Source organism: Carica papaya, chromosome 7, assembly GCF_054855325.1.
Source record: "Carica papaya isolate Zhongbai chromosome 7, ASM5485532v1, whole genome shotgun sequence".
Taxonomy (NCBI): Eukaryota; Viridiplantae; Streptophyta; class Magnoliopsida; order Brassicales; family Caricaceae; genus Carica; species Carica papaya.
Genome location: NC_142315.1, coordinates 24,351,576 through 24,495,754, shown reverse-complemented (window position 1 = coordinate 24,495,754; position 144,179 = coordinate 24,351,576). Strand labels below are relative to the sequence as shown.

Here is a 144,179-nt window from a genome sequence, read left to right as displayed (position 1 = left end):
GTCGTTTTTTGTTTTCTACCAACCTTTACTTCTGTAACAGTGAGATAGTGTGACATCTTTACTTGGCTAGTGTAGTTCATTCCTTATTTAACCATTTCAGATCAGAAGGACTTGGTTCCCGAGCCCGTTCCGCAGAAAGATCCCTAAAAATTTTATATTTTTCCTTATAGTATTCATTTTTAGTATTTACTTTAGTTAGCTTATTCTTTCATACGTTTTGGTTATTGTGTAAGGGATGTTAATCATAATATTTTATTTCACTTCCGCACTTAGAATTTTTTATATATGTTTCCTTTTAATTTTCGGGGCCAATACATTTGGTATCAGAGCCGCGTTCCTCGGACTAGTCCCTTATACAATAATATTTAGACAAATACCAACCGATTAATCGTTACTCAGCCCTTCCTTGTGAAATGCAGGTGCAGAGAGATGAGGAGAGGAAGACCCCCACTAAACCGAGCAGCTCGGGATGATTCGCTTCGGGAAGATGTGGACAGAATATTTGAGATGCTAGAAAGGATCATTGCTGCCCAGCAAGGCCGAAAGGAGAGAAGGGAGTTACCCGACCCTCCCCCACTACCACAGGTTGAGCCACTGCTATAGTGAGCAGATCCCGAGCCACCTCGGCACCACCGCCGCAGTATAATCCGGTGCCCCAGCTATAATACTGCCCGGCACCGCCACAGTACAATCCAGTGCCCCCATTATATCAGTAGGTGACACAACAGGGCCCCCCAGTCTATCCTCAGCCCGACCCAGTCCCTCTTCCACGGGACCCAGCTCCTTCCTTAATTAACCCGGGCTACGTAGAGAGGTACAGAAGATTGAACCCTTCCACTTTTGCAGGGGAGTCCTCTTTCGAAAATGCCCAGTACTGGTTGGCGGAGACAGAGAAGCCTATCAAGACCTTAGGAGTGGTTTCCGAGCAGAGGGTTACCCTTGCTTCCTACATGTTGGTGGGGGAAGCATGTCGTTAGTGGGAGCTCAAGCAGACCACCCTGCCTACACAAGTCACTTGGGAGCAGTTCTTAGCAGCCTTTCATGCGGAGTACCTCCCCGAGCACATCCGACATCTAAAAGAGATGGAGTTTGTCCAGCTGGTCTAGGAAAACATGATGGTATCAGAATATGCTCATAAGTTCCTAGAGCTGGGCCGATACTCCCCTAAGACATTGATAGATGAGGGCAGGAAGGCTAGAAGGGCCTTTGCCCAGAGATTAAGCAGCACTTATTGGTACTAGAGCTCAAGACATATTCAGCCGTTCTCGCAAAGGCGCAGATCGTGGAGAGGAGTTTCAACACACTTCCTCAGTCAGCAGGGAGTCACAGACCCTTAGCTCCACCCCGCAGACTAGCACCTACTGTGTTTGTCCAACAAAATAAGAGGCCCAGACCGGCGATCCAGGCTCTCCCGCAGGCTCCAAGGGCAGCACGTGGCAAGATCTGTCATCACTACGGCAAGGATCAGGGGGACTGACCATGTTATCGCCTCAACAACACCTGTCGCATATGTGGTAGTGCCCAGCACTATGCGAGAAAGTGCCCAAGGAACCAGAACCAAGGAAGACCTCCTATTCAAAGTAGGGTTTACAACCTCACACAGCAGGATACTGATGCTGACTCGGACGTGGTACAGGGTATGTACACTATCTGTAACCATATTGCTCATGTTTTATTTGAAACTAGTGCATCGCATTCATTTGTTTCACATGTTTTTGCATCCAAACTTAATGTATCACCTGATAAACATGATTCAATGTTATTTATGTCTACTGCTGGGGGTAAAACACTATTAGGAGAAGTTGTCTACAGGGCTTGTGCCGTGAAGATAGCAAATAGAAAACTGAGTGTAGACCTAATAGGGTTAGACACGGGGGATTTTGATGTAATTTTAGGGATGAATTGGCTAGCGGTGTATCATGCCACCATAGATTACTTTAACAAGAAGGTTATATTTAATCCTCCTAATGAGGAGCCATTTACAAATTAATAAAATCATTTGATACTTATTCCTTGATGGCAAGTTTCCTTAATTTTCAAATACTTTAACCTTGCTATTTTCTCTAACTAGCAAGTCCAAGAAAGAAAGTTGTATCCAAGAGATTCCGGTAGTCTGAGACTTTTCATATGTGTTTCCGGACGAACTGCCCGGACTGCTAGTGGACAGGGAAGTTGAGTTCATTATAGACCTACAACCAGGCACCCAGCCCATTTCGGTTGCTCCTTACATCATGAGCCGCGCTGAGATGGAAGAGCTGAGAAAACATATCACTAAATTACAAGACAGTGATTTTATTAGACAAAGTGTGTCTCCTTGGGGTGCCGGAGTCACGTTTGCCAGAAAGGGATACGGAACATTGAGACTGTGTATTGATTACAGAGGATTGAACAAGGTCACAATCAAGAAAAAATATCCCCTTCTCATAATTGACGACCTCTTCGATCAGCTGCAGGGTGCGCAGGTCTACTCCAAAATAGACCTGTGATCAAGTTACCATCAGGTAAAAATAAGAACTGAAGACATCCCCAAAACGGCCTTTCGAACCAGGTACTGACACTATGAGTTCCTGATCATGCCATTTGGGCTAACCAATGCCCCGACCATCTTTATGGTTATGATGAACAGGGTCTTCAGAGAATTCTTAGATCAATTTGTTATCGTGTTCATCGATGACATCATGGTCTACTCAAAAAGCAGAGAAGAGCATGCTCACCATCTAGTCCAAGTTTTGCAGGTTCTCAGAAAAAAGAAGCTATATGCAAAGTTGAGTAAGTGTGGATTCTGACTTGAGCAGATCGCCTTCCTAGGACACATCATATCGAAGGAAAGAGTATCAGTGAATCCTAAAAAGGTTAAAGCGGTACTTGGCTGGGAGAAGTTGACATCAGTTAAGGAAATCTGTAGCTTCTTGGGAATGGCAGGTTATTACCGCAAGTTCGTCGAATGATTCTCTAGTCTAACGGCTCCCCTAACCCGACTCACAAAGAAGAATGCCAAGTTTGAGTGGAATGAGGAATGTGAGAAAAGTTTTTCAGAATTAAAGGAACGGCTGACCACTACACCCGTATTGGCTTTATCGAGTGGATCGAGGGGATATACAGTTTATAGTGATGCCTCATATCTAGGCCTGGATTGTGTTCTAATGCAGCATGGGAATGTCATAGCCTATGGGTCCAGAAAGTTAAAGAATTATGAGAAGAATTATCCCACCCATGAATTGGAACTTGCTGCAATCATACACGCCTTGAAAACTTGGCGCCATTATTTATACGGAGAGACCTTTCATATCTATACCGATCATAAGAGTTTGAAACACATATTCACTAAAAAAGATCTCAACATGTGTCAGAGAAGGTGGATGGAACTCCTTAAAGACTATGATTGTGATATCTTATATCATCCAAGTAAAGGCAACGTGGTGGCAGATGCTCTCAGCAGGAAAAATGCAGGTATCTTAGCCCATTTGATGGTTTCAGAATGCAGGAAAATTGGGGCCACACAACAGGTTCGGCTTTAGGATCTGAAGAGAGTCACATGTTTGGGCCGTCTGACCGTCCAGCCCAAGTTAATACAGAGGATAAGGGAAGCCCAGTCAGTCGACCTCGCCCTAGTAGCCCACAAGAATGATGCAGAACAGGGAGTGAGTTCAGAATTCTGAGTCTCTGCTGATGGGTTACTCCAGTTCCAGGACAGGGTGTGTGTCCCAGATGACAGTGAGTTAAAGAGAGACATCATGACAGAGTCCCATAGCTCAAAGTTTTTTATGCATCCCGAAGCACCAAAATTTACCAAAGCATGCGACCCCGGTTTTGGTGGAATGGGATGAAGAGGGACATAGCTGACTTTGTATCTAAATGCTTGGTATGCCAACAGGTCAAGGCAGAGCATCAATGCCCAGGCGGGTTACTTTAGCCTTTACCGATTCCGGAGTGGAAGTGGAAACATATCACCATAGACTTTGTAACAGGATTAGCCAAGGCACGTTCAGGACATGACACCATCTGGGTAATTGTTGACCAGCTTACCAAGTCTTTCCACTTCTTAGCCATCAAGATGACCGATCCCTTGGACAAGTTGGCAAGAATGTATATCCGGGAAATAGTTAGGTTGCATGGAGTTTCAGCGACAGTGGTATCCGATAGGAACCCCAGGTTCACTTCTCGATTTTAGAGTATCTTCCAACAAGCCATGGGAACAAAGCTGTCTCTCAGTACTGCCTTCCATCCTCAGACTGATGGACAATCAGAAAGAACAATCCGTACACTTGAGGATATACTCCGAGCTTGTGTCCTTGACTCTAGGGGCCATTGGGACAACCATCTATCCCCAATAGAATTTGCATACAATAACTGCTACTAAGCGAGCATTGACATGGCTCCGTATGAGGCATTATATGGGCGCCCATGTAGATCGCCTATTTGTTGGAAAGAAGTGGGCGATAGAAAATTATTCGGCCCGGAGTTGGTGGAGGAGACCACGTCTAAAATAGTTAAAATCAGAAAGAACATTCAAACGGCTCAGAGCAGACGGAAGAGTTATGCGGACACCCGGAGGAGAGATTTAGCATTTGAGGAAGGCGACCAGGTGTTCTTTAAAGTCACTCCTTTCAAGGGAATTAGTAGGTTCGAAAGGAGGGAAAAACTGAAACTCCGATTTATTGGACCATTTGAAGTCTTAGACAGGATTGGTACTGTAACGGCCCCGGAAATTTAGAATGAAATATGTGTATTAAAAATGTCAAATGGGGAAGCGTAATAAAAATTTGATTAACATTCCTTACACAAAAACCAAAAACGTGCTCAAAATATAAAAGAACAAACTAACTAAAAGAGATACTCGAAAGTAAAAACTATAAATATAACTACGGAGTCTTTAGGCGTCCCCTTCGCCGTCTTCCTGCAGAACGGGCTCGGGAACAATGTCTTCCTGATATGAAATGGTTAAATAAGGAATGAGCTACACCAGCCCAGTAAAGACATCACACTATCTCACCGCCATGGAGGTAAAGGTGGGTAGAAAACACAAAAAGACCAATGGAGCATAATTTATAATAAACTCGTTTATTAACATAAAAACCTTTACTGTCCACTTACCTCGGTGAGATTCATGAAGACAACTTATGAAAATAATAACATTATCATCATCATGAAATCATATGAACTGTATAACAGAATACTTACTATGCCTTTGCATCTCAATCAGTAAACAATACATTTTCCTCATTTACCAGCCTACTAGTATCCATGAGGATCCATATGGGTCCCGCTACCCGTGAACCCTTAACATTTATAACCTGATTCTAGAGCCATCCCCATACCCCGTCCGGTATGGGCACCAAAACCATGAACCTCAATACCCCGTCCGGTATGAGGGTGAAACGGGTTGTCCCCATACCCCGTCCGGTATGGGTGCTAAAACACAGAACGTCTCCATACCCTGTCCGGTATGAGAGGCCACGTTCCCGGTAGGGTTCCCTATGGACCCGGTCCGTCCACCATCTCCCAGGATATCTAGTCAGGCTATCCACATTATCCATTTATCAATTCACATAACCTTTTTGTCCTTTTTCTTGGCTTCAATCATCCAAACACACACAACATGTAAACCAGTAATGGACACCAAACAAGACAACACAGTATCGGGTTAAGCATAATACCAATCATGATAAAGAAACCATGATTCATGCGTACGAGACCATAACATAATTACATCAAACATCATGCTACATTTAATATTGGAAATTAAATCAAACAATAACAGACCAACACTGTATCAGACTCGGGCTCCATTGGCAACCTTAATCAATTATACATCTATAAAGTCACACAGTACAGTTTAATTATGTATTTAGCTTTAATACCGTCATAGGAAATAGGGTGAGGGGTCCTTACTTGTTTCGATGTCTGAATACGGCTCTACAGTGCGCCTACAGGTTGTCCCTAATTTTCCCTGAATTTTTTTTCGGGGAACTGAAACGTACTACTGGTACCTGCACGTGTCCCAAAATTCGGCCGAATTCAGCCACGCTTGCATCGGTCCCTGCGATAGAACAACCCTAGGGCCCTTGGTGGACTGAAAAATTATGAAAAATTGAAACTTACCGGCGGCGGTGCTCTCGGGTGCGGCGGCTCCTCCGGCGTGAGTCGCGTTTTGATGTTTGGCTCTGATCAACCTGTAGAGAAAAGAACGGTGATTACAATAATATAAAATTTGCATCAAACGGAGGCCGGGAAGGGCCTCATCAGAGGCAAAAATCGAGGAGGGGTGCGGCGGCGCCGCTGGGTTTTGGTAGGGTTTTTCGGCCGTTTGGCCGGTGGTTTAGCTCCGGTTTGGCCATAGGCGGACTCAGCGTCGAAAAACAAGAAAGGGAGAGAAAAATTACCTTGATCGGCGGTCGGAAACTTCCCCGATGCGGCAACGGGTGGTGGCGGCTGGCTCCTCCGGCGTCTGGTTCTTCTTCTCCGGCGAGCACTGGCGGCTAGGGTTTCTTTGGTCAGGTGTGGGTGGGGGTATTTATACCCTTTGCCTTTTAATCTTGACTGTCCATCAAGATTGAATCTAGGCCGTCCGATCGCGATTTAATTGGGATTAAATCAGGACCGTTCATCGCGATGCAATCTAGGCCGTCCGTGCCTGATTGAATCTGGGTCGTCCGTGCGCGTGGATCTGGACCGTCCGTGTGCGCGGGAACGGATCTGGGCTGTCTGATCGCGCGCATGCGAATCGCCCACGTGGCCCTTTCCCTGGTCAGCGTTGCCTTGCCACGCGGCTCATTCTGGTTGGCCGGGGTTGCTGACCGGGCCGCTGACGTGGCTATTGACGTGGTGCTGACGTGGCACAACTTTTCTAAATTGCATTTTGACCCCCGATTTCTAATTTTCTTTTCAAAAACACCCCCAGAATCCAAATTTTCACATCTTTTTTCCCAAAATCAATTTCAATTAAGTCCAAATAATATTTTTACCCAATTTTATCATTTTTATTATTTATATTTTCATTGAATTAAATTAAATTAAGTTAAATAAAAAAATCAAATAAATAAATAAATAATAAAAATAAATAAATAAAATTTTTATTATTATTATTTTTTTTTATTCGGGTGTTACAGGTAGTGCCGCCTACAGACTAGCACTACCTCCAGAGCTCTCCAAGGTCCACAATGTGTTCCATGTGTCCATGTTACGTAAGTACAACCCGGACCCCTCTCATGTCTTGGCTCATGAACCGCTTCCACTCCAAGAGGACTTGTCTTATGAGGAAGTACCAGTCAGTATCACGGATCGAAAGAGCAGAATACTTCGCAACTGAAAAATATCATTTGTAAAGGTCATGTGGCAGAACCACACGCCAAGGGAGGCTACCTGGGAGCTAGAATCAGACTTTAGAGCCCAGTATCCTCATTTATTCGATCAAGAGTAAGAGGCAAATTTGGGGGACCAAATTTCCTTAAGAGGGGGAGAGTTATAACACCCCAAAATTTTATTATTATTTTTATGAATATTGTTTTTAATTTCATTTTAATTTTTTGTAAATTTTAAATAAAATAAAAGATTATTTAAGTAATAATATATGGTTTTAATTTAGTTTAATTTAATTAAATAGAAATAAAAATAATAATAATGATAAAAATGGGTAAAATTATTTTTGGGGTTTAATTGAAAATAATTTTGGGAAAAACATGTGAAAAGTCGGATTCTGGGGGTCTTTTTAAAAAGAAAATTAAAAACCAGGGGTCAAAACACAATTTAAAAAAATTGTGCCACGTCAGCAGCCACGTCAGCAGCCCGGTCAGCAGCCCCGGCCAACCAGGACACACCGCGTGACAGAGACACTGATGCGGGAGGCCATGCGGAATGGAGCCATGTAGGCGATTCGCATGTGCGCAATCGGACGGCTGAGATCCGTTCCCGCGCACACGGACGGCCCAGATCAAACGCGCATGCAGACGGCCCACACTGCACGCGTGCGCACGGTCCAGATTGAATCACGCACGGACGGCCCAGATCGCATCGCAATGGACGGGCTAGATTCATTTTTAATTTAATCGCGATCAGACAGCCCAGATTAAATCATGATGAACGGCTCAGATTGAACGAGGAAGGTTATAAATAACCTCATCCACACCCAACCCCAAACCCTAGCCGTCAGAGCCCTCACCGGAGAAGATAGCCCAGCCACCGGAGAAGATAGCCCGCGACGGCGATCCACCTCAGGTTGGCCGTTTTTGACTGTTTTCGGCCAAATTTGGCCAAAATTGAATTGGTTCCTGTGATAAAACACCCCTAAGACCCTCGGTGGGCCAAAAAATTAGGAAAAACTAAGACTTACAGGCGGTGGAGCTCTCAAGTGCAACGGCTCCTCTGGCGCGAGTCGCGATTTGGTGTATTGCTCTGGTCAACCAGTAGAGGAAAGGATGGTGATCGCAGTGGTATAAAAATTACATCGAATGGGAACCGGGAAGGGCCTCATCGGACTCAAAAACTGAGAAAATCTGCGGCGGCACTGCTGGACTTCGACGGTATTTTTCGACCAATTGGCCAGTGGTTTAGCTTTGATTTGGCCATAGGGAGGTTCAGCATCGAAAAGCGAGCTAAGGGGAGAAATTTTACCTCGTTTGGCGACCAGAAGATCCTCCGGTGCAAAGGCGGGTGGCGGCGAACAGTTCCTCTGGTGGCTGGGTCGTCTTCTCCAGCGAGGGTTCTAGTGGCTAGGGTTTGGGGTTGGGTGTGGATGCGATTATTTATAATCTTTTCCTTTTAATCTGAGCCATCCATCACGATTTAATCTGGACCGTTCGATCGCGATTAAATTAGAAATAAATCTGGACCATCCATCGCGATGCGATCTGGGCCGTCCGTGCGTGATCAAATCTAGGTCGTCCGCACGCGTAAGATCTGGACCGTCCATGCGCGCTTTTGATCTGGGTCATCTATGTGCGCGAGAACGGATCTTGGCCGTCCGATCGCATGCACGTGGATCGCCCACGTGTCTCTGTCCCGCGTGGCTTCCCAAGTCAGCGTCCCTTCCACGCGGCATGTCCTAGTTAGCCGGGTCTGCCGACCGGACTGCTGACGTAGCTGCTAACGTGGTGTAATTTTTTTAAATTGCGTTTTGACCCCTGGTTTTCGATTTTCTTTTCAAAAACACCCCCAGAATCTAAATTTTTATCCATTTTTCCCAAAATCAATTTCAATTAAATCCCAAAAATAATTTTACCCCATTTTATTATTATTATTATTATTATTATTATTTCTATTAAATTAAATTAAAATAAAACATATTATCACAAAATAAATTAATTATTAAAATGAAATAAACCAAAATAATTCTAATAAATAAAAATAATAATAATAAAAGGTTTGGGTGTTACAACTCTCCCCCCCCCCCCCTTAAGAAATTTGGTCCCCCAAATTTATCTCTTACTCTTGGTCGAACAAATGGGGATACTGGGCTCTAAAGTCTGATTCTAGCTCCCAGGTAGCCTCCCTCGGTGAGTGGTTCTGCCACACTACCTTTACAAATGATATTTCTCGGTTGCGGAGTATCCTGCTTTTTCGGTCCGTGATACTGACTGGTACTTCCTCATAAGATAAGTCCTCTTGGAGTGGAAGTGGTTCATGAGCCAAGACATGAGAGGGGTCCGGGTTGTACTTACGTAGCATGGATACATAGAACACATTGTGGACCTTGGAGAGCTCTGAAGGCAGTGCTAGTCTGTAGGCAGCAGTACCAATCCTGTCTAAGACTTCAAATGGTCCAATAAATTGGGGGTTCAGTTTTCCCTTCCTACCGAACCTACTAATTCCCTTGAAAGGAGTGACCTTAAGGAACACCCGGTCGCCTTACTCAAACGCTAAATCTCTCCTCCGAGTGTCCGCATAACTCTTTTGCCTACTCTGAACCGTCTGAATGTTCTTTCTAATTTTGACTATTTTAGACGTGGTCTCCTCCACCAACTCCGGGCCGAACAATTTTCTGTCGCCCACTTCTTCCCAACAAATCTGCGATCTGCATGGGCGCCCATATAACGCCTCATACGGAGCCATGCCAATGTTCGCTTGGTAGCTGTTGTTGTAGGCAAATTCTATCAGGGGTAGATGGTCGTCCCAATGGCCCCCAAAGTCAAGGACACAAGCTCGGAGCATATCCTCATGTGTACGGATTGTCCTTTCTGATTATCCATCAGTCTGAGGATGGAAGGCAGTACTGAGAGACAACTTTGTTCCCATGGCCTGCTGAAAGCTACTTCAAAACCGAAAAGTGAACTTGGGGCCCCTGTCGAATACCACTGTCATTAGAACTCCATGCAATCTGACTATTTTCTGGATATACATTCTTACTAACTTGTTCAAGGGATCGGTTATCCTGATGGCTAGGAAGTGGGAAGACTTGGTAAGCCGGTCAATAATTACCCAAATGGTGTCATGTCCTGAATGTGCCTTTGGTAATCCCGTTACGAAGTCCATGGCGATATGTTCCCACTTCCACTTCGAGATCGGTAAGGGCTGAAGTAACCCGCCTGGGCGTTGATGCTCTGCCTTGACCTGCCGACATACCAAGCATTTAGATACAAAGTCAGCTGTCCCTCTTCATCCCATTCCACCAAAATCAGGGTCGCATGCTTTGGTACATTTTGGTGCTTCCGGGATGCATGGCAAACTTCGAGCTGTGGGACTCTGTCATGATGTCTCTCTTTAACTCACTGTCGTTTGGGATGCACACCCTGTCCTAAAACCGAAGTAACCCATTGGCAGAGACCCGAAATTCTGAGCTTGCTCCCTGTTCTGCATCATTCTTGCGGGCTACTAGGGCGGGGTCGACTGATTGGGCTTCCCTTATTCTCTATATTAACTCGGGCTTGACGGTCAGATGGCCCAAACATAGAACTCTCTTCAGGTCCTGAAGCCGAACCTGTTGTGTGGCCCCAATTTGCCTGCGTTCTGAAACTATTAAATGGGCTAAGATACCTGTATTTTTCCTGCTGAGGGCATCTGCCACCACATTGCCCTTACCTGAATGATATAAGATATCACAATCATAGTCTTTAAAGAGTTCCATCCACCTTCTCTTACGCATGTTGAGATCCTTTTGAGTGAATATGTATTTCAGACTCTTATGATCGGTATAGATCTAGAAGGTCTCTCCCTATAAATAATGGCGCAAGGTTTTCAAGGCGTGTATGAATGCGACCAGTTCCAAGTCATGGGTGGGGTAATTCTTCTCATGATTCTTTAACTGTCTGGACCCATAGGCTATGACCTTCCCATGCTGCATCAGGACACAACCCAGGCCTAGATAGGAGGCATCACTATAAACTGTATATCCCTCTGATCCACTAGGTAAAGCCAGTATGGGTGCAGTGGTCAGCCGCTCCTTTAATTCTGAAAAACTCCTCTCATAGTCCTCATTCCACTCAAACTTGGCATTCTTCTTTATGAGTCGGGTTAGGGGAGCCGCTAGACTAGAGAATTCTTCGACGAACCTGCGGTAATAACCAGCCATTCCCAGGAAGCTACGGATCTCCTTAACTGATGTCAACTTCTCCCAGCCAAGTACCGCTTCAACCTTTTCGGGATTCACTGATACTCCTTCCTTCGATATGATGTGTCTTAGGAAGGCGGTCTGCTCAAGCCAGAATCCACACTTACTCAACTTTGCATATAGCTTTTTTTTTTCTGAGGACCTACAAAACTTGGGCTAGATGGTGAGCATGCTCTTCTCTGCTTTTTAAGTAGACCAAGATGTCATCGATGAACATAATAACAAATTGATCTAAGAATTCTCTGAAGACCCTGTTCATCATATCCATAAAGATGGTCGGGGCATTGGTTAGCCCAAATGGCATGATCAGGAACTCATAGTGTCCGTACCTGGTTCGAAAGGCCGTTTTGGGGATGTCTTCTATTCTTATTTTCACCTGATGGTAACCTGATCGCAGGCCTATTTTGGAGAAGACCTGCGCACCCTGCAGCTGATCGAAGAGGTCGTCAATTCTTGAAAGGGGATATTTGTTCTTGATTGTGACCTTGTTCAATCCTTTGTAATTAATACGCAGTCTCAACGTTCCATCTCCCTTTCTAGCAAACGTGACTCTGGCACCCCAAGGAGACACACTGTGTCTAATAAAACCACTGTCTTGGAATTCAGTGATATGTTTCCTCAGCTCTTCCATCTCAACGCGGCTCATGCGGTAAGGAGCAACCGAAATGGGCTGGGTGCCTGGTTATAGGTCTATAGTGAACTCAACTTCCCTGTCCACTAGCAGTCCGGGTAGTTCGTCTGGAAACACATCTAAAAAGTCTCGGACTACCAGAATCTCTTGGATACAAATTTCCTTCTTGGGCTTGCCTAGTTAGAGAAAATAGCAGGGTTAAAGTTCTTGAAAATTAAGGAAACTCGCCATCAAGGAATAAGTATCAAATGATTTTATTAATTTGTAAATGGCTGCTCATTAGGAGGATTAAATACAACCTTCTTATTAAAGCAATCTATGGTGGCGTGATACGCCGCTAGCCAATCCATCCCTAAAATTACATCAAAATCCCCCGTGTCTAACCCTATTATATCTACACTCAGTTTCTTATTTGCTATCTCCACGGCACAAGCCCTGTAGACAACTTCTCCTAATAGTGTTTCACCCCCAGCAATAGACACAAACAACATTGAATCAAGTTTATCAGGTGATACATTAAGTTTGGATGCAAAAACATGTGAAACAAATGAATGTGATGCACCAATATCAAATAAAACATGAGCAATATGGTCACAGATAGTGTACATACCATGTACCATATCCGGATCGGCATCGGCATCCTACTGTGTGAGGTTGTAAACCCTACCCTTAAAAGGAGGTCTTCCTTGGTTCTGGTTCCTCGGGCACTCTCTCGCATAGTGCTGGGCACTACCACATATGCAACAGGTGTTGTTGAGGCGATAGCATGGCCGGTCCTCGTGATCCCTGCTGTAGTGCTGATAGATCTTGCAACGTGCTGCCCCTGGAGCCTGAGGGGGAACTTGGATCACCGGTCTGGGCCTCTTATTTTGTTGGACAGGCGCAATAGGTGATGGTCTGCGGGGTGGAGCTGAGGGTCTGTGACTCCGTGCTGACTGAGAAAGGATGTTGAAACTCCTCTCCACGATCTGCGCCTTCACTAGAACGGCTGAATATGTCTTGAGCTCTAGTACCAATAAGTGCTACTTGATCTATGGGCGGAGATCCTACTAGAACCTCCTAGCCTTTCTGCCCTCATCCATCAATGTCTCAGAGGAGTATCAGCCTAGCTCTAGGAACTTACAAGCATATTCCGACACTGTCATGTTTCCCTGGACTAGCCGAACGAACTTCGTCTCCTTTAAATGTCGGATGTGCTCGGGGAGGTACTCCGCATGAAAGGCTGCTAAGAACTGCTCCCAAGTGACTGGCATAGGCAGGGTGGTCTGCTTGAGCTCCCACCAACGATCTGCTTCCCCCACTAGCATGTAGGAAGCAAGAGTAACCCTCTGCTCAGGAACCACTCTTAAGATCTTGAAAGCCTTCTCTGTCTCCGGCAACCAGTACTGGGCATCTTCAAAAGGGGACTCCCCTATAAAAGTGAAAGGGTTTAGTCTCTTATACCTCTCTACGTAGCCCGGGTCAATCAGGGAAGGAGCTGGGTCCCGTGGAAGAGGGACTGGGCCGGGCTGAGGATAGACTGGGGGGCCCTGTGGTGGCACTTGCTGATATAGTGGGGGCACAAGATTATACTGTGGTGGTGCCGGGTAATACTGTGGCTGAGGCACCGGATTATACTGCGGCGGTGGTGCCGAGTGGTACTGTGGAGGAGCAGGCTCTCGCCGGGGTAGCTCGTGACCCGCTCGCTGCAGCAGTGGCTCAACCTGTGGTAGTGGGGGAGGGTCGGGTAATTCCCTTCTCTCCTCTCAACCTTGCTGAGCATCAATGATCCTTTCTAGCATCTCAAATATTCTGTCCACATCTTTCCTAAGCGAATCCTCCCAAGCTGCTCGGTTTAGTGGGGGTCTTCCTCTCCTCATCTCTCTGCACCTGCATTTCACAAGGAAGGGATGAGTAACGATTAATCGATTGGTATTTCTCTAAATATTATTGTGTAAGAGACGAGTTCGAGGAACGCGGCTCTGATACCAAATGTAACAGCCCCGGAATTTTAAAGGGAAATGTATATATAAGAAAAATTCTAAGTGCGGAAGCGGAATAAAATTTTTTATTAATATCCCTTACACAATAATTCAAACATACTAAATGTATGAAAGAATAAACTAAATAAAGTAAATACTAGAGATGAATGTTATAAATAAAACTATGATGTCTTTAGACATCTACTCGTCGTCTTCCTACGGGACGGGCTCGGGAACCAAGTCTTCCTGATCTGAAATGGTTAAGTAAGGAATGAGCAACACTAGCCCAATAAAACATCACACTATCTCACTGTCACATAAGTAAATGTTGGTAGAAAACAAAAACGACCAATGGAGCATAATTTATAACAAACCCATTTATCAATAATAAAAACATTTACTGTCCACTTACCTCAGTGAGATTCATGAAAACAACTTATGAGAAACAATAACATCATAAACATCATAAGATCATGCACACTTTGTAAGATAACACATATCATGCTTTTGTATTTCAATCATCAGGCAACAAATTTCCTCTTTTATCAACCTGCTAGTATCCATGGGGATCCATAGAGGGACCCTGCTACACGTGAACCATTAACATTTACAACCTGATTCCAGGGCCGTCCCCATACCCCGTCTGGTATGGGCGCCAAAACCATGAACCTCAATACCCCGTCCGGTATGAGGGTGAAACGGGCCATCCCCATACCCCATCCGGTATGGGCGCCAAAACACATAAGGTCTCCATACCCCGTCCGGTATGAGAGACCACGTTCCCGGTAGGGTTCCCTACGGACCCGGTCCGTCCACCATCTCCCAGGATATCTAGTCAGGCTGTCCACATTATCCACTCATCAATTCATACAACTTTTTTTCCATTTTCCTTGGTCTCACTCATCCAATCATACACAACCATGTAAACCAGTCATCGACACCAAACAAGACAATACAGTATTGGGTTCACCATAATACAAACTATAATAAAAGAAACCATAGTTCATGCATACGAGACCATAACATAATTATATCAAACATCATGCTGCATTTAATACTGGAAATTAGATCAAACAATAACATACCAACATTGTATAAGACTCGGGCCCCATTGGCAACCTAAATCAATTATACATCTATAAAGTCACACAGTACAGTTTAATTATTTATTTAGCTTTAATACCGTGATAGGAAATAGGGTGAGGGGTCCTTACTTGTTTCAGGGTCTGAATTCGACTCTACAGTGTGCCTACAGGTTATCCCTAATTTTTCTGAATTTTTTTCGAAAAACTGAAACACACTACCGGTACCTGCACGTGTCCCAAAAAATTCCAAATCAGACCTACGGCCCCTTTCGACCAATATCGAAATTCAGATATTGATTAACTATTCTAAATTTTTTATAATAATATTGATATTTTTGCTGGTAAACGAAACATGCCCTAGACCCAGGGTAAAAGTCTCTTCAATTTCTTTAAAAGAAATAATCTTACGTTTCTCTTTTATGGACTTGTATAATCTAAATTGCGAAATATTGGAGGCTCCATACCTCCATGAATGCAATAATCTTGAGCTACATGTACTTACTCATCTAAACAGTCAAAGGAATCATATAATAATATATCAGTGCAATAATGTATTAATCTCATATCTTTATATTAATGCACCAGAGACTAGTCCTAATACCGACGGAATTGATATCTCTTTCTCAAGCCAAATTAAAATATCTCATTTTTTTTATCAGAACTGGTAATTTGAATCTTATATTTTTAACCCTTTTAGAGTTGCTATATGATTATAATGTTGTTGCATTTGAAAAATATTTTGCTACACTTTAATCCTCGAGGCAACTATGAGTATTCAAGCATTAAATTGTTGGCTCGTTAGAAAAAGCAATCATTTCTTACTAAAAATTCATTTCAATCTATATTTATATTTTGACATATTGGGCATGTCCTATATAAGAACAACCTTATATGCTGGAAATGACTTTAGTAGTTAATGTCATGAAGAGGATGACTGCATTGCTATTAAAGGTGGTAGCTCGCACATTTATATCACTGACGTCACATGTGGACTAGGTCATGGAATCAGGTAGAAACCTACTTTAGAAAGTAATGTAATTAGATCAAACACTTTATGTTAACATTTATATTTTTTGTGCTTGTTTACACATGTAGTGTTGGAAGTCTAGGGGACGACCAAGATGATAGAGTCAAGGAGGTGCATGTGCAACATTGTACCTTAAATTCAACCTAGAATGGAGTGAGAATTAAGACAATACAGGTAAGTTACAACATAACAAAATTATGCTTACCTGAGAATTTTTTTTGTGAATACATAAATATTTATTTTTAATACACATTAGACAATTTCTTTAAAATTCTGATTTAATTCCGAGAAAAATTCTAAAATACTGTTTCTTATAAATATTTTTTTTGGCCAATCTCACATGGATAATAATCCCAAAACATTTATATATAAACAATTTGGGAAATAAAGTCTTTGCTCATTGAGAATTTTGTGTCTTTTTCAGCAGTTTTTTCTATGCCAAAATAGATTAAATGTTGTGTAAAAGACTATTTTGCTTTGTGGAGAACTTTGTGTCCTCTCCCTTTTTTAGTTAAATTGAATTACTTCTCTGGATGACCTAAGTTTTCTATCTTCACACTATATCTTTACCTAAATTCAAAAGAAAATCCATCTCTTCAATTAGTCCACCCTAAACATCAACTTGTCTTTTTTAGGGAGGATTATGATACACTCATGTTATCTCCTTTGAGGACATCACATTCATTAATATAAAAAATCTTATTTTAATTGATCATCACTAACATATAAGCCAGGTAAAACCACAAAAAAATTTTTTTTATTCAATTTCAAGTTTTTAAAAAAAATAAAAAAAAAATTAATACAAGACTAGTTGAATATAAATTTTAACTTATTTTTTCAAATAATGAGCAAGATATCGAAGGTAAACGTGAGCAGCGTGATGTTCAATAATTTACAAGGAATTTCGATAGATTATATAGCAACAATTTTGAATTCTTCAAGTATTAGTTGCAAAGGAATTGTAATAGAGAAAGTTAACATAACCTCCTTTGTTCTCGAAAAAGAAACTTATTCTTACTGTAAATATACTAAGGATAAATCGACCTCTGTAGTGTCTAATGTTCCTTGCCTATTAGGTTAAGAACTTAGAAAATGTGTACTCAGAATCTTAGCATCTATGAATTAATAGAACAGTGAAAATTATAAATTTATTTGGACAGATAGACATGTAAATCAGTAATGACGAAGTTCAATTCTACAATCATTACTATAAATCCAATAAATTGAATGAGATTACAGATGTAATTGATATAATTTTTAAAAAATTACCGTCGCATACAGACCCATTATTATAAATATATTTTATCATACTTCAAGTAATCATTGGTAGTTTATTTTCCACTAAGTCATCCAATTTGAGGCAGATCCTAAACCACTACCACATGCTTTTGAACAAGCACAATGGTTAGTGGCAATTTTGATTTGTCATGGTTCAAGTAATTTTTACCAACAAATTAATCATTACTAAAGACACGTATTTTTGCAACTTGGTTTGAAAAAGCATAACCAAGATTGGTCCATAATGAACTGTGTAAGGACCCGAAACTTAAAAGAACATAAATTTATAAATTTAATGCGAAAGCGATTAAATAGAGTTATGGTTTACATTCCTTACATAATAATCATTACTAAAGACATGTAATTTTGCAACTTGGTTTGAAAAAGCAAAACCAAGATTGGTCCATAATGAACTGTGTAAGGACCCGAAACTTAAAAAAACATAAATGTATAAATTTAAAAGACACGTATTTTTGCACCTTGGTTTGAAAAAGCAGAACCAAGATTGGTCCATAATGAACTGTGTAAGGACCCGAAACTTAAAAGAACATAAATTTATAAATTTAATGCGAAAGTGATTAAATAGAGTTCTGGTTTACATTCCTTACATAATAATTTAAAATGCCCAAGAGAACTACGAGAATGTCCATTCTAAAAGATGAATAGAAATTAAAGAAATGAAACGAAAAGTGAGTAACTAAACATCCTATGACAACCTTCATTAGGACTTGAAGAGAGTCTGGATAGTGAACTACTCATAACTCTCTTGTTGATTTGGATATGGATCTTGGTCCTCTTGATCTGAAATAATTAATGAAAGGGTGAAGTACACTAATTCAGTAAGAATATCACGCTAATCACAGATACAGAAAACTGAAGATTGATAAAAATCATAAAACAACTAATGGAGCACTTAATTTAAGTAAATTCATTTAATATAAAGAATACCGTTTATTCTGAACTTATCGTAACTAGTTTTCCAAAACAACCTATGAAGACCCCATATCCATATCACTATTCACTTTCACACATAAGAGAACAAGAAATAATAACTTTCCTTCCTTATCTGCTTACTAATACCCCAAAGGGTCCATAAGGGTGTCTCTCCTACTCGTGAACCCAATAACCAATTTTAACAATTAACCAGCCGTTCCTATACCCCGTCCGGTAATGAGCTCCAAATATTCCATCGCCTCAATACTCTGTCTGATATGAGGGTGAATCATATTTTCTAAACCTTTTTGGCAAAGGATTTTCCAGTCCCATCCTACGGATGTAACATTCGCGGTAGAGTTCTCTATGTAATAGACCCGTCCACCTTTTTCCTAGATACCCAGTAAATCTTTCACATACAAATTTTCATCAATAAAAACCGACAATACGTTCTAATATCTCATATCACATTTACAGATTAATTGAACTATATTCATGCTAACAGTATATAACCAAAATAACCAGATAAGTCGATAAAACGATTGAAACTATAAATTAAGAACATGTACTGTACGAAAATCAAGTAAACAGGACAGTACAGGAAACTAAACTGGAACTCAAGACAATTGTTTTACTAACCAATTTCAGCTCTACTAGTGACCTGTAATTATTTTTAGAGTTTTTTAAATTTTCACAAAACATGAAATTATATATTGTTAAACCTCAATTTATCGTAACGAAGAATAGGATGAGGGATTCTTACCCGAATTGGCGTTTCGAAATGCCGATTTATCTACTACGTCTCCTAACTAGTATTGAATTCTCTTAATTTTTTCTGTAAAATTTAAAATACTTGTCATACACCTAAAAGTACCCCAAAAAAGTATTTTACATTTTTTTCAACTAAAATAATCTTTTGGAATGGTGATGATGTATTATTAATGGACGTGCTCTCATAGAGATGTTCATGGTCAAATCGAGATCGAATTAACTTCAATTTGAAGTCATTTATAGGACTGTCATTGCAGCAGGTAGGCATATATATACCCATAATTATAATCAACATTCATAGATATATAAATATACATATATGTATATATTAATCGTTGTTATTCTACAACTTGAAAAGAAGGTTCTGGGGAATATTGTAGCACCCAACTCTATTAAAGAATGGAGTCAATGCGGAGTAGAATATTGGCTGTGCTTCTATCGTGTGGATGGTCTCACCATAAGCGGATGGCCATGGCTCAGCTTGGTGGTCTTATGTAATAAAATTTATTATAAGGCTTCACTTAAATACTTTTTATTTTGGTTCCTACAATTTGATTTTGTTAATTGCAATTTGAATTTAATAATTTTTTTGGGTGATAATTCAGTTTCTAAAGTTCACTTTTTTAGAAAAAACTATTTTATATGAAATCATTAGTTTTTATTGCTGTATTTACCCTTCAATTTATGCTATGCCAAAATTATTTTACTCCTTTTGTTACTTTGTTTAATTTTTTTTAAATAAATGTATTTATTAGTTATTTTCAAATATTGATTAACTATTCTAAATTTTTTATAATAATATTGATATTTTTGCTGGTAAACGAAACATGCCTGAGACCCAGGATAAAAGTCTCTTCAATTTCTTTAAAGGAAATAATCTTATGTTTCTCTTTTATGGACTTGTGTAATTGAAATTGCGAAATATTGGAGGCTCCATACCTCCATGAATGCAATAATCTTGAGCTTCATGGACTTACTCATCTAAACAGTCAAAGGAATCATATAATAATATATTGGAGGCTCTCATACCATACGGGGTATTGAGGTTTATGGTTTTGGCACTCATACCGGACGGGATATGGGGACAGCCCTGGAATTAAGGTGAATGGTTCACGTGTAGCGAGGACCCCTATAGATCCCCATGGATACTAGTAGACTGATAAAAGAGGAAATTTGTTGCCTGATGATTGAAATACAAAAGTATAATATGTGCTATGTTACAGAGTGTGCATACTCTTATGATGTTTATAATGTTATTATTTTCATATGTTGTTTTCATGAATCTAACCTAAGTAAGTACACAGTAAAGGGTTTTAATATTGATAAATGAATTTGTTATGAATTATGCTCCATTGGTCGTTTTTGTTTTCTACCAACCTTTACTACTGTGACAGTGAGATAGTGTGACATCTTTACTGGGCTAGTGTAGCTCATTCTTTACTTAATCATTTCATATCAGGAAGACTTGGTTCCCGAGCCCGTTCCGCAGGAAGACGGCGAGTAGAAGCCTAAAGATTTATTAGTTTTCCTTATAGTATTCATTCATAGTATTCCTTCAGTTAATTTATTCTTTCATATCTTTAATACGTTTTAATTATTGTGTAAGGGATGTTAATCATAATCTATTTTATTTCGCTTCCGCACTGAGAATAAATATATACATTTCCTTTTAATTTTAGGGCCGTTACACCGGTAAATTAATTATGTCAAAAATATGCTCACCTACTTTAGTTACTAAGTTTCATTATGACTTAGAAAAGGCTACTATAATTCAAGACAAGGTTAGGATAAAAAAATTGGTAAAATTAAAGTTTGTTTAAATAGTTCGTGATGCGAAATAAAGAATTGAAGCTGTTAATTATTAATGAAGAACCTCTTTTTATTATTAATTTGTCAAAGAAATTAAATTATATTATATTTTGTAGGAATTATTAATTCAATTTACTACCCACTAAATTAATTATCTCAAGAAGATGTATTTAGTAGATTTTTTATTTTTTTTCCAAAAAGCACATTAGATTTCCTGAATTAATAGAAAAAACACCACTAGAATTAATGACACTATTAGTGAATAAAATTATACAATTATGGAAAAATTATACAATTTGCAAACTAAAGTGGGTGAATAAGATAATCACTTATGGAAAAATTCAAATAAAAGGAAAGTGTAAAATGAAAAAAAAAATTGAAAAAATGAAAAATCTTTTCTGGTTAAGTTATAATTAGGAGATTAGGGTAACACACAGCTAGCTTGGATATCATCATAAAGGGAATTAAATCCAAACACAAATGGAAATAATCATAATGTTTTTCTAAATGAAGATTATAACTTTACTTGTCATATTTTGTATTCATTTTATTTTTATATATTTTCTAATAAAAAAATATTATTATATTTGTAAGCACTTACCCTACATTGGGTTCTCACATTATAAAGAGACATAATCACCAACCCTCTCTTCACCACTGCAACTCTCTCTCTTTCAGATAGCCCAAAAATCTCTTCCTCTATGGCCTCACTCACTCCTCAAGAGCTATTTTCGTTTCACACCATTGATCGTGAGCTATTCTCTCGGCTGGTTATCACTTTCATGCGAGATCCAGCTGAGTCTATGTTGGTTTTGGCCTTCTGGCTCTGGCTTGAAGAGAAACGTATGCCCGGTCTCGTCTACAAGATGCGGTCGATACCGGACCATGTTGTGGATCTTCTAGCTGATGAAGCTGCTGCTTGCATCAAGTTCCTCGAATCCAACAATCCTCCTTCCCCAGTTTCTGATGGTGGCATGCCCCTCACTGATAAATTCTTTGGCACCGACATATCTTTCGTGTCGATTTACCAACAGAAGTATGAAACTGTTACTGGAATCAAAAACTTCCTTGGCTCCGTTTGCTCTCGAATCTTCCCTGATATTCTCCACCTCGTGTTGGGAAATCGTTATTTTGTAAGTCTTAACCAACCTCTTGTTATTCCCGGTTTTCCTCATCCAACTTTTGGTTCAGTTCATGTGATGCCAAGAGCTTGCGATTATGGTTTACCCAATGGAGGGATTTGGGGATGGCACCCTGGCAATAACGTTACAGAAAATGACAGAACCATGTTCTTGACTTTCTCCCGAGGATCTCCAGTGACGGCAACTGAAGTGGCAGATGTTTTTACCAGAACTTTCGGTGATAATTTTGTTAAAACTGTGATTATGCAGGACAACATTCAACCCCATGAGCAGCCATTGTTTGCAAAGCTCATCCTTCGCTCTGTTGAGCAAGTTGATATCGTTCTAAGTGGTTGTCGGATTGCCAAGTTCAAGAACAATGGAAAGCATATTTGGGCTCGCAAGTACGAGAGCCGGGAGTAATTAAAAGGTCGTCTATGTGTCCATTGATAGATATATGTACTTAGTATTTTAAGATATACCATTATTGGTACTGTTATATTGATCGGTGGATACATGTCATGCTTGAATTTTACCGTTATCGTGCAATAAAATGGATATCATCTGAAATAAAAGTTAATGTTTTGTTTAAACTAATTCTCTATCTTATTTTTCAATGTATGTTTGCTAAGAAAAATCTTTATTTATCTTAATTTTTAAGTGTTTCAGTCATTTTCATCTATGGTGGTTTGCAGATCTAGATTCAGATGTTTCAAATGGTGGGAAGTAGTTTGGCTTTGCGCTGTACTTACCAAAAGTTCGTAGCGACTACCTTAATAAGTTTCATATTCATCCGCGTTAAATTATTTATTTTTGGAAGTTTTAACACACATTCCACAATGCGGTATAATATTTTGGAAATTCAAATGATGTGTCGCTCATATTATGCTAAAAAGTGTATTTTTTATAGATAGTACAAGCGCCATTAAAGTTTTTTGAATTTGTATGATGATTATCTTTTTTGCGTTGCTCGAAATCATTAAAATTCTATATTCATGTAAAGAAGCGACAAAAAATGAAAAATCAATTAACTTAAAAATTCTCACCCTAAAGAAAATCTAGTGATTTTTTTATATATCTTTGTTTTCTTTTAATTTCAAACTTAGGGTTTTATTATATAAGTATATAAATATGGTAGAAATTTTAGCACACATAATCAATAATGGGATATTATATTTTTTTTGAAATTCTAATGATGGATTAACATTATTATGCTAAAAATGTATTTTTATAAATAGTACAGGTGTCATTTCAAAATCTTGAATTTGTACAAAGAATATCTTTTTGTCGTTGCTCGAAATTATTAACATTCTATATTCGCATAAAAAAGCGACAAAAAATAAAGAGCCAATATTAATATATATAACGGATATCTTGGTGATTGAATAACTCAAAAATTCTCATCCTAACTAAAATCTAGGAGACTTTTTATATTTTTATTTTTTTTTAATTTCAATATACCCATAAATTTTTTCTTAATAGAAACAATATGTATATAGCATCTAGAAGAAAAATAATATAATTACTGTAACAAACATTATTAGTATACTATGTAAACTAAAAATAACCGGCCATGGAAAGGGCTTTATATGTTATTTAGGATTTTCTTAGTGTTTAAAGACTCTACATTCCGTCTATTCTCCTTTTTTTTTTCATGACAATACTCTCACCAGATTGTTTACTTACATTTGTTTTTGTAAGAATTATATATTTATTTTCCTTTTTGGCTCCACATATTAATGCCATAAAATTATTTTAAACTTTGAGAGATATATTTGTTACTTGTTCCATAATTTTGTGGCTTAAAATAGAAAACTTTGTTAAAGGTTAAATTTTTAATACAAATAGCTAAAAGAAAATTTGAACAATTAGAATTTTGTTTGGTAATAGTATACTATTATTCTCAGAAAATTTATTTAAATTAATAATGTTACTTTTATAGTTTAGACAAAAAAATTCACTATAACAGCTACCTCCGAATTGAAGATCAGATCAAAGCTTTTGATTTTTTTATTTATTGATCGAGAGCCGAACCTATCAATTTTTGATATGATCTATTTTAAACCGAATATTTTGATCTAAGTCGAATAATTCGACCCAGTTCTTCTATCTAAATTGGAATATAAACATTCCCAACCTTATGTCAGTTTTGTATAGTTTTAAATATTAACAGTAATACTATGAATTCCTTCTCGTCCATTTTTTTTTCATGAGTATACTCTCACCTAATTATTTAATTCTAAATTTTTGTGAGAATTATATATATTTTCCCCTTTTTTGGCTCTAGAAATTGATATTGTAATTTATTGTAAATTTTGAGAAATATATTTGTTACTTATTACACAATTTTGTGGCTTAAAATAGAAAAACTTTTTAAAAGTTTAAATTCTCAATACAAATAGTTAAAAAAATTGAACAATTGAAATTATGTTTTGTATTAGTGTATCATTATTCCTATAAAATTTATTTTTAATTGATAAAGTTATATTTATAGATTATGCAAAAAAATTTCATTGTACTGACTACTCTAGACATTTTTAGTGATAATTTTTAAAATCTACTAACATATAGGACCATTCATCAATCTAGAACTAGATTAGATCAAATCGATGACCAAATAAAGACTAAACCATCTTATTTTTTATTTCGGACTGTCCATACTAGTATTTTTAAGTTTGACCGAGTCTGGACTGAAAAAGATCAAATTTTCTTTTATAAAAAAATCTGAGTTTTCTTTTTTAATGTTTTGGTATTCTTTCAAACTTCTTTTAGAAAATTTGATTTCTTTTAGTAATTTTGCCCATTTTGTGTAACGCCCCAAACCTAATAATGAGGCACAAATCTATTTGTACCATTCTTCATTCAATGGACCCACAAAATATGCATATGTATGGCTCAAAGGTTTAATATTAAACCTAACATCTCATATGATATATAAGTAGTTATATATACAGACATGAGGTCAAAATATAAAGTTTGACAAAACAAAATAGAAATTTCTAAAATTTGAACAAAATATACATGAATTGGAATATTTTCACAAGTTTTACTCATCCGGCAATGGTTCTGCCTCTTCTTCCTCATCTGAAAAATATCAAGGTGCAATTTAATGAGTTTCACCAACTCAATAAGCATTCTCATTCTTTCAAAATTCAGATAAGACATCACGCAAAAATGCACAATATGTGACAAATGTAGTAGCAATATTTTCAATACAAAATTTATTTATAATTTTCACAATTTTCTAAACCAGAATTTACTTATTAAACAGAATTATTTTGAACACTCTAATTTTACATATTTCTAATTGGATTTCTCAATTATACTCGAATATTATTTATAGCCTCGAAGTATCACCACGTACACTCGAAAGAATATATATACACTCAAGAGGTCATCTATAAGATTTCATTGTGTGATTATGTTTATGTCGTCATCGAGGAGAGGTGAAAAGGATCCCTCCATTGCATGGATAAGACACATAATCTCATATTGGTCATAACAGTTACGTTTGCTAGGTGACCCACGCTCACAAATACCTATCCATATCTAGACTAGGTTTCAAACTCTATCTATGTGCATGTTCACTATACCCGCTGAACTTCAGCCACAGACGCACCCTCCCTTCCTCGATTCAGACTAAATGAGTAGGTATCCAGGGTCTATATATTACTCACTCATGTTCACTCTTTCTTTTTTGATTTCTTCCTTTATTTAATTTATTACTTTTTACTCTAATTAATTTTAGTTATTTTTAAATTACACTCTTATTTTATCTTATTATAAATCTTGAAATTTTCCCTTTTTATGCCAGTTCACATAACAGTCATGCAGGTTCATAATTGTCAAAAACAACAAAATACGTACGCAACCATCATAGATCAAATGTCCCGAACTCCTAGTAGACTCACGCTACCTGGATGATATTCGGGTTTCTGTTCTTCTCAGTATATTAGTGAAGTATCTGTACTGGACTCAAACACACACAAAAATTAAGAATACACATGCATACTTTTAAAATCCTAATCCAGGTTTGGAATGAAGAAATACTTACCAGATGACAGTGAGTTAAAAAGGGACATCATGACGGAGTCCTATAGCTCGAAGTTTGCCATGCATCCAGGAAGCACCAAAATGTACCAAAGCATGCGGACCCGGTTTTGGTGGCATGGGATGAAGAGAGACATCGCCGACTTTGTATCTAAATGTTTGGTATGTCAGCAGGTCAAGGCAGAGCATCAGCGCCCAGGTGGGTTTCTTCAGCCTTTACCGATCTCGGAGTAGAAGTGGGAACATATCACCATGGACTTCGTATCGGGGCTACCCAAGGCACGTTCAGGACACGATGCCATATGGGTAATCGTTGACCGACTTACCAAGTCTTCCCACTTCCTAGCCATCAGGATGACCGATTCATTAGACAAGTTGGCAAGGATGTATATCCGGGAGATAGTCAGATTGCATGGAGTTCCAGTGACAGTAGTGTCCGACAGGGATCCCAGGTTCACTTCTTAGTTTTGGAGTAGCTTCCAGCAAGCTATGGGAACAAAGCTATCTCTTAGTACTGCTTTCCATCCCCAGACTGATGGACAATCAAAGAGGACAATTCGTACGCTTGAGGATATGCTCCGAGCTTGTGTCCTTGACTCTGGGGGCCATTGGGACGACCATCTACCCCTGATAGAGTTTGCCTACAACAACAGCTACCAAGCAAGCATCGGCATGGCTCCATATGAGGCGTTATATGGGTACCCGTGCAGATCACCGATTTGCTGGGAGAAAGTCGGCGATAGAAGATTGTTCGGCCCGGAGTTGGTAGAGGAGACCACGTCTAAGATAGTTAAAATCAAGAAGAACATTCAGACAGCTCAGAGTAGGCAGAAGAGTTATGCAGATACCCGGAGGAGAGACCTAGTGTTTGAGAAAGGTGACCGGGTGTTTCTTAAGGTCACTCCTTTCAAGGGAATTAGTAGGTTCGGCAGGAGGCGAAAATTTAACCCCCAGTATATTGAACCCTTTGAAATCTTAGACAGGATTGGTACTGCTGCCTATAGACTAGTACTGCCTCCAGAGCTCTCCAGAGTCCACTATGTGTTCCACGTATCCATGCTACGTAAGTACAACCCGGACCCTTCTAATGTCTTGGCTCATGAACTGCTCCCACTCCAAGAGGACTTGTCTTATGAAGAAGTACCAGTTGGTATCACGGACCGAAAGAGTAGAATACTCCACAACTGGGAAATACCATTTGTAAAGGTCGTGTGGCAGAACCACACGCCCAGGGAGGCTACTTGAGAGCTGGAATAAGAATTTAGAGCCCAGTATCCCCATTTGTTCGACCAAGAGTAAGAGTCAAATTTGGGGGACCAAATTTCTTTAAGGGGGGGAGAGTTGTAACACATCAAGTGTATTATTATTATTATTATTATTATTTTCAATTTATTTTATTTATTTTATTTTGTAATTATTGGAATTTTATTTGATTTTTTATTTAATTTAATTTAATTTGATTTAATTTAATAAAAATAAAAATAATAATAATGATAAAATTGGGTAAAAATATTATTTGGATTTAATTGAAATTAATTTTGGGAAAAGGGGTGAAAATTTAGATTCTATGGGTGTTTTTGAAAAGAAAATCGGAAACCGGAGGTCAAAACACAATTTAGAAAAGTTGTGCCACGTCAGCGGCCCGGTCAGCAGCCCCGACCAACCAGGACGCGCCGCGTGGCAAAGAAACGCTGACCAGGGGACGGGCCACGTGGGCGATCCGCGTGCGCGCGATCGGAAGGCCCAGATCCATTCCCGCACGCATGGACGGCCCAGATCAAACGTACGCACGGGTGGCCCAGATTCACGCACAAGGACGAACCAGATTCAATCAGGCACGGACGGCCCAGATTGCATCGCGATGGATGGTCCAGATTTAATCCCAGTTGAATCGCGATCGAACGGTCCAGATTTAATCTTGATGGACGGTTGAGATTAAAAGGCAAAGGGTATAAATAACCCCATCCACACCTGACCAAAGAAACCCTAGCCGCCAGTGCTCGCCGGAGAAGAAGAACCAGATGCCGGAGGAGCCGGCCGCTGCCACCCGCCGCCGCACCGGGGAAGTTTCCGACCGTCGATCAAGGTAAATTTTCTCCTCCCTACTCGTTTTTTGATGCTGAGTCTGCCTATGGCCAAACCAGAGCCAAACCACCGGCCAAACGGTTGAAAAACCCAGCCGAAACCCAGCAGTGCCGCCGCGCCCCTCCTCGATTTTTGCCTCCGATGAGGCCCTTCCCAGCCTCCGTTTGATGCAAATTTTATACCACTGTGATCACCGTTCTTTTCTCTATAGGTTGATCGGAGCCAAACATCAAAACGCGACTCACGCTGGAGGAGCCGCTGTACTCGAGAGCATCGCCGCCGGTAAGTTTCGATTTTTCGTGATCTTTCAGCCCACCGAGGGCCCTAGGGTTGTTCTATCATAGGGACTGATGCAACGTTGCCGAATTCGACCGAAAACGGCCGAAAACGGCCAACCCAAGGTGAATCGCCGCAGCTTGCGCTGGAGTACGGCGGAGCCGCGGTGCCGGAATTGCGATATTGGCCGAAAGGGGCCCTAGGTCTAATTTGGGATTTTTTGGGACACGTGCAGGTACCAGTAGTGCATTTCAGTTTCCCGAAAAAAATTCAGGGAAAATTAGGGACAGCTTGTAGGCGCACTGTAGAGCCGTATTCAGATCCCGAAACAAGTAAGGACCCCTCACCCTATTTCCTATCACGGTATTAAAGTTCAATAAATGATAAAACGGTATTTCATGAATCAATAGATGTGTGAAATTGTTTAAAGTCGCTAATGGAGCCTGAGTCTGGTGTATTTGTCGGTCAGTTGTTGTTTGTTCTATTTTACAGTTTTAAATGCAGTATGATGTCTGATGTTTTCATTTTATAGTTTCATGTGCATATATCACTGTTTTATTGATTATGGGTTGAATGACTGAGAACCCGATGTTGTGTGTTGTCTTGTTTGGCATAAACTACTGGTTTGCATGTTTGTGTGTGATTTGATGATGGTGACTGAGGAAAAAAAGGAATAAAAGGTTACGTGAATTGATAAATGGATAATGTTGACAGCCTGACTAGATATCCTGGGAGATGGTGGACGGACTGGGTCCGTAGGGAACCCTACTGGGAACGTGGTCTCTCATATCGGACGGGGTATGGAGACCTTCTGTGTTTTGGCGCCCATACCGGACGAGGTATGGGGATGGCCCGTTTCACCCTCATACCGGACGGGGTATTGAGGTTCATGGTTTTGGGGCCCATACCGGACGGGGTATGGGGACGGCTCTGGAATCAGGTTATAAATGTTAAGGGTTCACGGGTAGCGGGACCCCTATGGATCCCCATGGATACTAGTAGGTTAGTAAATGAGGAAAATGTGTTGTTTAATGATTGAAATGCAAAGGCGTGGTAAGTATTATGTTATACAGTTCATATGATTTCATGATGATAATAATGTTATTGCTTTCATATGTTGTTTTATGGATCTCACCGAGGTAAGTGGACACTAAAGATTTTTATGTTAATAAACGAGTTTATTATAAATTATGCTCCATTGGTCTTTTTTGTGTTTTCTACCCACCTTTACCTCCGTGGCGGTGAGATAGTGTGATGTCTTTACTGGGCTGGTGTAGCTCATTCCTTATTTAACCATTTCAGATCAGGAAGACATTGTTCCCGAGCCTGTTCCGTAGGAAGACAGCGAAGGGGATGCCTAAAGACTTCGTAGTTATATTTATAGTTCTTATTTTCGAGTATCTCTTTTAATTAGTTTGTTCTTTTATATTTTGAGCACGTTTTTGGTTTTTGTGTAAGGGATATTAATTAAAATTTTTATTACGCTTCCTCATTTGACATATTTCATTCTAAATTTTCGGGGCCGTTACAATCTTTAACTTGATCTACTGCCTATAATCACCATACATAAATATAATCAAATTTAATTGATGAAAATGAATTAAACCTAAAAGAAAACTACTAACAGTGACAGTTTTGGGTAATTACCAATAGTAAGTTCATTTTTCAATATTTAGTGAACCACCACTTCAGCTCTCTGCATAGATGTGGGTGATTTATTTTTCAAAATCTGTACGTATACACATAGATACATATTAACATCTATATTCACCAAAATCCACATTGAAAGAGGAAAAATAAACTCACTTAGTTTGGTTTTGGTGCCCAGAAAATCCAAAATAGCCTCGAATTTGATTCCTAGCCTCCAAAGAATGGTTTTCTTGGTTTTCTGAGAGAAACTCCTCACTTGCCGTGATGGGTTGAGTGATTTAGTTTCACACTTGCATGCCTGTTAGAGTGAAATGCAAAAAGGGAAACTCGGTGATGTGGAAAGGGATGAAAACTCTCATGTTTTCTGAACGTCAGTGTCATGTGCAACACAAATTTGGAATCTGCAAGCAACATAGCGTTTCCCAGTTGCGACTCCTTTTTTCCTTTCCTTCCTTCGGCTTTTCCCCTCCACGGAACCTCCTTATTCATTTTCAGCTGCGTTTCCTTCTCTCCTTCTAGTTTTCATTGTTCATCTCTCTTTCTTGCAGCGTTCTCTTCTCCCTCTCGACCTGACCCTCACTTAGCTCGGCCTCCTCTCTCACCCTTTCAAACTTAGCTCTCTTCCTCTCTCATTTTCGGCTCTCACTTTGCTGAATTAGGAACCCTAATTTGCTCCTTTAAATACTAGTTTTCCTAGCCATCTGATCTTGTAAGATAAGATCTTGGTTGTTCAATCGGATACGCTTTAAAGTCGTTGGATCGCTCAGACGGTGCGATCTTGACCATCCATTTTTTAATTTATTATTTTCCCCCTTCCACTCTTATTTAATTATGCATTGACCCCCTTTTTTTCTAAAATTCTTTAATTGAGATCCTAAGTTTTAATTTAATTTATTTTATCACAAAATTAAAATTCTTTTATTTATTTACTTATTCACGCAAACTTTTCATTGAGGACCGGATATTACAATTCTTCTCTCCTTACAAAAATTTGGTCCTCCAAATTTGATATATCTTTAAAGCAAGTAATATGCCTACTTGTTATGAGCTCGATATCCTAATGTCTTCAGTAAGTAGCTTTTTATGCCTAAGTATGTCTTCTAATGTCTGGATGATTTTCTCCGTTTGACCATTTGTTTGTGGGTGAAATATCGTACTGAAAGATAATATGGTGACTAGAGCATGCTGAAGACTCGTCCAAAATCTAGAGGTGAAACGAGCATCTCGATCTGAAACTATTGACACCAAAATACCGTAAAGCCTAATCACTTCTTTAATATATAGCTTGACAAGTTTGTCTAAAGGGTATGTAGCTTTCATTGGCAAAAAATGGGTTGACTTCATTGATCTGTCCACTATCACCCAAATAACATCATGGTTCAACTTGGTCATAGGTAAATCCATCACAAAGTCCATAGTGATATGTTCCCACTTCCATTATGGAATTGATAAATGGCGGAGTAATCTTCCTAGCTTTTGATATTCGACCTTGATCTTCTGACATGTGAGACATTTATTAACAAATTTAGAGATATCTTTCTTCATTCCATTCCACTAATACCAGGGTTGCAAGTTTTGATACATCTTGGTGATACTTAAGTGTATGGTAAATATAGAATTATGTACTTCTTCTAAAATGAGTTTATTCAAGTTTGGGTCATCAGGAATGCATAATCTTCCTTTAAATCGAAGTAACCCATCATTATGAACTCTGAAACCAGGTCTTGACCCTGTTCTGTCTCTTTTCTCAAGCTCCCTGTAGTAGAGTTAGCTTCTTGAGCATATCTAACTTTCTGAATCAATACTGCCTCAATTTTTAAGCTGGCCATATACATTCCCCGTTTCTGAATGCCTATTGTAACTCTTGTAATGTTTCTAGAGTTTTTCGTTTAGAAGTTATTAGTTTTGCTATCATACAAGAAGTCCTGTGACTCAATGCATCAGCTACCACATTTTCTTTTCCTGGATGGTAGGATATCTTGTAATCATAATCCTTAAGAAGATCCATCCATCTATGTTGGCTCATGTTCAGTTCTCTTTGCGTGAAGAGATATTTAAGACTCTTGTGGTCAGTATAAATCCCAAACATCTCCATACATATAATGGCGCCAGATCTTAATGGCGTATACAATTACGGCTAATTCCAAGTCATGAGTTGGTTAATTTCGCTCATGGTTATTCAGTTGTCTTGACTCATATGTGATGACTTTACTATGTTGCATTAAGACAGATCCTAAACCCTGACCTGATGCATCAATGTACACTACATAACCTCTTGATCCACTAGATGGAGCTAACACTGGAGCTGTCACAGTCAATTTTTGAGTTCTCTAAATCTATTTTCATAGTCTGTAGTCCATTCAAACTTAGTATCTTTCTTAGTAAGTCAGGTAAGGGGGGTTACAATCTTAAAAAATTTCTATATTAATCGGCGGTAGTACCCAACCATACCCAAAAATTTACGAACACCTTTCATAGTGGTGGGATGTTCCAATCTTAGAATATGCTCAATCTTCGCAAGATCCACGGATACTCTATCCTTGGAAACCATATGATATAAAAAGGTAATATGTTCGAGGCAGAATGCACATTTACTCCATTTTGCATATAACTTCTCTTTTCAAAGGGCTTCCAAAATATGTCTTAAGTGTTCTGCATGTTCATCTCGACTCTTTGAATAAATCAATATGTCATCAATAAATACAATAACAAATTAATCTAGCCAAGGCTCAAATATTTGATTCATCATATCCATAAATACCGTTAGGGCATTTTAAGACTAAAAACTTATAATGGCCATATCTGGTTCTAAAAATAATCTTTGGAATATCTTCAGTTTTAATTTTTAGTTAATGGTAATTGGATCGTATTCAATTTTTGAAAAGACTTGGGCACTTTACAATTGATCAAAAAAATCATCAATCCTTGGCAAAAGATAATTGTTCTTGATGGTAACTCAGTTGAATTCTCTATAATCAATACACATTTGTTTAATTCTATATTTCTTCTTTGTGAATGTCACAGGAGCGCCCCGAGGAGAGACATTAGGGCGGATAAATCCTTTTTAATTCTGTGAATTTTTTCTTTAACTCTTCCATTTAAGCTCTTACCAGTCTATAAGGAGCAACAAAAATGAGTTGAATACCTGGTCGTAGGTCAATAGAGAATTATATTTTGTGATCTGGGAGTAACCATGGAAGTTCAATAAGAAATACATCTGGATATTCTCGAACTACCAATACAGCATGAAAACCAATTTCTTTGTTTTTATTACCTTGGATGATGTATGGATTCGCTTCAGCATCCAATGCAGTAAGGGTATACAGTCGTCCTCGCTTTGGAACTTTAGTTTGTTCATTCATGAGTGGACAATTACGAATCATATGTTGTTGGCTACCATATTTGAAACAAGACTGAGTGACATGATGGCACGACTGGTTGCCATGATTATTCCTGCAATTACGGCAGGTTGGTGCTTTACCTGGTGCTAATAGTGGTCCAGGAGGTATTTCTGTTATCATTCTAGGCCTTTTATCTTGTAAACTAAATACTGGAGTTGACCTTCTCGGAGCTACAAAAGGTCTAGAACCGCCTGCTCCTAATCAATTTCAATTTCTCTGTAGTTTCTTCCACTAATTCAGGTCCAACCAGTTTTCGTTCTCCAACTTCTTTCCAACAAATAGGTGATTTGCAAGGTCTTCCATACAAAGCCTTATAGGGTGCTATTTGAATGCTAGACTGATAACTATTTTTATACGCGAACTCAATCATAGGTAAATGATCGTTCCAATTACCTCGCAACTTAATGACATAGGCTCGTAGCATATCTTCTAGAGTTTGGATTTTTCGTTCTAATTGACCATCTGTTTGAGGATGGAAAGCCATACTAAAAGATAGCTTGGTCCCCAAAGCATTCTATAGACTGGTCTAAAATCTTGAAATAAAGCGGGGATCTCGATTGGAGATGATTGTGACTGAAATTCCATGCAATCTCACAATCTCCTTGATATAGATCTTGCCCAACTTGTCCAGTGGGTCATTTGCTTTGATAGCCAGAAAATGACCAGACTTGGTTAATCTATCAATGATAACCCAAATGGCATCATGTTGGAATCTTGTTTTAGGTAGACCCACCATGAAATCCATAGTAATATGTTCCCATTTCCACTGTGCTACTGACAAGGGTTGAAGTAGTCCTACTGGTCTATGACATTCAACCTTCACTTGTTAGCATATCAAACATTTATAAATGCACTCTGCTATATCCTTCTTCATCCCACTTCATTGATATTTGGTCCTCAAGTTCTAATACATCTTAGTGTTGCCAGGGTGCATAACAAATCTAGAACAATGCACTTCTTTTAATATCTCATTTTTTAGACTATTATTATTCGACACACATGCTTTGTTTCTGAACCTCAATACACTATCTTTCAATAGTCTAAATTTTGGCCTAAGGTCCTTACTGACATCTTCCATAATCGACTTTAAGGTAAGATCAGACTGCTAAACTTCTCTATTTTTTTGCATCAAAATTGATTGTACTTTTATATTGGGTAGGTATCCTCCTGATCTCTTATGTCGGACATTCAGATTCAATTTCTGAAACTCTTTTACGAGTCTCCACTTTGAGGCCATTATGTGGGCAACAGTGCAAGTAATCTTCCTACTAAGTGCATCTGCAACCATATTGCCTTTTCTAAGATAGTATAGGATCTTGTAATAATAATCCTTAAGTAAATTCATTCATCTCCTTGGCGCATATTAAGTTCTCTTTGCGATAACAAATACTTCAAACTCTAATGGTTTGTGTGAATCTTGAAACTTTCACCATATAGATAATGATGCCAGATCTTTAAGGTAAAAACTATGAAGGCTAGTTCTAAGTCATGAGTAGGATAGTTCTGCTCATGATTTTTAATTTTAAGGAACCATAAGCTTGTACTTTTTCGTGTTGCATTAATGCATCCCAATCCTTGCTTTAAAACATCACTGTAGATAGAGAATCCACCATTACTATTAGGAATAATCAATACTAGAGCTGTTTTCAACTGTTTCTTTAGTTCTTGAAAACTTTGTTCACACTTATCATTCCACTCAAACTTTGTGTCCTTTTTAGTAAGCTGAGTTAGTGTATTTGCTGTAGATTGACTTATCAACTTTTATTCTCCATTACGTAAGCCAAATACCCTGCACATCCCTTCTCAAGTAATCGTTGAGCTTGAATGCAAGATACGAAATATGGATGTTGGGGATCCCTAATCCATTTGTGTAACGGCCCCGGAAATTTAAAATGAAATGTATATTAAAAATATCAAATGCGGAAGCGAAGTCAAAAATTCGATTAATATCCCTTACACTAAAACCAAAAACGTGCTCACAAAATATAAAAGATCAAACTACCTAAAGGAGAAACTTGAAAGTAAAAGCTACGAATATGACTATGGAGTCTTTAGGCGTCCCCTTCGTCGTCCTCCTGCGGAACCGGCTCGGGAACGATGTCTTCCTGATATGAAATGATTAAATAAGGAATGAGCTACACTAGCCCAGTAAAGACATCACGATATCTCACCGTCACGGAGGTAAAGGTGGGTAGAAAACACAAAAAGACCAATGGAGCATAATTTACAACAAATTCTTTTATCAATAATAAATCCTTCACCATCCACTTACCTCGGTGAAATCCATAAAACAGTATACGAAAGCAATAACATTATCATCATCATGAAATCATATATGAATTGTATAACATAATACTTATCAAGCCTTTTGTAATTCAATCGTTACACAACATATTTTCCTCATTTACCAGCCCACTAGTATCCATGGGGATCCATAGGGGTCCCGCTACCCGTTAACCCTTAACACTTGAAATCAGATTCCAGGGCCGTCCCCATACCCCGTCCGGTATGGGCGCCAAAACTATAAACCTCATTACCCCGTCCGGTATAAGGTTGAAATGGGTCGTCCCCATACCTCGTCCGGTATGGGTGCCAAAACACATAAGATCTCCATACCCCGTCCGGTATGGGAGACCACAATCCCGGTAGGGTTCCCTACGGACCCGGTCCGTCCACCATCTCTCAGGATATCTAGTCAGGCTGACCACATTATACAATTACCCATTTACATAATCTTTCATTCTCTTTTCCCTCAGTCAGCATCATCAATCCACATACAAACAAGCAAAACGGTAATTTATGCCAAACAGACAACATACAGCATCAATATCCCAGTCATTCAATCCATAATCAGTAAAACAGTAAAATAAGCACACGAAACTATAAAATGAAAACATCAAACCTCATGCTGCATTTAAAACTGTAAAACTGGCCAAATAACAGTTAACCGACAAACACACTCAACTCGGGCTCCATTAGCGACCTTAAGCAATTTCACACATTCGTTGATTCATGAAATACCGTTTTATCGTTTATTAAACTTTAATACCGTGATAGGAAATAGGGTGAGGGGTCCTTACTCGTTTCGGGGTCCAAACACAGCTTCACAGTGCGCCTACAGGCTGTCCTTAATTTTTCCTGAATTTTTCCCGGGGAACTGAAACGCACTACTGGTACCTGCACGTGTTCCAAAAAATCCCAAATTAGGCCCAGGGCCCCTTTTTGGCCAATATCGCAATTTCGGCACGGCGGCTCCGTCGTGCTTCGGCGACGGCGCCGCCGCTTGCGACGGTGATTCGCCTCGGTTTGGCCATTTTCGGCCGTTTCTAGTCGAATTCGGCCACACTTGCATCGATCCTTGCGATAAAACAACCTTACGAAAAACCGAAGCTTACCGGCTGCGGTGCTCTCGGGTGCGGTGGCTCTCCGGTGAAGTTCGTGTTTTAGTGATTCGGCTCCGATCAACCTGTAGAGAAAAGAATGGTGATCACGGTGATATAAAAATTGCATCAAACGGAGGCTGGGAAGGGCCTCATCGGAGGCAAAAACCGAGAAGGGTCGCGGCGGCACCGCTGGGTTTCGGCCGTGTTTTCCAGCCGTTTGGCCAGGATTTTGGCTCCGATTTGGCCACAGGGGAAATCAGCGTGGAAAAACGAGTCGGTGGTATGAAATTTACCTCGATCGGCAGTCGAAAATCTCCCCAGTGCGGCGGCGGCCGGCGTCTCCGGCGTCTGGTTCGTCTTCTCCGGCGAGGGCAGGCGGCTAGGGTTTTTGTGGTCTGGTGTGGGGGTTCTATTTATACCCTTTTGCCTTTTGATCTCAGCCGTCCATTTTGTTTTAATCTGGGCCGTCCGTACGCACGCTTGATCTGGGCCGTCCGATCGCGCGTACGCGGATCGCCAACGTGGCCCGTCCCCGGTCGACGTGGTTTTGCCACGTGGCAGGTCCTGGTTGGCCGGGACTGCTGACTGGGTCTGCTGACGTGGCTGCTGACGTGGCTTTTTTTTTTTCCTTCTTCAATTTCCCAGGTGTTACAATTTGAATTTGAAAGCCTTATCATTGGAAATATTAAAAGTCACCGTCTTTCTATGACAATCTAGATTTGCATTGTACGTTGTTAAACAATCCATTCCTAATAGTGGTCAAAATCATATATGTCTAGGAGTATGAGATCTATTGATAACTCTCTGTTGGTAATCTCTACAATATATGCTCGGAAAACTGTACTAGTGGTCAAGTCCTTATTAGTTGGGGTAGAAACTATTAATACATATTCTAAAGGTGACTGTTCATTATTCAGATACTGAGCAAACTCACGTGATGCAAAAGAGTATGTAGATTCTGGGTCTATTAAAACTTTAGCCAAGGTACTAGAGATAGTGAACATACCTTGGATTACATCTAGAGAGGATTGAGCATCTCGCTCTATAATGACATATACTCTTTCTTGAGTTGTTGGTTTGGTATTTCTTTATTGATATGACACTCTTTGATCCGATGTTGAATACTACCAGATCTAAAGAATTCATTTGTCAACTTGTAGCAGGGTCTATTACCGTGATTTTTTCCACCATGGGGGCAGATTTACTCTGGCTTTTGTGCTAGGGCTCTCGGAGGACTTATGAAACTTGTCTCTTGTCTCTTATCAAGTTGTTGTGGCTCTTGGACCTTCTAATTATTTGGTATAGATGGTCGAGCCTGTTGGATTTGTTGTGGGATTGAGCTTGTAGTCTCTTCTGCAAGTTGGGCACATTCAAATACTTCTTGGTAGTTATTAATCTTCAAAACTGATATTTTATCCTAGATCTCCTTACGCAGGCCTCTCTGAAACTTCCTGGCTCTTAGGTTTCCATCTACTACTAAGTTGGGCGCGAACCGAGCCAGCTCTATAAACTTTTTCTCATATTTTGCCACCCTCATACTCCCTTACTTAATTCCAAAAACTCCATTTGATTTTGTTCTCAAACAAAGTCAGGAAAATACTTTTTGTACAATGCTGCTCTAAATGTTTCCCAAAGGATCGGTGTCCTTAAGGATCTCTTCTTTAGGCGCTACCATTGTTCTACAGCTCCCTTGAACATGAATGTGGGTAATTGTATCTTTTGCTCTGAAGTAGGGTTGAGAACATCGAATATCTTCTCCAACTCTATGATCCACTATTCAACTAATATCAGGTTGGTTACTCCAGCAAATGATGGTGGGTTCATTCTCTTAAACCTTTCAATGAGTTTTTCATTATTTCTCTCCATCGGCTAGGTGTTACTGATACTAGCATTATTACCATTAGTAATACTTTGGCTATGAATTATGTGTTGACTTACCACTGTAGCCAAGCCTTCGACTATACGCATGAGTCTTTCCAGACTCTGCTCAATCCGGTCTTCCAGAACTTGATGTGTCTGCTCTCTCAGTATCCTTGTCATTTTCTACGTTCATGAAATTCAAATTTAGAGACATTTCCCTATGTTTCACAACTCTATCTAAGTTTTATGTAACCTTAAGCCTTGTATTCAAGGGATGTCCTAGAACCATGCTCTGATACCACTTGTCACGGACCACACACCATCTTATAGGGTAGTGACTGGAGCATACTTTTTTAAATCATATAGACTCGAGTTAAGTAAAATAACTTAACTTTATTAATAATAAAAGATTCGAAGAAGTATTATATCCCTTAAATATAAAACACAAACATATGTACGAGTCTCTAGATTTCTTTACTTACATTAGTAAACAAAAGTACGAAGTAATAACCTTAATATCAGAGTCTAGGCTTCAGAAAGTTCCTCCATATCACCGCTTACTCTACAGTGGTATCTTCAGCATTTGGAGGATGATAGAGGGGTGAGATAAAATATCTTAATAAGTAATATTATGAAATCACAATATAGTACATGCAATATATAGTTTCTTTATACACAATAAAATATATATCATATAATCTTTCCAAAACAGATACGAATCAGAAGACAAAAGGACAAATAAGAAAACATATTCATGTTGTATACTTCATCACTATTATGGAGGATCAATTAGTTACCATACATTATGCATAGGCACAGACACTTATCACTGGTTCTCCATGTACCAGAACACGGAACAACATATATGAGTACTTTGAAACACTGCTATCCTTCGAACACGGAACGATTAGGGCACGTAAATCAAACTATTTTCTCATACACCCGAATACGGAACGGTTATGTATGGGTACACACTTATCTCTTTGCCAATACACCTGAACATAGAACGATTATGTGCGGTCAGATTGAAGTCTAGCATACTGCAGGTGCTTTCGGAATAACTTCTTTCCATAATGAGTGATGCACACATATCAAAATTATATTTCGAAAATACAAAATGAAATAATACTTATATCGAAATAAAATTTTAACAAATACTTACCTAGCAAATACGAAAGACAAATAAAACACGTGCACATTTTTATACTAAAAATACTTCAAAACTACGTAAATTATGAATCCATAATATCCACTTACCGTAGGTTCTTAGCAGTTGTAGTCTTAATTATGGTAGAGTTCTGGCTTTATTTATGACTTTTTTCTTTAAAAAATTCAACAGAGTTTTGGGATGATTTTTGGTCACTTTTTTGACTCAAAAATATCCAACAAAATGGTCAAAAGCTAATCCCAAAAATCAAAGAGAAATCGAACTTCACTACTTAAAAAAAAACTTACTCTTTTTCATCGTGAGCCTTATTTCTCTTCTTCTTTCTTTGCTCTTATAAAGTTACCAGAGTTTCCATAAGGTTTTTATCTAAAACCTCAAAATACTCTAAAAAATTACACATTTCGTACTTTCTCTTCTCCCTTCACTTCTATGCTTTTCACTATTCAAAATGTCTCTTCCTCCATTCTCCTATCCCCTATTTATAGGAGTGGGGAGCCACGAGGGAAAGGTTGTCACCATTTCGTCATACTATTTTATCTAAAAATTGTCACATTTCATCATGTTACTTCACTTAAAAGGTTACCATTCTTCACATGTCGTTTTATCTAAAAGGTCTTTTCACATGCCACTTCATCTAAAATGTTACCAATTTTTACATGTCACTTCTGTAACGGCCCCGGAAAATATTAAAATGAAATGAGTATTTAAATATATCGAATGCGGAAGTGAGATCAAAATTTCATTTAACATCCCTTACACGAAAAACCAAACAAACGTACTTAAAATATAAAAGGTTAAACTAACTAAGAAAGAAAACTCGAAAATAAACTATGCGTATGACTACAGAGTCTCTAGGCATCCCCTTCGTCGTCCTCCTGCGGAACGGGCTCGGGAACCATGTCTTCCTGATCTGAAATGGTTAATTAAGGAGTGAGCTACACTAGCCCAGTAAGAACATCACGATATCTCACCGTCACGGAGATAAAGGTGGGTAGAAAACCACAAAAAGACCAATGGAGCATAATTTACAATAAACTCGTTTATTAACAACAAAACCTTTTATCAATAATAAAACTTTTACCATCCACTTACCTTGGTGGAATTTATGAAAAACAATATGAGAAAAACAATAACATTATCATAATCATTGAATAGTCTAAGCTGTAAAACATAACACTTATCACGCCTCTTGTAATTCGATCATTGTACAACATATCTTTTTTTCTCATTTACCAGCCTACTAGTATCCGTGGGGGTCCATAGGGGTTCCGCTACCCGTTAACCTTTAACATTCATAATCAGTTTCCAGGGCCGTCCCCATACCCCGTCCGGTATGGGCGCCAAAACCATGAACCTCAATACCTCGTCCGGTATGAGGGTGAAACGGGCCGTCCCCATACCCCGTCCGGTATGGGCGCCAAAACCATAAACCTCAATACCCCGTCCGGTATGAGGGTGAAACGGGCCGTCCCCATACCCCGTCCGGTATGGGCGCCAAAACCATAAGATCTCCATACCCCGTCCGGCATGTGAGACCACAATCCCGGTAGGGTTCCCTACGGACCCGGTCCGTCCACCATCTCCCAGGATATCTAGTCAGGCTGACCCCCATAATATAATTATCAGTCCACACAATCTTTCATTTTCCTTTTCCTCAATCAGCATCATCAATTCACATTTAAACAAGCAAATCGTAATTCATACCAAACAGACAACATATAGCATCAATATCCCAGTCATTCAACCCATAATTAATAAAACAGTAATATATGCATTCGAAACTATAAAATGAAAAATATCAAACCTCATACTGCATTTAAAGCTGTAAACAGGCCAAATAACAGTAAATCATCAATCACACTAGACTCGGACTCCATTAGCAACCTTAAGCAATTTCACACATGCGTTAATTCAAGAAATACTGTTTTATCATTTTGAACTTTAATACCGTGATAGGAAATAGGGTGAGGGGTCCTTACTTGTTTTCGGGATCCGAATACGATTCACAGTGCGCCTGCAGGCTGTCCCTAATTTTCCCCTGAATTTTTCCCGGGGAACTGAAACACGCTAACAGTACCTGCACGGGTTCCAAAAAAAATCCAAATTAGGCCCAGGGCCTCTTTCGGCCCAAATCGCAACTCCGGCACGGCGGCTCCGCCGTGCTCCGGCGACGGCGCCGCCGCTGGCGGCGGCGAGTCGCCTCGGGGTGACTGTTTTCGGCCGTTTTTGGCCGAATTCGGCCACACTCGCATTGGTCCTTGTCAGAAAACAACCCTAGGGCCCTCGGGGGGCCAAAAAATCACGGAAAAACGGAGCTTACCGGCGGCGGCGCTCTCGGGTACGGCGACTCTCCGGCGAAGTTCGTGTTTTGGTGATTTGGCTTCGGTCAACCTGTAGAGAAAAGAATGGTGATCACGGTGATATAAAAATTGCATCGAACGGAGGCCGGGAAGGGCCTCGTCGGAGGCAAAAACCGAGAGGGGGCGCGGCGGCGCCGCTGGGCTTCGGCCGCGTATTCCGGCCGTTTGGCCGGGATTTCGGCTTCGATTTGGCCATAGGAGGAATCAGTGGGGAAAAACGAGTCGGGGGTATGAAATTTACCTCGATCGGCGGTCGGAAATTTCCCCGGTGCGGCGGCGAGTGGCGGCGGGTGGCGGCGGTCGGCCTCTGGTTCGTCTTCTCCGGCGAGCGGCTGGCGGCTAGGGTTTTTGGTCTGGTGTGGGGGTTCTATTTATAACCCCTTGCCTTTTGATCACAGCCGTTCGTTTCGTTTTAATCTGGGCCGTTCGTTTTTGATTGAATCTGGGCCGTCCGTGCGTTTGAATCTGGGCCGTCCGATCGCGTGATTGATCTGGGCCGTCGGATCGCACCCACGCGGATCGCCAACGTGGCTCCTTTCGGAGTGACGCGATCTTGCCACGTGGCAGGCCCCGGTTGGCCGGGACTGCTGACCGGGCCTGCTGACGTGGCTGCTGACGTGGCCCCCCTTTTTTTTTTTTTTTTTTTTTTTTTTTTTTTTTTTTTTTTTTTTTTTTTTCCTCCTCCTTTCCGGGTGCTACAACTTCATTTAAAAATTATCACTTTCTGTGATGTCACTTCATCTAAAAGTTGTTATTTTTCAGTTATTCTATTTTATCTAATAGTTACCACTTTTCATTATATCACTTCATTTAAAAGGTTCCCATATTTTTTCATGCCTCTTTATGCTTATTCTATCTCATTCATCCTCATCAATCATTTTTCTATTTGACTCTAAACTATGTCCTTAACTTTATTATATATTTTCAAACACATGTAAAACTAAATTAAATATATCAAATATAAGAAATTAACTCGGAGGTATTTTCAAGCTATTACAGCCTAAACTTGTTTGTAGCATATAATACTCAGTAGTGTCATTGTGAGGACAATTTGGCAAGACAATATGATGAGATGATTACTTTGTTGACAAAAGAGAATTCAAGCTAAGGAAAAGATTTGTTGATGTATCTTGTTTATGATATTTTATAATTTTTAAAAATTATTTAATTTTGTTAAATTTTCTAATTTCTTAATATAATTTATTAAATTTCAATTATGTAGATTCTTTGAAAATATATATGATTTATAATTTATTGTTTTAAATAGAAACTTTGGGTTAAGCTTGCCTTTTAATGAAATTGAGGAATTGAAATACTTGAGGGATTTATCTACTGTTTGTTTTATATGCTCTGAACTTTTGAACTCTCAAAGTTATAAGGAGAAAGGCATAAGTTGTCTGCTCTTGAATTTTTTACATTGATAAATATGTTGAGTAGAGCTTTAGTCGCTTCTTGCAGACCCCAAATTTCATTTATACTTGTTATAAGCTTCTGAAATTACTAATTCATACTTACAGGTTTTTAGATAGATTATACATCATACACAATTTTGTGAATAATGCATTGATATTTTTCTTTCACACTCTCTTAGATACAAGAGGGATTTACCCAATATTTGTTTTTGTGTACTATGATTCTGACTTTAAGCCTGGAAAGCACTAAGAATATATATAATGTGATGGATTTTGGAGCTGTTGGAAATGGTGTTACTGATGATTCTCAGGTAAATCAATTTATTATAAAATCTTGATTGTGTTAGAAAATTTTCAGAGATAAGTTAACTCAATATAAAATTTTTCTTCAAAATGAGGAAAACTCAAATTTTAAATTTATGATCTTGTTGCAAAAAATCTTCAAATATATGAATAAATATAAGCACTAAAATAACTCTTAAAATTTAAAAAATATATACCGTAATTAGTCTAATATACCTTTAAGTATATAAGCAGATACAAGCATTAAAATGACTCTTAAAATTTTAAATTCATGTACCGTAATTAAATCTAATTTATAAACTATAATCAAGTTTAAGACATGAACCATATAGAAAAGATTTAAAAATATATATTTGAATTTAATACATAAACTTTTTAAGAAAACTTAAAAAATACATATTTAAGTTTGATACATGAGTTATAACACCCAAGAATTCCTTTTTATTTTCATTATTATTATTTTAATTTAATTTAATTTATTATATATAAATATAAATAAGTATTAATAGAATTTAATTTATTTTAATAGAAATAATAATAATAATAATAATAATAAAAAAGGGTAAAAATAATTATTTAGGGATTTAATTGAAAATAATTTTGGAAAAAAATGGGGGGAAAATTTGGGTTATGGGGATATTTTTGAAAGAAAAATTCAAAATCGGGGGTCAAAACACAATTTAAAAAAATTGTGCCACGTCAGCTGCCCGGTCAGCAGCCTCGGCCAATCAGGACGCGCCAGGTGGCAGAGACACTGATGTGGGAGGCCACGCGGAAGGGAGCCATGTGAACGATCCGCGTGCGCGTGATCAAATGGCTGAGATCCGTTCCCGCGCGAACGAATGACCCAAATCAAAAACGCGCACGGACGGCCCAGATTGCATCGTGCACGGACGGTCCAGATTGAATCGCGCACGGACAGCCCAGATTGAATCGCGATGAACGGTCCATATTCATTTCCTATTTAATCGCGATCGAACGGTTCAGATTAAACGCGATAGACGGTTCAGATCAAAAGCGGATGGTTATAAATAATCTCATCCACACCCAAATCCTAACCCTAGCCGCCAGAGCCCCTCGTCAGAGAAGACAGCCCAGCCGCCGGGGAGCCGACTGTAAGACCCAAATTTTTATTTTTATTATTATTGGAATTATTTTGATTTTATTTTATTTCAATAATTAATTTATTAGGTAATAATTATATGGTTTTAATTTAGTTTAATTTAATTTAATAGAAATAATAATAATAATAATAATAATAAAAAGGGGTAAAATTATTTTTTGGATTTTATTGAAAATGATTTTGGAAAAAAGGGGTGAAAATTTAGATTCTGATGGTATTTTTAAAAAGAAAATCGAAAACTGGGGGTCAAAACGCAAGTTAAAAAAATTACATCACGTCAGCAGCCCCGGCCAACCAGGACACGCCGCGTGGCAGTGACGTTGACGCGGGAGGACACGCAGGACGGAGCCACGTGGGCTATCCGCGTGCACGCGATCGGACTGTCCAGATCTGTTCCTGCGCGCACGGACGGCCCAGATCAAAAGCGCGTGCGGACGGCCCAGATTTCACACTTGCGGATGGCCCAGATCGAATAATGCACGGACGGTCCAGATCGCATCGCAATGGACGGTCCAGATTTATTCACAATTTAATCGCGATCGGACAGCCCAGATTAAATCATGATGGACGGCTCAGATTAAAAGGGGAAGGTTATAAATAATCTCATCCACACCCAACCCCAAACCCTAGCCACCAGAGCCCTCGCCGGAGAAGATAACCCAGCCGCCGGGGGAACCACCCGCCGCCCCACCGGAGCACTTTTCGGCAGCCAAACGAGGTAAAATTTCTCCTCTTGGCTCAGATTTCGATGCTGAACCCACATGTGGCCAAATTGAAGCCAAACCACCGGCCAATTGGCTGAAAAACGCCGCAAAAAAGCCCAGCGGTGCCGCTGTGGGTTTTTTCAGTTTTTGCCTCCGATGAGGCCCTTCCCGATTCCTGTTCGATGTAATTTTTACACCACTGTGACCACCATCCTTTCCTCTACAGGTTTATCTGAGCAAAACGCCAAACTGCGACTTGCACTGGAGGAGTCGCCGCACTCGAGAGCTCCGCTGCCTGTAAGTCTCAGTTTTCTGGATTTTGTTGGCCCACCGAGGGCCCTAGGGATGTTTTATCGCAGGAACCAATGCAAGTTTGGCCAAATTCGGCTAAAAATGGCCAACCCGAGGCGGATTGTCGTCGTGGACGGTGGTGCCGTTTTCGGAGCACGGCAAAGCTGCCGTGCCAGAATTTTGAAATTGGCCGAATAGGCCCTGGGTCTGATTTGGGGTTTTTGGGGATATGTGCAGGTACCGAAAGTGCGTTTCAGTTTTCGAAAAAAAATTCAGGAAATTTAGGAGCTGCCCGTAGGCGCAGTGAGAACCCGATTTCAGACTCCGAAACAAGTAAGGATCTCTCACCTATTTCCTATCACGACATTAAAGCTTAATAAATGATAAAACAATATTTTATGAATTAATAGATATGTATAATTAATCAAGATTGCTAATGGGGCCCGAACCTGATGTATTTGTTGGTCTGTTCCTGTTTGATGTATTTTACAGTCTGAATGCGGTATAGTATTTGATTGTTTATTCTGTGGTTACGTATGCATAAATCACTGTTTAATCTATTATGGTTTGAATTATTGTGAACCTGATGTTGTGTTGCCTTGTTTGGTGTGCGTTACTGGTTTACGTATTCATGTTGATTGGGTAATTGAGACTAAGAATAATAAAAATGGTATGTGAATTTATGAACGGATAAGTCAACAGCCTCATTAGATATCCTGGGAGATGGTGGACAGTCCGGGTCCATAGGGAACCCTATCGGGAACGTGGTCTCTCATATTGGAAGGGGTATAGAGACTTTAATTGTTTTGGCACTCATACCGGACGGGGTATTGAGGTTTATAATTTTGGTGCTCATACCGGACGGGGTATGGGGACGGCCCTAGAATTAAGGTGAATGGTTCACGTGTAGCGGGGACGCCTATGGATCCGCATGGATACTAGTAGGCTGATAAAAGAGGAAATTTATTGCCTGATGATTGAAATACAAAAGTATGATATGTGTTATGTTACAGAGTGTGCATGATCTTATGATATTTATAATGTTATTATTTTCATAAGTTGTTTTCATGAATCTCACCAAGGTAAGTGGACAGTAAAGGGTTTTATTATTGATAAATGAATTTGTTATAAATTATGCTCCATTGGTTGTTTTTGTTTTCTATCAACCTTTACTTCTGTGACAGTGAGATAGTATGACATCTTTACTGGGCTAGTGTAGCTCATTCCTTACTTAACCATTTCAGATCAGGAGGACTTGGTTCCCGAGCCCGTTCCGAAGGAAGACAGCGAGTAGAAGCCTAAAGATTTATTAGTTTAATTTATAGTATTCATTCATAGTATTTTCTTTAGTTAGTTTATTCTTTCATATCCTTAATATGTTTTGATTATTGTATAAGGGATGTTAATCATAATCTTATTTTATTTCGCTTCCGCACTTAGAATTTTTATATATACATTTCCTTTAAATTTTCAGGGCCGTTACAGTTGGTATCAGAGCCGCGTTCCTCGGACTCGTCCCTTACACAATAATATTTAGAGAAATACCAACCGATTAATTGTTACTCAACCCTTCCTTGTGAAATGCAGGTGCAGAGAGATGAGGAGAGGAAGACCCCCACTAAACCGAGCAGTCCGGGATGATTCGCTTCGGGAATATGTGGACAAAATATTTGAGATGCTAGAAAGGATCATTGCTGCCCAGCAAGGCCGAGAAGAGAGAAGGGAGTTACCCGACCCTCCCCCACTATCGCAGGTTGAGCCACCGCCACGGTGAGAGGATCTCAAGCCACCCCAACATGAGCCTGCTCCTCTACAGTACCCCCCGGCATCAGCGCCGCAGTATAATCCGGTGCCCCAGCCATAGTACTGCCTGACACCGCCACAGTACAATCCAGTGCCCCCATTATATTAGCAGGTGCCACCACAGGGCTCCTCAGTCTATCCTCAGCCCGGCCCAGTCCCTCTTCCACGGGACCCAGCTCCTTCCCTGATTAACCCAGGCTACGTAGAGAGGTACAGGAGACTGAACCCTTCCACTTTTGCAGGGGAGTCCTCTTTCGAAGATGCCCAGTACTGGTTGGCAGAGACAGAGAAGGCCTTCAAGACATTAGTAGTGGTTCTCGAGCAGAGGGTTACCCTTGCTTCCTACATGCTGGTGGGGGAAGTAGGTCATTAGTGGGAGCTCAAGCAGACCACCCTGCCTACACCAGTCACTTGGGAGCAGTTCTTAGTAGCCTTTCATGCGGAGTACCTCCCCGAGCACATCCGACATCTAAAGGAGATGGAGTTTTTCCAGCTGGTTCAGGAAAACATGACGGTATCGGAATATGCTCGTAAGTTCTAGAGCTGGGCCAATACTCCCCTGAGACATTGATAGATGAGGGCAGGAAGGCTAGGAGGTTCTAGAGGGGCCTTTGCCCAGAGATCAAGCAGTACTTATTGGTACTAGAGTTCAAGACATATTCAGCCGTTCTGGCAAAGACGTAGATCGTGGAGAGGAGTTTCAACACCCTTTCTTAGTCAGCAGGGAGTCACAAACCCTCAGCTCCACCCTGCAGACCAACACCTACTACGCCTTTCCAAAAAAATAAGAGGCCCAGACCGGCGATTCAGGCTCCCCCTCAGGCTCCAGGGGTAGCACGTGGCAAGATTTGTCAGCACTGCGGCAAGGATCACCGGGACCGACCCTGCTATCGCCTCAACAACACCTGTCACATATGTGGTAGTACCCAGCACTATGCGAAAGAGTGCTCGAGGAACCAGAACCAAGGAAGACCTCCTTTTCAGGGCAGGGTTTACAACCTCACACAGCAGGATGCCGATGCCGACCCGGACGTGGTACAGGGTATGTACACTATCTGTAACCATATTGCTCATGTTTTATTTGACACTGGTGCATAGTATTCATTTGTTTCACATATTTTTGCATCCAAACTTAATGTATCACCTGATAAACTTGATTCAATGTTATTTGTGTCTACTGTTGGGGGTGAAACATTATTAGGGAAAGTTGTCTACAGGGCTTGTGCCGTGGAGATAGCAAATAAAAAACAGAGTGTAGACCTAATAGGGTTAGATACAGAGGATTTTGATGTAATTTTAGGGATTGATTGGTTAGCAGCGTATCACGCCACCATAGATTGCTTTAACAAGAAGGTTATATTTAATCCTCCTAATGAGGAGCCATTTACAAATTAATAAAATCATTTGGTAGTTATTCCTTGATGGCAAGTTTCCTTAATTTTTAAGAACTTTAAACTTACTATTTTCTCTAACTAGCCAAGCCCAAGAAGGAAATTTGTATCCAAAAGATTCAGGTAGTCCGAGACTTTCTAGATGTGTTTCCGGACGAACTACCCGGACTGCCAGTGGACAGGGAAGTTGAGTTCACTATAGACCTACAACCAGGCACCCAGCCCATTTCGGTGTCTTAAATATCTCTTCACGCAAAGAGAACTGAACATGAGCCAACACAGATTGATGGATCTTCTTAAGGATTATAATTACAAGATATCTTACCATCCAGGAAAAGAAAATGTGGTAGCTGATGCATTGAGTCACAGGACTTCTGGTATGATAGCAAAACTAATAGCTTCTAAATGAAAAACTCTAGAAACATTACAAGAGTTACAATAGGCATTCAGAAACGGGGAATGTATATGGCCAGCTTGAAAATTGAGCCAGTATTGATTCAGAAAGTTAGATATACTCAAGAAGCTAACTCTACTACAGGGAGCTTGAGAAAAGAGACAGTGCAGGGACAAGACCTGGCTTCAGAGTTCATAATGATGGGTTACTTCGATTCAAAGGAAGACTATGCATTCCTGATGACCCAAACTTGAAGAAACTCATTTTAGAAGAAGTACATAATTCTATATTTACCATACACCTAGGTATCACCAAGATGTATCAAAACTTGCAACCCTGGTATTAGTGGAATGGAATGAAGAAAGATATCTCTAAATTTGTTAATAAATGTCTCACATGTCAGAAGATCAAGGTCGAATATCAAAAGCTAGGAAGATTACTCCGCCCTTTATCAATTCCAGAATGGAAGTGGGAACATATCACTATGGACTTTGTGATGGGTTTGCCTATGACCAAGTTGAACCATAATGTTATTTGGGTGATAGTGGACAGATCAACGAAGTCAACCCATTTTTTGCCAATGAAAGCTACATACCCTTTAGAAAAACTTGTCATGCTATATATTAAAGAATTGATTAGACTTTATGGTATTTTGGTGTCAGTAGTTTCAGATCGAGATGCTCGTTTCACCTCTAGATTTTGGACGAGTCTTCAGTAGGCTCTAGGCACCATATTATCTTTCAGTAAGGCATTTCACCCATAAACAAATGGTCAAACGGAGAAAATCATCCAGACATTAGAAGACTTGCTTAGGCATAAAAAGCTACTTACTGAAGACATTAGGATATTGAGCTCATATCAAGTAGGCATATTACTTGCTTTAAAGATATATCAAGTTTAGAGGACCAAATTTTTGTAAGGAGAGAAGAATTGTAATATCCGGTTCTCAATGAAAAGTTTGTGTGAATAAGTAAATAAATAAAAGAATTTTAATTTTGTGATAAAATAAATTAAATTAAAACTTAGGATCTCAATGAAAGAATTTTAGAAGAAAAGGGAGTCAATGCATAATTAAATAAGAGTGGAAGGGGGAAAATAATAAATTAAAAAATGGATGGTGAAGATCGCACCATCTGAGAGATCCAACGACTTTAAATCGCATCCGATTGAATGACCCAGATCTTATCTTACAAGATCAGATGGCTAGGAAAACTAGTATTTAAAGGAGCAAATTAGGGTTCCTCATTTAGCAAAGTGAGAGCTGAAAATGAGAGAGGAAGAGAGCTAAGTTTGAACGGGTGAGAGAGGAGGCCGAGCTAAGTGAGGGTCGGGTCGAGAGGGAGAAGAGAACACTGCAAGAAAGAGAGATGAGCAATGAAAACTAGAAGAAGAGAAGGAAACGCAGCTAAAAAGGAAGAAGGAGGTTCCGTGGAGGCAAAATGACGAATGAAGGACAGGAAAAAAGGAGTCGCAACTGGGAAATGCTATGTTGCTTGCAGATTCCAAAGTTGTGTTGCACACGACGCTGACATTCAGAAAACATGTGAGTTTTCATCCCTTTCTACTTCGCCGAGTTTCCCTTTTTGCATTTCACTCTAACAGGCATGCAGGTGTGAAACTAAATCACTCAACCCATCACAGCAAGTGAGGAGTTTCTCTCGGGAAACCAAGAATACTATTCTTTGGAGGCTAGGAATCGAATCCGAGGCTATTTTGGATTTTCTAGGCACCGAAACCAAACTAGGTGAGTTTATTTTTCCTCTTTCAACGTAGATTTTGGTGAATATAGATGTTAATATGTATGTATGTATATACGTATAGATTTTGAAAAATAAATCACCCACATCTATGCAGAGAGCTGAAGTGGTGGTTCACTGAATACCAAAAAATGAACTTGCTATTGGTAATTACCCAAAACTGTCACTGTTAGTAGTTTTCTTTTAGGTTTAATTCATTTTCATCAATTAAATTTGATTATATTTATGTATGGTGATTATAGGCAGTAGATCAAGTTAAAGATAATATATTTGAGGGAATTTGGTAAGTATTTCCTCATTCCAAACCTGGATTAGGATTTTAAAAGCTTATGCATGTGTATTCTTAATTTTTGTGTGTGTTTGAGTCCAGTACAGATACTTCACTAGTATATTGAGAAGAACAGAGACCCGAACATCATCCAGGTAGCGTGAGTCTACTAGGAGGAGTTCAGGACATTTGATCTATGATGGTTGCATACTTATTTTGTTGTTTTTGACAATTATGAACCTGCATGACTGTTATGTGAACTGGCATAAAAAGGGAAAATTTCGAGATTTATAATAAGATAAAATAAGAGTGTAATTTAAAAATAACTAAAATTAATTAGAGTAAAAAGTAATAAATTAAATAAAGGAAGAAATCAAAAAAGAAAGAGTGAACATGAGTGAGTAATATATAGACCCTGGATACCTACTCGTTTAGTCTGAATCGAGGAGGGGAGGGTGCGTCTGTGGCTGAAGTTCAGCGGGTATAGTGAACATGCACATAGATAGAGTTTGAAACCTAGTCTAGATATGGATAGGTATTTGTGAGCGTGGGTCACCTAGCAAACGTAACTGTTGTGACCAATATGAGATTATGTGTCTTATCCATGCAATGGAGGGATCCTTTTCACCTCTCCTCGATGACGACATAAACATAATCACACAATGAAATCTTAGAGTTGACTTCTTGAATGTATATATATTCTTTCGAGTGTATGTGGTGATACTTCGAGGCTATAAATAATATTCGAGTATAATTGAGAAATCCGATTAGAAATATGTAAAATTAGAGTGTTCAAAACAATTCTGTTTAATAAGTAAATTCTGGTTTAGAAAATTATGAAAATTATAAATAAATTTTGTATTGAAAATATTACTACTACATTTGTCACATATTGTGCATTTTTGCATGATGTCTGATCTGAATTTTGAAAGAACGAGAATGCTTATTGAGTTGGTAAAACTCATTAAATTGCACTTTGATATTTTTCAGATGAGGAAGAAGAGGCAGAACCATTGTCGAATGAGTAGAACTTGTGAAAATATTCCAATTCATGTATATTTTGTTCAAATTTTAGAAATTTCTATTTTGTTTTGTCAAACTCTATATTTTGACCTCATGTCTGTATATATAACTACTTATATATCATATGGGATGTTAGGTTTAATATTAAACCTTTGAGCCATACATATGCATATTTTGTGGGTCCATTGAATGAAGAATGGTACAAATAGATTTGTGCCTCATTATTGAGTTTGGGGCATTACACAAAATGGACAAAATTACTAAAAGAAATCAAATTTTCTAAAAGAAGTTTGAAAGAATACCAAAACATTAAAAAAGAATACTCATATTTTTTTATAAAAGAAAATTTGATCTTTTTCAGTCCAGACTCGGTCAAACTTAAAAATACTAGTATGGACAGTCTAGAATAAAAAATAAGATGGTTCAGTGTTTATTTGGTCATCGATTTGATCTAATCTAGTTCTAGATTGATGAATGGTCCTATATGTTAGTAGATTTTAAAAATTATCACTAAAAATGTCTAGAGTAGTTAGTACAATAAATTTTTTTTGCATAATCTATAAATATAACTTTATCAATTTAAAATAAATTTTATAGGAATAATAATACACTAGTACAAAACATAATTTCAATTGTTCAATTTTTTTAACTATTTGTATTGAGAATTTAAACTTTTAAAAAGTTTTTCTATTTTAAGCCACAAAATTGTGTAATAAGTAACAAATATATTTCTCAAAATTTACAATAAATTACAATATCAATTTCTAGAGCCAAAAAAGGGGAAAATATATATAATTCTCACAAAAAATTAGAATTAAATAATTAGGTGAGAGTATACTCATGAAAAAAAATGGACGAGAAGAAATTCATAGTATTACTGTTAATATTTAAAACTATACAAAATTGACATAAGGTTGGGAATGTTTATATTCCAATTTAGACAGAAGAACTGGGTCGAATTATTCGACTTAGATCAAAATATTTGCTTTAAAATAGATCATATCAAAAATTGATAGGTTCGGCTCTCGATCAATAAATAAAAAAATCAAAAGCTTTGATCTGATCTTCAATTCGGAGGTAGCTGTTATAGTGAATTTTTTTGTCTAAACTATAAAAGTAACATTATTAATTTAAATAAATTTTCTGAGAATAATAGTATACTATTACCAAACAAAATTCTAATTGTTCAAATTTTCTTTTAGCTATTTGTATTAAAAATTTAACCTTTAACAAAGTTTTCTATTTTAAGCCACAAAATTATGGAACAAGTAACAAATATATCTCTCAAAGTTTAAAATAATTTTATGGCATTAATATGTGGAGCCAAAAAGGAAAATAAATATATAATTCTTACAAAAACAAATGTAAGTAAACAATCTAGTGAGAGTATTGTCATGAAAAAAAAAGGAGAATAGACGGGAATGTAGAGTCTTTAAACTCTAAGAAAACCCTAAATAACATATAAAGCCCCTTCCATGGCCGGTTATTTTTAGTTTACATAGTATACTAATAATGTTTGTTACAGTAATTATATTATTTTTCTTCTAGATGCTATATACATATTGTTTCTATTAAGAAAAAATTTATGGGTATATTGAAATTAAAAAAAAATAAAAATATAAAAAGTCTCCTAGATTTTAGTTAGGATGAGAATTTTTGAGTTATTCAATCACCAAGATATCCGTTATATATATTAATATTGGCTCTTTATTTTTTGTCGCTTTTTTATGTGAATATAGAATGTTAATAATTTCGAGCAACGACAAAAATATATTCTTTGTACAAATTCAAGATTTTGAAATGACACCTGTACTATTTATAAAAATACATTTTTAGCATAATAATGTTAATCCATCATTAGAATTTCAAAAAAAATATAATATCCCATTATTGATTATGTGTGCTAAAATTTCTACCATAGTTATATACTTATATAATAAAACCCTAAGTTTGAAATTAAAAGAAAACAAAGATATATAAAAAAATCACTAGATTTTCTTTAGGGTGAGAATTTTTAAGTTAATTGATTTTTCATTTTTTGTCGCTTCTTTACATGAATATAGAATTTTAATGATTTCGAGCAACGCAAAAAAGATAATCATCGTACAAATTCAAAAAACTTTAATGGCGCTTGTACTATCTATAAAAAATACACTTTTTAGCATAATATGAGCGACCCATCATTTGAATTTCCAAAATATTATACCGCATTGTGGAATGTGTGTTAAAACTTCCAAAAATAAATAATTTAACGCGGATGAATATGAAACTTATTAAGGTAGTCGCTACGAACTTTTGGTAAGTACAGCGCAAAGCCAAACTACTTCCAACCATTTGAAACATCTTAATCTAGATCTGCAAACCACCATAGATGAAAATGACTGAAACACTTAAAAATTAAGAGAAATAAAGATTTTTCTTAGCAAACATACATTGAAAAATAAGATAGAGAATTAGTTTAAACAAAACATTAACTTTTATTTCAGATGATATCCATTTTATTGCACGATAACGGTAAAATTCAAGCATGACATGTATCCACCGATCAATATAACAGTACCAATAATGGTATATCTTAAAATACTAAGTACATAAATCTATCAATGGACACATAGACGACCTTTTAATTACTCCCGGCTCTCGTACTTGCGAGCCCAAATATGCTTTCCATTGTTCTTGAACTTGGCAATCCGACAACCACTTAGAACGATATCAACTTGCTCAACAGAGCGAAGGATGAGCTTTGCAAACAATGGCTGCTCATGGGGTTGAATGTTGTCCTGCATAATCACAGTTTTAACAAAATTATCACCGAAAGTTCTGGTAAAAACATCTGCCACTTCAGTTGCCGTCACTGGAGATCCTCGGGAGAAAGTCAAGAACATGGTTCTGTCATTTTCTGTAACGTTATTGCCAGGGTGCCATCCCCAAATCCCTCCATTGGGTAAACCATAATCGCAAGCTCTTGGCATCACATGAACTGAACCAAAAGTTGGATGAGGAAAACCGGGAATAACAAGAGGTTGGTTAAGACTTACAAAATAACGATTTCCCAACACGAGGTGGAGAATATCAGGGAAGATTCGAGAGCAAACGGAGCCAAGGAAGTTTTTGATTCCAGTAACAGCTGCATACTTCTGTTGGTAAATCGACACGAAAGATATGTCGGTGCCAAAGAATTTATCAGTGAGGGGCATGCCACCATCAGAAACTGGGGAAGGAGGATTGTTGGATTCGAGGAACTTGATGCAAGCAGCAGCTTCATCAGCTAGAAGATCCACAACATGGTCCGGTATCGACCGCATCTTGTAGACGAGACCGGGCATACGTTTCTCTTCAAGCCAGAGCCAGAAGGCCAAAACCAACATAGACTCAGCTGGATCTCGCATGAAAGTGATAACCAGCCGAGAGAATAGCTCACGATCAATGGTGTGAAACGAAAATAGCTCTTGAGGAGTGAGTGAGGCCATAGAGGAAGAGATTTTTGGGCTATCTGAAAGAGAGAGAGTTGCAGTGGTGAAGAGAGGGTTGGTGATTATGTCTCTTTATAATGTGAGAACCCAATGTAGGGTAAGTGCTTACAAATATAATAATATTTTTTTATTAGAAAATATATAAAAATAAAATGAATACAAAATATGACAAGTAAAGTTATAATCTTCATTTAGAAAAACATTATGATTATTTCCATTTGTGTTTGGATTTAATTCCCTTTATGATGATATCCAAGCTAGCTGTGTGTTACCCTAATCTCCTAATTATAACTTAACCAGAAAAGATTTTTCATTTTTTCAATTTTTTTTTTCATTTAACACTTTCCTTTTATTTGAATTTTTCCATAATTGATTATCTTATTCACCCACTTTAGTTTGCAAATTGTATAATTTTTCCATAATTGTATAATTTTATTCACTAATAGTGTCATTAATTCTAGTGGTGTTTTTTCTATTAATTCAGGAAATCTAATGTGCTTTTTGGAAAAAAAATAAAAAAATCTACTAAATACATCTTCTTGAGATAATTAATTTAGTGGGTAGTAAATTGAATTACTATTTCCTACAAAATATAATTTAATTTAATTTCTTTGACAAATTAATAACAAAAAGAGGTTCTTAATTAATAATTAACAGCTTGAATTCTTTATCGAACATCAAGAACTATTTAAACAAACTTTAATTTCACCCATTTTTTATCCTCATCTTGTCTTGAATTATAGTAGCCTTTTCTAAGTCATAATGAAACTTAGTAACTAAATTAGGTGAGCATATTTTTGACATAATTAATTTACCGGAGTTTAACTTAAGGATTACTGGACTTCCTTGATTGAAATATAAATTTAATTTTTTTCAAAATTAAAAAAATGTGGGGTTCACAAGTAAAACCGATTCATTAAACCATGATGAATTGTAACCGAAGTTCTTTGTCGGGTCAACAGGAAAATTCCAAAGACCTCTGCAAATCTCAAAAACCAAGGCTACTCTCCTTCTTCTATTACACCTAAGCAACTCACTAAAGGATTACTATGCTAAGCTGGATTAGTCAAAAGTACTCGCAACTCACACAACCCGCACAAGGGATTATTAATATTATATACATATATATACCTAAAACGGCTCGAAATTTTTAGAAACGTCTCTCACCCACCAAATTAAAGCAACAATGGATGATGATGGTGAAGAAGGTATTTATGGAAATGTAAAATTATGTAAAGTTTGGCATTTTCTAAAAGAAGAGTTACAGGTGTTAGTAATTGTTGAAATTGAAGCTTATCCTAATTCTATTGTAGATAAGCGTTATGTCTCTTCTTTCTATATACTAATTTAACATTAACCTCAGACTTAATAATGAAGTAATAAAAATTTCTATTTTTATTATATCTATTTCTGGTAGTTCCACATTAAGCCACCAGATAACAACGAAGTATGAATTGGGCTGACTCCACCACGTTTTTAATAATAATTAATTTGTTGGTAAAAATTACTTGAACCATGTCAAATCGAAATTGCCACTAACCATTGTGCTTGTTTAAAAGCATGTGGCAGTGTTTAAGCATCGGCCTCAAATTGGATGACTTAGTAGAAAATAAACTACCAATGACTACTTAAAGTATGATAAAATATATTTATAATAATGGATCTGCATGCGACGGTAATTTTTTAGAAATTCTACCAATTACATCTGTAATCTCATTCGATTTATTAAGTTTATAGTAATGACTGTAGAATTACATTTTGTCATTGCCAATTTACATGTCTATATGTCCAACTAAATTTATAATTTTTACTATTTTATTAATTCATAGATGATAAGATAGCAAATATACATTTCTTAAATTCTTAGTCTAACAGTCAAGAAACATCAGGTACTATAGACGTAGATTTGCCCTCGGTATGTTTACAATAAGAATAAGATTTTTTTTTTTTTCTGAAACATAAGAGGTTATGTTGGCTTCCTCCATTACAATTCATTTGCAACCAATACTTGAACAATTCAAATTTATTGATATCTAATCAATCGAAGTTCCTTGTAAACCACTGTACATCACGCCGCTCACATTCACCTTTGATATCTTGCTATTATTTAAGAAAAAAAAAATTAAAATTTACATTCAACTGGTTTTGTTTTAATTTTTTAATTTTTTTAAAAAAAATAAAATTTAAATAAAAAGAAATTTTTTATAATTTTGTTGATCGATTATCATAGGATTTTTTCAATCAATGAATGTGATGTCTTCAAAGGAGATAGCACGAGCATATTCTTATCCTTCCTGAAAAAGAAAAGTCAGATGTTTAGCCTGGACTGATTGAAGAGATGGGTTTTCTATTAAATTTAGACAATAATATAATGTGAAGATAGAAACTTTTAAGTCATCAAGAGAAACAATTCAATTTAACTAAAACAAGAGTAGAGAAAACAAAGTCCTCCACAAAGCATAATAGTATTTTACACAGCATTTAATCTATTTTGACGCAAAAGAAACTGACAGAATTTTCAGTATAAAAACAATTGTTCCATTTTTATATATTATATATTATTTCAATTTTTAACAAATATATATATATATATATATATAATATTCCATTTCTAAATCTATTTTTGCAATTTCAAAAGCATTTTAAGTATGAAAAAAATCATTTAAATTTTCTAATCTACAATTAATGGAAATTACCAAGATCTGTCTTTGAAATATTTCTCCTTGTGGTATTTCTTTTCTTCGTTTTCTACATACATATTAACAATGCTGCCCATTGGTGAATAGCTGCTTCTCTTTTTATTTCCATATTGAAAGGGGAGGCGGGATTTTGAATTATTTTTATGAAGGAATTAACAAGGAATGCTTATTTTGTTATGTAAATTAAAAAAAAAATATTTATGCAGTCGGTCTGGTTAATAATTGAATAACCAAAAATATATTAATAAAATTTAATTTTTTAAAATTTTATAAGCATATTAATTAGATAAATATATGTATATATTAATGTATCCACAATTATTTATTTAACATTTATAACTCTATTAATCTTAAAAAATATGTGATTATTAATTTAAAAGAACATTTAAAATTTTTAATTGGTTGTTCAGTCAGTTTAATTTTTAAGTTTCAGAATTGATTAAAATTAATTAATTTTTCAGTTTTTGACAAATTTAACTAAAAAAAAAAGAGCAAATCGAATCAATTTTCTTAATCGGAGTAAATATTTAATTCAAAATAAGACAGGAGAAATGACATCCTGATCTAGCAAAGGAACCAAAAGTGACTGAAATTTCCATGTAGTATAATTTTCATCAGAATTATAAAAGACTCTACGAGCTAAAATATAAGCTGCCACGTGACTCCAAAACTGCAGTAGGATCTCCAAAACTGCTGTGAAAAGCCAAATTTTATCGTGATATGTGATATGTGATTGTTTTTTTTTTTTTTTTTTAACATCTCTATTACCTGTAGCTGCCTCGCGATATCACGCCCATGCGAAATGTTTTTTGGTGCAGAAACTGCCGCTAAAGGCCAATTGTTGTGTTGCATGAAACTTTTTATGCTCGTAACGTGGGGCATGGATGGGAACTGATGGTGGTACAAACTTAAATGACCCAGCCTGCAGGCCTGGCCCTAATGGCTCCTCAAACTTTACCCCAAATAACATATAAAATCCAATTAAGGTTACAGTCTGACATAACTATAATATCCATCATAGAATCAACTCAAATAAGGTCAAAATATTAAATTTAGCGATAAAAAGTTTGAAAAAAGAAATGTTTAATATGAATATGAACCAAAAGTTTTAATTAATTATGATTCTTTAATATATTGTACACCTTGTTGGGTGAATTAATTAGTATGATTGATGGCTTCGATCATTGATTGCTGGAACCACTCAAGCAATTAAAGATTTGAGTGGGTTGGCTAGCTGTTTGCTGTTTTGCCTTGCATTCGACGGGTCCTGTTCAAACTGGATCAAAGGCAGCAACTATTTATATGTGCAAAAAGTAAATAAATACCATAATTGAAATAATATTTTAGATCAACTCAGTTTGATCTCACAACACATCACTAGAGTTTGATAATTCTGTCAAATAGGAAAAGAAAGTAAATCAGCCACTCAGTGTGGTCTTTGAACACAAAATGAGTTTCTTGAAAACAAAGAGAAGAAAGAAGATGAAGGAAAGATGTGGTTGCAGTAGGTGTTGCTGTTAGACGGTAGGATAAAAAGAAGAAGATGATTTTTGCTTGGCAGCCCTAGATTTTATAACCCAAAGAGGCTAGGGTTTCTTCTTTTCTTGATTGAGATCTTTCCTCAAATATTTCGGCTTATTCTCAGCTTTCAAAATAATCTTCTCCTTATTTTTGGGCCTCAGATCTCGGTCCGAATAAGATCTTTTTCAGATTTTAAAAGTGCATTTTTTTTTCTTCAAGTAGCATGATGACCGCGGCTTGTTTGTGTTACGTGTGGGGCCCTTAAACTTATATGTTGTCTTAGCCTTGGTCAAGGCTTAATTGACTATAATCTTGGTTCCATCTTGCTGCCTTGACTGCAAGCTGTGCCCAATGATTAGTTGTGCTTATCCTTTCCAAAGCTTGAGTGTGTGGGCCAAAGTCTACTGCTGCTGCAGAGACTAAGCCTTGCCCAATGCTTAAACCGTGACAAATGGTTGTTCTGTAGTTCTTGCTCCTTTTTCCACTCTTCTTTCAAATTTTAAGCCCAATCTCCTACCCTACTTCAAAATAAATCAAATAACTTAATTAAATAGCAAGCAATTCAATTTAAACAAACAAAAGTAGACCAACAAGGATATTGTTTTTGTACACTATCATTGATAGACATTTTGCTATTAAAATTAATTGTATTCTTTTGTTTAAAAAAAATATATTTTTAAAATATTAAGTTATATTATGAGACAACTGACCCATAAGATTATATTAACTTATTAATAATATTTATTAGAGTAATAATGTTCTTGTAGATTCTATATGCATATTGTTTCTATTAAGAAAAAACTCATGTCTATATTGAAATAATCATATATCTCACATGTTAATATTTATTTGCTCACACAATATAAAACCTTAAGTTTGAAAATATAAATATATATAGATATATATATATATATATATATAAAAGAAGTCCCTAGATTTTAGTTAGAATGAGAATTTTTAAGTTTATCATTTAATCTCCAAGATGCATGTTACATATATTATGGTTAATTCTTTTCTTTTTTGTGGCTTTTTTATACAAATATAGAATGTTAATGATTTTGAGCAATAACAAAAAGAAAATTATTGTACAAATCTAAGATTTTGAAGATATGCGTGTACTATTTATAAAAATAAACTTTTTAAGCATAATAATAGCGATCTATCATTAGAATTCCAAAAAATATAATATCCCATTGTGGATTATGTGTGCTAAAATTTTTTATACATTTATGTACTTACACAATAAAACCCTAACTTTGAAATTAGAAAAAAAAAAATATGAAAGAGTCACTAGACTTCTCTAGGATGAGAATTTTTAAGTTTACTATTCAATGTCCAGGATGAGCATTGTATATATTATGATTGGCTCTTCATTTTTTGTTGCTTCTTTACCTGAATATAAAATACTAATGATTTCGAGTAAGGACAAAAGGATAATCATTATACAAATCCAAGAATTTGTAACGGTGCATGTACAATTTATAAAAATACACTTTCTAGCATAATAATGGCAACCCATCATTAGAATTTTCAAAAATATTATTCCTCATTGTGGATTATATGTACTAAAATTTTCGAAAATAAATATTTTAACGCAGATGAATAGGAAACTTATTAAGGTAGTTGTTACGAATTTTTGGTAAGTACTGCGCAAAGTCAAGTTGCTTCCAACCATTTGAAACATTTGAACCTAGATCTATAAACCACCATAGATGAAAATGACTTAAACAATTAAAAATCAAAACAAATAAAGATTTTCTTAGCAAACAGACACTGAAAAATAACATGGAGAATCAATTTAAACAAAGTATTAACTTTTATTTCAAATGATATCCATTTTATTACATGATAATGAAAAATTCAAACAAAACATGTATCCACTTATCACTACAACAGTACCACTAGTGGTGTATCTTTAAATGCTGAGTACATGTGTATATCAATGGACACATAGACGATCTTTCAATTACTCTCGGACCTCGTACTTGCGAGCCCAAATATGCTTTCCATTGTTCTTAAACTTGGCAATCCGACAACCGCTTAGAACGATATCAACTTGCTCAACAGAGTGAAGGACGAGCTTCGCAAACAAAGGCTGCTCATGGGGCTGAATGTTGTCCTGCATAATCACAGTTTCAACAAAATTATCACCGAAAGTCCTGGAAAAAACATCTGCCACTTCAGCCGCCGTCACTGGAAATCCTCGGGAGAAAGTCAAGAACAAGGTTCTATCATTTTCTGTAACATTACTGCTAGGGTGCCATCCCCAAATCCCTCCGTTGGGTAAACCATTATCACAAGCTCTTGGCATCACATGAACTGCACCAAAAGTTGGATGAGGAAAACCAGGAATAACAAGAGACTGGTTAAGACTTACAAAACAACGATTTCCCAACACGAGGTGGAGAATGTCAGGGAAGATTCGAGAGCAGACGGAGCCAAGGAAGTTCTTGATTCCAGTAACGGCTGCATACTTTTGTTGGTAAATCGACACGAAAGACATGTCGGTGCCAAAGAATTTATCAGTGAGGGGCATGCCACCATCGGCAACTGGGGAAGGAGGATTGTTGGATTCAAGGGACTTGATGCAGGCAGCGGCTTCATCAGCTAGAAGATCCACGACATGGTCCGGTATCGACCGCATCTTGTAGACGAGATCGGGTATATGTTTTTCTTCAAGCCAGAACCAGAAGGCCAAAACTAGCATAGACTCAGCTGGGTCTCGCATGAAAGTGATGACCAGCCGAGAGAACAGCTCACGATCAATGGTGTGAAAAGAAAATAGCTCTTGGGGGGTGAGTGAGGCCATAGAGGAAGAGATTTTTAGATTGTCTAAAAAAGAGAGAGTTGCAGTAGTGAAGAGAGAGTTGGTGCTTATGTCGCTTTATAATGTGAGAACTCAGGTAACTGCTTACAAATATAATATTATTTTTTATTAAAAAGTATCTACTAATTATAACTTACCCATAAAGGATTTTTCATTTTTTTCATTGAAAATTTTCCTTTTATAATTAAAATTTTCTTAATTGATTATTTTATTCACCATTTTTGGTTTACAAACTGTGCAATTTCCCCTTTTGGGGTCCTAATATTGTCATGAATTCTAGTAGTGTTTTTTCTTTTAATTCAAGAAATCTAATGGGTTTTTGGTAAAAACAAAATCTAATGAATTTGAAAGTACTTCTTCTTGAGATAATTAATTTAGTGGATGGTTAATTGAATTAATAATTCGTACAAACTATAATTTTAATTTATATCCCAAAGACCTCTGCAACCGAAGTTCTCATGATGAACTGTAACCGAAGTTCTGTGTCGGATCAATAGGAAAATTCCAAAGACCTCTGCAAATCTCAAAAACCGACGCTACTCTCCTCCTCCTATTACACCTAAGCAACTGACTATGCTAAGCTGGATTAGTCAAAAGTAGTCCCAACTCACACAACCCACACAAAGCGATTATTAATATTATATAACGGCTCGAAATTTTTAGAAACGCCTCTCACCCGCCGAATTAAATGATGATGAGAAGGGTATTTATGGAAATGTAAAAGTATGTAAAGTTTGGCATTTTCTGAGAGGAGTTACTGGTGTTAGTAATTGTTGAAATCGAAGCTTATCCTAATCCCATTACAAAATAAGCGTTATGTCTCTCTTTTTCATGTACTGATTTTAACATTATTAAACTCAGACTTAATAATGACGTAATAGGAATTTTTTATTATCTCTATTTCTGACATTTTCATATAATAATAATATATGATTTAGAGTAGATCCATCAAGTTCTTTGGGCCCAGTCCATTGCGGACCAGACCTGGTTCTGCTATTTCGGACCAAGTTGAGAAAATACGTGTCTTTAGTGATCATTAATTTGTTACTAAAAATTACTTGAACCACCACAAATCAAAACCGCCACTAACTATTCAAAAGCATGCGGTAGTAGTTTAGGATTCGTCTCAAATTGGGTAACTTCGTGAAAAATAAACTATTAATAAAAATTACTTAAAGTATGACAAAACACATTTATATCGACGGTAATTTTTTAGAAATTCTACCAATTACTTCAGTAATCTTATTTAATTTATTGAATTTATAGTAATGACTGTAGAATTAAACTTTGTCATTGTCGATTTACATGACTGTTGAACTAAATTTATAATTTTTATTATTTTATTAGTTCATAGATGTTAACATCCCGAGTACAAATTTCCTAACCTGACAGGCAAGGAACATCAGGCACTGTAGAAATAGATTTACCCTTGGCATTTTTACAATAAGAATAAGTTTTTTTTCCTGGAACAGAGGAGGTTATGTTGACTTCTTCCATTACAATTCCTTCACAACCAATACTTGAACAATTCAAATTTATTGCTATCTCATCTATCGAAGTTCCTTGTAAACCACTGTACGTCACGCCGCTCACGTTCACCTCCGATATCTTGCTCATTGTTTGAAAAAATAAAAGTTAAAATTTACATTCAACTAGTCTTGCATTAATTTTTTAAATTTTTTTAAAAAGTTAAAGTTGAATAAAAAAAAATTATATGGTTTTACCTGGCTTATGTGCTTATCCACGTAGTGTTGATCAATTATAATCGGATTTTTGGAATCAATGAATGTGACATCCTTAAAGGAGATAACACGAGCGTATCCTGATCCTCCCTGAAAAAGAAAAGTCGATGTTTAGGCTGGACTGATTGAAGAAATGGGTGTTCTTTTGAATTTAGACAAAAATATACTGTGAAGATAGAAAAATTAAATAATCAAGAGAAACAATTCAATTTAACTAAAACAAAAGAAGAGAAAACAGAGTTCTCCATAAAGCATAATAGTCTTTTACACAGCATTTAATCTATTTGGGCGCACAAAAAACTGTAGAAAAGATGCAAAATCCTCAATGAGTAAAGATTTTGTTTTTCAAACTGTTGTGTAGAAATCCTTTGAGATTATTATCCTCATGAGGTTGGCTAGGAAAAAAAATCTTTGAAGAAACACTACTTTAGAATTTTTTTCATAATTAAATTAGATCTTAAAGAAATTGTGTAATTTGTATTAAAAATAAATATTTACATATGCAAAAAAAAAAATCTCAGGTGAACATAATTTTGTTAGGTTGTAACTTACTTGTATTGTCTTAATTCTGACTCCATTCTGGGTTGAATTTAAGGTACAATGTTGCACATATACCTCCTTAACTCTGTTATCTTGGTCGTCCCCCAGGCTTCCAACACTACATATGTAAGTAAGTACAAAAAATATAAATGTTAATAAAAAGTGTTTGATCTAATTATGTTACTGTCTGAAGTAGTTCCTACCTGATTCCATGACCTGGTCCACATGTGACGTCGGTGATATAAATGTGCGAGGTACCACCTTTAATAGCAATGCAATCATCCCCTTCATAACATTAATTACTAAAGTCATTTCCAGTTTATAAAGTTGTTTTCATATAGGACCTATATGTCAAAATATAAATATAGATTGAACACGAATGTTTAGTAATAATTAATTACTTTTTATAACGAGCTAGCAATTTAGAGCTCAAACACTCGTGATAGGATCAAATTTTACGGTAATATTATTCAATTGCAACAACATTATAATCATAGAGTAAATCTAAAAATGCTAGAAGTATAAGATTCAAATTACCAGTTCCAATGAAAGAATGAGATATATTAATTTGGCTTGAGGAAGAGAGATCAATTCCGTCGGTGTTAGGACTAGTCTTTGGTGCAATAATATGAAGATCTGAGATTGATACATGGTTGCACTGATGTATTGCTATATGGTTCCTTTGACTGTTTAGATGAGTAAGCCCACGTAGCTCAAGATTATTGCATTCATGGAGGTACAGAGCCTGCAATATTTCGTAATTTCAATTACGCAAGTCTATAAAAGAAAAACTGAAAAATTATTTCCTTCAAAGAAACTGAAGAGACTTTTACCCTGGGTCTCGGGCATGTTTCGTTTACCTGCAAAAATATCAATATTTTTATAAAAAATTTAGAATACTTAATCAATATTTGAAAATAATTAATAAATACATTTATTTAAAAAGAAAAATTAAATAAAATAATAAAGAGAGTAAAATAATTTTGGTATAGCATAAATTGAAGGGTAAATATAATAATAAAAACTTACGATTTCATATAAAATAATTTTTTCTAAAAAAGTGAACTTCAGAAAATGAATTATCACCCAAAAAAAATTATTAAATTCAAATTGCAATTAATAAAATCAAATTGTAGGAACCAAAATAAATTTTATTACATAAGACCACCAAGCTGAGCCATGGCCATCTATTTTTCCTGTTCCGCTTATGGTGAGACCATCCACACGATAGAAGCACAGCCAGTATTCTACTCCGCATTGACTCCATTCTTCAATAGAGTTGGGTGCTACAATATTTCCCAGAACCTGCTTTTCAAGTTGTAGAATAACAACTATTAATATATACATATATATATATATATATTTATATATCTATGAATGTTGATTATAATTATGGGTATATACATATATGCCTACCTGCTGCAATGACAGTCCTATATATGACTTCAAATTGAAGTTAATTCAATCTCGATTTGACTATGAACATCTCTATGAGAGCACGTCCATTAATAATACATCATCACCATTCCAAAAAATTATTTTAGTTGAAAGAAATGTAAAATAATTTTTTAAGATTTTGTACGTGTACATGTGATTATTAATTATAAATAAAAATATTATTTTAAATTATTAAGAGCAATTTTTTATATGTTTAATCTAATTTTAAAAATTATCTTTATTTTCAATCCAGATATACATATTTTTTATATAACCTATAGTTTGTTTTTTGAATAGGGGTAGAGTAATGAATAGAACAGCAATTAGGCACTTGGTTTTGGTAACTTTAAAAGTTAGTCATGCATAGCTACTTCAGATTTTTATGTTGCTGTATGTTCAAGAAGATGAAAATGATAGTATAAAAATCAATATTGTGTCTAGTCTCGTTATATGTGTACATCAAAATTTTATTGATTTCAAAAACAAAATACATACCAATATCAATTTACGACCAAATTAATTTTTAGTTTTAACCAATTTAATAAACAACTGAATGAATCAAACTAATTTAGTTCAACTCATCCTAATCGATTTGGTTCATTCAATTTGTTAGTCCTAGTTCGCGTTTTGTTAACCCTAGTGCTTACAATAATAATTGTAATTATGTCAGCATCGTAACTAATGAGATGTTCAATGATAATGATGATGGTAATATCAATGATATGGTAGTGCTAACAAGAGTAAACATGAGTGGCTATGACAGCAGCAGCAACAGGTTGGAAAAAGTGATCATGGTAGCAGAAACGTTAAAATTGTCAGCAACCATAATAGGAATGAAGGAGATAGTTACAAAAGCAACAACGGTAAATGACATCAATCATAACGACAACAACACTGGCGACAATGACTACAGTAGTGGAAGTGATGATCAGAATGACAGTAATGACAACATTAAATATAATAATGATAATAATAACAATGATAATAAATTCAGCACTAAAGGTGACGATGAAGAGATAACAATAATAATAGAGGTAACAATTTGATCATAATAGAAAAAATATAGCAATGAGATTACAATAGTGATAGTAACTATGATAACAATGATAATGATAGTTGTGTCATTAATAGTAACGAAATAGAGTTATATGATAAATTATAATAATAGTGATGATATTTATAATCATAATAGTAATGACAACGATGATAATGATTATGATAATAATAATAATGGTAAAAATAGCTGGTCGTTATACTAATAATGAAAATACAGTTTGTGACAACAATATTTTGTTTGAAAAAAATAGAGATGGAAGTTAAATATAGAAAATATATTTTGAACTTTTTAAAATATTATTTAAGCAAATGGTAATAGAAAATCATATCTCAAATTGAATAAAATAGAGTTATTGCTAATCCTTATTATACCCTATTATTATTTTTAAATATTATTTTATTTTTAACTGACAAATTTTACCAATGTTTTACGCGTATGTATATACATATACACGTATATATATTATTTAAAGAAGGAGAAAAAAAATAAACGTTACTAACCAAAATATTGAGACTGTTGGAAGCGCAAGGACCGCAAAATCTGAGAGATTGCAATAAGAAAGTATACTCCGCGGGTATTTGCAGTTGTGGTGAACCAGCAGCTTCACATAGAGCTCCCCATGCTTTTGTAAACGCCTTCAACACCAAACCAAAAAAAAAAAAAAAAAAGCTAAATTAAGTTAATAATTGTAATTTATTGGCTTCTAATTACACAAAAATAAATTATTGAAAAATGTTATTTCTATTGTTCGAATTAGAAGAATTGTAATCTTATAGATTTTCAAATTATTTATTGAACCGATTATTCTAAAAAATTAACATACACAATCCGTTGAAAATAACAATTTACAAATTAAGGAGACTTTTTGTTTTACAAAATGTTGAAAATAATAATTTTACAAATTAAGAAAATTTTCTCTCTTATTAAAGATTTAAGGTTACGAATATGTATTTTTTAAGCAGCTCATATATCATATTTAAATATGTATTTTTCAAGTTTTCGTTAATGGTTCATGTATTAAATTTAAATACATATTTTTTAAAAAGTTTTTTTTATGTGGTTCATGTCTTAAAATTAATTATGATTCATAAATTAGATTTAATTACAAATTTAAAATTTGAGTTTTTCTCTTAGTATTTCTTTCTTCTTTCTTTCATTTTCAACAAAATATTATTTAAAGTTAATATATCTCTTAAAAAATTTTGTAACACAATCAAGATTTTACAATACAATAATTTACTTACCTGAGAATCATCTGTAACGCCATCTCCAACAGCTCCAAAATCCAACACATTATATATACTCTTCGTACTTCCCAGACTTAAAGTGAGAATCATAGCACATAAAAACGAATATAAGGTAAATCCTTCCTGTATTTAATAAGAGAGAGAGAGTGAAAGAGAAATATAAATGTATATTCACAAACTATATATATATATATATATAATATATCTACAAACCTATAAGTACTAATTATTAATTTTAGGAGCTTATAACATGTATAAATGAAATTTGAGGTCTGCAATAAGTGATTAGAGCTCTTACTCACCATATTTACCAATCAAAAAATTCAAGAGCAGATAAACTTTTGTCTTTCTTCTTATAACTCAGAGAGTTTGGAAGTTCAGAGCATATGAAGTAGATTAGAATTTCTAGACAAGTTTTTGGAGATAACAATGGCAGCTGTTTCTCAATTTAAGATGATGTGTAGTACTGACCAACCTCTCTATTATATAAACATGAGTACAATTAATAGGCTAATATATATATATATATATATATATATATATATATATTAGTAACGCTCTAAATCTAAATTTGGGAAAATTACATTTATGAGAAAAAAATTTGAGCAAATTACATTTATGGAAAAAAAAAAAAGATTAAATATGTAAGGCCTAAAACCAATCCCAAATTAAGCTAAATTATGCATTAAAATGTTAGATAATTAATAATTATCCTAAATTGAAATTTAACTAAAATGATTTCTCAATACAAAAACAAATTTTGATTGAGTGGAATTCTTTAAATCAGAATCCACAATTAAATTTCCATTGTGTAATTTATTTTTCAAAATCTATAAAAAAAATAATAATAAATAATTTAAAATAATTAAATCAAATAGATTTTATCAATTATACCAAAAATAGATGTAGTACGTAATAAATAAATCAAGTTTCCAAGCCAACATTTAAGATTAAGACATCAAATTTCCACAAAGTTCAAATTAAAGTCTTAGTCTTTAGTAGCTATAATCACATTATATCTCTATAACAATATTCAAAATTATATATAACTTCTATGGCATAAGTGATACGGATATTCATGTATCATAGTCTAAAGTTATACTTAATTTTTATGGTGTAGAGTTAAAATATATATATATATATATATATATATTCATGACAAATTTTAATTTTTACCCTGTTGGTAGGGCTATATTATAATTGTAGCGCCCGGAAAGGAGCCGAAAAAAAAAAAAAAAAGTCACGTCGGCAGTCACGTCAGCAGGCCTGGTCAGCAGTCCCGGCCAACCGGGACCTGCCACGTGGCAAGACCACGTCATTCCAAAAAGGACCACGTTGGCGATCCGCGTAGGCACGATCGGATGGCCCAGATCAAGCGTGCAATCGGACGGCCCAGATTTAATCAAAAATGGACGGCCCAGATTAAAACAAAATGGACGGCTGAGATCAAAAGGCAAAGGGTTATAAATAGAACCCTCACACCAGACCACAAACCCTAGCCGCCTGCCGCTCGCCGGAGAAGACGAACCAGAAGCCGGCCGCCGCCACCCGCCGCCGCACCGGAGGAATTTTCGACCGCCGATCGAGGTAAATTTCGTACCCCCGACTCGTTTTTCCACGCTGATTCCTCCTGTGGCCAAATCGGAGCTAAAATCCCGGCCAAACGGCCGGGATACACGGCCGAAGCCCAGCGGCGCCGCCGCGCCCCTTCTCGGTTTTTGCCTCCGATGAGGCCCTTCCCGGCCTCCGTTTGATGCAATTTTTATATCACCGTGATCACCATTCTTTTCTCTACAGGTTGACCGGAGCCGAATCACCAAAACACGAACCTCGCCGGAGAGCCGCCGCACCCGAGAGCGCCGCCGCCGGTAAGCTCCGTCTTTCCGTGATTTTTTAGCCCCCCGAGGGCCCTAGGGTTGTTTTCTCGCAGGGACCGATGCGAGTGTAGCCGAATTCGGCCGGAAACGGCCGAAAACAGCCAACCCGAGGCGAATCGCCGCCGTGCCGGAGTTGCGATTTGGGCCGAAAGGGGGCTCTGGGCCTAATTTGGGATTTTTTTGGAACACGTGCAGGTACCAGTAGTGCGTTTCAGTTCCCCGAGAAAAATTCAGGGAAAATTAGGGACAGCTTTCAAGCGCACTGTGAAGCCGTGTTCGGACCCCGAAACGAGTAAGGACCCCTCACCCTATTTCCTATCACGGTTTTAAAGTCCAATAAATGATAAAACGGTATTTCATGAATCAACGAATGTGTGAAATTGCTTAAGGTCGCTAATGGAGCCCGAGTCTAGTGTGTTTGTCGGTTAACTGTTATTTGGCCTGTTTTACAGTTTTAAATACAGCATGAGCTTCGATGTTTTCATTTTATAGTTTCGTGTGCATATTCTACTGTTTTATTGATTATGGATTGAATGACCGGGATATTGGTGCTATATGTTGTCTGTTTGGCATAAATTATCGTTTTACTTGTTTGTATGTGATTGATAATGCTGACTGAGGGAAAAGGAGAATGAAAGATTATGTGAATGGAAATTGTATAATGTGTTCAGCCCGACTAGATATCCTGGGAGATGGTGGACGGACCGGGTCCGTAGGGAACCCTACCGGGATTGTGGTCTCCCATACCGAACGGGGTATGGAGATCTTATGTGTTTTGGCGCCCATACCGGACGGGGTAATGAGGTCTATGGTTTAGCTCCCATACCGGACGGGGTATGGGGACGGCCCTGGAATTTGATTTCAAGTGTTAAGGATTAACGGGTAGCGGGACCCCTATGGATCCCCATGGATACTAGTGGGCTGGTGAATTAGGAAGATATGTTCTGTAACGATTGAATTACGAAAAGTGTGATAGGTATTATGTTATACAGTTCATATATATGTTTCCATGATGATGATGATGTTATTGCTTTCGTATATTATTTTATGAATTTCACCGAGATAAGTAAATGGTAAAGGTTTTATTATCGATAAAAGAATTTGTTGTAAATTATGCTCCATTGGTCTTTTTGTGTTTTCTACCCACCTTTACCTCCGTGACGGTGAGATATCGTGATGTCTTTACTGGGCTAGTGTAGCTCATTCCTTATTTAATCATTTCAGATCAAAAGGACATCGTTCCCGAGCCGATTCCGCAGGAGGACGACGAAGGGGACGCCTAAAGACTCCATAGTCACATTCGTAGTTTTTACTTTCAAGTTTCTCCTTTAGGTAGTTTAATCTTTTCTATTTTGTGAGCACGTTTTGGTTTCAGTGTAAGGGATGTTATTCAAATTTTGACTTCGCTTCCGCATTTGATATTTTTGAATATAAATTCTATTTTAAATTTCCGGGGCTGCTACAATAATTGTACCTGAGGGTTTTGAAACAATCTCACAAATCTTTTCAAATTCTTGTCGAAAGACATTAGTTAATCAAATATTTTAAATCATCAACTTCATTAAATGATAAGTTTGATCTAGAATTTCTGGTTTAAGCAATAAATTATAGATAATACATATCTTTAGAAAATTTAAATCATAATTAAAATTCAATAAAACCATATCAAGACTAAGAAATTAGAAAATTTAAATAATTTTTTAAAAAAATATAAAACACTAGAATAGATTAAGAATTAGTCATTTGCAACGTTAAATTCGAGTTTGATAATAAAATGTCCAGGTAATTCTCATTCAAAGTATCGAATAAATATTCAAAAATTCTAAATAATGTATATGAATATTAATTAATACATAATATTTGCAATCTGAAAAACATTTACTCATGATCTTTATCAAACCCTAAGTTAAAATTTATCAAATATTTCAGGATCTAATATAAATTTTATTATTCTTGAGATTCATAACTTTTTTTTTCCATATCTAATATATATAAAAAAAAAAAAAAACATACCTATACTTTCACAATTTTCAGTCATAATATATTAAGATCGTCAAACTGAAAATTAAGGTTTGAATTTTCATATTTTCATAATGTGTAATCGATTTAAAAATTGAATTCTTTCAATACCAACTGAAATTAGCAATAGTTTCTATGTAATCATAAACTGGACATATAAAATAAATATTTTAAAAGAAATAATTAACCAAAATAGTTCATCAAAAAATTTACTATCATGACTTTGCATTTTTTCAGTAATCTCTAAATATTTATGTCTATCATAATTTTGGTGTTTAAAAAATGTATAACATATAGACTAATATCTATATATTTTTTGCAATTTCAAAACCATTTTTAGGATAAAAACAATCTTTTTGAATTTTATAATCCATAATTAATGGAAATTATCAAGATTTGTCTTTAAAGGATTGCTGCTTTTGTTTCTTTATATATATATATATATATATATTAACAATGTTCAATAGATTGCTGCCCATTGGTTAATTAATTTCCGTATTGTTTGGGGCGGCAGGATTTTGAATTATTTTTATGAGGGAATTAACAAGGAAATGCTGTAAACTAATCAAAATATTTAAAATAAATATTGATATTTATCTGTTAATGAAAGTTTATTTCACTTTTTTTAAAAGAACTGTAATAATTACTTTTAAACTAAGTATTTACTAGTCTAATAGACTACTAATATAATATCTTTTTTCAGTTTTTAACTAATTTAATCATAAATAAATAAATCAAACTAATCGAAATATAAATTTTATTCAATATAAGGTAGGAGAATAAAAAAAAAATACGAAGTATCAAATTACAATATCTCCAAAGTAGAAGAAATATCAACATTCATAAAACCATTAAAATATTATTGTCGTTGAATAATAATAGGCATACCACCATTTGAGCCATGTATCCATCTTATATAGCCAACGGAAACCCTGCAGATAAAATAAGCATAATTTATTTTATATACCCCTGGGAAAAACTCCTTTTAGGACAAATTTTTTTTTTAAAAAAAAAAGTTATGATAAATGTTGGAAAATATTTCACAAAAATGCTCTCTTAAAACCTATATTTCTTTACAGGATCAAAACATGATAACATTCAACCCAAATCAAACTCAAATTTCCCCCTTTCACTAGCAGAGACCTCTGAAAAGCATAATATATATATATATATATATATAAACTTCAAATGCAAAAATAAAAAATAAAAAACCCTGGCAAATACTAGTCTTTATCTCTTTTGATACTGATTTACCACAACCTACAATAAAATACAACATCAGTGACAATTTGCCAATATATAGATAAACTAGAATTTGTCAAATTAAAAGACTAGATATCCCAACTACAATGCAATCGTATGGCCTCAAAATCCACAAATCTTGCTGCTACATACTACTTACTACACGCCCAACTTCCATCTCTACCACAATAAAACATTTATATATCCTAAAGAGGGTAAAATTCATCCGGAGCTGTTTAAAAGTTACATAAGCAATTTTTAACCCACATAGTGGAAGCATCTGCCCGGCAAATTGACTCAAACCATTTTACACCACCTTCCAACAACAAACGCGTCAATCATGGGTCCTCACTTGAAACCCACTAGAACGCATTTTAATCAGAAAGCTTTCCCAACTCCTGCAATTTTAAGATGGCACTGCACAAGGAACAGATTAACCATGAAGAGTTCAATTGGAAGCACCAGCTTTTTAAATAGCATAACAATATTTGAGAACTAATAAAATTTTCACTAAAAAATTTAACATCTACCAGCTGAAACGCTGCTAGTTCCACAAATACTGTAGCGAACTTAAACTTACTGTAGCATTCTCTTTAACAAGAAATAGGCTAGCCCACAACCATCATTGTGATTAATGAAACATTCTACTCAACGGAAAACAGGATGTAGGAAAATATATCTAATTTTAGGTCAGCAATTAAAAAACATAATTAAATATGAAATGCTTAATGTACAAAATATTTGTATAAAAATTACTTATACAGGTTCTGTGGCAATATAATTGAATACTACATGTAAGGTAAATCACCTGATTTTTCAAACCAAATCAATTGCGGAATAAAGCTTAAAGAGGTCCAGGGAAAACACATGCTTGTCGCTGGATGATCAGAGGCATATCATTTCAAGACAAATTTAGTTGCCCTAATTAAAATCTTAGAACTTTTGAAGGTCTTTAATTAGGAAAAAAAAATCAACACTCACAACACTACTTAGCACGTGTTAGATTTGGCTTATTAACCCTTTGACCGCTATTCTAAACCATCCTCATAAAAAAAAATACTAACCTGCATCACTTTACTTTCTTTTATTATAGTAAAGATATTTAATTTTATATAGAAATTAATAGAATATCTCAATTAGTACAATTTAAAAAAAAAAAACATTTTTTCATAAACTTTGTTTGAAATTATTTTAGACAAAAAAAACAGTTAGATGATTGTTAATCAAAAGAGCAACCGAATGCAACTTTTGGTCATTCAGGCACCTGCTAATTTACCTGACTTTTTGCAGCTTAGTGTCTAAAGGTCAGAGAAAAAAATTCATGTATCAAACATTTCTTAAGCTCAAAGCTCACTGGGGCAAAAAACCATATAGAGTTGAAGCAAAAAAAAGATCCAAACAGCATTTTACAAAGAGAAAAGTCAGAAAAGTAAAAAATCAAAGTGATATCAATGATTCACAGCATTAACTAAAAAAGATGAAACACTAATAATCACTGAGTCCACATCAAGAATGAAATTTTTAGCATAAATGGGATGAAATGATTAAGGCCAAGTGCCTAGAAACTTTAAAAAACTTTGGGATAGTAACAACGTTTAAGACTCCTTTTTAAGACACAACGATGAAATAAAAAAGGGTTTTCCCTGCAAGGACTATAGCAAATAAGTAGACATCAAAAAATTAAGTAAAGGCTTGAGAAAACATACTGTATGTTGATGTATCAATCTGCTCTGGCAGCTCCTTTATGTCCACCTCAAACCTCTCTTGAACCTATAATCATTGGATGAAATTTTTCAACACCTAGAACGACAAAAAGAAAAAAGAATTTTTGCGGTTTCAAATTTTCAAACCTGATTGAGTACATCGGAGTCTGAAGCAGACGAAACAAACGTGATTGCAAGACCTTTGGTGCCGAATCTACCAGCTCTACCTACCTGCCACAGACCCAACAACAAACACCATCAGTCAAGAGACATGAAGACAATTTCTCATATCCAGATGCTGAAGAATGTTTAACAAACTTACCCTGTGAAGGTAAGTGTCAGCAGAATCCGGCATGTCGTAGTTGATGACAATGTTTACACGTTCAATGTCAATTCCTCTACCAACCAAATCAGTTGCAACAAGAATTCGTTTATGCCCCTCCTTGAAACCCTTGTAGCGAGTCAACCTAGAAACAAAACATGCCCACATTTGGTAACCTCACAAACTGCAAAGAAATTAATAAGCAAGCACACCTTTACAGAACAAAATGCTACAAGTAACATGCCCTAGTCACACATTACAAAATACACAAACTGGGAGAGATAATATGTTCAATAACAAATTTGCAAAATAGAAATAAACAACACACTATTATGAGAAGTATCTAGTTAAGACTGCCAATTTGACAAATCCATAAATGTGATTTAAGAAACGTGAACATCATGCGGAAAATATTAAACTAATCAAGAATAAGCAAAAATCAAGTATATTAGAACAGCTTCATTCACCGACCCAAGATATGAAACGGCAAGGGTTTCGTAACGTATGATACCAAGATCATACAATATCTACCAGACAGTGGACAAATTTTAGTAGGAAAAAATATCACAGATCAAATCATTAAGCAGATAAAAAAATTTCTTCGGAATACTAGCACATCTCTCTAAGCAAATCATGAACAAAATAACAAAACAAAGTAAAATCACAAAAACAGCTCAGTTCTGACTGGCACAATTTTTAATACTACCATTAAAATCTCGTTATCTTCTTAGACATCGTAATAAAGATGATAACAATCTTCTCAAAATGCAAGGGTACAAAAGAAGAAAACGAAAAAAGAGGAAACACAGAAAATCTGGAAGCAGTAGCAAAGATTAACTATTTGCTGTTAAAACACGTAAGACAACTTATATGAACAAAGACTAACCTTTCCTCCTGGGACATGCCAGAATGAATGCAGATAGAGGGAAAATTACACTCAACAAGCAACTTGTTCAACTCGGCTGCCCTGTTCACACTTTTGACAAAAATAACTACTTGATTGAAGTCCAATGCATCGAGGAGGTCATTCAACTTGCGGTTTTTCTCCATCTCACTCAATTTGATGTAGTGCTGCGATGTAGGTAATTTAGGCAAGGAAGAGTGAATGTCTAAATTGCTGAGAAAAAAAGTGTGATTCCCACCACATACCTGTACTAGACCATGGAGGGTCAATTTGGCCTCATCATCAACATATATTTCCATTGGCTGAAAGGAACAAATGTCACAGTAAATCATATTAGGGATCTTCCTCAAGCTAAAAAAGAACGATGGCTGGACATCGCCATGAGATTCTCGCCAATCAGCTGTCTCCTCGAAGGTTAATTATTCACAGCAAGCAAGTGCCACACTGTCACTCAACACTAACTCTCTCACACAACAGATAGACCACCGCAGAAGACAACTGCCTACCCTTCTCATTACCCAACACAAAGCCCACACCAATCCCCCATAGCACAAACGGGAACAAATGATAAACACTAGGGAAATAAATAGAAAAACTAAAAAAAAAAGAAGATGAACACCCATTGGTTCAAAACCACTCAATTACTTCCTCCACTTGCACTGAAACTCCCAGCACGTAGATTACCCAAAGCATTACTAACTAAAGCCACCATGTAGCACAACATTTATGGCAAACATCCAGGAGTTGGAACGCTGATTCTAGAGATCTACAGAACTCTGGAAGAAATCTGGCATTAATTAAAAAGATAAGAGGTCTAAATTCAAGTAGTATTGGCCATGGGACATTACATCTTGCATAAATTTCTTGCAAACCGGGCGGATTTCTTTGCTGAGAGTTGCAGAGAACATCATAACTTGTTTGTCATGGGGGGTCATCTTGAAGATTTCCTGAACATCTCTCCTCATGTCTACAGAACACATGGAAAAAATTGAATATAAGAGAAGCAAATTTAACGTGGACCAAAACAATAATAACTGATCATATTTCAATCACTATTTTAAAAGATTTGAAAACCTCACCAAGTGATTCAAGCATCTTATCACATTCATCAAGGATGAAATGCCTCACATTCTTCAAAGAAAGATCCTTTTCTCTAGCCAGGGCCAAAATTCTACCAGGCGTTCCGACAACAATGTGAGGACATTCATTTTTCAGCAAATCCTTGTGAATTTTGATATTGACTCCACCATAAAAGACTGCAACTTTGATATCAGGCAAGTAAGTACTGAACCTCTCGAACTCATGACAGATCTTCATGACAAAGAAAAGACCATAAGAATCATCAAAATGGAGAACAAAATATTCAATATTCACAAGCAAGAAAACCAATATAAAGAACTCATAATACCTACCTGGTATGCTAACTCCCTAGTATGACATAGAACAAGCGCAATGACTTGGCCTGGGGTTGGTTCAATTTGCTGTAAAGTAGACAAAACAAAAACTGCTGTCTTCCCCATCCCCGATTTAGCTTGGCAAATGACATCCATGCCCAGGATAGCTTGAGGAATGCATTCATGTTGCACTGATGAAGAACCAAAGAAAATTGCATCCAAGGAACCCTTTGTAAGTAAAATATAACCTTCCTGTTCCTTTTAATGGAACGTTATACCAAACCATAACACTGCTCCGAAATCAATAGTGTGATAATAGTATATTACCTGAAAGTAAAACCAAGATGCTAAGGTCAAAATACACATTAACTAAAATAACAACGTAAAAAAAATAGCTCCGGAAGAAATTGTTAGACATATCATGCTTTCAGCATTTTAGAAGATCGCAGCCAATTAAGTACTGGAACAAAAAAGAATTATATACTGAATTTTCACTTTAGCTATAGCCAGGTAACTATAGACATTAAAGTGAATATCTCTAGATCCAAATACTTGGAAAATAATATCTCAGAAGATTCCAAATACTTCATCATTAATTAATCTAATTAAATAGCATAATCCCAACGTTACAAATCTTCCTAGTTCAAGTTTGCACTTTCTGTGAGAAACTTCCTACTTTTCTTGTTTTATAGGGAGAGTAAAGAAATAAAAGATTAACTAAGTGAAAGCTACCAAAAAAAAAGTTATAACAGGTTACAAAAACGCTAGATCTGAACTATTAAAGTTCAGAACTATCCGAAAAAACTGCTAAACTTTTAAACGCTAACAATACATTTTAAGACCCATCAGAACATGCTACTATTAATTGAATTAACAGAACTAATACAATAAGGAAGGTCAATATCTTGCCTTCAGAAGGATGCTCAAATCCAGAGTCTACAATAGACCGAAGAAGCTCTGGTTTCAAAAGGAAGTCTCTGAATCCTGAACTGTGTATTCCAACGTAACCTCTGCAACAGCAAAGCAAGAATAAGCTTAAAAAAGATATAAAAATAAGCATTTACCTAGCTAAGATGTAACTACAAATTGAACTCCTAGCTAATTTCCTACCAAGCTAACTTCTACAAGATCTGAAATGCAATTCACTAAATATTGGTCTATTTTTATGACTTGCTCGACTTATCTCATCAAACATTGAAAACAAGAGAGTTAAAAAGTAAAAGAGAACACTCACTTCTTGGCGGCCTCCCCATTGACTTTGGAGGTGACGGAGTCGGGGGCTTTCTCTTCTTCTTCCTCATAGTCGAGAAGCTCCTCCTCGTAGGCATCGTTGTCCCTGGTTTCTCCCATATCCTACAAAAGCACAAACGGAAAAATGATAATTTAGGGTTGCCCTGTAATCAATTCGACAAATTCTAAGAGAAACAAATGTTCCATTTCAACCATTGAAGATCAAAACGACAGCTTTGCGGAAAATTTTGCAAAAGAAAAAGAAAACACAATTACGATTTTGTATTGAAAATTGGAAACGAGATACAAACAAAGACTTCATAAGAGAAATTGCAGAAGGAGATCTTAGGATTTAAGACAGAAAAAGTAACAGATAAGGAGCGAGGAGATTACCTGTGAACTGTGTTAAGCTGGATGGAGGTTTTAGGGTTAGGGTTTGGAGAGTCTGCAAAGGAAAAAGGTTAGACCTAAAAAAGAGAAGTGATTGGTGAGAGCTCGAAGAAGAGTGATAGGGTTTCTACGATTCGGGAGCTAGCGCATATAATAACAGCGAAATGCTTTGGTTTTCCCAAATTACCCTCCATGCTTGTTATTAATTACGATACAGTTGTCTTCCTCTAAAAGGCCTTGTATTAGGCCTTGTTTAATAATTTGACCCCGTGGATTTCTTTCAAGGCCGGGCTTTTCTTCACCACTGGTCCATAGCCATATATGTACGCACAATCTCTGCGTATATGTATATATAATATGCATGTCAAGGAGCCTTCTCCAAGCCCAGAAGCGTCGCAATCTAATCCTGCTGCTGAGAATTCGGTGATTGCAAAAGCCATGTACACAAATTGAATTGAATTTCAAACTCAAATTTCAGAAATGGCGTCTGTCTTAGACATAGCACCTTTGCTTCCGCTTCGAGCTTCAACGAAATCATGTTCTCTATATCTCTCTCTACTTTATGTCTCTCGATAGTTCCGGTGACATTCTCATGATTCTAAAACTGTAATGTGTTTCTCTGTAAATTCTGTGGTTAGGGACAGGGAAGTGTATAAGGAATTGTAGGAAGCAGAAGGTTTTGTGGAACCAAGATGTGTTTCAAGGCAGTTCAATTGCTAAACTTCACTACGTGGAAGCTAAGGTTAGACGTTGAAGAAAATTGCTAGACCGTAAGCTCAACCCAAAGCTAAATTCAATTTGTTCTGGTTTCGCAGGCAGCAGCAGGAAGTAGTAACCAGAATACGAAGCCAAATAGTGTAATCTGTGCTGATTGTGATGGCAATGGTAAGATGAACTCCTCAGAATTGATCCCACACCTTGTTTGATTTTCTGATTGCATAAAGTAAAAACTTACCTCGTTTTAGATGGTCACTATCAGAAAATAGAAGAAATTAAAGATGCTACAATAAAACCCTCTTACAATTTTTAATTTTCTATAACATAAATAACGAGTAATTAGCTGTAAGATGACAAGATTTATGTGAATAAACCTATTGATGACATGATTTGGAGTTTATTTAGATACATATATTTAGGTGTTTGATTTGCAGGAGCTGTTTTGTGCTCACAATGTAAAGGGAGTGGAGTCAATGCAGCCGACGTCTTCAATGGACAATTTAAAGCTGGTGACTCATGTTGGCTTTGTGGGTAAATACTGCAAATATTGTTTATTCTTCAAACTGTCTTATTATGCTTCAGTTTTCTCATTATGAATTGGCATAGTTTACATCTAGTTTTCCTGGGTCAACGACGTGCATTTTGGGTTTGAAGTAGTAGTCAGAAGCTAAGAACAAGTTCGAATATATAACATTTTAGGATCAACCTTTGTTCTTTAATGTTGCTACTTGGCATACGAAAGGTCAATTTGAGCAAAAGAGGCTAACAGGTTTGAGTTATTTCTCTTGGAGTAGCCTTGAATTGGGTGTTAATATGTTTTTATCCAGAGGCAAAAAGGAGATGTTGTGCGGGAACTGCAATGGAGCTGGCTTCATTGGTGGTTTCATGAGCACTTTTGATGAGTAGAATTTTGCCTGGTATACTGGAGGTTGAGTGTTGCGTGAATTCCCTTAAAGCACAGATGTGAATTTTACTATACGTATTCTTTTCTTTGGTGTTCGTATTCAAAACATGATAGGCTCAGTAATCTATAAGCAGTTCGTTGCTATTAAGCTACTACGAACTCAAGTACTCATTTGAGGCTGTATCATTCTAAATTTTGAAATATATCTCTGAAGTTACTAATGTTAATTTTCTCCTTTGATTATGCCACCAATTTATGTATAGAAGGGATTAAGATTGTTTTATTGTGAGTACATGTATATATTGATAGAATAGACTTCTAATTTCCATTTTCTATGGCTGCTGGAAATTAGAAGAATCGAAAAGCAAGAATATGTGTCAATATACCCATAATTTCTGCAGGCTATAGCAGCATGAATCTAGGGGCTAAAGCCATTTGAGATATGTTAATAGCTCCTCATGAACTCACTCATCTGTTCCTGGAGCAAGCAGGTTGATTCAGATTTAGGATTAAAGACATGGAACACATGTGACTCTCCTTCTGATTCCATAAGCTTGACATGTCTCACTCCCTTTTTTTGCAAAAACTCTGCATGCATAAGTCCCCTTTCCTTCAAAAAATCCAACTCAGCAACAAAAACTGCCACTGCTGGAAATTCACTCCTCCATTCCCGGACAGACACTTCCTGCATCGCAAGATTACATCCAAAGTAATCTCGGTTCGATCCTTCAGGTACACTAAGCATCCAAAACATGTCATTACTTTTCACATCTCCGGCATCCTCATCTGCCATTTCTCTCTCAGTCCTCTTTTCGCTGCCAAAATAAGGATGAATCAACATCAACCCTTTGATGTCAACACGAGGAACCTTATTCCTCATCACTTTGATAGCAACCTGGTGTGCAATGTTCCCTCCAGCACTGTCACCAGAGAGAAAAACCCGGGAGAGATCACCCTGCTTGAGCCACGGTTCAGCATTGACATGTCTGGATAGCCATTGAAGAGAGCTGTAGCAATCATCATAAGCAACAGGGAGACGATTCTCCGGTGCCAGACGATAGTCAATGGAGAAAACAATGGATTTGGATTTGACAGAGAAGTCTCCCAGAAAGTGATGGTAACCAAGCCAGGTGGTGGAGCCAACACAAAACCCACCACCATGAAAATAAACCACGATCGGCATTAGCATGTCAAGGGGCTTCTTGGTTTCCGGGAGGAAGAGTCTTGCTGTCACCAGCTTTGATGGGTCAATAACTACATCCTTTGATTTGTATCCATCAATGCTCATTTCCGGCGAGGCAGTAGCTATTTCCGGAGCAAACCGATTGACAGAACCATCTGAAAAGACTTGTAGATAGCCCGGTGCTTCTGCTACTAAAATAGACATATTCCTTCCAAATTGAAATTGTTTTGGTGAGCTTCACCTTGCATATTGAAGAAACTTTGATGGGGTTATGTAGGATCATTGAATCTACCTGTGGAATTAATTTTAAGCTTTTCTTTTAACATGTCAACTGCAACATTTGATACTTTATATCGATTGAAAATAAAAATGGAGGAGAGCCAAGATTCGTGAGGCACCTTCCAGCGAGATTAGGTAATAAAGTCAAGTTGGAGCAGAGTTGATTGGAATTTCTTGTAAACGTGAAATAACACAGGAGATCAAAACGAGGCATCAGACAAGGCTCCAACCTTGTCTTTTTACTTAGGATTCAATTGCTGCTATGGCGATTTGTTAATAATAAAAACTGTAATAAACTTTCTAATTAAAAAAAATTCGTAATTTCATGCCAAAAAAAAAAAGAAAGAAAAAAAAAATTAGAAACCAAATGAATCACATATGTGGCATTGTAATGAAATTATACTATAGATGAGAATAGAGTACTTGAGATTATTAATTCATATATTTTCACAACAAATAAATTCTATAAAATTCATACAAATTCTTAGTAAATTCATAATTTTTACTCACATTTCAAAAATAAAAATATAAATTTACAGATTAAATTCATATCAAATCTAAAATGTTTTGAGGAGAATGGTCTTCAGCCTATAAATTTCTTCAAACCAATTTTAGTTCCAAAAATATTAGTTCAGTTCCATTTGATTTAAAACAGTTTTTTTACTATCAGATTAACATAACACTTTAATTAATTTATTCCATGTGTATAAATAAAAAGATTAGATTCAATAGTTCATGTAAATATGTACACTATATCTCTCAGTCAGTATAATTTGATAATCACCCTAATCATTTATTCTTTTAGTAGAAGAAATGAAGCATGCAAGAATAAGAAAAGAAATAAGTAGAGAGTGATATATTAAATTACAACCAGATAAACATAACACTTCAATTTTAATACTCAGTCATATAACACAATTTTGTAAAAAAGTTAAAATTATCCACATTCATCAACACAGGAAAACTCCATCATTACAGGTTGTAGGATCTCAACATGAGCCTACTTGTTTGAATGTGCCAATTTATAAGACACAAAAGGAGTAGAAAAGCCTTCTTATCTTATTCCTCCTAGCATCATATTTATATATACATACATATATATATATATGTTATTATAGTAGTGGAGATTTAAAAGCACATAAAAGATCCTAGTAGCTTTTACATGAGATACTGTGTTTCACATTTAAAAATATATCTATAAACGAAAGACTCTAGTAGCTTTTACATAAAAAAATTGAATTATGTCGATTAAATGATCAAATGTCATATTACACGGATCAGTTATGATTCAACAACTATTAATTTTAATTTATCACTCTACATTTCCCGATAATAACCTTACTAAAGTGCCAAATACATCCTCATATTTTTTTAAAAAAATATAAGTACCAAATACAATAGCTTAAAGAAATAAATACCATATCTATATATTTTTCTGGCTTCAATTTTTTTATTAGATCTTGAATAAAGATATAATTAATTGTGTAAATTAAGATAATTTCAAATTAATTCACAGTAACTAATTATAATAGTGATAAACTAAATTAATGTACAATCGAATAAAAAATAATAAGTAAATAATAATTCTAAAATTAAATAGACATAAGATTTTATGTGAAAACTCCTTCAGCATAAAGGAAAAAATTACGAGTGAAACTCCGAATTAAATTCACTATCAACGAAAATAAGTACAAAATAATCAAGTAAGTATTAAATCCAGAACAAAAAGAATAACATATTTTTGTTCATAACTTCGAAGAAAAAAAAAATCAAATTAACATTTCTTGAGAAAAAACGAAATAGCTTATGTCTATGGTGATGTCACCAATGAGAGAGAATGATAACATCTTTTTTTTTCTCTTGCCGACCACTCTACCACTCTACCATATATGTCTGTATATGTGTATGTATATATATATACCCTTCCTTTCTTTTTTCTCTTTCTTCTCTCTTTTTTTTTCTTCTCTCTCTTTTTCTTTCGCACAAACACTCTTTTTTTTTCTATTTTTTCTTCTCTTTTTTTTCTGTTTGATCTTGCAACACACATACATATATATATATATATATATATATGAGTTGCAGTCCTAATTCTTTTTTTTTTTAAATCACTAATTTGCCGTTTTTTCTCAATGGACCAGATCTTAACAATCTCTCCCTCCAATTTATGAGAAATATCAACTCATTTATTACTCAATTTTCACTTAATTCTTCTGTCTTGGTGCAGAATTGATGTTTGTCATAGTCAGATCAGTCTGAATATTCTTCAAAGAACTCATCTTCTCTTTTATTATATTTATCCACCGATTCTGCACTTCTTAAAAACTCTCTGGCTCCCTCTCTTCAGTAACTATAATATACTCATGAATTTTGGTCGCCACATTAGCCAGATCAATCTGAATATTTTTCAAAAAACTTATCTTCTATTTCATTGCATTTATCCACTAATTCTGTACTTATTAAACGTTCTATGACTTCCCCCTCTTCAGTAATTGTAATATACTCAAAATTTAAATATCTGGTAGATAAATGTTGTGTTCTGTTTGACCTTCTAACATGACGTTCTTCAATAATATGAGGTGGTGGAGGTTGTTTCCTCTGCTCAATATTATCATTTACATCTACTGGTACTGACACATAATCACTTTTATCTCCTTCATTACTAAAATTTCTAATTATAGGAAGAATCAACGCAGGAAAATGAATTTCTTCACTTGTAATCTTCTCAGATATCTCAAAATCTAGTAGGGTATTATGTTAATCAAATATTACATCTCTCGACTTGATAACTTTATTCTTTATTGAATCTCATAACCTGTACTCAAACTCTGTATCTCCATAACATAGAAAAACACATAAAATTGTTCTCTCATCAAGCTTTTGTCTCTGCTCCTTAGGTACATGCATAAATGTCTTGCAGCCAAAAACTTTCAAACGAGAATAACTGACATCCTTCCCAGACCATACTCTTTTAGGAATATCAAAATCTAAAGGAGCTTATGGGGATTGATTCATCAAGTAGCAGACAATGTAAAGTGTTTCACCTTAAAATAGTTTTGGTAGATTAGTCACTTTGAGCAAGCATCTGACCTTCTCTAAGATGGTTTTATTTGTTCTTTCAGCAACACCATTGTGTTGAAGAGTACTTGGAATAGTCTTTTTATGTCTGATTTCGTGCTGTAAACAGTAATTCTCAAATTCTTTTGAAATATATTCGTCACCATTGTCACTGCGAAAACACTTTAAAAGTGTTCTTTTTCTTTTTCATGGAACTGTTTGAAACACTATAGAACCTGATCTTTTTCTTTTCAAAATAAACACCTAAATTTTTTGTGAAGTATCATCAATAAATGTAACAAAATATCTATTACTACCTAATGATTCCACATCAATGAGACCACGTATATCATAATAAACTAACTCAAGTACATTCATTTTTCTTTAAAAAGAATTACTAAAAAAAATTATATGTTGCTTATCACATAAACAATCATCACAAGAGTTTAAATCCCTACCTTTAGCAGAGAAAGTGAGAGACTTCTTTGCCAAAATCTGCAATCATTTCTCACTCATATGAGCCAACCTCTTATGCTACAAATCTGGCAAAACATCTTCTTCTACTGCATTCAGAGTATTTTTAATTATCTTCACTTGAATCTTATACGGTGTATGACACAGTCTATCCCTTGTAATTATAATTAAACCTTTGATAAGTTTCTATTTTCTACCACCAAGATCCAAAGCATGTGTAGAAATCAGATTTATGCGTGAATCAGGTACATGTCGTACATTTTTCAAAGTTAATGTGCAACCAATATCTGTCTCCACACAAATATCACTAATACCTACAATATCTGCATAACTAGTATTATTCATCTTTACTTTGTCAAAGTTCTATGTTTTAAACATAGTAAAGACATTCATCCCGGGTGTCGCATGGTAGAATGTTGCTGAATCTGTAACGCCCAATAATTTTTAAATTTTTTTTTTATTATTATTAATTTTATTTTTATTTATTTTATTTTATTTAGTTTATTTTAATTAAATTTAATAAAAATAAAAATAACAATAATTGTAAAATTGGGTAAAAATATTATTTAGATTTAATTGAAATTGATTTTGGGAAAAAAGGGTGAAAATTAGGATTCTGGGGGTATTTTGAAAAGAAAATCGGAAACCGATGGTCAAAACGCAATTTAAAAAAATTGTGACCCGTCAGTGCCACGTCAGCAGCCACGTCAGCGGCCCAATCAGCAGCCCTGACCAACCAGGACCTGCCGCGTGGCAAGACCACGTCGACCCGGGAACGGGCCACGTGGGCGATCCGCGTGCGCACGATCGGACGGCCTAGATGCGTCCCCGCGCGCACGAACGGCCCAGATTAAGCGTGCGCACGAACGGCCCAGATGCAAGCGCACGGACGGCCCAGATGCACGCGCACAGACGGCTCAAATTCAATCGCGCACGGACGGCCCAGATTTAATCAAAATGGACGGCTATGATCAAAAGGCAAAAGGGTATAAAGAGAACCCCCACACCTGACCACAAAAACCCTAACCGCCTGCCCTCGCTGGAGAAGACGAACCAGACGCCGGAGGAGCCGGCCGCCGCCACCCGCCGCCGCACCAGGGAGTTTTCCGACCGCCGATCGAGGTAAATTTCATACCCCCGGCTTGTTTTTCAATGCTGAGTTTCCCTGTGGCTAAATCGGCGCCAAAATCCCGGCCAAACGGCCGAAAAACACGACCGAAACCCAGCGGCGACGCTGCGCCCCTCCTCGATTTTTGCCTCTGATGAGGCCCTTCCTGGCCTCCGTTTGATACAATTTTTATATCACCGTGATCACCATTCTTTTCTCTACAGGTTGATCGGAGCCAAATCACCAAAACACGAACCTCGCCGGAGAGCCGCCGCACCCGAGAGCATTGCTGCCAATAAGCTTCGGTTTTTCGTAATTTTTTGGCCCCCCGAGGGCCCTAGGGTTGTTTTATCGCAGGGACCAATGCAAGTGTGGCCGAATTCGGCCGAAAATGGCCAACTCGAGGCAAATCCCCGCTGCAAGCGGCGTCTTCGTCACCGGAGCACGGCGGAGCCGCCGTGCCGGAATTGCGATATTGGTCGAAAGGGGCCCTGGGTCTAATTTAGGATTTTTTGGGATACGTGTAGGTACTAGTAGTGCGTTTCAGTTTTCCGGGAAAAATTCAGAGAAAATTAGGGACAGCCTGTGGACGCACTGTAGAGCCGTATTCGGACCCCGAAACAAGTAAGGACCCCTCACCCTATTTCCTATCACGGTATTAAAGTTCAATAAATGATAAAACGGTATTTCATGAATCAACAGATGTGTGAAATTGTTTAAGGTCGCTAATGGAGCCCAAGTCTGGGGTGTTTGTCGGTCAGCTGTTGTTTGTCCTATTTTACAGTTTTAAATGCGGTATGAGGTCTGATGTTTTCATTTCATAGTTTCGTGTGCATATTTTACTGTTTTATTGATTATGGGTTGAATGGTTGAGAACCCGATGTTGTATGTTGTCTTGTTTGACATAAATTACTGGTTTGCTTGTTTGTGTGTGAATTGATGGTGCTGACTGAGGAAAAGGGGAATGAAAGGTTATGTAAATTGATAATTGTATAATGTGGTCAGCCTGACTAGATATCCTAGGAGATGGTGGACGGACCGGGTCCGTAGGGAACCCTACCGGGATTGTGGTCTCTCATACCGGACGGGGTATGGAGACCTTATGTGTTTTGGCGCCCATACCGGACGGGGTATGGGGACGGCCCTGGAATCTGATTACAAGTGTTAAGGGTTCACGGGTAGCGGGACCCCTATGGATCCCCATGGATACTAGTAGGCTGGTAAATGAGGAAAAATATGTTGTGTAATGATTGAATTGCAAAAGGCGTTATAAGTATTATGTTATACAGTTCATATGATTTTATGATGATGATAATGTTATTGCTTTCGTATATTGTTTTATGAATTTCACCGAGATAAGTGGATAGTAAAGGTTTTTATGTTAATAAACGAGTTTATTATAAATCATGCTCCATTGGTCTTTTGTATTTTCTACCCACCTTTACTTCCGTGGCGGTGAGATAGTGTGATGTCTTTACTGGGCTGGTGTAGCTCATTCCTTATTTAATCATTTCAGATCAGGAAGACATTGTTCCCGAACCCGTTTCGCAGGAAGACGGCGAAGGGGACGCCTAAAGACTCCGTAGTTATAATTATAGCTTTTACTTTCGAGTTTCTCTCTTTTAGTTAGTTTGTTCTTTTATACTTTGAGTACGTTTTTTGTTTTAGTGTAAGGGATGTTAATCGAAATTTTTATTTCGCTTCCGCATTTGACCTTTTAATACGCATATTTCATGTTAAATTTCCGGGGCCGTTACAGAATCAATAACTCACTCAATATCAAGATCAATAACATGATCATGATCCTCAACAAAATAGAGTACAATCAATTTTGCATCATCAGTTATAGTTGTTGTGGTATTCTGATCATCTGCCTTATTCTAATTATTATGTTCTCTTTTTCAAATTCTTCAGTTTGGTTTCATATGTTATTTTTTTCCACAATAATAACAATTGAATTTGCTTTTATTATGTCATTTAGGATCTCTACTTTTTCTTCTACCTCTACTTTTTGTGACAAGGGTTTGTGAGGTATCAATGTCCATATCCTTCCTTCTGACCTCCTCATTATAAAAATTATTATTTACCATGAATGAAAACAAAACACCGTCTGGAGCAGAGTTACTAAGAAACACCACCAAAGTTTTCCAACTATCTGACAACAAACTCAAAAATAATAATGTCTGTATTTCATCATCTATGATTAATTTCATAATATTCAATTGATTTATTAGATCTTGGAATTCATTCAAGTATTCTGCTATTGACTCTCCATCTCGCAGCTTCAGATTTACTAACTTTCTGATAACAAAAACTTTATTTGGATCATTTTTTCTCTGGTACATATTCTCTAAGTTTTTCTACAAATCTTGTGCATCGACTTTTTTACTTATATAGTGATAGACACTATCGAATAGTTTCAACAGCTTTCTTGTGCATTTTCTTCCAATTATCTTCTGATTTTTCGGTTGGCTTGACAGTTTTTAATTTAATATAATCATATTGATCTCTGTAATAAGGAAGATCTTCTATATTCGTCTTTCGAATTGAATAATTTGAAGTTATCAGTTTAATCATAGTACATGCATATTCGTCTATCCTAATTTGCACAATTAATTTTATACCATAGATTAACCAGGTTCTGATACCATTTGTTGGGTCCCGAATATGAATATAATTAATTGTGTAAACTAAAATAATCTCAAATTAATTCGCAAGAACTAATAATAATAATTTTAAGCCAAATTGATACACAACCGAGTAAAAAATGATAAGCAGATAATAAATTCAAAATTAAGTAGACACAGAATTTTATGTGAAAAATCCTTCAGCATGAAGAAAAAAATAACATGTCAAAGTCAGGATCAAATCCATTATTAATAAAAATTAGGATAAGATTACCCACCAATAATTAAATTCAGAACAAAAAGAATAACATATTTTTTGTGCAAAATTTGAAAAAAAAAAATTAAATTAAATTAACCTTCTCCAAAAAAGACGAAGTAACTAAGTTCGGTGATGATACCACCGATGAATGAGAATGACAACCTCCATTTTCTTTTTCTCTTGGCCGCCACTCTACCCCATATATATATATATATCCTGCCTTTCTCTTTTCTCTTCGTTCTTTTTTTTTTTTTCTTTTCTCTCTTTCTTCCTCACAACCACTTTTTTTCTGAATTTTTTCTTCTCTTTTTTTTTTTTTTTTTTTTTGGTTTGATCGTGCAACATGTATGTATGAGTTGCAGTTCTAATTCTTTTTTTTTTCTTTTCAAATAACTAATTTGTCTTTTTTTTTCTTTCAATGGGCTGGATATTGACACTTTCAGTCTTTCTTTTTTTTTTTTTCAAAAGAAGAAAAGATATCCCTCTTCCAAAGGGTAGTTTAATTTAAAGATACAACAGTTGGTGTACATAATCTAGTGTTAGCCAATTTACTGAAAAAATTAGCCTGGACAAGTAAAAGGCGAGGGAGAGAGGGATTGGAAATGGAAAACTCTCTATGATCCATCTCTTTCACTCCCCCAGATGTTAAAAGCTATTTGGCGATCTGTTCTAAGACAGGAATTTTCTTCCAGTCCTCCTCCAAGGCATTACTTTGCATAGGAGGCAGTGAGAAAATGCTCAGTGTTGAACTTCCACTACGAACTTCCTTTAAAACACGCAATGCTGATGAAGTTAGCTTAACATACATACTCTCCATATGCTCAATATCAGCAAGTTGTTTAGGAACGCATAAAGGAATTTCTTTACTCAGAGTGGAATGGTTGGGACCCTCATTATCATCCTTAGTTTCTTCAAGTGATGATGATATGTTCATAGAGAACACGTGATCAAGTATTGCTTCACATTCCTTTACAAGCTTGTTAAGCACATCAGTTTTGAAGAATGGTTCTTGCAAGACCTTCTGAATGAAAGGCATGCGAATGAGACCACCAGTTCGTTTGTCATATTTCTTTAAGATCTTCACCAGTCCTACGTGCAACATAACATGGTTTGATAAGACAAATGATTACCATAAGTTTTGGAAGAATAGAATATCAAACAAAACTGAAAGAATCATCTTTCTTTTTTTCCAAAAGGAGAATTAATTGGTGTAATAGTCCGTTTATCAATTAAAAACAATCCTAATTATGTCGGGCCACCCGAGCACCAAACAAGGTGTTTCCATGACAAACTGAAAACCTTAGTCTCACAATATCCTCGGTCCAATGGCATCCTACCATAAGTTGGTAACATAGAACCATCTTAATAAAGTCATTCCTATTCACATTTTCTATATTACCAAAAGCTCATCCAGCCACTCCCTGCAGCTAGATCCAAACATCCAAGCGATTATTGGACCATACCTAACTTTGAATGTACAGCATCCTGTTTTGTTGCTTCGGGTGTTTTCTATCTGCTTTACATTTGCTTTGGCAAAAACTAAGTCCCCTCAGTTTCCTCCCTCACTTTATTCAACTCAATAAAGCTCACAGCAAACCACTCTAATACAGTGTTTCAGAAAAACCATAAGCAACATCTAAAGCACTATAACTTCCATGATTGCCGATGGAAATATAAAACATTCAGAATGGAACATGAAATGAGAATTTACACACCTGTGTAATTAAGTGCACTGTAATTCTCCAACAAAACCATCTCTCCATGAAAATCCACAATCTCTCTTCCCACTTTCATCAATTCATCATTGGAATCCTCAGCCTTTGCCACTCTGTCTTGCAGCTCCTGCATACCACCCACAAAAAGTGAGACAAAAAACAAGGGGGAGAGAGAGAGAATTAAACACATATTAGCACTCCCACCTTCCCTTTCAGATCCAATGAATGCTATAACATATAGCTTATGGAATAATGCAATAACCCAAAGTCTACAGGTTCACCAAAAACTGAAATGGGTAAACATGATTCAGCAGGTGAAACACAATCGATCAATTAAAGCACTTGCAGATTATATTAAAGAATAATTTATTTAACGGATTGACTATTGCTGAAGGACATAACCTAAAATTGGTCAGTGTCCTTATAAGATGCTAGAAGAACTCATTTAATCCCCACCAGCACAAACACTCACTAACAGAGAAATTTGCATTTTGAGGAACAAAATAGAGCCTTGGTTCCTAGTGAGATCCCACATATTAACAACCTAAACCTTCATCAAATTGATCTCAAAAAGAAACAAAGTGAAAAATCATAAAGCCTCACTTCTCTGATGTAGTTGTTCTGCACAAGAAAACTTAGCTGAATCCCACCGTAATGCCAAACTTAGGTGGGATATCATAGACTTGAAGGAAGAAACAATAAGCAGAAAGGAAGGCAGGTCTCAATGCCAGTAACACCCTTACAGTCCAGATATGGCTCCTTCTGTGACCATGTATTTTTTGTGTGGATGTTTACAAGTGACATCAATGTGATTCCAAGTTAATAGAGATATAGGCATATAGCATTACTTGACTAATCGGAGCAATACTGTAAATTCTAAGTTATACCAAGTTCTAAGTTCAAGAGAATTATGAACAAAAATAACCGCTAAGGTAGTATGAAAATTAAGTGGCATTTGAAAGTACAGGGAAAATGAATCACACCAAGTGATAACAGGAACTTTGGATCCCTTCAATTTATTAGAAGAGTTTATGGTATGAGATTATAGCCTAGATTCATTTGAAATAAGTTACAAGGGAAAGAAAGTCATAAAGAATAAAATAAGGGGAAAAAAGATAAACAGTTTTTGTTATTAATGATTTTTTCTGTTGAGTTTAAATTCAAAAAAAATGAAATCCACCGTGAAGTTGTTTCACGGAAGGATACGTAAAATTTCATGCGATGTGTATGCATGATTTTCGGTCGATCTGATTTGATCGGTTGGTTGATGTAATCTGTTTAAATTTATATTTATATATATATATATGCTGAAATAAAAAGAAGATTTTACTTCTTCTCTCCAAAGAAAGTGCACGCCTCTTCAAAACAGCAAAACAGAGGCAGTTGCATCAGCTTGCTCTGTTTTGCTGTCCTCTCTCTCCTCAACTTTCTCTCTCTAAGTTTTCTCATTCACAGAGCCACCTTTCAAGCTTATTCGCTTTCGATCAACAAGTGGTATCAGAGCGGTTATCTTAAGGGACCGGTATACCAATATACCCTCAAAAAATCCAATGACATCCACTGGAACAACACCCCCTCCACACTTCAATGGAGAAAACTACCATGTATGGGCAATCAAAATGAGAGCCCATCTGAAAGCTTTAAGTCTGTGGTATGTTATTCTGAATGACAGTGATCCTCTTCTACCAGGGGACACTGCCACTATAAACCAAATCAGAAGGCACGAGGAAGATAAAGCCAAGAAACCAAAGGCAATTGCTTGCCTTTTCTCGGCCGTTTCGGATAGGGTATTTTCAAGAATTATGAACTTCGAATCACCAAAGGCTGCTTGGGAGAAACTTAAGGAAGCGTTCGATGGAGGAGTCAGAAGCAGGAAGGTAAAAATCTTGAGACTGAAGAGTGAGTTTGCATTACTCAGAATGCAGGAAAATGAATCAGTGAAAGACTATGCATCCAAACTCTCGGATGTGGTAAACAAAATAAGACTGCTTGGGGAGGATTTTTCAGAATCAAGGGTAGTAGAGCAGATTCTTATCAGCTTGCCCCCCAAATTCGAGTCTAAAATCTTAGCCTTGGAGGAGCTAGCAGACATAGAGTCTATCTCCTCGGCTGAGCTGATAAACAAGCTTCAATCCAGTGAGCAACGTGTAAATATGCATGTTCGACAAATACTGAGGGAGCCTTAATTTCAACTCAGATCAAAGGCAGCTCTTCAACACAAAATCAAGGAAGGAGTGGATGGAATCAAACTGGAAACCAGAATTCCAGTAAACAAAGAAAATATTCTCAGTGTAGTATCTGTTCCTTAACAAATCATTCTGAGAATGAGTGCTGGTACAAGGGAAAGAAAACCGTTCGGTGCAATTTTTGCAAAAGGCTTGGGCACAAGGAGAAATTCTGTAGACAGAAACAGAAGCTGGAAGAATCACAGCCAAAGCAGGAACAACAACAAGCCAATGTCACCAAGGTGTCCTGTGAACAAAATGACACAATTCTCGTTGCACTAAGTAAGCTGTTAGTGGAGGATGATACTCTCTGGGTGGTGGACAGTGGATGCACCTCCCACATGTGCAAGGATGAGAGCTTATTCGTATCACTTGACAGAACAATCACTGGCCAGGTCCGACTTGGAAATGGTATGCTGGAAACCATCAAGGGCAAAGGCAACATAGTCATTGAAACCAAGGAAGGTAGGAAACTAATCACTGATGTAAATTTTGTTCCTACCCTCTCACAGAATCTTCTCAGTGTGAATCAGATGACTGATCGGGGCTACTCGGTGGGATTCAAGGATAACTGCTGCAGGATATATGATCCTGAGGATCGCTTGATTGCTTTCATCCAAAAGAAGAATCAAGTCTACTCCTTGAAACTCAGAGAAGTAGTTGAGAGGGCCAGTGTTGCCTCTGTAACTGAATGTGAGATTCGGCACAGGCGCCTTGGGCATTTTCATACGGCTGGGCTATAACAACTGCAGAAGGGAGGTCTAACCAAGGACCTCCCAAATATTGCAGTCACTGAGACAGTATGTGGTGCATGTCAGATGGAGAAATTAGCAAGGAATTCATTTCCTTCGCAAGCAGATTGGAGAGTAAAAGAGAAGCTGGCACTTATCCATTCTGACATTTGTGGTCCAATGACAGAAAACTCCATGAGTGGTTGCAGGTATTTTGGCTTGTTCATAGATTATTTTTCCAGGATGATTTGGGTTTGTTTCCTGCAGAATAAAGCTCAAATTTTAGGTGAATTCAAGAAGTTCAAGACTATTGTAGAGAAGGAAAGTGGTAGTGTACTGAGGTGCCTAAGGACAGATAATGGACTTGAATTCAATTCTAGCCAATTCAATGATTTCTGTTATGAGAATGGGATCAAAAGGCAGCTCACGACACCATATTCTCCTCAACAAAATGCTGTCTCGGAGAGAAAGAACAGAACCGTTGTGGAAATGGCAAGAAGCATGCTTGCTGACAAGCACCTGCCTAAAGCCTTGTGGGCTGAGGCAGTGAACACTGCTGTGTTCCTGCTCAACATGCTGCCTACAAAGGCTGTAAAGCATATGACACCGGCGGAGGCCTGGAGTAGCATCAAACAATCAACTAAGTATCTAAAGGTGTTTGGATCCGTGTGCTACTGCCATATCTCGGATGACAGGAGATCCAAGCTAGAAATGAATGCTGAATTGGGAGTATTTTTGGGATGCAGTACTGAAGCAAAAGCATATAGAATTCTAAACCTAAAAACCAACAAGCTTATGATTCGAAGATATGTAACGGTGGATGAAAACAGCTACTGGAATTGGGAGAAGCAGAAAGTCGAACAAGACTGTGTCACAGTTGAAGAAGGAAAGAAATCAATGACAGTATCAAACCCAACTCAAAGTGATGAAGAAGATGAAGAAAGTGAAGCAGAAGAGAGAATAAAAATGAAAAGTCTAACTGACATCTATGAGAGGTGCAGCTTTGCCTCAAAAGAACCTTCCTCTGTTGAGGAAGCACTTCAGCAGCAAGAGTGGAGACTTGCCATGGAAGAGGAAATCAGGATGATCGACAAAAACAATACTTGGTCTCTGGTAAAATCAAGTACAAAAAAAAAACCTATTGGAGTAAAGTGGGTGTTCAAAGTGAAACTCAATCCGGACGGGACAACAAACAAGCACAAGGCACGGCTTGTGGCAAAAGGGTACTCCCAGCTTCCAGGAATCGACTACACAGAGACCTTTACTCCTGTGGCCAGATATGAAACAATTAGACTCATTCTGGCCATGGCAGCTCAGTTTAGTTGAAGTGTGATGCATTTGGATGTGAAATCGGTCTTCTTGAATGGAAAGCTGAATGAAGAAATTTATATTGAGCAACCACCGGGGTTCATTCAACCTGGAAAGGAGAGACACGTCTATCTTCTTCACAAGGCCCTATACGGCCTCAAACAGGCTCCACGAGCCTGGTATGATAAGTTAAATACATACTTACTCCACTGTGGGTTTGAAAGGAGCATGACAGAAAATACACTGTATGTGAATAGAGATTAAGACAGTCTTATCACTGCAGTATATATTGATGATATACTGGTGACAGGCAGCAACAAAAAAAAAATGATAGAGTTCAAGCTGAAATTGGAAAATGAATTTGAGATGTCTGATCTTGGGGAGGCTACCTACTTCCTGGGAATGGAGATTCGTCAAAGTAACCTGGGTATTTTTCTTTCACAAGGCAAGTATGCCAAAGAAATTCTAAATAAATTCAACATGAATCACTGTAAATCAGTGTCTACACCACTGGTGTCCAACCTGAAATTGTCAAAGGACGAAAAATGTAGCAAAGTTGAAGAGGGGAATTACAGAAGTCTGATTGGGAGCCTTCTGTATCTCACGGCTACCAGACCAGATATTTTGTTTGCAGTAAGTTTGCTTTCAAGGTACATGGCTTCACCGAAGGAATCACACTTACAAGCTGCCAAACATGTGCTGAGGTACTTGAAAGGAACCTGGAATTTTGGTGTTCAATTCAAAGCAAGAGCTTAGGGTGGATTAGTCGGCTACAGTGACAGTGATTGGGCAGGAAGCGTAGAAGATGCACGTAGCACAATTGGGTACTTGTTCAAACTAGGCTCCGGTGTTTTTTCATGGGCATCTAAGAAACAGGATATTGTGGCTCAGTCCACAGCTGAGGCTGAGTATGTAGTCGCAGCTACAGCAACTAACCAAGCAATTTGGTTGAGGAAGGTGTTCAATGATGTAAAGCTGGACAAACAAACACCTACAGTGTTGTATGTAGACAACAAGTCTTCAATTGCCATTGCGAAAAATCCTGTAATGCACGGGAGAACTAAACACATCAACGTTAAGTATCATGCTATACGTGAGGCTGAGAGGAATCAAGAAATAAAGCTGATACATTGCTCCACTAATGATCAGCTTACAGACATTCTAACTAAGGCCCTGTCTAAAACTAAATTTGAGGAATTGCGGGAAAATGTGGGGATTGGTGAAAAAAGTCATTAAGAGGGAATGTTAAATTTAATGATTTTTTCTGTTGAGTTTAAATTCAAAAAAAAGGAAATCCACCGTGAACTTGTTTCACAGAAGGATACGTAAAATTTCATGCGATGTGTATGCATGATTTTCGGTCGATCTGATTTGATCGGTTGGTTGATGTAATCTGTTTAAATTTGTATTTATATATATGTGCTGAAATAAAAAGAAGATTTTACTTCTCTCCAAAGAAAGTGCACGCCTCTTCAAAACAGCAAAACAGAGGCAGTTGCATCAGTTTGCTCTGTTTTGCTGCCCTCTCTCTCCTCAACTTTCTCTCTCTAAGTTTTCTCATTCACAGAGCCACCTTTCAAGCTTATTCGCTTTCGATCAACAGTTTTTAATGTCTGATCTTGTTGGGTGTTTTCTCAACAAAGCACTAAATGCTTTTAATTTCATCAAGCCTTTCCAAGAAATTTATACATGTGAAAGCATGTATATATATGTTTGTTTGTGTTTATGTTCAAGTACATACAATCATTAAACTTTGAAACTATTAGAGGCTAAAATTTTGAAACAATTTACAGAACTTTGATGTTTCATACTAAAATTTCAGGCCTTAAAAGCCAACATGAGACACAATTCAGCACCATTTCTTGTTTACATACAATCTTGGCTTATAGATGATACAAGAAAACTCCAGCAAACAGAGGGTAATACCATTTCTAACTCTATATTACACAATTCAATAGCATCAACTTCCTTTGACCAACCAGATCATAAGGTCAAATGCCACTTAGAACACAGAACGTGTGAAATTTTTGTAACCCAACAAAAACTCTGCATATAATTTCCATAACCAGGCACTGACTTTGCTACTACGGAGAAACTCAATTCCGTCCATTTCACATTTCTTTAACATTATGTCATAGTATAACATATTCACAGTTTCTTGGGTAAATTCTAAAATTAGTAATAGAAGAAATAGACAAGATTGCGTTTCTCATAATTAGGAGTTAATCCGTATGAAAAAATTCCAAAAAATGAGAAACTCCCAACACGAACATATGAAAATTTATTTCACATCATACAAATAAATCTAAGAAAAAAAAATTGGAATACCTTCCATTTAATGACATACTCCTCTTCCTTTTCAACGAAGAACGCATTGAACTTCTCCACCTCCTGTTCCAACAAACGAACGAAATCGATCACCTCCTTAGCCACCTCAGTTTTCTCCCTGCATCCGCAATCCCCGCCGTCTGCTAGATCCGAGTTCTCCAATCTGGGCCTTTTGTTAGCCGGCTTGGGGCAGATCAGCTTCAGCTGCTTCTTTAAATCCTTGTACGATAAGAACTTGTCCCTCCAATCAGGCAACGTCTCCTCGATCAGTCCGCTGAGGCTCTTCCAGAACTTCATGCTCCAACACTCACCGGATCAGACTAGCCGGCATATAAAGAACCACCCTTCCCGGAGGATTTGCCGCCGTTTTGATGAACTGCGCGCGTCTTCAGTAACCAACAAAAAGATAAAACAGAGAGAGAATTACTGTTGGGAAGTGCGCATTGGGGGTTGGATATGATTGGAATATTCTTGAGAAGGGAATTACCGAACAGAATATTCCATATTAAACTTTTGTTATTTTTGATAAATTTTAATTTTAATTTTTTTAATTATGTAGTATGTTATTGTTACGTCGGTATTTTTTGTAATTTATTTTTCAAATAATATTATTTAAAAAAATTGCTAATTTTGACAAGACAAAATCGAGACAAGTTCTCATAGGTTACACAAAACTATCAATCAATCAATAAAATAATAATAATTTTGTGTGTACCAAACAAGACACATGTAATGTAAATCACTGGAAAATAATCCAATAATTTGTAAAATCAGATGTAATTATAGAGAATTATTGGTACGAAAATTTAGTCACTATAGTACAAAAGCATAATATAAAGCATATAGGATTAGAAACATTAATTATATGTGAGATATTTTTCCCCAAAATAAAATATATGAGACCTTTATACGTTAGTTAAAATGTCATGGTCTGATTTATGGTCTAAATTTTATGGGAGCTTTTTTAAAATTTAAAAAAAAAAATAAATTTCATTATAGTTAAATGTTTAGAATAATTTTTTAATTTATACGTGTTATATATATATAAATTATTTTATGATTAAAAAATAATTAATTGATTACAAATAATATAAATTTATTTTTTAACTGTTTGGTTTAACAAATTACTTAAGTTAATTTAAAGTGATGTGATTAGGTTTAGTGTATTTTGATATTTAATGTATTAAATTAAATTGTGAACTTATGTGTAGAGATTAAAATAATATTTTTAATTTTATAATTTATTAAATTATGAATAATAAAAAGTAAGCGTATAAATATACGGTTATAGTTCTCAAATTTTACAGAAGAATTTTTTTTTTTTCAATTATATTATCTCATCATTATAAATAGAAAGAGTGAGAAAACTCAAATGAACTACAAACTAATTTAGAATACCAACCACATAACGTATTGTTTTATTCCATCATAAATTCAGGTATATTTTCGATTCAAACTGAATTTTGATTATTTAATATAAGTGTTTTAAATTTATTTATATTCAAATTTTATTAACTTGAATTATTTAATCTCTAATACCCTAATTTATTTTGTCTCCAACGTTATAATTTACTTATTTCTTAGTATTATAATTTTCTTAATTTTTGATATCATGATTTACTTTCTTTTTAATACCATAAGTGTTTTCATCTTTAATATTATGATTGAACATAACACTCAAATTAAAAAAAAATAACAATATCTTAGTTTGAATTTGAATCTTATAATATGTACATTTCTAAAAATAATTTTTAAAAAAAATTATAATTAATTTGAAAAATGATGGGAAATAAGGAGTTGAATTGTGAAGTTGAGAGAAAGGTGGAGAGTTCCAAGTCCAAAGGCAAAATAAAAGAAGAGCAGGAGGCGGGGGCCATGCTTTTTAAGTAAATTACATTTATAGCCACCAACCACTTTCGCCTGCCCTACCCGTCTAACATTTTGCTTTTTCTTCTCATAATTACACAATTGCCTCTTTAAGTTTTTCTTCGTAACCCACGTGTCTCCCTTTTTCTTCTCCTTTTATTTACTACACCAATTTCATGATTAGTGACATTTAAATAAATAAAAAAATGTAAAAATACAATCTAACTCAGACATTTACTTTATTATAAAAAATATTAATTATTTAGGTCAAATACTAGTTTATTTTTTTATCGATTTTGTAGGATTTTTTTTAAAAATAATTTATTTTATTAATTATTATTAATCAATCAATAACATGTTATAGGCTGGTAACAATTAATTATTCAATTTTAATATATTAAGTAAAAATCAAAACTTAAATCTCTAATATAAACAATAACACATACACATACACATACATATATAATGAACGAAAGCTTGTGCTAATGAAATATCTAATAATTTTTATTTTCATAAAGTTTTAATTTAAATATTTAGTATCAAACAAAAATTTTCAGATTGAATACATACAAAATTCAATTACATCTAATAAAAAAATAACAAAATGAAATGATGGTAAAATAAATCATATATTTTTATTTTTTAGTTAGCAGCGTCTGAGTTTTTCTTCAACAGTTAGCGCTGATGTCAGAAAATTATGATTATTTTTTTAGTTTAAAAGAAATGGTGCTTGTTTTGGTTAACAAAATTATATGTTTTTATTTCACTTCTTTACTTACGTACAACTTATATTTGCTGTGTGTGTGTGTATATATATATATATATATATACATAGACTTCGTATTTTTCAGAAACTCTCTCTCACTCTCCTGTATTCTCTTCTGTATATTTTTTTTTTCTCTACATTCTTTTTGCTCTCTTTTTTCTCACTCTGGACTCACACATTTAGATTTAAATTGCCGTACTATTCTTTCTCTGTTTTAAACTGCAGGCTTTTGTCTCTAACACATATCAGGCAAAAGTATACATATATTATATACATATATATATACATATCAATATACATTTCTTGCTTTGACTAATTTTGACTTTTCGCCATATATATATATATATGGGTCCAACTCCGGTGGTGCTTTCAGTTTCTGCTTCATCTCTTTTTCTACAATTTCCACAAAAGCAACCATATCGGAGACTGAACCGCACACGTATGCGTATATAATATTATATAAGTACGTATACGTATTTTTTGAAAGCCAAGTACTTATATATACATATACGGAATATTTAGGAAAGCAATGAGTTTATTTTCTTTTAAAATTATATATATATATATATTTTTTGGCTATTTTTCTAAATCCCAGCAATATTATTAGCTGAAGTTGAAGCTGTTGTGATCGGACAGTTCCAGTTTAGCAGTTCCTCTATCATCTGCAGTGCAAGTCTATCATCTTCAATTCCATCACCGTGTGACGACGTCGTTTCCATCGCCATTAACGAACCTCCATCAACCTCCTCCTCCTCCTGATCATCCTTCCTCCCCGTCTGTAACTGCTTCTTTTTCTTGTTTCCCAGCTCCACTCTCATCACCCAGTTGGAATTCGAAGGAGACCCTGCGCGTTTCTGCCACACGCCGATGTGGGAACTATCTGTGTCGAGTCTCAGACAAGTGAGTGACGGAGATCGGCCGTCCTTGCAAGTTTTCTTCAGCTTCTCGTTTAGTAACTCCGACAGAGCTTTCTCCGATAATGGCGACTGGTTCTCATTGTCGGCTTCATTGTTCCGAGCTTTTGCCTTGATGGCGACGCCGGAATTTTTGGTTACAGGGAAATTGGTTTTGGCATTTTGACCACTCATTAATATGGCTGCTTGGTCATATGCCTTTGCTGCTGCTTCTGCCGTCTCAAATGTCCCTAGCCATACCCTTTTCTTTCTTTACAAATTTAGATATTTTCCAGGAAACCAAACAAGAAACACAGAAAAAACACAGTTAAGACTTTATATAATTAAATCATACAGAAAGCAAACGTATATGCATCACATATTTTCCAGAAACCAAAGAAGAAAAGCAAAAGAACAAGAAAAGAAAAATCTAGTTAAGAGTTCGTATAAAGTAAATCATGCTGAGAAATGTATATATACACAAGACGATCATAATGTATGCTAACACATGCATGAATGCAGAAAGAAAAGAGACTTATAACAATGTCGAGACGAGCCATAAATGAGTACTGCAGATCTAGAACAGAGTCTTATAGCTAACGTGGAATTGTATAAAAGTCATGATCCGGAGAAGAAAGAAAGAAAAAGGGCAGCCATCATTGAAGGAGATATCAGTATATATGGAGATATATGCGTATATATTAATGGGAGGTTGGTGAGGAATACAGTAAAGGGTGGCGAATTTCAGAAACCCAAGAGCCCCACTGACGCTGCCGGACGCCTCTGAACTTCTTTTTTTGTGGCATGTTCTTTAAATTAGGGGAGAGATAGAACAACAACTTCGCAGGCTGCAGGTTGCAGAGATCATAAATACTTAATAATATAAAGCAGATGAGGGAGAGAGACATGACACTTAGTTCTTTTTCTGTTTGTCAGATGAGAAAATATTAGAATGGGATTTCTGGTTCAGGATATGCGAAAAAGTCACTTGACATGCAATAAAGATTTCACCTACGCAACCATATGTGATAAATTAAAGTAGTACAATACCAATAATTTTAAATTTTTTTCAGCTACATACGTACTGTATATATAACTATTTTTGGTATATAATTTCTAAAAAGTTTATTATTATTGGTGTTCAATTACACAAATTTTGAATTTTTTTAATTATAATTTTATTGTATTTTTCTCTATAATAATATTCAAATTAAGTGAAGCTTCCTTGATAGTGGATTCCTTTTTGTAACCATTACCATTTCCGTACATTTTAACCAAGTTCTTTTTTTCATTTTGTAATAACTTCTAGTTATAATGTGAATGATAAAAAAAAAAAAAGTGTTATTAAAATAATTTTTTGAATAAAAACACTTCTAGTTGAAAATTTGTAATGTGTTTTATGGGAATAATTGTTAATATATATATATATATATTTTTTTTTGTATTTTAGTGAAAATCGTTATAGATTTTGGAACGATCAAAAATATTATAAAAAAAAATAAAAAGTTATTTGTTTCCTCAAAAATAAATATTAATTAAATTTTTAATGTTTTATTTGAAAGTTACGAATTTAAATTTTATTAAAAATATAAAATTTATCATTTTGTCAATCTATTATAAAATAATAATTGCACGACTCGTAATATTTAATTTAATAAATTTAAAATTTTAATTTATTATTGTGTTAGTAAAATTGCGATGATCAAATTGAATTTTATTCTAATGAACTATTACATATGACAAATAAAATATTATATGATAACTAAATTATTTTAATTATAATAATTACAATAAATTAATACAAAAATTAGTCTTATTTTCCAAAAAAAATAAATAAATACTCATTGAATTACTTATTTTCTTATTTTAATAATATTTAAATAATTTAAAATAATCGTATTAAGTTTGAAAATATATTTTATTAAAACATTTACAAATTAAATAATTTAGCCACAACCTCGTAAAAAAAAATAAAGATTGTAGTTTGTACATACTAAATCTCTCAAACATTATGACAGAAATTTCATTTGAGGATTACATTTTATAGTTTTATTATAAGTTGATGGTTGATCAATTTATAAAGTTTAATTCAGTAATTTTATCATTTACAACTCAGAAATGCAGTCATTTTGGTGTCCCCATCAAAACATTGATGATGTGTGGTACCTAGTACGAGATGCTGGTTGCTGCATCACCTACCCTCTAGACAAGGCAAAAATTATAGAAATTATATAGGTATGTAACATATACACATACATATACATCTATATATATATATATATATATATATATAGCTAGGCCGATGTGATATACCCTTCCATAATGTATCATTTAAAATCTATGTACTTGCAAATTATCCACTGTTTCTTTCATCCAATATATATGGGTAGATGTACGTACTTCTTTTACAGAGTGCATGTAGGAATCCGTGAGATCAGTATCATTCCCTATGCTACGAACATATATGAGTTCAAAAATTTCAAAAAATAAAATTAATACAGTTCATAACTTTTCATATACTAGATTTATATATGTATATACATATAAATATTTAATATAATACAAATACAAATTATGAATTTATTACGTTAAGAAAAAGGAAGATTGAAAGCAGTTCATGAAGGTGGTTGTGTGGATAAGTTTAAACATTGATTATTGAAGACCCTGTTTGGACATTTTGTTTTTCTATTAATTGTGTGGTGGTGGCGGTGGGATTGGAATTTTGTCAACGTGTTTAACCAATGTCAACGTTATTGTTTTGCCGCATTAATATATGACGGTGATAAATATATATATATATATTTATAAACTAATTAAAGTCAACGTAGAATTAAGTTAGAAGGAATAATACCAGCTACGTATAAATTTTAATTATTTTTAATACTATATTAAAATTCTTAATTTCATATAATAAAATTTGAAGCTAGATTATTCTTAAAAATAAAAAAAAAAAGTAAATTCAAATTTGACTTTGCTGCGGGATCAAAATATTAAATTATGGGTGCCAACCGATGCTTTTAACAATTGAATTATTATCTTGGAAAATTATATTCTTCAAATATCAACATCTAAAAATTAAAAAATTAATATTAATTTATTTCTTACGATAAATTAATAGAAATAATTCAATGGAGCTTTTTTTTTTTTTGTTTTTATATTATTATTATTATTATTATTTATTTATTTGAACAGTAAGTGTTCCTCTCGGATTATCAAGAGCAAAAAATCGAATCAAGCCTTTGAAATTGGACCCAAGACCAATACAATAAAATCCAGCCTTGATCCTATATTTATATCAAATCTTGATATAGATAAAAACCCAATTAAGGCAACACATCAAAAAAAACAAGACTTCGAAATTGGACCCGAGTTTGACCCAATTAGAATAGTGATACAAAATTAATTCAATAAAAATCCAACGTAGATCCTAAATTAGAGCCAGTCTTGATCCAGAAAAACCCAAATCAATGCAACACATTAAAAAAAAAAACAAGAGTTGGAAATTGCATTCAATTGGGACTCAAATTTGAATTAGACCAGTCTTGATAGCCGAAAGAAAAGAAAGCAAAATCTAGGAAACCCAGAAAAGAATTAAGACTTGGAGAAAAGGACCCAATTTGGATAGTGATACAACATTTCATCAAATCCAATGTAGATATGAAATTATACCCTATTAGTCAATTAGTCAGCCGTGTGTTTAATGAGTTAAGAAGTTAGTTACCAAGTCTTTTAGGGATAATAAATATGCAGAGTCTTTGCGGTTTATATTTTAAATTCGTTCGATCCTATTTTGTAGTTAACTAGTTGACGTAAAACCTATTTAAAAGGTTGGTTGCTTAATGAAAAGTAGAGCATTTGAATTTCCTTCATTCTTTTTCACTTATCCTTGCTGCTATTTTAGCAATACCAGTTTTAGACGAAGCTTTGAATCCAAAATAAGACCAACCCACATCAAAATGAATCCAAATTAAGAAAACCCACAAAACAAAGTGGACTTTTAAATTGGACCCAATTAGTATGGAGATACAAAATCGGTCTATGTATACAAAACAAAATCCAGTTCCCCTCTCAATTTCGATCCAACCTTAATTCGGATGGAACTCAAGTCAAAGACACCCAAAACAAGATAATTCACGAAATATAAAGTGCAATATTATTCATGAGAAAGCATTACCTATATGTACATGTGATTGAACACTCAGAAAAATTACTGTATACTACGAATCCAATTTAGGATTTATTATAGTTAAGAAAAAAGAAGATTGATTATCGGAGATCCCATTTGGCATTTGAAACCTCTTGTTCTTGTTGCATACCGTCAAATCTTTGCCACCTTTGCTTATTTCTTGGAGTGGTAATTAATTTTCTTCATACTTTTTTTTTTAAAAGAAGTTATCAGATTACCATCTTCTCCGTTCTTTTCAAAACAGTCGTCAGATCCGCTGTATCTTGTGCCTATTTTTATAGTGTGAATCCTTCTTTTTTTTTTTTTTTTTTTTTATGTAAACCTCAATTCAAAAAGAATATATACCGAGAGAAAAGAACAGGGATTATGACAGTCTGACAGTTCGTTCAGGAAAAAAGTAAAGAAAAAAAAGTTTAATTACCAGTCCAAGAAGTAGGCAAAGGTGGCAAAGATTTGACGATAAGCTACAAGAAGAAGAGATTTCATGCGTTGATTCCATGGCCAGTCTGGAGAATTATGTATGTAGTTTAGTTACTTATATATAAAGAAAACTGAACCCAATAAAAGAAAAACCAAAACAACGCAATCTGGAAACACTTTTGAATGAACCCAAATTAAGAAAACCCATAAAACAACTGGACTTTGAAATTGGATCCCATTATAGCCCCAATTGATACAAAATCGACCTATTCATATATGACAAAATCTAGTTCAGGCCCAACCTTAATTCAGATAAACTCAAACCAAGTTAATAGATCCTTAAACTAAAATTAAATGAACTTGCTTTTCACACAAATACATATATATATATATATATATATATATCTGTACAAATATATTAAGGATAATCTTATGGAAGCGTATAAGAAAACCTTACAAATTGGTGAAAGGTATAATTGATTGAGAAGCAAAGGATGGAAGCTTTCTAGTGAGATTTGAAATGTAAATCAAGTATCTCCTCCTCCACAAAACAATGTCATGAGATCCACAAGACATCCCTTCATAATTATTTTATCCCTTCCTTCTCCTTACTCGAACTCCGTACCAACAAACTCCGTTTGTTTCCCAAGAAAATTTTCTTATTAATCTTTCTCTCTTTCTTTTCTTTTTGTGTTTGTAAGTAAGAAAATATTAGTAGGAAAAAATGGTGGAAATGTTGCTGCACGGAGAACTGTACGTGACGATATTTGAGATTTATAAGCTGCAGTACAACTGTGGAATTAATTTATGCTGGCAGGTACTTCACTCCTTAATTAATTAACTATTTTCCAAATTATGTATTAGACTCAAAATTCTGTATTTTCTTTAAACATAATTCAACATGACTCAGGTTTAAGCCATATAATGAAGACTATTTTGTTTTGTTTCTTTTTTCTTTGAACTTTAAGAAGAACTAAACCATATATTATCTATGCAAATAATCTTCTGAAATATACTCTTCTTCTATATATATATATATGTGTGTGTGGTTGTGTATATGGGACTCTACCTTAGCTTCTGTTTTGAGAAAGACCATAGACTCCATTGCAATGGAGCTAGTAATATAAAATCACCATGTCATTGTTAGTGCATGTGCTTAATTTTATGCTATGAAATTGGATGAGCAGGGAGAACAAACATGTGGGAAAAGAATTCAAGAGCAATTCAAGAGAACAAAAGTTGCATGCCAAATGGTAGTTTCCTCCTCTTCCTACTTGATATTTGTATAGATATAAAGAAAACCCAAACATCATTTTCTTCTTTATTTAAATTTTGACATGTTAATCTATTAGAATTTAAATTATTAATTGACCAAGTATATGGTTCATATTTTAATATGTTCTCTCTCAAATCAATTCAATAAATTAAAACATTCATATATTGTATCCTACTTCATGTCAAATTATTTTTTTCTTACAAAAATGTGATATATATATATATATATATATAAGATTCAAAAGTCAAATACTAGTCCTAATTTTATGTGAAATATTAAAGTTATTTATTTTTTAATAAATTATAATTTATTATGATGATCTTAAAAAATTCATGCAGATTGTAGGCTCCAAACTATATGCAACTGTTGATTTAGATAAAGCAAGAGTTGGGCGAACTCTAATAAAAAGACACCAACCTAATAACCCAAAGTGGATACAAGATTTTCACATTTATTGTGCTCACTTAGTCTCAAATGTTATCTTTACATTAAAAGGTGATGTTGCTATTGGAGCAACATTAATAGGGAGAGCTTACATACCGGTTGAGGACATCCTTAAAGAATCTATAATAGATAGATGGGTTCCTATATTAGATGAAGACCATAACCCAATTCAAGGACACCCTAAAATTCATGTAAACGTGAAGTTTGTATCTATTACAAGGGACCCAAATTGGTCTAAAGGAATCCAAAATCCAGATTTTGATGGAGTTCCCTATGTCTACTTCAATCAAAGAAAGGGTTGTAAAGTTATTCTATACCAAGATGCTCATGTGTCAAATGAGTTTAGTCATCCAATTTTTCTCTCAGGAGTCAAGCAATATGAGCCTCAAAAATGTTGGGAGGATATTTTTAATGCAATCTTGAATGCTAAGCACTTGATTTATATAACTGGATGGTCTGTATACACTGAAACAACTTTAATAAGAGACCCAAGAAAACAAAAAGATAGTAATATGACACTTGGAGATCTTCTAAAGAAAAAAGCTAATGAAGGTGTCAAGGTCCTTATGCTTGTTTGGGATGATAGATCATCAATGGGACAACTTAAGGAAGTTGGTCTAATGGCAACACATGATGAAGAAACTGCAAAGTATTTCAAACACACAAAGGTACGTTGTGTTTTATGTCCTCGTAATCCAGAAGGAAAAACAAGTTTTGAACTTTCTACAATGTTCACTCACCACCAAAAGACTCTAATCGTTGATAGTGAAGTATTTGGGAAAAGTGGCCAAAAGAGAAGTATTGTGTGTTTTCTTGGTGGCTTAGATCTTTGTGATGGTCGATATGACACACAAGATCATCCCCTTTTCAAGACATTAAACACAACTCATTCTCAAGATTTCCATCAACCAAACTTTGATGGTTCGTCAATTATAAAAGGTGGGCCAAGAGAGCCTTGGCATGACATTCATTGCAAGCTTGAAGGGCCTGTTGCTTGGGATGTCCTGTATAATTTTGAACAGAGATGGCGAAAACATGTTGGAAGACTTCATATAATCTCAAAAAGGGAGCTAAAACAATTTACAATTGACCCATCATTTGCACAAATTGATGACCATGACCCAAATACTTGGAATGTCCAAATTTTTAGATCCATTGACAGTCATGCTGTTAGAAAATTTTCAAACCCGAATGTTGCACTTGGATTGATTAGTGAAAAAGATAAAATTATTGATAGAAGCATTCAAGATGCTTATATCAATGCCATACGACGAGCGAAAAATTTTATTTACATTGAAAATCAATACTTTCTTGGCAGTTCATATGGTTGGCAATCAAAAGATATTAATGTGGATGATATTAATGCTCTGCATCTTATACCAAAAGAGCTTTCCCTTAAGATTGTAAGCAAAATTGAAGCTGGTGAGAGATTTTCAGTATATATTGTGATCCCAATGTGGCCTGAAGGTAAGCCTGAGAGTTCTTCTGTTCAAGCAATTTTGGATTGGCAAACGAGAACAATGGAGATGATGTACACCGATATATGCAAAACCCTTCAAAATAAAAAACTAAACATAGATCCAAGAAATTATTTGTCATTTTTCTGTCTCGGCAATAGAGAAACAATGCAACCTGGTGAATACATTCCTGTGCAAAAGCCAGAGCCAAATACAAATTATAGTAGAGCTCAACAAGCTCGACGTTTCATGATCTATATTCACTCAAAGATGATGATTGGTAAGTAATGGTCTTAAAATTATTTGTTAAATTTTCTTTTTCTCAATAGAAGTTGTTTAAGCTTATGAATAATTAGGTTGAAATATTTTTATAGGGTATTCATTAAATCCAAGTAAAATTAAATCAAATCATTCTTTTGTAACTTTGTAATGTAATTCAATTTAAAACTAACATCAAATAACATTAAAACGATAAAATAATTAAATATCATTATATAATTATTATAAATTATAATACAAAAAAGTTACATTAATATAAAATTAACAAATAAAAGACAAAATATATTCTAGTCTTCAGTTCATGTTGGGGGCAAAAGACAAAATTAGATTTTCTTTAATTAAATCCAGAAAAATTCAAGTTTTTGTTCTAAAATTAAAAATTGAATGTCTTTAACCTTTCATTTTTCGACCATTAAAAGTATAATATAGTCTTAAATTTTATGTTCCAAGCGAGCAGACTCCCTCATGATAATTTCAAAACCTAATGTTTTGTTTATGTTTTGTAGTGGATGATGAATACATAATAATTGGATCAGCAAACATCAATCAAAGAGCAATGGATGGTGGAAGGGACTCAGAGATTGCCATGGGAGCATTTCAACCAAATCATTTAGCAACTGAACAACCAGCTAGAGGACAAATTTTTGGGTTCAGAATGGCCTTGTGGAGAGAGCATTTAGGATTTATTGACAACTCATTTGAATATCCAGAAACTGAAAGATGCATCAAACTAGTAAATCTCAAAGCAGATGAATATTGGAACTTATATGCTAGAGAGAAGCTGGATTATGATCTTCCCGGACATCTTCTTAGATACCCGATTGATGTTTCTCTTAATGGCTCAATCACACCTTTCCAAAACATAGAGTTCTTTCCTGATACTAAGGCTCGCATTACCGGAGGCAAATCTAGCTTTCTCCCTCCCATTCTCACCACTTAAAACACCATATACACTTATATGACAAACATACTAATAATAATAATAACTATAGTTGTTATTTCTCACACATATGATTTGTTAAAAAAAAAAAAATCATTTTATTATGAATAAATTGATATTATGGAAGGAGCATTATCTGCAAATCACATCATCAATTACCCATCAATATGTAAGAACATATAGAGTATGTGTCCAAATCATACTTATATTTATTTATTCACTTTCTAATTCAATCAAATGTAAATTATTTATGTAAGCAGTAAAGAATTTCAAAAATAAAATAAAATTAAATCACCATGTACCTAATTTAAATTTTAAGTCCAAATTACCATTAACGAGAAAAATATCATTAACAGCATAAACTACTTTTCTAATTATGTGGATTAATCGTACTTCACGTTGTTCAACTAGAACATTTGGCATGGAGAAGACTTTTAACACATTCTCTAGTGTGTTTTTTTTTCCTTTATCAAATACATTATTAGTTCATTTATTTAACTAATGAGTCTTTGAAGTTACAAACAAAAGAACTCTTAATTTATTTATTCAAATAAGTATTCCTCTTAATTACTTTCCCATAACATTAACAAAAATGATACACCAAGTGATAACCAAAATTCACGTTATAAAAATAGAGCCATCATAATTACAAAATTAAATTTATTAAAAGTACTTTTAAAAACTTTTTAAAATATTTTTTACATTAATAAAGTATTAAGAAAAATATTAGAGTTTGGAATTGTGCTCTTTTATCTACTCATTTAAAAATTATTTTATTGATGTTTGTGTATTATAAAAATTATTGATAATGTTCTTGAAAACTAAATAACGAATTTTAACTCAACAAGAATTTCTACTTTCTTTCATATTGAAGAGTTAGTTTTGACTTTTTCTTATCACAAAATTTTCTGAAGTAATACCAATAGTAAATATATATATATATACATATATAGAAAGTTATCAATTTTTATTTTTATTTTTATTTTTTCGTCTTCGTAAATATTAATTTCATAAATTCGTACAATAACCAAAGCCGTTCACTTTTCTCGTTTCATTTGTTGCACATAGTAAAAAATTTTGAAGCAGAGAAGAGATTTTAGAGGAAAACAGAGAGGGAACCCTTTGGTTGAATTTACCAGAGGGTCAATCTTTCCAGGAAGGAGATAGCAACATAATCGAAAACCCAATTCAAATATGCCATTTTTTAGGTATCTATCTGAATTTCATATGTATGTATGTATATATATATATATATATAGATTCTCTCGGGAACCAAACAGAACTCGTACTTTTTCTTTTAAAACGTTGATCACTTCGTTGGATTCTGTTAGGTTTTCATTAAAAACTACTCGTGGATTTAATCGTTTTTTTAATTATTATGCAAATTTTGATTGACGGCTATTCGATATCTCTACAGCATCGCTACGCTTCTCCTTCCTGGAATTCGTGTTTTGCTCAAAGGAATCCCTGCTTTTACATTGGTCAATGCATCTCCATAGACTTCTTCCGTCTTGGATCCGTCATCTAGTTTCCTGTATGGGGTAAGTTTTTTAATCTCCTGCGGTAATGAAATTCTTCTACTTTTTTGACTGTTTGGTTACCAAGAAAATTGTGGAAAAAAGGGAGGAAAAATGACGTCATATGTTTTTTTTACACTGTTCTCTAAACTTCGTCTAATTTCATTTTTGTTGATCATTTTTACGCTATAGATAATGGTAAAACACCGAATTATTTTATTTTGTTTTATTAGATTATCTAATTTTGTTTAATTCGGCTTCTAGGTAACTTTGGATTTCTATAGCGTAAGCTTTAATTTTATTTGACATGGAATCTTTTTGTGTTGCTGTTTACTTGCTAAGTAAGCGAGAATGAACAGCTATGCATATTGGGGAATTTTCCCCCCTTAATTTGACATTCCTTTCTTGAAGTTTTGGCCATTTGATTATGATGTCCTTGAGCTTTGCATTTGCGTTTTGGATGCCATTGCAGTTATGCATTATAGGTGTTGTTTGTTGGTCCGGAAAGAGAGATGCTTTCCGAGAAAACCTCACGTTTCTTTTGTGCAATTTTCAGCAGCTTACTGTCAAGCTCTTTGGATTTGGTTGATGGGATCATTTAAGATGAAATTAAAAGCTCTTTTCTCTGTGAGGGAGAACTTTTCTTTCATTTGTTGTATCTTCTGCTATATTTATCTCTCGTTTGTTTCTCTTGGAAATAGAATTTCATAGTTTCATGCTCAGTTGTGGTTTTAAGATTTTAATTTTTAATAATTCATTTCACCTCTCTTGCCTGTACAACAACCGTGGATCTTCTTGCTTGAATTGAAATTCAAAATTCTTTTGCATATAGGCTGAATATGATTGTAGATTATTAGGCTGGGGAGCGCTTATCAATCAAGAAAAAAATTATCACATCGTTATAAACTTGAGGCTTATCAATTTTTTCACTTGTTGGATTCTTGGGAAAATAATTGGAACTGTCTGTTTGGTCTGTTTCTCTTGTCAGTTTGAAATGAGTATCCTTAGTTGTTGTTGTCAAACTCACTTTTGTTTCATGTCCTCATTGTTATCGTGATGTTTATTTTTATCATTTTTCTTGCAGCAGTTTTTTTAAAAAAATTTATTATTAACTACAAAAAGAAAAATCAAATCTCTTTTTAACAGTTTAGAGAAGATTGTCTTTATATGATTTATAATTGTGCTACAGGGAGAAGATTTTCTTTTTACGATTTATACTTGTGCCACATTTTCATGTTCAACTTTTCCCTTGAAAAGTCAACAATCAAATTTTTCGATATGTTGCTAATTTATTTCAACTTGATTTTAAAATGTTAATCTTATATAATTTATTTCATATTGGTCTTTGCTAATTGTGGATCAACTTGTGGGCATCTAAATTGATAAACCTGGGGTGCCAATATGTGCTGAAATACGACTGTGGGCTATTATTCTAATGATTGTTTTATCAATCCAATAAAAGCGCGAGCAAATTATTATAAGTTCAAGACTTATATATGTCACTTATTGAAATTTTAGGAATGAATTGCCATTATCTACTTTCTTTTTCTTCCTTCTAATGTCACATTTGTTGCACACCCTTATTTCCAACTGCTCAATTGACGACTGAGTTGATTTGATAATTGGTGCTAATCATAGTTCATGGTTGACCTGCTTTGCAACAGAGCAGAGGTTGTCTTGGGTGCTGTAATAAACCTCCTATTGTCATTTCTGTGGATGAACCATCAAAGGGACTCAAAATTCAAGGGAAATCAGTGAAGAAAGCTAGCGTCTCAGAAGATTTTTGGAGCTCTAGCGCTTGCGAAATTGACAACAGTACAGTTCAGTCCCAGAGGAGTATTTCATTGATGAGCACATCAGATCTACCCCTTGATCCCTGCAGCAGTGCTGGAACCTCGAGCAATCCTGTCGAATTTGTAAATCATGGCAAGTTTAAATGGTTTAATATTCCTATATATATTTGATAATTGAAGGTGACTTGTGTTTACTACATATGTAGCGTGAGTAGGAGATTGCCATCCATTCCTCAATTTAAGTTCATTATTTTAGCTTGTTCGGGTTAGAAAGCTAATGGATGCCCTCAGGCCATAGCTGCTATAATTTTGGTCTTGTTGAGCAGTAAGGCGTTTCTTGGTTTGTTGATTGTGTACAGCTATTTTAGATTTGCTTCCTGTTAGATTGGATCCTTGCCTGAAGATGCAGCTGAAATTCAAGTCTTCTGCTTAGATATCTGATTCCCATGATGTTATTTTCAATAAATTAATGCACATTCCATAAAAATGGGGCTGGAGACATGGGTCATGGGGCAGTGATATCCATTTGCTGCTTTATGAATAATACTTATGACTTTTTTTCTCTCAAAAGGAGAAGAAGGGAGAAAAAGATGGTTGTGATCTGTATGTGATGATTGAACAAATATAAAAAAAAAATTGAGATATATAATCACTTAATATTCTGCTTTTCTAACTTTCTGCTACGTTTTGTTTTGTTGTGTATGTACATTTGTGCTTTAAGTTTTTACCCGCTTCCTTGCTCAAACAGTCACTGTTAGTTCTATTTCTCTTTTGCTTTTTCACACATCCACTGTATTGGTTTTGGCCTAATGACCTCCTTGGTACTTGCAGGCCTTCTTCAATGGAATCAGACAAGGCAACAATGGCTTGCACATAGAAGGCTCCAGAAACCAACAAAAGTTCGAGAACCCACGATAAGGCAATTCTTCTTATCATAATTTGCTTATCAAATCCCTTTTTTCTTATTGTTAAAAAAACATAGAGAACTTATACGTGCATTTCCCAATGCATTTGGATATCAATGTTGTGGGATGCTGTGCATCGAAGCATTTCAATTTGTTGACTGCCTACGCTGCAAGCCATATGCATAATAGTCTTAAATGAAGAGCCTTATAATATTTATTACGTTCTATTCTGTATATAGTTCTCTTGATACTTACTTTTCTTCTCCATGACTCAAATGCCGTTACTCTGCAGTTGGAATGCAAGTTATGAGAGCTTATTAGGGACTAACAAACCGTTCTCTCAACCCATCCCTCTTTCAGTGAGTTTTGCTCGACTTTTGAATCTTTTTTGCTGTATGCCGTTGTTTTATTACATGCCAAGTCAAGAGATGGTTTAACTGATTGCTTAACGGATTCAACCCTACAGGAAATGGTGGATTTTCTTGTTGATATCTGGGAACAAGAAGGCTTATATGATTGAACACATGTTTGATCTTCTTCATTTTATCTTATTTTTCTTTTGTTGGCATTTTAAGTTGATATGAACCTCTGGTACTGAATAGATTGTATTATCCTCGTGAATATTGTTTATCAATCTTCTCTAACTTGTTGATTGGTGAGGAGGGAAGGAAACCAAGGTATTTAAGATTTGTCATCAATGGCTAGAGTTCTTTATCGGGTCTTTCAGGGAGTCTGAATTTTCTTCTTCTTCTTCTTCTTCTTCTTCTTCTTCTTCTTTTCTTTTTCGAGGGAATGATCTTGCAGGCAAGCAATTCAGCTGGCTGGCAATATGTTCCTTAGATTATGCATGAGTTTGAGCAGTTTGAGGCAGATGCTCAACTTCTTTATCATCATTCAAAAAAAAGAGGTAAGAATAGAATTGGTTCAAATATTCTAATTTTTTAAAAAGTATAGATCAAATTATTATATTAGGTTTTGAAATTTAGTGCTTCTGCTTAAAAAAGTTAAAATGATTATAGTATATTTAAATATATTTTAAAAAAAAAAAATGGATTTGATTAATTTATAAATAAATAATAATGCTATGTTTAATTTTATTGTTATTGAATAATTAATTAATTAATTAAAATTACAGTAAACAGCCAACTAACGTGCATTGATTTTTCTTTGAAAACATGGGCATCTTGTTGACAGAGGAAACCTGTGAAAGAAGCCTCCCATACGATGAACATGCAATTCAAAATATGTGAAAGCAAAAGCTGTCTTGCTTGACATTCTATTACACTTGTATATTTCTTGTCATAAAAAAATATATATATATATATATCTACAATAATAATAATAATAAAATTGAAATTAAATGGTTGGCATGTGGAGTGTCTCGCATACCCTATTTCCTATTAGGTATATATATATATATATATTCATTGGAGAGAAGAAAAAAAAAATATATATATGTTGGGTTGGGACCCGGGAGGAACTCACAACCAATACATTCTATATATTGACATAGTGAAGCAATGAATGAATAGGAGAAAGAAAGAATGGTTTGTTTGTTCATTCACCCTCCAACATTTAAAAAAGTTTTGTGGGTCTAAAGGTTTTAAATGTTGATACGATGACATCCGACAACTCTCCCTTCATTTTAATCTCCCAGGACGTGTCTTAATCTTACAATATAATTACATTATTTCGTTATACATTTACTTCTTTAATTAAAATAAACATAACAAGTCTTATTATGTAATTTTTTCATCCAAAAATATATATTATCTAATTTTTCATAAATATAAACATTAAAAAAAGTAGTAAGTAGGATATATATATATATATAGTTGATACTCCTGTGCATCCAATTACAATGAACAATACATAAAGTAACTTGTACACTAAATAACATAATCTAATTGAACGTGTGAGAATAAGAAAGGAAAATGGGGAAAAAAAAAAAAAAAGTGTGCGTAGCATTCAAGTTATGACCAAGTCAAAAGAAACAGATGAGTTGGATACACGAATTAAAATTTTAATTTAAGAGACAGACAAATCCTATTATTTAAAATTTCAGATATTTTCTAAATTAATTAAGTAATTACTTAAAAGCATATTCTCAAAAAATAATAATTTTGATTAATTATATCAATCACTATTAATTAGTCAGAGTTAGGATGAATTTATTTACTTGGGGTTGGTACAAAATTTGGAGACCCTCCCTTCCCATGCAAAATACATTAATTAAATCCAAATGAAAGGAACTTTGCTTTAATTAATTAATTGTGATGTTAATTAAAAGGGGTATATATACACATAATAAATTAAATCTTACGAAGATTGATTTATAAAAAATGATACAATTATAATTAGGCTTCTTTATTGGCTCTGAATGTTAATTTTAATTTACAATGCAAATATAGTTTCAGGGGAGATGTATCCAATCCAAGTTGTTGAAATAAAACACAAAATCACCTACACGTGCATGAGTTGGAATATGCATTAGGAAACTAGCAAGTGTGAGGGTGGGTCCAATAGTTTATTACGTAAGGAATTTGGAAATCAATAATTAAATTTTAATTATTTCATATTTTGATTTTTAATATATATTTTATTATACCTAAATTATATAATTTTTTTGCAATTTAGTTTCTCTAATTAATTTTTTTGAAACACAGTTCAACTTTTTGTAATTTAAATATTTTATTATTTTATAATCTGTTTTTTTTTTTCGTTTTACACAAAGTAATTACTTCTGGATTATTGTTTTATATTTTATTTTGAAATTTAATATATTTATTTAAGATTATCTGTTTTGTACATTCAAATATTATAAAAACACAAAATAATAAAAAGAAAAACAAAACCATAAAAATTACAAAATTATAAATTTTAAATTGCAACAATGTGAAATTATAATGTATCATGAAATTATTGAAACGTAAACTTGAAGGAAAATGATATCCAAAGCTTTGAAAATAATAATTCGACAAGAAGTGTCAGACTGAAGTCAAGACAAATCATGACCAAATAACGTAAAATAAATAATAATCTAAAATTTTATGCATTTATAATTGTTCAACTTATACATGCATACAATATATTGTATATTATTTTCCCTTCAAATTTTTTAATAATTAGTTTAATTTATTATAAGAGTTATGTCATTTCTCTTGTGTGTATATATATATATATTAAGCTTAACAAAAATTATAATTTCACAAGAAAAAATATATTAGTTCATACCATTTTAAATTTGTATATTCAATTTCAATTATATCTACAAAGTTATTGGATAAAATTAAATACTCATGTAATTTTTTTCAAATCAACAACAGAATAATTATTTTTAATTCTTGTTGTATAGATTGTTATCATTAGATTTCAATTATGCCATTGTTGAAAAAGTTACCAAATGGAAAAAATTAAGCTTATCCGTGCCGTACAAACTTTAATTTTAAGGTAGGTTTTAATTAAAAAAGGTAATTATGTCAATATTCTGAATAATTATTATTTCCATCTTTATTATATAGCAACTTTAATATATGATCAAAATTAATATATTTTTATATAATGATCATTTGGTATTAGATGAAAAATAATAATTGACAAAAAGTTTATTGATATTATACAAAATATATTTTAAATAAAATTAATGAGATAATCATTTGAAAATTTTTTAACAATTATTCAATTTGGACTTCATTTATACCAACTAAATGATCACCATTAAATGTATATGTTGATAATAATTAAGGTACTTTCAATCAGTTTTTATACAGTAAAATTAATTTTGTTAATAAATAAAATTTTAATAATATATTCTATACATAAGTAATTTTATTGTCGTATATTTATACGGCTTGCGCTGGTGTCATTGGCAGAGACAATAATGGTCGGTAATTTGGGGATCACGTCAGGAACATCGACACTTGTTCAATCCTACAAGTTGAGCTTTGGGGGAGGTTCTGAATGGTTTTGGATTGGCTTTGAATATAGAATCACATAATGTGATTTTAGAGATGAATAGAAGGAATTTATTTCTATTAATACTAACTCCAATTTGATTATGATTATTAAGATTTAATCTATGAATTATTAAAATATTAATATTCAATATGTGTACTATAAGAGGAATCGTTTAGTTAACTATTTATCAAATCAGACATTATCCCTAACCATCTGGTCCCTATTACGTGCAAGAGTCTCTTATGGAGCTCATCAACATCATATGAGAGGATTTTATTAAGTTATCATGCCATACAATGTGTAATATCTAAGTGTATCTTTGTATTTTACATATTTGCACTTTCTTTTTATTCTTTATATCCAAAAAATAAATAAGTGGGTTAAATAAGATAATCACATAATTTTTTAATAATTCTTATTAAACTTCATTTATATTAACTAAGAATTCAATTTTAATATATTTTTATAAATTTATTTGATCGAATAAGGAAATTAAACATTAAAACAAAATAATTGTTTTTTAATTTGTGGATGTAGTTAAGGTGGCGGCTAATAAATTTATGACGAGCAAGAGTTTTTTTGGATTAATTTTTTGGATATTGAAATTTAGCATTCATTAAAATATTTGTATAAAATTTGATATATATAAATTTTATGTATAAATATTGATATTATAAATCAGGTGTGACCAACGAGAAATTTTTACATATATATTGTAACGGTCCTGGAAATTTAAACAAAATGTATGTATTAAAAATCTCAAATGCGGAAGCGTAATAAAAATTTTGATTAACATCCCTTACACAATAACCAAAACGTACTCAAAACATAAAGGAACAAACTAATTAAAAAAAATACTCGAAATAAGAACTATAAATATAACTATGAAGTATTTAGGCGTCCATTTCGTCGTCTTCCTGCGGAACGGGGTTGGGAACAACGTCTTCCTGATCTGAAATGGTTAAATAAGGAATGAGCTACACCAGTCCAGTAAACACTATCTCACCGCCACGGAAGTAAAGGTGGGTAGAAAACAAAAATGACCAATTGAGCATAATTTATAACAAACTCGTTTATTAACATAAAAACCTTTACTGTCCACTTATCTCGGTGAGATACATGAAAACAACATATGAAAGCAATAACATTATCATCATCATAAAATCATATAAACTTTATAACATAACACTTACCACGCCATTGCATTTCAATCATTAAACAACATATTTTCCTCTTTTACCAGCCTACTAGTATCTATGGGAATCCATATGGGGTCCCCGCTACCCATGAACCATTAATATTACAACCTGATTCCAGGGCCGTCCCCATACTCCGTCCGGTATGGGCGTCAAAACCATGAACCTCAATATTCCGTCCGGTATAAGGGTGAAACGGGTCGTCCCCATACCCCATCCGGTATGGGCGCCAAAACACATAAGGTTTCCATACCCCGTCCGGTATGAGAGGTTCCCTATGGACCCGGTCCGTCCACCATCTCCCAGAATATCTAGTCAGGCTGTTCACATTTTTCACTTATCAATTCACATAACCTTTTTGCCTTTTTTCTTAATTTCAATCATCCAATCATACACAACATGTAAACTAGTAATTGACACCAAACAAGACAATACAGTATCGGGTTCACCATAATACAAACCATAATAAAAGAAACCATGATTCATGCATACGAGACCATAACATAATTACATCAAACATCATACTGCATTTAATACTGAAAATTAGATCAAACAATAACAGACCAACACTATATCAGACTCGGACTCCATTGGCAACCTCAATCAATTATACATCTATAAAGTCTCAAAATACCGTTTAATTATTTATTAAGCTTTAATATCGTGATAGGAAATAGGGTGAGGGGTCCTTACTTATTTCGGGATCTGAAATCGACTCTACAGTGCGCCTACGGGCTGTTCCTAATTTCTCTGAATTTTTTTCGAAAAACTGAAACGCACTACCGGTACCTGCACGTATCCCAAAAAATTCTAAATCAGACCTAGGGCCCCTTTCGGCCAATATCGGAATTCTGGCACGGCGGCTCTGCCGTGCTCCGGCGACGGCGCCGCCGCTTGCGGCAGCGATCTGCCTCGAGTTGGCCGTTTTCGGTCGAATTCGGCCAAACTTGCATCGGTCTCTGCGATAAAATAACCCTAGGGCCATCGGTGGGCCAAAAAATCGAGATTACCGGCGGCGGTGCTTTCGTGTGCAGCGGCTTCTCCGGCGTGAGTCGCGTTTTGATATTTGGCTCCGATCAAACTGTAGAGAAAAGAACAGTGATCACAGTGGTATAAAATTTGCATCGAACGGAGGCCGGGAAGGGCCTCATCGGAGGCAAAAACAGAGGGGGGTCGCGGCGGCGGCGCCGGACTTCGGCTGGGTTTTCCGGCCGTTTGGCCGGTGGTTTGGCTCCGGTTTGACCATAGGCGGATTCAGCATCGAAAAACGAGCCAAGAAAAGAAAATTTACCTCGATTGGCGGTCGAAAACCTCTCCGGTGCGGTGGCGGGTGGCGGCGACCGGCTCCTCCGGCGTCTGGTTCTTCTTCTCCAGCGAGGCACTGGCGGCTAGGGTTTTGTGGTCAGGTGTGGGTGGGGTTATTTATACCATTTGTCTTTTAATCTCAACCATCCATTGAGATTAAATCTGAATCGTCCGATCGTGATTTAATTGGGATTAAATCTGGACCGTCCGTGCGCGCAGGAACGGATCTGGGCCGTCCGTGCGCGCAGGAACGGATCTGGGCCGTCCGATCGCGCGCACGCGGATCGCCCACGTGGCCTGTCCCGTGTCAGCGTTTCCTTGCCACGCGGCGTGTCCTGGTTGGCCAGGGCTGCTGACGTGGCCGCTGACGTGACCCAACTTTTTTAAATTACATTTTGACCCCTGATTTCCGATTTTTTTTTCAAAAATACTTCCAGAATCTAAAATTTCACCTATTTTTTCCAAAATCAATTTCAATTAAATCCAAATAATATTTTTACTTAATTTTATCATTATTATTATTTTTATTTTCATTAAATTAAATTAAATTAAAATCTAAAAAATTCTAATACAAAAAAAAAAAAGAATAAAATTAAAAATACTTGGGTGTTACATATATATATATTTTTTCAATAATATTGAGTTTGGACATTATTTATATCAAATTAGAGGATTAAATTTAAGATAATTTCCAATAAAATTATTGGATAAAATATATATATATATATATATATAAAATGTGAAAGATGATTTGCTTTTGAATTAGTGGTGGCGGTCAATAGTTGTGCGGGTGATGGGGGCTGCTTTAATGTTCACTTTAATTGGCGAAATCAAATAATTTATTACTTGATAAATACTTTTTTAAACAAAAAATTAAATATTTCATTAATTTAATAATAACATGCGAAATATATTAATTAAAATACACGAATGATTAAATTCACGGTGGTGGGTTTATTATGTAACTTCGTTTCCTGTCAAAACAAATTTTTTTTAATTGATTCCATTTTTGAATTAAAATAGACTGAAAATTATTCAAAAAAAAAAAATCTAATTTTAGAATCAAATACCAAATTGAATATATTTGAGATAATAATAATAATAATAATCCCTAAAGACTACAATTTAAAATAACTTTACCAAAAGGAAATGGAGTTGAAAGAAATAGTGGGTCTAATTTGAAAAAGAAAAGAGGTGGACAGGGAGTCAATTAAGAAGAAAAAGTCAATAATTAATGGTAAAAATCTAGACAATACACATAATAATTATTAAATTTTTATGACCGTCCATTCCTAGTGTTCATCTTTTATTAATTCGTAGATTCCATCCATCATAAATTCATAATATAAGACTTTTTAGCACATATAAATTATATATGCATAGGGTCCATATGGCTATTATTAAAAACTCAATTTTAAATAAAGAGAGATACAATGAATCATAACTTGGATTATTATAATCGAGGAAACCGATGTGCGTGAAACCAAACAGCCCAAAACTTATTGGAGCAACCAAACACCTGCCATTTACCGCGAAAGGACACCTACCAAACCAAAAACAAAAACCGAAACCACTAAAGCGGTATCTGGTTTTTAATTTTTGTTAAGAGAATATTACAAGGAAACTCCAATTCTATGCACAAATACATTGCATGTGGGTTTTCCTTGCGTGTATTGTCATGTACCGAATCACATATCCACACACATAAAGACCACCCAAATACTTTTGTAACCTTTGTTGTTTTTTCATTTCATTTCATTTCATTTCTTTTTCCTTCCTCTCCTCCTGATCTCTCTTCTTTTTTTGCCCTATCTGATAGGGTTTTCATGTCCTTCTAGCCTTCATCTCTCTCATGCATTCAAGTCCTCCTCAAGTCTTATACGTTGCCTTGTTAGCCTTCTTGCTCTTCGCTTCTCTCCTTTTTGCTCTCTTTGGAGGGTTTTTGGTTCTGGAATCGAGCAGGTCTCACCTCCCGGGGTTTTTTCTGCTGCAAACATGTCAAAGCTCTTTGGATTCACTGGTATGCTCCTGATTCCCTTTCCTTTTTCTTTTCGTCTCGATGGTTGTTATTTTCTACCTGAATCTATTTATGTTATGTTTTGATAATGTGATTTTGAGTTTTTTTAAGCTCTGTACACGTCGGTTTGTTTCGTTAAGGAAATTTTATCTCGATAACTTGTAGATCTTCCTGATATTTTGATAGTTGTGGTTCATGATTGTTATATTATTGCGTGAGTTATTATTTACGTTTATACTCGATAGACTTTCTATTTTTGAATGCTTCGAGTCAAAACATGTTTATTTTTATTTTTCATTTTCTACGATGTTTAATATAGATTCATGCCTTTTGATGAAGATTTTTCCTTTGACGAGGTTGATGTTGCCTAGTAATATAAGAGTATACTTCTTCTGTTCCAGATAGACGGTTTTCTGAGTGTCTAGGTTGATTGTGTTTTAGATCCAATAGCCCTACAACCGATCTGACAAATTTTCTGGTTTTTAGACTTATTTGGGGTCAAGAATTGTCATTTCTTTATGAAATATATGAAATCAGTAGATTGTTTCCCCTGTACTTGAATCTGTTTGTGGTTTCTTGTGATTCTTCAAACTCTGAGGCTGCAAGGTAGATTTATGTTTAGATCACATGGCCTTATGACCGATTTGATTATTTTTGAGTAGTTTTCCTACTTTTATGGCTGTTGACTTTCGTAACTCTGTGATTGTTTGGGATGGATTTATTTTTTATAGATAAGATATTCTCTTTGTCTATAGATCTGTATTACTTCCCTACATAGAAAAAATTGGATTTTAGGAATGAAAGCTGGTTAATAAGATAGATATTAAAGATGATTTCTGATTAATATTGCAGATTAGAGGCAGTGTTCCAAAAAGAACAGCCGATTTTACTGTTTTTTGTATATAATTTGGTGTAACAAGCTAAAAAATAATTATTTCAGTATATTATTGAATTTTCGATTAGGCTTTTTGTCGATTTCATCAGCCTTATTGATAACATCGATCTTTGTCCTCAGGTGATGATGATTTTTTCCCTGGAGGGTCAATATACCCAAACCACAAGGAGTCTAGCCTCTTTCTGTCTCTTGGCCATAGCGTGGATGTGTACTTCCCTTCAAGCAAGAGGTCGCGTGTCAGTGCACCAATTGTTTTCCGTGGATCTGAGCAGAAGAGAGCCTTTATTGAAGTGCTGCCTGATGAGTGTCTCTTTGAGGTCTTCAGACGCTTGCCTGGAGGCCAGGAGAGGAGTGCCTGTGCTTGTGTTTCCAAGCGATGGCTTACACTTTTAAGTGGCATGCGAAGAGATGAATTGGATGTTGCTGCTGACAAAACCAAGGAGAAGAATACCGGAAAAAAAAGTGATGTGGCATCTCAGGTTGAAGATCTGGATATTGAGGGTGATGGATATCTTTCCAGGAGCTTGGAAGGGAAGAAAGCAACTGATGTTAGACTTGCTGCTATTGCTGTTGGGACTGCCAGCCGTGGTGGATTGGGCAAGCTTTTCGTCCGAGCAAGTAATTCTGGTAGCAAGGTGACAGACCTTGGCCTCAGGGCAATTTCCCGTGGCTGCCCTTCATTAAAGGTTCTCTCTTTGTGGAATTTGTCATCTGTTGGTGACACTGGTCTGTCTGAGATTGCTAATGGATGTCCGATGCTAGAGAAACTTGACCTTTGCCAATGCCCTGCGATTACAGACAAGGGTTTGCTTGCAGTTGCAACAAAGTGCCCAAATTTGAGTGAACTGACAATTGAGTCCTGTTCAAACATCGGGAATGAAAGCCTGCGAGCCATCGCCCGATGCTGCCTGAGTCTTAAATCCATTTCAATAAAAAATTGTCCTTGTGTTGGAGATGAAGGAATTGCAGGCCTGTTATCTCAAGGCACCTATTCTCTGACAAAAGTTAAGCTCCAGATGTTGAATATTACCGATTTGTCCCTTGCAGTTGTTGGACATTATGGCAAGATGGTTACTGATCTTATGCTCACTGGCCTCCCAAATGTGAGCGAAAGGGGCTTCTGGGTCATGGGTAATGGCCAAGGACTGCAGAAGCTGAAGTCTCTGACTATTACTTCTTGCAATGGAGTAACAGACATGGGACTTGAAGCTGTGGGAAAGGGTTCCCCAAATCTAAAACAATTCTGCCTTCGCAAATGTGCATTCTTGTCTGACAATGGATTGGTCTCTTTTGCCAAAGCTGCTGGGTCACTAGAGAGCCTGCAATTGGAAGAGTGCCACAGAATCACTCAATTTGGACTTTTTGGTTCCCTTTTGAACTGTGGTGCAAAGCTGAAGGCCATTTCTCTGGTGAATTGCTTTGGTATTAGAGATCTAAGTTTGGAAATGGCCCAGTTATCTCCCTGCAAATCCCTGCACACATTGTGTGTTCGTAATTGCCCTGGATTTGGGGATGCTAGCTTGATTGCCTTGGGGAAGTTGTGTCCTCAGCTGCAACATATAGAATTATGTGGACTTAATGGAGTAAGTGATGCTGGGGTTCTGCCGCTTGTTAAGAGCTGTGAGCCTGGTCTATTGAAGGTTAATCTCAGTGGATGTGTGAACGTGACTGACAAGGTAGTTTCAGCTCTGGCTCCTCAACACAGCTGGACTCTTGAGATGCTCAATCTTAGCGGTTGTAGAAACATCACTGATGCAAGCTTGGTTGCTATTGCAAAGAACTGCCAATTGCTCAGTGACCTTGATGTCTCAAAGTGTGCAATCACCGATTTTGGGATTGAGGCCTTGGCTTTAGCAAAGCAGCTCAATCTGCAGATCCTCTCCATGGCAGGGTGCCCTAGAATTTCGGACAGGAGCTTGCCTTCCCTTGCAAAATTGGGTCTCACCCTTTTGGGACTAAATATCCAGCACTGCAATGCAATCAGCAGCAGCACAGTAGATTTCCTCGTGGAGCAGCTATGGAGATGTGACATCCTTTCCTGAAGTGGGGGAGGAAAGTGATTTTATATGTCCCTTCCAGGTATTGGCATGGCACATTCGAAGGAAGGGTCATCTAATCAAGAAGAAGCCTCAGAATTTTAGTCAGGTTTTGTGAGTAGCTTGCAGTTTGTGTAGTTTTTGGGTCCATCAGCTATGGGTCTTCCGTAATCCTTTACTCAGTGTCCTTTTCCAGGGAGACACAGCCATTCTATTACCTTTTTTTGCAGGTTTCCCACTAATGGAAATCTGTTAACTGATATTTTGACTCTCAACATAGGGAGTTGCCTTTTCCATGGTCGTGTTTCCCTGAGAATATAGTTACTGGGTTCTGGACTTTTAGGGTTTGTTTCCATTTGTCAAATGTCTTTTTGTGTTGCCAGGTGACGGGTGCCTGGTGTTTTAGCTTGAAGCCATTCCATGGCTTAAGCTTTTCCGGTCTATCTATTTCCATGTGTCTTTTATACTTGAGTCAGTTTTACAGTGATCATGTATCCCCGCTGTTTTCCTCAAAAGGGCTAGGGTTCTACTTCTCTTGAGTAGCTTCTGTCAGTTTCAGAGTCTTGGTGCCTTGTTTTTCATGGGTTTCGGCCGTGGCAGAGCTTAGTATTCCTTCACAAGTCTGCCATGACAACTCTGGTTCATCAAAGAGTTGTTTTTTTTTTTCAACCAAACCCTAGTTTTTGCAATGCGCCTTCTCTTCATGAAATTGTACTCTGCGTAACTCTTGATGTACGAGATAACCTTGTAATGCATCCTCTGAGGCCCATGTACGCATCGTCTTTTCGTGAATCATAAATAAAATGTCGGCTTTATTGAGATGACAGTATACTTGAAGACAGTGTTATTGTAATATTTTAATCAATACAAGAAGATATTACGATAACACTGTCGGATTATATAGTTTGTAGAAATTTTAATCTTAGACGTAAACACAATTAATCTTACAAGATGTGTGTGTCATTAATACGTACCTCGTCTCTTTCAAGTAATGGGGTTAATCACGAACACGATTAACCCACTTGCTTGCTGGAGACAAAACCCAAAAAGTACGCACGAGGCGGCTCCACTGACCACTGGGAGTAGGATGATTAGGTAAATGGGCTTAACCATAGTTCAACTTGAGTCAAAGAAGTGGGTTTATTAAGTTAGGTAATGTGTATGGCGTGTTTGGAAGTAATGATTTTATAAATATTCTAAAGTTCGTTCGTTTGTATGTTTGAATATTTTTATTTATACTAAAACTTGATCTTAAATGAACGTTTTCCTTTTTTCTATATGTTATCAACTTTTTTTTTGCTAACCTCAAAATAGTTTGTAATTTTTAAAAACATAACTATGCGCGTATATATTTGAACATACGAACTAACTTGTCAAAATCTCATTAGAGAATAAATAAATATACTTTTAAATTTACACCACACAAACAAACAAAAAAAAAAAAATTCTTTAAAAATTGGGTTATAATAAGTCTTATATAAATAATAATATAATCATATCGTGCACCACTATCCACAAAAAAGGAGTAGTTGGTTGGATTGGGGTCAGGAATCCAATAAAGTTGAGACGACGACGTATCGTTGGTTTCTTTTTGTGGGTCTTAGCCATGGACATCTCATTCATGGGGCCTTTTGACTTGGTAATTAAAAAAGAAGTCCATCACTCATTTTTATGTAATCAATACTATCATCATTCATGTCTCCTCTCCCAAATGCTACTCATCATTCCGAACTTTGAATGTCTCATTTTTTTCTTTTTCTTGAATATCAAATATGATATCATTATTACACCATTGACATTTTAAGTTTATATATATATATATATATATAAAATATCTACTAATTTACCAAACGTGTCAAATTAGTCCTCGGTAATTTTAATGGAATTATATGAGAATTTTTATTTTTTTATATTTCTTAAATTGGTATTTGAAATGAAAAAAATTCGTTAACTTGGATTTCTTTTTATTTGATACATAAATTTCATATGTATTATAAATATAATTTTTTTTATTTGAGTCAGTTCAAATTTAGTAGTATTTTAAATTTAACGAAATTTAGTATCAATAGTATTGTGTTTTTACTAAGTAGTAGTAATTACGGTGATGCTCGCGGCTCCTAATAATAATAATGTATTGTGATATATGAAAACAAGCATATAATTCCTTCCAATTTCTAAATACCTCTGTCGGGCATGGCCCAATATTTGACGTGCGAGATCAAACATGGGTCCCACAATTGCCAACAGAATCTTATCTTGAAAGATAATGTCGGGTGGGGTGAACATGATTTTCATCAAATTGAGCTCCTTAACTCAACTCCATGAATTTGTCACCGAACATCCTTGGTGCTGACGTCAAAGTCCCTTGATCGAATGGTCATAAGGCTCTCTACATTTAGCCTTTCACCTCACAGAATCATAGGAAATTCGAGCCGGACCTTCCACCTACGAGACCCATTGGCCTCGTACGAACGGTGTTGGGCCGATGCCTGCCCATGTAATTTATATTAAATTTCTACTAAATCAGGCCCATTTTCGTACAGGGTTTCACTGGGTTAGTCAGATTTACATGGCAGTTTGGATCTTTCATGCATCTTTTCTTCCTTCCAAATATATATGTATGGCATAAGTTTCTATATATACATATAAATATATATTATATATGTATATATGTAACTGCAGAAGAAGGGGCAGAAAACTAGCTTTCAAACTGATCTGATAATGGCAACTCTATCATCAACTAATAAAACCGGGTTCAAAATTTCTACAGCCATCTTCTTGTTTCTTCTCTTATATATGTATATAATGTGTGTTTGGTTGTGATGCAAAGTTGGATTAATAGGGTTTCTAAGGTACGAAAATTAAAGAAAAGAGAAGTATGAAGGCGGGCGAGAAGGAGAGGTGTTGGGTTCAAGGCCACCTGGGTATGTGAAGAAATGCATGAGTTGCAGGTCATGCATGGCGACTCTGATAACTAATCACGATGATCAGCCGCGTCAACCTGCTTTCAGAGAATCAAGGAAGTCGCTGAATTCATGACGATGGAGATGACGATGATCAGATTAGTATCAAAAGGATCGTATATATGCCACCTAATTAATAAAGTATATATATTTTCATTAAACAAAATCATTAAATGTCGGAATAAGTTTTTATCAACTTTGTCTTTCTCAAAAAGAAGTTTTTATGAACTTTGTCACGTGAGTAATTTAGGCCCGTCCAACCCGCTAAAGATAGAATCCAACGGCAGAGAGCTTAGGGCCCACTTTATCTGACTCAGTCAACACATGAGCATTCGCTCACGGGATAACCGTTGATGCAGTCTTCCTTTTGCTCTCCACCGCACGATCTTAACCCAACGGCTGTCGAACTCGTCTCCAACCTTCCGCAACTTTTCAGCGAACAGGGGTTCTAATATCGCCGGTAACTGGCTGTTCTCCTCGCGGGTTTCGATAGAGAGGAAAATGATTCTACCGAAGCACTTCCATGTCAACCTTGAAGCAATTCAAACCCGAATCCGATGCCCGATCCACTCTGACCCGACCCGTTTCCGTGCCCTGCTTACAGGTAACAGGTGCTTTCTTACAACACGCTCCCACCAAGTTACCACTCCAGTGCAGAAATAGTCTTTGACTACTTGTAGTCTATGTTTGCATCTTCCTTTTCTTGTCCTATTTCCATCAATTTCCTTCAGATGAAATTGACCTTTTAAATGGAATTGAATTCGTGGGATTTGTAACAAGATGCAAGGAAACTGGATTCAACACTAAATACAAGCCAGGTTGAACCATTCTGGATCATTAGTTTGTACAAAAATTAAAATTTTCTTTCTACGGATCCTAATAACATGTGGTATTTACTCAATTTACATTCTCCACCCAGAAGCATTCCAATGTCTAAAACAATGATGCGAACAGTATTCATCATTTGTCCTGTTTTAGTGGCACTTTCGGATATAATATATGAGTAGTATGTATTATAAATGCGAACCTGAGAGATGGAAAATAAAATTAACATAACAGAGCAACAACACCAAAGCCAGCCTTGATCCATATTTAATGATAACCCAATTCGTTCAATCGAATGAGTTCAAAGAGTAATACTTTTTTGTTCCGTATCTACTGGCAGACTTTCTCGCAAAATTTCTGGCAATATTTCTAATATCAAGGTACTAAAGCATGCTTAAAGAAAAATTAACACTACTTTAGCAAACAGTGTACCATATCCTAGCAACACGACCAGCAACCTTTCGAAATCAAGCCACACAACACAACAACTGCTGCTGACTATGGACAAGATGACATCAAACCTCACAATTTAGATTTTTTCAAGCCTTGCTCTTTGATATGATTGGATCCTTACATCTTTCTCTTACTACCGCAGAATGAACCTGTGTATTATCACACTCAATGCAGATGCTGCTGCGGTTAATGCTCTATTGCTATGGGTTCTTGCACCAATGTGTCAAGCCCTGCTGCTCTTGTATTATCAGTGTTTCATTTGAATGATGGGGCTCTGTCGCACCTGCCTCGGCCTGATGGTGCTCAGTGTCACTTGCCTCAGACTGATGGTGCTCAGTGTCACCTGCCTCAGACTGATGGTGCTCAGTGTCACCTGCCTCGGCCTGCACTTGAATGGGATTTACAGCATCTTTTGACGCATCAACTGACACAGTATTTCCTTTCTCCGTTGTTTTAGACGGCATCAACTTTCTGTCATTTGTTGTTTTCGTCGTGGGTTTCCTCAAGGCACTTTTCTCTCCATTCTTTGCATTAGATAAGCCAGTCTGCTCGGAAGGCAATACAGGAAGTGACTTTCGCTGTGGCTTTTTCAAATAGATAGGGGAAGTTCCTTTGCCAAGGTTGATATCAGACACTTTCTCATCCAGACTGAGTCGGTCTGGTGGATGTCTCTCACTACTATTTCCCTCAGATTCTGGAGGGGGTAAAGTCTTCTTCCTTCCAAGTTTTGGAGATTTAGCTCTTGTTGGTGGAATCTGCATCCAACTAGCAGTCAATTAGGATAAAATGATTATAGTAGCAATGAAAAATTTGTCTGCAGGCATAAATTAAATACGCAAGAAGACATAAGTGCTGCTGTGCACAGAGGACAAATATATCACAGTGCAATCATCAAGAGGGAATTTACTAAATGATGATCAATTGTTCTAACAACATTGAGAAAGAAATTGAGAATATTTACCAAAGCAAGTGATCGAAAGCAACAAATAAGCATCAGTTGAAACTAGAGTAAGGCAAAATTTAAAACCTTGATTGGAGTTAATATTCCTAGTCAATATCACAGCAGAAAAGTATTACACAATAAATTGAGATAGGCAAAACAGATAATTCCTAGCGGAAAGAAACAAAAGAGAAGTTCACTAGAACTGACACCTCTTAAATAGCTACTGATATATCTCAGTTCATTGAAGGTGGGAACAAGTAGGACAGTAAATAACTACATACTCCTGATTCCAGTGAAGGTGGTTCAAGAATTTGCTAAACAACTATTATGTTTCACATTCCGTGCAAAGTTGATAATACTCTCAATGATGAACTTGCCTTCTTTAACTCCACCTTAGGAGGTGCAGGTTCCTGGTAGAAGCTTGGCATAGGAGTTGCTTTAAAGTTCAGACTCTTCCGGAACATCTTAATCTCAGCTTCCTGAGTTTCCTGCAAGAAAATGGAGAACTATCAATTTAAAAAACAAACTGCATCTAGAAACATAGACATGCTAAAGCATAAACTACTACCTTGGACTTAGCCTGCATGTTACTCTTTTCCACTTCCCTTGCATGAATCTTCTCCTCAAGTTTTGAGTAGAACTGATGCAGAATAAGAAGACATTATTTTAGAACAAATTTTTAACTAAAGAAGTTTTATAATAATAATAATTATTTTTAATTTTTAATTTATTTTATTAAATTTTAAGTATTATAGAAATTAGAATCTCTTAGGTTTCCTCTTTTACTATGCTCTTTATAGTTAATTAACTCCTATACAAAAGCTAGTAGATATAGACAAAGAAGATAGAAAAAGAATAATGAATTAAAAATTTCTTTTCTAGGGTTTTATTCCCTCGTTATCTCTCATTGTGTTTGTCTTCTGATTATTGTTGTCAGCTATATTATTCGGTCTATTAATTCCTTCATCTTGAACTCTAATTTTCTCTGGGCAATTCTATTTTTCACCTAACTTTCCTCTATTTATAAACTATTTACAGGAAAAATTAGTTTAACCACCACTCATCCTACATTAAGAATAGCACCATGCAAGATTTAAGTTCGTAGAAAAATGAAAGTGTTGAAAGTATACTTACAGTGGTAAATAAGATTAAATTATATAGTCTAACACAGAAAAACCAACCTCTTTTCTCTTTTCAGCTCGTTCGTCACACTTAAAACTGAAACCGTAATTTGGCAGCGCACCAACCCTACGAGCTTTGGCATCTGCTTCTTTTGGACTTCTAAAACCAGTTAAGTTCAAATCAAATAAATTTGCAAATAAAATACACAGTGCTCCACTTCAAACCAAAAAGGACTGAACATTAAAATAAACAAAATGGAAAAGGATACGGAGAAGATTGTGCATCTTCTTCTACTTTATTGAGAGATTCTTTCTTCAATGGCTTCAGTTTTGTTATCTCCCTGTATCCAGGAATCAATAGTTCACGAAAAGTTAGGATGAAAATCTGTTGTCAATTAAGGTAATATAGAAACAATGATCTAAATGAAGGGACCGAAAAAAAAAAAATCAGATACTTGGAATATATGTTACTGCTGAAAATGCTTTCACTGTCATTTTCTTTTCCTGGTAATTTCTTTATTTCTTTGTACCACAAATATAATAAGAAATACATAGCTCCTTGAAACCAGACAAAATATGTTTCAGTTTAGATGCCAGTAGAACACATACGTGAGACCTTCAGATGATGCTGCATCAGACTTCAAAGGTTGCTGCTACCAGAAGAAAGAGTGGAAATAATGATCAGCCACACAAAGATAGTAATAACCAAAAATGATGAACTATTGCTGATTTAACTCAGCATATAATCATGACAAATGACAAGCAACCATTGACAATTCCAAATTTACCTTTGTTGCATTAACCTGCCTGTCATTGAACGATCTACTTTTAAATGACTGCCCGGAGCGTGAATTAAGACCAACAGCACCATTTGAAAGAGTTGTCGTTGCCTCAGCATTCTGCGCGTCTTTAGTCTTCTTAATTAACACTGATGAAACATTTCTAGCCCCTGGGTTCTTCTCATTCTTAATCTTGCTTTGACCCTTCGGTTGTTTTGCATGTCTTGAGTTCTCTCCATCATTTACCTGTCCCTCCTATAAGAAAGCACACCAGTAATTTTAGTCATGATAAGGTTATGCCGGCCAAATGAACATAGAGTACCACTTCCTACCTCAGAATTGGCCAAGCCACTGCTTTCTGCAAGAAGGTCGCTTTCCTCTTTGAGTTCCTCAGAAGGTCCGCCATCTTCCAGCTTGGACTCACTTTCTGAAATCCCATTTGTTCCACCAATCTCTGCAGTTTTGTCAACACTCCCATTCATGGCACCAGAAACAACAACATTTTCCCCAGCAGCAAGTTCTTTGTGAACACCGTTTTCATGGGAAGCGTCAAGCCCATCAGCAGGTATAACATTACCAGAATCCATCATTCACTACATGAAAGGAAAAACGTAAAAGCATGAACTGTAAGTTTGCAACGCTTAGCATATCTCAAAATTCAAGCAACTCACTCAAAAACAAGCAAAGAAAATGCTATAACGGGCACAGGCGACTATTGAACTCTGAGGAACAGAAAGTTCAAACGAGCCATCTTTTCTATGCAATAAGTTGCGTACAAGTATCAAGAACAATAAGTCAACATCTTTGCTGATTCTAATCACAAAAAGCTATCATAAGGTGGTCAGTTTTTATCATATTTAGGAGCTTTTTCAAATGTCACTATAGGTAAATCCATCTATTAGAACAAAAGGGGACTAAGAACATGTTAAACATACTTTTGTGAGAAACAAACGTCTCGACAAATGAAGAATGCCTGCTAAATCCTCAACAATACGACTCTATTTTATTTTATGTATGTTATTAGTGAACCAATTTACTCTCTTTCCTCGGTAAGAAAAAAACTAATCTATTCAGCCAGTACTTGGCTGCCGAAGGAAACAAGCAAAAAAACCACAGACTTGGGGAACACTCGTTAGGGTAATCTAGGTACAAAAAAACCAGAAAATACAGTAGGAAACATTAAATCCTTCATTTTCCTCCACTTTCTTAGCAGCCGGAAGGAGGCAAACGGCGTTGGCACATAAATCGATCTCGCGAAATGAACTTACACAGAGCAGAACCAAACAGACCAAGCGACTTAAAACGAAGACTAACACATTGAACTACATCCCAACCAAAAAGATCTCCGCATCAACATCAAAAACACAAACAATTCAAACCACGAAATCACCACCTCCACATTGATCTGCCCGAAGCTAAAACATGCAATCAACGAAAGAACCACGAGATTCAAACAAACAATAAACCGGAAATACAGATTCAAAAAGAAACTCGCCATACTCCCTACTCACCTCGTAAACCGTGAGGTTATCAACTTATCAGAACTCCATCAAGGCAAAAGATTAGATTCGGATACCGAGAGAAAAAATAGAAGAAGGAACCTCCAAGGATCTGCAGGAGAACGCAAGGAGATAAGCGGATGAACTTCAGGAATCAGAGGATCCGAACAGGTTCCGGATTCAAAAAAATCGGATTCCGAGTTTGTGCTCAGCTGTGTAATTCTTTAAAGAAAAACTTTATTTCTGGATTTTTTTGTTTGTAATTAAAATGATTCCAATTTGAAAGGCTCTCAAGGCAGTTTTATATCAGCGGCTTTCAAATCCATTTCCAGGTCAGTCTAAGAGAGAGAGAGAGAGAGAGAGAGAGAGAGAGAGAGAGAGTGTGTTGAAATGTAAGAGATAAAGACATACGGTTTTTTTAAGTAGACGATTTTAAAGGGTAATCAGCAAATTATGGACGGTTAAGTAACGGCTGTTAACTGTAAATTAAGTTTTACTGGTCCTATTTTTAGCCAATAATAATTAATTTTGTTATTTAATTTTTCTTTATTTAGCCACTTTATGTTTTAAAAAATAGTTTTTTGTTTATTTTTATTTTGCTTTAAGTAATTATCATGGAAGTAAATTTCACTAATTTTAGGATTTTGTTTTTGTGTGTTTCATAACTTTATTAATACAAATACGTCTAATTTAATTTTAAATTCTTAAATTACGCGAGTTGTTTATATTTAAAATAAATAATTTGTACAATTCTTTTCTGTTTTTTTTTTTAATTTTTATATTTTAAAATATATTATTTATAAAATAAACAACTCATAAAATTTAATAATAATATAAACATAGTTATTAGAACTTTTTGTACATACTATTTTTAAAAATAAAAATATTAATGAATCACTTAGTTTAACATTTGAAAATCATTTGAAAATATTATTATTATTTATATTTTTTAATTAATATTTTAAAATACAACTATAAAATATTTATTATATTTGACTATATTTTATTATTATTTGATTACTATTTTTACTACCATCTACTAATTATTAGTTTTAATCCAATGTACATTGCCTTATAATAATTAATATAACAAATTATCAAATTAATTTAGAAGATTTGGAATTTGTTGTAATTTGTTTTTAAACAATTTTCACTACAATTTGGTTTCTGACATTTTTTATTTGTTTAATTTTTTTTATTTACTAATAAAAATTAAATTAAATGTTATTTTTAAATATTTTAAAAAATAACTCAAAAAGATTACTTTAATTAATTAATTAAATTAATCATAATAAAAATATTCTAATACTATTATTAATTTATTAATCATTACTTTAATTAATTAGTTAAATTTATTTTTGAAGTATCTAAACATATATAATTATTTTAATTTTGAATCAAAAATAAAAAACTAAATATTTAAAATATAAAAAAATTCAATTATAACAAATAATAAATGTCAACAAATATTTTGATAATTAATTTTATTAATGAATAAGATAATAATAAATAAAAATTAATATTAAATATAAATATAAACAACTAGTAATTAAATATAAAATAATATTATGAAGTATCGATATTTTAAAATAACATAGACACTATTGAAGAACATATCTTTCAAATCTTATAAAATATATTAAAATTTAATAATAAATTTAAAATTTTAAATAAAAAATAATTAAATTTCTCTTTTCACTTACATGTCTGTTAATATATTTTTTAGAAAAATATTTTCCTAAATGAATTATATAACATACTCTCAAGGTTCATTTTTAAATAAAATAATTTTGGTTACTTAAAAAAAATAATTTTGGTTATTTATAATAATATTATGTTGGTAACGGCGTTTGTTCATGTGGTCGATATTTAATACAAGTTACATGTAAAACCCATAATTAATGTTAAATTGTGGATGAGAAGATAATACGTCGTTAATTATTAAAAGCTCAACTAATATTTAGGTTGACTCAAGTACTTATCTATAAAATATCACATAACGGCCCAAGAAGTTTAATAAAATGTAACGCCAAAATTTTAATTAATGATAATGGGGTTCAAATTCAATATACTCTAAATATTCGTATGTAATCACATGCTTTGATTTAAATAAATAAAAAAATTTATTGTTTGATAAACAAGTTATTTAATTAATTTAATTTAATATAAATTATTATTTTAAATATTTAGATTTGTTTTATTTAAATATAAATTATATATAGTTATAAAGAGAGATGGAATTCTTTTTTTTTTTTAAAAATAATGCATTAAATTAATTGAGTAGTGCATAAATAATTAGAGATAAAGACTCCCAAACATAAAAACTAAGAAACAAGTTGCATATATAACAATCTCAGAGGCCACCATATTACATTATTTTCGAACTCACTTGACTGTGATATCCGATCTCATCTTCAACAAGTCGCGACAGTCTACTATAATGAGACCAAACTCCAAGTTATCATCCTCATTACAAGTTAACACGTTATGAACTTTATGAGCGTCAACCTCAACTATCCTTGGGCCCTTGATGTGGCAGTGAATGTATTGCAATGCCTTTTAGTATCTTAACAATTTTGTTGCATATGTGATCGACATCCCTTCAATATGTTAGAGCACCCCGTCAAAACCTCTCTTGCAACATTTTGAATAATCCTATCGAAACTCGTATCGGGGACCGTCTTAGATATTGAGAAATCTACATTGTATTTCCAATAGTCTTTGTCGGGGGCCTGCCATACTAATGCAACATCATAATTCCTCCGCTGCTAACCTAGGTCACAACCATACACCTCCTTCATTTACTACCAATCTTGATGGATTTTTTGCATCAAGTGAACTAACTTGTGATTCGCAAATAGTTTTTATGTCCAAAGCAACTCATTTTTTTCAAGTGAAAAAATGCAAGATACAACACAACATCTCTGCAACACTTTTCTAGTACGTGAATGGATCATGTTTCACCATCTATAAGTAATTGTAGTTTGAATCTCTAGTAGATAGATACTTATTAATTCTCAACATATTCTGATATTTTTACACTATATAAAAACATATTTCACCGTAGAGAGAGAGACGAGTCTATGAATAAGAATATATTTTTTCTTCCTAATTAGTTTTTGAACTTAAATTTTTAGTTGACTTGTTTTATCATTGTTTTTTTTTTCTCCCACATATTTAATTTGTTATTTAGATACACATATAATTGGCATATAATAAATTTTGTGCTATAGTTGGAATAAAATTTGAATTATGTGTATGATTAATTAGTATGTTTCTATTTATTTTATTTATGAAAAATATAAATTTTATTAGAAAAATATTAAAATGAGCACGAAATTTCACATGCAATTATAACAATAACTTATAAAATGTATGAATGCAACATTCTCTATATAAAATAATTGTAGATTTAGAAATGAAAAATGAAATTTTTTACGTAAAAAAATATAAAATTGATCTCTAACTTTTTATGGAACTCATTTTTGTGTGTGTTTATGTAGCGCCCGGGAAATTGAAGAAGGAAAAAAAAAAAAAGGGGCCACGTCAGCAGACCCAGTCAGCAGTCCTGGCCAACCAGGACCTGCCACGTGGCAAAACCACGTCGACCGGGGAGGGCCACGTTGGCGATCCGCGTACGTGCGATCGGACGGCCCAGATGAAATCGCACGGACGGCCCAGATTTAATCAAAAAATGGACGGCCCAGATTAAAACAAAATGGACGACTGAGATCAAAAGGCAAAAGGGTATAAATAGAACCCCCACACCAGACCACAAAAACCCTAGCCGCCTGCCCTCGCCGGAGAAGACGAACCAGACGCCGGAGACGCCGGCCGCCGCCACCTGCCGCCGCACTGGGGAGATTTCTGACCGCCAATCGAGGTAAATTTTATACACCTGACACGTTTTTTCACGCTGATTTCTCCTGTGACCAAATCGAAGCCAAAATCCCTGCCAAACGGCCGAAACCCAGCGGCGCCGCCGCGCCCCTTCTCGGTTTTTGCCTCCGATGAGGCCCTTCTCGGCCTCCGTTTAATGTACTTTTTATATCACCATGATCACCATTCTTTTTTCTACAGGTTGATCGGAGCCGAATCACCAAAACACGAACTTCACTGGAGAGCCGCCGCACCCGAGAGCACCGCCGCCGGTAAGCTTCAGTTTTTCGTAATTTTTTGGCCCCCCGAGGGCCCTAGGGTTGTTTGATCGCAAGGATCGATGCAAGTGTGGCCGAATTCAGCCGAAAACGGCCAAACCGAGGCGAATCGCTGCCACAAGCGGCGGCGCCGTCACCGGAGCACGGCGGAGCCGCCGTGCCGAAATTGCGATATTGGCCAAAAAGGGGCCCTGGGCCTAATTCGGGATTTTTTGGAACACGTGCAGGTACCAGTAGTGCGTTTCAGTTCCCCGGGGAAAAATTCAGGGAAAATTAGGAACAGCCTGTAGGCGCACTGTGAAGCCGTGTTCGGACCCCGAAACGAGTAAGGACCCCTCACCCTATTTCCTATCACGGTATTAAAGTTCAATAAATGATAAAACGGTATTTCATGAATCAACGAATGTGTGAAATTGCTTAAGGTCGCTAATGGAGCCCGAGTCTAGTGTGTTTGTCGGTTAATTGTTATTTGGCCTATTTTACAGTTTTAAATGCAGCATGAGGTTCGATGTTTTCATTTTATAGTTTTGTGTGCATATTTTACTGTTTTACTGATTATGGATTGAATGACTAGGATATTGATGCTGTATGTTGTCTGTTTGGCATAAATTATCGTTTTGCTTGTTTGTATGTGGATTGATAATGCTGACTGAGGGAAAAAGAGAATGAAAGATTATGTAAATGGGTAATTGTATAAATGTGGTCAGCCTGACTAGATATCCTGGGAGATGGTGGACGGACCGGGTCCGTAGGGAACCCTACCGGGATTGTGGTCTCCCATACCGGACGGGGTATGGAGATCTTATGTGTTTTGGCGCCCATACCGGACGGGGTATGGGGACGGCCCTGGAATCTGATTTCAAGTGTTAAGGGTTAACGGGTAGCGGGACCCCTATGGATCCCCATGGATACTAGTGGGCTGGTAAATGAGGAAAATATGTTGTGTGACGATTGAATTACAAAAGGCTTGATAAGTATTATGTTATACAGTTCATATATGATTTCATGATGATGATAATGTTATTGCTTTCGTATACTGTTTATGGATTTCACCGAGGTAAGTGGATGGTGAAGGATTTATTATTGATAAAAGAATTTGTTGTAAATTATGCTCCATTGGTCTTTTTGTGTTTTCTACCCACCTTTACCTCCGTGACGGTGAGATATCGTGATGTCTTTACTGGGCTAGTGTAGCTCATTCCTTATTTAATCATTTCAGATCAGGAAGACATTGTTCTTGAGCCGGTTCCGCATGAGGACGACGAAGGGGACGCCTAAAGACTCCATAGTCATATTCGTAGCTTTTAGTGTAAGGGATGTTAATCGAATTTTTGACTTCGCTTCCGCATTCGATATTTTTAATATATATTTTATTTTCAATTTCCGGGGCCGTTACAGTTGGTATCAGAGCCGCGTTTCCTCGGGCCCATCCCTTACACAATAGTGCCTTCGAGAAATGCTCACCGATATATCGTTACTCAATCGTTCCTTGTGAATGCAGGTACACGGGAATGAGGAGAGGAAGGCCCCCACTAAACCGAGCGGCCCAAGATAATTCGCTTCGGGAGGATTTAGACAGACTATTTGAGATGGTGGAGGCTCTCGTAGCTGCCTAGCAAAGGCAAGAGGAGAGAAGGGAGTTACTCGGACCTCCTCCGCTAGCGCAGGTTGAGCCCCCGCTACAGCAGGCTGATCCCGAGCCACCCCGGCAGGAGCCTGTTCCTCCACAGTACCACCCGGCACCACAGCCGCGGTACGACCCGGTACCACAGCCACGGTACCAGCAGACGCTGCCACAGCACATTCCAGTGCCCCCACCACAAGGTCCCCCAGTTCACCCTCAGCCAGCCCCAGTCCCTCTACCTCGGGACCCCGCTCCTTCCTTGATCGACCCCGGCTTCATAGAGAGGTACAGAAGACTGAACCCTTCTACTTTTTCAGGGGGATCCTCTTTCGAAGAGTCCCAATACTAGCTGGCAGAGACTGAGAGAGCTTTCGAGACCTTGGGAGTAATTCCTGAGTAGAGGGCTGCCATTGCCTCCTACATGCTGGTAGGGGAAGCAGTACGCTGGTGGGAGCTCAAGCGGGCCACCCTGCCTGCACCAGTTACTTGGGAGCAGTTCCTAGCGGCCTTCCATGCGGAGTATCTCCCTAAACACATCCAACATCTAAAGGAAATGGAGTTTGCTCAATTAGTCCAGGGAAATATGACAGTGTCGGAGTATGCTCGTAAGTTCCTGGAGTTTGGCCGACATGCCCCGGAGACATTGCTGGATGAGGGCCGAAAGGCCAGGAAATTCCAGTGGGGTCTCCGCCCGGAGATCAGACAGCACTTACTGGTGATGGAGCTCGAGACATATTCGGCAGTCCTGGCAAAGGCGCAGATCATAGAAAGGAGCTTCGACACCCGCCCTCAGCTAGCGGGAAGTTTCCGACCCTCAGCCCCGCTCCGCAGGCCAGCACCTACCATGCCTGTCCAACCCAGTAAGAGGCCCAGACCCGCCGTCCAGACCCCTCCTCAAGCTACGGGGGCAGCACGTGGGAAGATCTACCAGTACTGCGGCAGGGATCATGGGGACCGACCCTGCTACTGCCTCAACAACACCTGTCGCATATGCGGTAGTGCCCAGCACTATGCAAGGGAATGCCCTAGGAACCAGAATCAAGGGAGGCCTCCAATCCAAGGCAGAGTTTACAACCTTACCCAGAAGGATGCCGACGCAGACCCGGACATGGTACATGGTATGTATACTATCTCTGGCCACATTGCTCATGTTTTGTTTGATACTGGTGCATCACATTCTTTTATTTCACATGTCATTGCTTCCAAAATTTGTGTATCACCTGATAGACTTGATTTATTATTGCTTGTATCTACCGCTGGGGGGGAGACATTGCTAGGAGAGGTTGTCTACAGGGCATGTGCCGTGGAGATAGCAGATAGAAAATTGAGGGTAGACCTGATAGGGTTAGACACGGGGGATTTTGATGTAATCATAGGAATGGATTGGCTAGCGGCGTATCACGCCACCATAGACTGCTTTAACAAAATGATTGTATTTAATCCTCCCAACGAGGAGCCATTTACAAGTTAATAAAATTATTCAGTACTGATTTCCCCTAATGGCAAGTTTTTCTTAATTCTCAGTGCCTTAATCTTGTATTTTCTCTAACTAGGTAAACCCAAGAAAGAGGTTTGTATCCAAGAGATTCCAGTAGTCCGAGACTTTCCAGACGTATTTCTGGATGAACTGCCCGGTCTACCAGCGGACAGAGAGGTCGAGTTCACCATAGACTTACAACCAGGAACCCAGCCCATCTCGGTAGCTCCTTACCGAATGAGTCGCGTCGAGATGGAAGAACTAAGAAAACAGATCACTGAGCTACAAAACAGTGGTTTCATTAGACACAGCGTTTCCCCATGGGGTGCCGGGGTTACTTTTGCAAAGAAGGGAGATGGAACGTTGAGACTGTGCATTGATTACAGAAGGATAAACAAGGTAACAATTAAGAACAAGTACCCTCTTCCCTGGATTGATGACCTTTTCGATCAGTTGCAGGGTGCACAGGTCTTTTCTAAAATAGATCTACGATCAGGGTACCATCAGGTAAAGGTGAGAGCAGAAGACATCCCCAAGACGGCATTCCGAACCAGGTACGGACACTATGAGTTCCTGGTTATGCCGTTTGGGCTAACCAACGCCCCGGCCATCTTTATGGATCTAATGAACAGGATCTTCAGAGAGTTCTTGGATCAATTTGTCATCGTGTTCATTGATGATATCTTAGTCTACTCAAAAAGTAGAGAAGAACATGCTCATCATCTTACCCAAGTCCTACAGGTACTTAGGGAAAAGAAGTTGTATGCAAAGTTGAGCAAGTGTGGATTTTGGCT

General features: G+C 35.8%; 13 protein-coding genes across 17 annotated transcripts; 5 read left to right on the top strand and 8 right to left on the bottom strand.

Annotated features, from left to right (window-relative positions):
• Positions 1-21,738: 21,738 nt before the first annotated feature.
• Positions 21,739-22,581, top strand: LOC148253083 (uncharacterized). The gene has a single exon (XM_088208529.1). The coding sequence runs from the start codon at positions 21,739-21,741 to the stop codon at positions 22,579-22,581; it is 843 nt and encodes a 280-aa protein (XP_088064655.1).
• A 32,906-nt stretch (positions 22,582-55,487) lies between these two features.
• On the bottom strand, positions 55,488-56,350 carry LOC110826214 (uncharacterized). The gene has a single exon (XM_022056815.2). It carries the CDS (start codon positions 56,328-56,330, stop codon positions 55,488-55,490), a length of 843 nt encoding a protein of 280 aa, XP_021912507.2. The 5' UTR covers positions 56,331-56,350.
• A 6,135-nt stretch (positions 56,351-62,485) lies between these two features.
• LOC110826213 (uncharacterized) lies at positions 62,486-63,383 on the bottom strand. Its single transcript, XM_022056814.2, has one exon. It carries the CDS (start codon positions 63,360-63,362, stop codon positions 62,520-62,522), a length of 843 nt encoding a protein of 280 aa, XP_021912506.2. The 5' UTR covers positions 63,363-63,383; the 3' UTR covers positions 62,486-62,519.
• Positions 63,384-64,760: 1,377 nt separating this feature from the next.
• On the bottom strand, positions 64,761-69,493 carry LOC110826218 (putative polygalacturonase At3g15720). The gene is made up of 9 exons (XM_088208528.1): positions 69,401-69,493; positions 68,657-68,791; positions 66,821-66,967; positions 66,496-66,522; positions 66,200-66,407; positions 65,866-65,947; positions 65,675-65,780; positions 65,105-65,212; positions 64,761-64,988 (listed from the first exon to the last, which is right to left on the bottom strand). The coding sequence occupies exons 1-9, from the start codon at positions 69,491-69,493 to the stop codon at positions 64,761-64,763; spliced, it is 1,134 nt and encodes a 377-aa protein (XP_088064654.1).
• A 4,546-nt stretch (positions 69,494-74,039) lies between these two features.
• Positions 74,040-80,645, bottom strand: LOC110826217 (DEAD-box ATP-dependent RNA helicase 15). 2 transcript variants are annotated; one of them, XM_088207019.1, is made up of 12 exons: positions 80,488-80,645; positions 80,099-80,217; positions 79,774-79,874; positions 78,883-79,055; positions 78,550-78,781; positions 78,319-78,437; positions 77,716-77,772; positions 77,453-77,637; positions 76,567-76,711; positions 76,392-76,475; positions 76,248-76,311; positions 74,040-74,231 (listed from the first exon to the last, which is right to left on the bottom strand). In XM_088207019.1, exons 2-12 carry the CDS (start codon positions 80,212-80,214, stop codon positions 74,212-74,214), a joined length of 1,296 nt encoding a protein of 431 aa, XP_088063145.1. In that variant the 5' UTR covers positions 80,215-80,217; positions 80,488-80,645; the 3' UTR covers positions 74,040-74,211. The 2 variants fall into 2 exon arrangements, with proteins under 2 accessions (XP_088063145.1, XP_088063146.1); XM_088207020.1 differs by lacking the exon at positions 74,040-74,231 and adding an exon at positions 74,514-74,958.
• Positions 80,646-80,837: 192 nt separating this feature from the next.
• LOC110826222 (protein BUNDLE SHEATH DEFECTIVE 2, chloroplastic-like) lies at positions 80,838-83,619 on the top strand. Of its 3 annotated transcripts, XR_015813100.1 has the most exons (6): positions 80,838-81,022; positions 81,123-81,226; positions 81,300-81,369; positions 81,636-81,732; positions 82,507-82,837; positions 82,910-83,619. XR_015813100.1 is itself a non-coding variant. In XM_022056824.2 (5 exons), the coding sequence occupies exons 1-5, from the start codon at positions 80,965-80,967 to the stop codon at positions 82,105-82,107; spliced, it is 402 nt and encodes a 133-aa protein (XP_021912516.1). In that variant the 5' UTR covers positions 80,838-80,964; the 3' UTR covers positions 82,108-82,332. The 3 variants fall into 3 exon arrangements, 2 of the variants coding, with proteins under 2 accessions (XP_021912516.1, XP_021912515.1); XM_022056824.2 differs by lacking the exons at positions 82,507-82,837; positions 82,910-83,619 and adding an exon at positions 82,029-82,332 and having other exon boundaries at positions 81,129-81,226; XM_022056823.2 differs by lacking the exons at positions 82,507-82,837; positions 82,910-83,619 and adding an exon at positions 82,029-82,332 and having other exon boundaries at positions 80,843-81,022.
• On the bottom strand, positions 82,324-83,492 carry LOC110826221 (putative carboxylesterase 6). The gene has a single exon (XM_022056822.2). The coding sequence runs from the start codon at positions 83,490-83,492 to the stop codon at positions 82,551-82,553; it is 942 nt and encodes a 313-aa protein (XP_021912514.1). The 3' UTR covers positions 82,324-82,550.
• Positions 83,620-91,519: 7,900 nt separating the features above from the next.
• LOC110826220 (SPX domain-containing protein 1-like) lies at positions 91,520-99,835 on the bottom strand. Its single transcript, XM_022056821.2, has 3 exons — positions 99,397-99,835; positions 92,805-92,931; positions 91,520-92,178 (listed from the first exon to the last, which is right to left on the bottom strand). Exons 1-3 carry the CDS (start codon positions 99,691-99,693, stop codon positions 91,742-91,744), a joined length of 861 nt encoding a protein of 286 aa, XP_021912513.1. The 5' UTR covers positions 99,694-99,835; the 3' UTR covers positions 91,520-91,741.
• A 2,436-nt stretch (positions 99,836-102,271) lies between these two features.
• Positions 102,272-103,878, bottom strand: LOC110826219 (ethylene-responsive transcription factor SHINE 2-like). Its single transcript, XM_022056819.2, has 2 exons — positions 103,648-103,878; positions 102,272-103,192 (listed from the first exon to the last, which is right to left on the bottom strand). Exons 1-2 carry the CDS (start codon positions 103,827-103,829, stop codon positions 102,613-102,615), a joined length of 762 nt encoding a protein of 253 aa, XP_021912511.2. The 5' UTR covers positions 103,830-103,878; the 3' UTR covers positions 102,272-102,612.
• A 4,113-nt stretch (positions 103,879-107,991) lies between these two features.
• LOC110826223 (phospholipase D alpha 1-like) lies at positions 107,992-111,992 on the top strand. The gene is made up of 4 exons (XM_022056826.2): positions 107,992-108,344; positions 108,715-108,780; positions 109,142-110,984; positions 111,490-111,992. The coding sequence occupies exons 1-4, from the start codon at positions 108,252-108,254 to the stop codon at positions 111,921-111,923; spliced, it is 2,436 nt and encodes an 811-aa protein (XP_021912518.2). The 5' UTR covers positions 107,992-108,251; the 3' UTR covers positions 111,924-111,992.
• A 929-nt stretch (positions 111,993-112,921) lies between these two features.
• On the top strand, positions 112,922-116,859 carry LOC110826215 (uncharacterized). The gene is made up of 6 exons (XM_088208044.1): positions 112,922-113,131; positions 113,341-113,464; positions 115,110-115,366; positions 116,065-116,152; positions 116,431-116,497; positions 116,605-116,859. Exons 2-6 carry the CDS (start codon positions 113,409-113,411, stop codon positions 116,656-116,658), a joined length of 522 nt encoding a protein of 173 aa, XP_088064170.1. The 5' UTR covers positions 112,922-113,131; positions 113,341-113,408; the 3' UTR covers positions 116,659-116,859.
• Positions 116,860-124,307: 7,448 nt separating this feature from the next.
• Positions 124,308-128,363, top strand: EBF1 (EIN3-binding F box protein 1). The gene is made up of 2 exons (XM_022045916.2): positions 124,308-124,616; positions 125,629-128,363. Exons 1-2 carry the CDS (start codon positions 124,592-124,594, stop codon positions 127,548-127,550), a joined length of 1,947 nt encoding a protein of 648 aa, XP_021901608.1. The 5' UTR covers positions 124,308-124,591; the 3' UTR covers positions 127,551-128,363.
• A 3,209-nt stretch (positions 128,364-131,572) lies between these two features.
• On the bottom strand, positions 131,573-136,498 carry LOC110817403 (protein WVD2-like 6). 2 transcript variants are annotated; one of them, XM_022045927.2, is made up of 9 exons: positions 136,140-136,498; positions 134,961-135,221; positions 134,638-134,883; positions 134,459-134,502; positions 134,119-134,190; positions 133,910-134,009; positions 133,297-133,368; positions 133,106-133,216; positions 131,573-132,540 (listed from the first exon to the last, which is right to left on the bottom strand). In XM_022045927.2, the coding sequence occupies exons 2-9, from the start codon at positions 135,216-135,218 to the stop codon at positions 131,986-131,988; spliced, it is 1,458 nt and encodes a 485-aa protein (XP_021901619.1). In that variant the 5' UTR covers positions 135,219-135,221; positions 136,140-136,498; the 3' UTR covers positions 131,573-131,985. The 2 variants fall into 2 exon arrangements, with proteins under 2 accessions (XP_021901619.1, XP_021901629.1); XM_022045937.2 differs by having other exon boundaries at positions 134,459-134,499.
• Positions 136,499-144,179: the final 7,681 nt, after the last annotated feature.

What these genes read in the sequence shown, in the direction of transcription:
- LOC148253083 (XM_088208529.1), top strand. Translation starts at nt 21,739, where the DNA reads ATGGCCTCACTCACTCCTCAAGAGCTATTTTCGTTTCACACCATTGAT.
- LOC110826214 (XM_022056815.2), bottom strand. Translation starts at nt 56,330, where the DNA reads ATGGCCTCACTCACTCCTCAAGAGCTATTTTCGTTTCACACCATTGAT.
- LOC110826213 (XM_022056814.2), bottom strand. Translation starts at nt 63,362, where the DNA reads ATGGCCTCACTCACCCCCCAAGAGCTATTTTCTTTTCACACCATTGAT.
- LOC110826218 (XM_088208528.1), bottom strand. Translation starts at nt 69,493, where the DNA reads ATGATTCTCACTTTAAGTCTGGGAAGTACGAAGAGTATATATAATGTG. An exon ending in GCTCAGCTTGGTGGTCTTAT is followed by an intron (nt 66,523 to 66,820) that starts GTAATAAAATTT and finishes ATATTTTTGCAG; the next exon opens with GTAAACGAAACATGCCCGAG. An exon ending in TGGATAAGCACATAAGCCAG is followed by an intron (nt 64,989 to 65,104) that starts GTAAAACCATAT and finishes ACAATGAGCAAG; the next exon opens with ATATCGGAGGTGAACGTGAG.
- LOC110826217 (XM_088207019.1), bottom strand. Translation starts at nt 80,214, where the DNA reads ATGGGAGAAACCAGGGACAACGATGCCTACGAGGAGGAGCTTCTCGAC. An exon ending in AATGGGGAGGCCGCCAAGAA is followed by an intron (nt 79,875 to 80,098) that starts GTGAGTGTTCTC and finishes TTGCTGTTGCAG; the next exon opens with AGGTTACGTTGGAATACACA. An exon ending in ACTCCGATGTACTCAATCAG is followed by an intron (nt 76,312 to 76,391) that starts GTTTGAAAATTT and finishes CAATGATTATAG; the next exon opens with GTTCAAGAGAGGTTTGAGGT.
- LOC110826222 (XM_022056823.2), top strand. Translation starts at nt 80,965, where the DNA reads ATGGCGTCTGTCTTAGACATAGCACCTTTGCTTCCGCTTCGAGCTTCA. An exon ending in TTCACTACGTGGAAGCTAAG is followed by an intron (nt 81,227 to 81,299) that starts GTTAGACGTTGA and finishes CTGGTTTCGCAG; the next exon opens with GCAGCAGCAGGAAGTAGTAA. An exon ending in GACTCATGTTGGCTTTGTGG is followed by an intron (nt 81,733 to 82,028) that starts GTAAATACTGCA and finishes GTTTTTATCCAG; the next exon opens with AGGCAAAAAGGAGATGTTGT.
- LOC110826221 (XM_022056822.2), bottom strand. Translation starts at nt 83,492, where the DNA reads ATGTCTATTTTAGTAGCAGAAGCACCGGGCTATCTACAAGTCTTTTCA.
- LOC110826220 (XM_022056821.2), bottom strand. Translation starts at nt 99,693, where the DNA reads ATGAAGTTCTGGAAGAGCCTCAGCGGACTGATCGAGGAGACGTTGCCT. An exon ending in AGTATGTCATTAAATGGAAG is followed by an intron (nt 92,932 to 99,396) that starts GTATTCCAATTT and finishes GGTGGTATGCAG; the next exon opens with GAGCTGCAAGACAGAGTGGC. An exon ending in CAGTGCACTTAATTACACAG is followed by an intron (nt 92,179 to 92,804) that starts GTGTGTAAATTC and finishes TGTTGCACGTAG; the next exon opens with GACTGGTGAAGATCTTAAAG.
- LOC110826219 (XM_022056819.2), bottom strand. Translation starts at nt 103,829, where the DNA reads ATGTCTCTCTCCCTCATCTGCTTTATATTATTAAGTATTTATGATCTC. An exon ending in GAAATTCGCCACCCTTTACT is followed by an intron (nt 103,193 to 103,647) that starts GTATTCCTCACC and finishes AAATTTGTAAAG; the next exon opens with AAAGAAAAGGGTATGGCTAG.
- LOC110826223 (XM_022056826.2), top strand. Translation starts at nt 108,252, where the DNA reads ATGGTGGAAATGTTGCTGCACGGAGAACTGTACGTGACGATATTTGAG. An exon ending in CAAAAGTTGCATGCCAAATG is followed by an intron (nt 108,781 to 109,141) that starts GTAGTTTCCTCC and finishes AAATTCATGCAG; the next exon opens with ATTGTAGGCTCCAAACTATA. An exon ending in TCACTCAAAGATGATGATTG is followed by an intron (nt 110,985 to 111,489) that starts GTAAGTAATGGT and finishes TATGTTTTGTAG; the next exon opens with TGGATGATGAATACATAATA.
- LOC110826215 (XM_088208044.1), top strand. Translation starts at nt 113,409, where the DNA reads ATGCATCTCCATAGACTTCTTCCGTCTTGGATCCGTCATCTAGTTTCC. An exon ending in CATCTAGTTTCCTGTATGGG is followed by an intron (nt 113,465 to 115,109) that starts GTAAGTTTTTTA and finishes GCAACAGAGCAG; the next exon opens with AGGTTGTCTTGGGTGCTGTA. An exon ending in CTCAACCCATCCCTCTTTCA is followed by an intron (nt 116,498 to 116,604) that starts GTGAGTTTTGCT and finishes TCAACCCTACAG; the next exon opens with GAAATGGTGGATTTTCTTGT.
- EBF1 (XM_022045916.2), top strand. Translation starts at nt 124,592, where the DNA reads ATGTCAAAGCTCTTTGGATTCACTG. An exon ending in AAAGCTCTTTGGATTCACTG is followed by an intron (nt 124,617 to 125,628) that starts GTATGCTCCTGA and finishes CTTTGTCCTCAG; the next exon opens with GTGATGATGATTTTTTCCCT.
- LOC110817403 (XM_022045927.2), bottom strand. Translation starts at nt 135,218, where the DNA reads ATGATGGATTCTGGTAATGTTATACCTGCTGATGGGCTTGACGCTTCC. An exon ending in GAAGATGCACAATCTTCTCC is followed by an intron (nt 134,010 to 134,118) that starts GTATCCTTTTCC and finishes AACTGGTTTTAG; the next exon opens with AAGTCCAAAAGAAGCAGATG. An exon ending in CTAAGGTGGAGTTAAAGAAG is followed by an intron (nt 132,541 to 133,105) that starts GCAAGTTCATCA and finishes AGTTGGATGCAG; the next exon opens with ATTCCACCAACAAGAGCTAA.